Source organism: Apteryx mantelli, chromosome 1 (assembly GCF_036417845.1).
Source record: "Apteryx mantelli isolate bAptMan1 chromosome 1, bAptMan1.hap1, whole genome shotgun sequence".
Classification (NCBI taxonomy): Eukaryota; Metazoa; Chordata; class Aves; order Apterygiformes; family Apterygidae; genus Apteryx; species Apteryx mantelli.
The window spans coordinates 69,533,269-69,677,447 of record NC_089978.1 but is presented as its reverse complement, the minus strand read 5'-3'; the positions used below and the strand labels follow the sequence as shown (position 1 = coordinate 69,677,447).

Here is a 144,179-nt window from a genome sequence, read left to right as displayed (position 1 = left end):
AGCTGAGGATTTGGAGTTCAATGGAGTAAGTTACAAGGCTTTCATAAAAGGATGAACTATCACTTCTTCAATAATATCATTACAGATGATATCATTAATCACCTAGCAGATATATAAGAAGACCTCTAACAGCACTAACTGCCACTAAGCACTTACCTCTTTGTAACAGCAAAGGGTAATTATGTACCAAAACTTATACTTTGGTTATTGACAGTCTTCCCTATAGGGTCTGATAATCTTCTCATTTTGGTAATTCACTATAACGCATCACTTGTAAGTGTGTACTGCCTCAGTGACTGAAGAACTGTTTTTTATGCACAGATGACCTAATGCCAGGAAATGACCCTAAGGCATGGAAGGACAGCTCTGACATACTGTCTGCTTCCAACTCAGGCCTGATTCAACCGAGTTAAATCAGTGAAAGTCCTTGGAGAAAATGTTGTTTTACAATACTGAGTTAAGCTGACATTGAATTGAGGCTTGGTAGTGACAGATTTGTGCAATCAAACCACTTCCAGTGAAGCAAATCTGAAGTTAAAATTCCATTAAGATTTCACGGAGAATGAAGCTGTGCAGCAAGTGTATTTATATTCCCCCACAGGCAATATACAAATGATTCACATGTATGTATTGGGATGTATTTTATAGAAAAATAACAGGCATTTGATCAGGAATGATTATTTCTCCTTTCAGCAAGTCATGTAAGCATATGCTTCTGAATAAGTTGTTATGTGAAGTAGCCTTAGATAAATCCTTTCAGCTGGGTTGTTGCTATAGTTGCAAGCCTTTCTCCTTGAGTCAGGAGAGTTTGAAGAAATACTTTTTCAACTTATTCTTTTTGCCAAGCACTGGAAGTGTTGAGTAATTACATTTTCTTGGTATCATACATTTTACAGTGTATAAGTGGAAGTATATGATCTCTGGAATCCTGTGGAGCCATGTGATTAGTTTATATGAAATATCCTTCTGTGCACCCCAGAGCAGGAGCACTGTGTGCCAACCTGCAACTTATATGCCAAGCAATTTTGTCTGTTCCTCTTTTAAAAAGAAAGGAGTGTGCAATAATTCTATACGTATTTTCTACAAGCAAAACCAATTTCTTTACATTCTCACCACACAAAGCTGATTTCATTCACTTCTTACATTAAAATCATCTTTAGATAGAGTTCAAGATTTGGAAATTTCGGCTCACAGGATAAAACACATGCAAATCAATACATAAAGGACGGTGATACAAACAGTTTTGGAAACTAGCAGGTGTCACTGCTCACTAGCAGGTGTCAGGGTATTGTAGTCTGTTATTATCATTTTTATGAAGTTACAATGGCCAGCAGCTCCTGTATGGAACTGATAAAAATGTCTTCCTCTGAACAAGAATTACATATCATGCTAGGAAATACAGGTGTGAACATCTCATAGTACTGATGTGGTAAAAGTCCACATACACAGGAACTCCTTCCTGTCTCCCATCCATCCCTAGAAAAAGGCAGTATACTTCCAAATGGTCATCTGGGCAATTTTTCTGTTTAAAATTTTTTTTTTCCATTTTTTCCCCCACAAAAATATATATAAATGTGACTGTTAACTGAATGGCTACCAGGATATATACACACTGTCAATTAATCATGAGTTTGAGAGTTCTCTTGAGTATTCCTCTAGGTTTGCAGGCCAGCATGCAAGGGTGTCCCAAAGGGAAACCAGTGGGCATGGGGGTCACACTGCAGCAAACCTTGTTCATGCTCTCTTGGCAAAGAAGATGCGAGCAGGTCAGAGCCACTGTTGTTACCCAGTCCAGCAAAGGCAGGCATGAAGACTACAGAGACACTCTGAGCCCAAGCTAGCAGAGAGCACTGGGGATTTACAGAACTAAGATCACAAATCTCAACGGGCTTGATCCTCTTCTCAGATCTACTTTTTGCCTTGCAGAATAGATATTCCTCAGAATGCTATCCTGCTGCTGCATGCAGAAGGGTTTCATTCTGTAAAGGGTAGTTAAGGGTGTGAAAACTCCTGTTGCAATTAACTCCTATTGTTCTGGTGCATTTCAGGAAAGTTACTGCTGCATCATCTGCCTTTTTTCTTCTTTATTTCTCAGAGGCCATCGACAATTAACCTGACAACTCACAAGCCAGCAGGTCCTGGAGTTAAAGGGAGCTTCAGCTCCATAGACTAACTCTAGAGAAATGGAAAGCAGGTGGAGAAGAGAAGACTCAGGGGGATCTCATCAATACATATAAATATCTGATGGGAGGGTGCCAAGAGGATGGACCCAGACTCTTTTCAGTGGTGCCCAGTGACAGGACACTAGGCAATGGGCACAACCTGAAACACAGGAATTTCCACTTGAACACAAGAAAACATTTCACCACTGTGAGGGTGGTTGAACACTGGAACAGGTTGCCTAGAGAGGTTGTGGAGTCTCTGTCCTTGGAGATATTCAAAGCCAAACTAGACATGGTCCTGAGCAATGTGCTCTAGCTGACCCTGCTTGAGCAGGGGGGTTGGAGCAGATGATCTCCAGAGGTCCCTTCCAACCTCAACCATTCTGTGATTCTGTAATAACATACCATGTCAGCTCACCAGCCCTTTTCTACAGTCATATGATTTGAAAGCACAGATATTCACTCTGAACTGGTGACAGTGAGATTATTCTTTGTGTTTTATGTTCTGAAGGAAGAAAAGGATTTTGCAAACCCTGAATGGAAGAGCTCTAAGAAGCAATTCTTTTCAGGCGAAAGCCAGAGAATGTGCACCATGCATCATCCTTTGGGCTGCTGCAGCATGTTCCTAAATCATCTGCTTTGCTGCTTGGACTGCAGGAGGATAAAAGCATTTCCTCTTGACAAGGTCTTTTGACCAGAGGTTGCTAGCGAGGAAATGCCCTGTTCTCAGGACACATGGATAGTCCATGCCCATCCCGAGTCCATGCCCAGTCTGAAACCCATGCCCATTGGGAGGAAATGTTCCTCTTGTCTCCAACCCAACAGCCAACTGGTCTGGAGTGGGCTGAAAAGTAAATGGAATAAGCTTGAAATAAAAAGTTAGTGGACTGCACTGCCAATATATTCCTTAAGGACACAAGATCCCTGCTACTTTTGAGGAAGCTACTGTTTGCCCTTGCTCCTGAAACCCCTGTTGGAAGGGACTGAGTACTGCTTTTCTCAAACTGCTTGTTTTTGAGGTGGACTGCTGAAAAATCTTGCACGCAACAGAAAACTCTACGATCCCAGTCAGGTTTAATAGGAATCAGGTGATTGATAATGTCTTCCTGGTGACAGCTGGATGCCTGATTCTTTCTTGTTCTTCTTGATCTACTAAACCTGTGCTGATTAATTTGTGGATCCTTGTAGATGTTAATCTTACTACTGGTCATACGCATGAATGTACTGGAACTATTTTTCTTCATTTTATTAATATAGATGTTTACCTCTCAGATCTTTTCTGTGTTTTATTTCTTCTTGTGCAGCAAATTCATTTCTTTACCTATTTTCTTCACAGCAATCCAGTTGCTATAATTTTTCTGCCTCTTATCTCTTCTGCTACCATATATGCTACTATTGAATTGAACATCTATATTTTAATTATAAATGTGAAACAGGATTTCTTTTCCATACCATATAGTCGCTACACCAGTGCTCACTGGCAGAGTAATGCTTTACAATGTTGATGCTTGATCTGATTCTGTTCATTTCTTTTTCTGTCCAGCTAAATTTATAAATTTGTCCTCACTGTAATTTAACCAATGCCTCATATTGCCTAAAACAGTACAAATGCTAATCATCCAAGTTAAAAAGTGTCAACTGTTTTTGCCTGCTGGTCCTGAGTAGTAGGAGAAGGCAGAGGGCAGGCTGCATATATGAGATTGCAAATGAACACACAAAAAAGTGTGGCTGGAGGCAATAACTGTGAATGGAGTAGAGAGACTTGAAATGTTAATGACAGGGTAAGGAAGGCAAGGAGGGACAACTTAGTAATGGTAGAAATGAGTGGCAGTTTAGAGTCTCAGCATCTGTTTAAATATACTTCTCACTTTTTACAGATTGAAAACTAAGGCACATCAAGAGATCTAAAGGCTACATCCACAGAGATATTTGATTTTTCACAGGAGTTCAATGCCCACATATTCAGCTGTGGAGATAGGCCTGAGTGATTTGCCACAGGTGAATTTTCTCACAGAGAAGGAAACCAGATCCATTTCTCTAGGGAGTAAAGTGTTTACCTAAGCACTAGGCTATGTTGCTGCCTATATTCAGTTAGTTGAAGTATGATACCTAACAATTAATAGGCATTCATAAACTTACTCTGGTAATATTTCTGAGGTGGCAAATGAGTCGCACTTGAGAAATGGTAACTGAGGCACAGAAAGATCTGTGAAAAAGCTGAGAACCACAACCTAGATCTTCTGTGGTCTAACTGGTACACTACTCAAAAGTCTCAGCTTCCTCCAAGGTATCTAAGAAGCAAATCCTGAATGGCAACAGGCACCATCAGCAGAGGCCTAGTGTCTAATACAAGTTTCTAGACAGAAAAGCACTGCTTAAATATGGCTTAAATGTTGGGATTTTCCTGGACTTCAAAGCAACCTACAGCAGTCTTAAAGAGGGTATTGGCAGCTATGTTCTAAACATACACTTTTATTAAAGTGAGGATAAGACTAAATATAAGGTGAAGTCGAACAAACTAAAAATCTAGAAAATAAAATTCTTGGCACAATAACAAAACAACAGAACATGAAAGAGAAAAGTAGACGGGGGAGAAGTTCATGTCATGAAAGATGAAAGGAAACAGGAGGAAGAATTCAGAGAGCGGACTGACAGGTGAGGAATCTCACTTGCAGGTTCTAAATAAGCTGAAGAAGAACAAGCTGAGAATGAAAGGTAGGAGGGAGAAGACTGTTAAATAGCCACGGTAGCAGAGGACCAAGGTGTGAATAAAGATTGTAGCATAAGGGGTTGCTTTTTCTTTTTTTCTTTTGTTTCTTTTTTGAGATGCCGAAATTCCGGATGTTCCCTTTCTTATTAATATAACTTCCAGCTGCAAGCTGTCACTGACGCTTTGCCTAATTGCAGTCAGAATTGAACAGAATTGAGATCTAATTTGCATATAAAACTAGGAGATCCATTGCTGAAATCAGAGCTGCCATTTCATGGTTATGTTTTCAAGTGATGTCTATCACAGACCAACAATTTTAGGTCAGTGAGTTAAGTCCTCCATAGTGCCTTGCTGCACATAGCTATTTTGATGTATCATGTCTTGCAGCTGTCAGCATGTTGAACCTATTTGATGGCTCTCAGAAGACTGGTTTAATTACTGTACAAATGAATCACAGGCTAAACTTGGAAAGAAGACAACACAGAAATTAGGTGAATGTTGGAAAGAATGAAAATTTGTGTCCTGTGTAAGCACTTTTTCACTTGTATCTAACAATTCAGAAAATGGAAAAATGGAAAGGTATTTCTTTTTTTATCATCTTTAATACCTGAACAACTGGCAAAACCCTGTCACTGCTGAAACCTGCTAGTAAATAGGTTTGAATAAGAACATAATTAGCACATAGGAATAAAATTGAGAACGGGAAAATGTTGCCAGTTTTAACTATAGTATTCCGAATGGTTTTCTGCCTGTTAGTAACTACTACTTTGACAATGGCTGATGATAGAAAACAGCCATTAATCCTTCTTCTCAGTTTGCTGTGTCTACTTCATGCTATTAGCCAAGTATGTTTAAAGAATTAGAGGTTCTATACAAACACTTCCTTGTGTTTTGTCTGTGTAGCTCTGCATTTCAAATTTGTTTGTTCATTTTTTTTTGGAGATTATTTAGCAGAATTACATCTATGAGCTTTGTAACTAATTACATTTTGGGCATAATGTCAAATGTAATTACTAGCCATGTCACTGAGGCTACCTTTGAAGAGGTATAGCCCAAATATCAGTACATGGAACAGTCACTGTTTTTTAGAAAAGCAGTATATTTAGCAAGCTAGATTTTCATTTCAGTAAACTTACACTAACTAAAAGCCTGTCCCAGCATTTTTAGTGAACTAGCAGCACATTGTGGTGTTCAGGAGTGATACAAAGCCCTCAGCAACATTTCTGCCTCATAAACAAATTGCCCAAGAGGACCAGAAGGAAGGGCAGTTGGTTCAAAAGCTCCCCACATTGCACTGCCCACATATTGCTAGAGCACAGAGAGCGCTGGAGCCATTTTGGTCCCCTCTCATCTTGCGTATTATCCCCAGCACATATGTTGTATATGTGATGGAAAAGGGCTGTTTTGTTTGACTTGACCTGCAATGGGGGAATGTATAATAAGCCTTCAGAAACTCACAACAAGTTTAAAACTTCTGTTGCTCTTTTTTGGGGGGGTTCAATTCCTGAATGATGCCTGCATCCTTTATAAGAGTGGTTCTCTGTTGCTTGCTGTAGGGAGCTTTGCTACCACTTTGCCCTTCTCTTTATCACCTCCCAACTATGCCATTTTGATATTGTTTCTACCCTGTGCTTCCTGCTACTGCTTCTACACTTCTCCCTGATTTTCACTCCCTTCTCTTCCTTGCTTTTCCATGTTGTCTCCAGCAGCTTGGTCTGCCCTTTGCTCCATGTTCACTTCTGTTGTTGTTGTGCTGTTTTAGTGAGGCATGTCTTGCTATTTGGACATCAGGTTTTTATAGCATATTTTTCTGTGGTGGCTTAGGGATCATCCACCTAGAGCTTTTAAACAGAATCCTGTCCAGGGATCCCTTGAGTTCATGGCACGGAGCACTTTGCCCCAGCTATCCTGTGCTAGCACCAGTAATTGCTCTGAGCAGATGCTCATCCCAAGTTGTTACTTCAATGGGAAAATAGTTGGACTCTCTTAGCTCTATTTAGTTCTCCATGAAGATGTACCCTATTTCCCAGCAGAGCATTTAAACACTTCCCAGTAGTTCTGGTGCATGTGATAGCAGATGGTCACTGGCCGATAACAAGTTAGGAAGTTATTGGGAGCTTATTCAAATCTGTCTCTGCTGTGCTTACAATCAATAGAAGTTGTTGACAGGGAAATCTGGGGTTGGAGGAACTCCAGGTTTTTTGCAATGAGAGATGCACAGCCGGAAGCAGAGTTGACAAAGCCTAGTTACATTTCAGGGGGTGGGTGGGCTGATGTGGTTTTGGTTTGGTACTGATAATACATCTGTTGTTCAGGTAGTGCCCTGTTTGAAGGGGAAACATGCAGTGCCTCTCAGCAAATGCAACTTCTTGAAGGACTTCAAGGGAATTTGAAAAGCGGGTACTGGTTTCCCTGGTAAGATTACAAATTATGTTTTCCCAGGAATTAAAAAAAAAAAAAAGCTTACAAAAGTTTTTAGTGCTGAAAGAGGGGTGTGTTCTAATGCAGCAGGAAAGCTGAAAACTAGGTGTACACTTAATGGAGAAGGCTTAATATTACTGGTATCTTGGGTATATATTTTAACAACCTATATAAAATAAAGAATATTTGTGCTGGAATTTTGGGCTGTAGGTAACAATTTTACCTGTCTAGAGAACTGTAAGTGTAGGCTTGGTATTTCTAAAGAAAATGATGACTGTCTTTTAAATTATACAGAATTTTCCATGAAGAATGTAGGAGAGAAAAAGGAAAACAATCCGTGCAGGCAGCATATTTCATATACTAATTTAGTATATAAAATATACTATGTACTATGAATATAGCTCCCTTTTCATTTTGTGAAATCAACTATCTATTCTAAAACTTAAGTAATTCAGCTACACATTACCTCATAGATGTCACAAACAGAAGAGACTATTGTAACAACCATTGATAACCTCAGAAATAACACAGGTCATAAAATTTCACTTCCTGATTCTTGTAGTAAGTCCATCACTGGCTGAGAAGAACATCCCTTTTAGAAAGATAATCAGCACTGATTAAAAACTTTAGTTGAATCTGTTTAGGATCAGTTTCCCATTCCATAGATTTTGTTCTACTTTTCCCAGGGGAAGCATCCAGCAATCATGGACATAAGCCATTTGTGTTTTGACATTATGAATATCAGGCCTGCCAGGTTATCATCTAATCTGATATTCTGACTTCTTTTGTTTTTTTGTTATGCACATTACACTCTAGCCATAAAACATTTATCTTCCACTGCAGGCTTCCTCTAAGAATAGGTTCCTTCATAGGTTACAAGTGCAATATCTATTTTTAGAATGACAGTTATTCTGAGGCCACAGTTTCACACAAGTAATAGAAATGACAAATGGGATTTCTACACAGCAGCTGTGTGTTTTCTGAAGTTGCTGAGTCAGTATTTCTTTCCGACTCAAAAGGTGAAGAATAATGCATATGTTTGCATTGTATAAAGTGAAAAAGACAGGGGAGGAAAGAATGGGAAAAATACAGACTTCTTTTTGTTTGAGATGACTGTGAAATAGGCCATGATTAAGACTAAGCTAGGGTTGCTTAGCCTAGTTTTCTAGAATTGGCTGTTAAAATCCTGTTACTTCTCCCAAGCTCGACTCTCCACCCTTGCTGGCCCTCCTCAGCAGAGCCCGGCCTCCCACACTTGGCATCTCCCCCTCACTCCACTTGCTCAAGCTCAGACCCGCAGCACCTGTCCTGGTACACACCTGGTCTCATCCTTATGCTCACCTCCCCATTTCTCTTCCCATTCCCCTCTTGAAGTGGTTGTTATTCTGGCAGCAAACTCCAGACTGAAACATCCACAAATCAGGTTGCAAGGCACAAGGAGGGTTTGCTCACTAGCTGTTGGTTGCTACCTAGGCAGGTAATTTCTATTTTGGGCACACAACCTATCTGGGCAGAGCAGACCAAGCATCATTCTCTGTGTGTGGGGCCAGTGAAAGCTCAAGAGGAGATGGAGAAGTTTATGAATATACAGGGCTCAGCAGGGAGTAATGTGAGCTTCAGCAGGAAGGGCTGTCAGGATCATACGCAAGAGTCTGGGATGATATACTGGAATTTAAACTGCAGTTTGCCACTAGGAAATGAGTAGACTAGGATTTGTTGCAGACATGCAAATTGCAGACTGATGTCACCAAAACTTGAGGAGTTTGACTTAGACTGTGTCCCACATTTGAATTATGACCTGTGTCTTACCACTAGAGAACTGGAGAACCTTACAGAATTTTGGATACAATTCTACAAATTCTATCCAGAATGGTAGAAATTTCTGAAAAAGTCCTTGAAGAGTACACATGCATGCTCCCATAATTATATTTTGCATTGAACTTGTAGTACAAAGACCTAAAACCTGAGAAATAATCCTATGTTTTTTTTAAAAGTTGTAATATTGACAATATATTATTTTCTTAAATGGAAAATAATATTTTCAAGAAAACATGCATGTTATGATACATGCTCAGATCAATTTAATTAACATTTTTTCCTTTATGAAACATTTGTTCCCTGAGATTCTGTTCTATGATATAAAAGATGTGAAGAGATTTAACTTTGATTAAGGAAGCTAAATTGAGATAGTGTGAAGATGTACAACAACTAACTTTAGCATGGTATTTTCTCTAAATTTTCTTACACCAATACCACTGAATATTAAGACAGACTTTGGAAAATGATGCATTCTAGACGTGGATATTCATTCTTGTTGTTTCGGCCTTTCAAAAACCTAACAGGATATTTGAGAATGGAAAAAAATAAAGTTGTGCAAGGTAAAGAAAGTATGTCCTGTTCATAAAGTGACTAACTTCAAGTACAATAAATATATGCGTGTGCAATAATCCAGTTCTTCCAAAAGTAGAGAAAGCATCTAATAGCTTAACAACTACAACAAAAAAATCCAAACCCAAAGCAGCAGTTCTTATTTAAGTCTTTCATCTGTATTAAAAATGTAACTTCAGATGTGGATATATATTTTTGTTAAGATCTTTAAGGGCTTCTGACTTGAGGGTGGGATTCAGTTGCATAAACATAGGTTTCTTGTGCCATTTGAGATGCACTAACGTATGTAGGATAGCTGAGTGCGACTTGCAAATATGATACAGGGTCTACAGGAGACGTGCTCTATTGCAGAAGCAACTAGAGGCTAGGCAGGATACGCAGGGTAACTGGAATGGAACTGGACCCTTATGTTAAGGGAACTGAATCCTGCACTGGGTTTCTCTATTTCAGGGCCATTATTGTATGTTCATTTGCAGAGAGTATTTGCTTGGGTGTTAATATGACCGACTGCCCCAGATAAGAAAAAATGCAACTGATGATAGATGAAATATACAAATGGATATAGATTATTAAGAAACTAGACTATTTAACAAGAAGAAGAAAATTCAGATTATGGCCTGCTATGCTTTCATTTTTTCTTCTTTAACCTCATTTCAACTAAGAGCATTCCTTGCCAGTGCCTTTCACTGGCCAAGAGGAGAAGACAAGCAGAATAGAAATTTCCTGTTTTTGTTCTGCTTCCAAAGATACTTAAATATGAATCTTAGGACAATGGGCACTTCAATCAGCCATTATATCAGCAGGTAAAGTTTCATTTAACTGGAATGTCACTGAAACAAATCTGTTGATTGAGATTTTTTTGAATGCTTTCATTGAGAAACTCCTTGGCTCCCTCATTATCAAAAGAACTTTCCACAAATCTTTGATATAGCTGGTCAGTTTTTATTATAATAACTGCAAGAATATAGTCTCTTGTGTTGCAATACATTGGGATTTCATTGCTGCATATTAAAGACTAACCATTACTATTTCATTACTGCTGCCCATTATTATCTCTTACTATCATTTCCCTTGGCTGGCTTGCTGGGGAAGTAATAATATTACTTCGTGCCCTTCAAAAACATGGTGGTTGCATTAGTCTAGGAGGGACTCAAGTCACAGGGCAGAATTGTCTTTCTGTGAACACGTTTAATTTTTGCTTGAGTCCCTCCCTTAACAGGTTAATACCTACATGGGGTAATCTTAATTAAGGGTAAGGACCAAAAAGGACAGTTGTGTTGCAAATTCACTTACTTCTGGGTCAAATACCAAACTGAAGCTAATTATGCGAAAACCAGTGCAGCAGCTAAAAAGCAGCAAAACATGCCAGATTAAGAACTCGTCCTCTGTTAAATCACAGATACCATAGCCTTATTTCCTCTGCATTCTTCAACACTAGCCTTTGAATAACATCCTAGAGTTACGTGATGAAACAAGCCGCAATGCAGCCACAAGTCTTGGTCCCCTTATTGTCCAGATTTAGGACCTTTTGGAAATTTCCATAGCTTTTGTCAGATTCCCTGCCCAGGCTTTCTTTGCAGAGAAATCAGAACATGAGCACAAGATATATGACTGGACCTTGTCCTAAAAGGAAATCAGAAGCTCCAAAGGGTGTGTACCTAAATCTGGGACCTGGAAAGTGCTTGAGCCCTTGAGGGAAAATTATGATTGGACATGTCATGCTCCTGGTACAGTACCCAGTGCTTTAAACTCCTGCTAGGTACCCAGTGCTTCCAAGATACTACCCTGAGTTCTCCAGGGGGACAACAAAGCGGGAAAGGAAGAGAAAAAGCATGCTCTTCAAACACTTTCTGCCTTCCTGGAATATTATGATGATCCAAAATAACCTCTTCCTTCGAGGACCCTTGCGGTAAGAAGACTAGCTGCTTGAGAAAAAGAGACCTTGAATTTCTCATAGGCATGTCTTAAAGACATGCCCTTTTCTCTGATTACTGTTTGTTGTGTGGCATGCTTAATCTTTCATAGGTAAAATAACTCTTAGAGTGGGAAAAACAGTGGGTAATTCTATCCCTCTCCATAAACACAATTATTTAAGTGTGTTTCTAGTGTCAAGTTGTGTTCAATCTAGCTGAATTGAGATTGGGCAGCAAATTCTCTCCAGCATGCCGATGCAGCCGTGCATCTTAGTTTTGAATGACATGGCTTTTGTTGACTCTTTTTCCAGCTGAAGAATAATTTTACGGAGCTTTCGTATGTAATATTTGTTTCTAGCTTTTCTGGAGCCTGTGAACGAAGACTCAGAAGCAAAGAGATGAAGTTTGGGGAGCACAAAAGCCTTCAAGGAATTCAAGTATGACAAGACAAGATGTAGGGAAGTTGGTTTTCTCGGGTAGGTTGAGTCTGTGCGGAGGCGGGCTCCAGTGTTTAAGAAAAACCTTACTCAGCAGCTAATCTGAGAAGAAATCCCTTCCCATTAAGGAGAAGGCGTAGGGCCCACCAGCGTTGCGACTTGCCGGGGGGCAGCGCCTCTTCACGGTACCCGACATGAAGGATGGGTTGGTTGGGGCAGAGGCCAGGAGCCAAGAAATCCGCTCCCTCCCCACTGCCGAGGGAGTGTTTCCACTCGCCAGCCGCACGTCCTGCCCGCCCTTCCGACGAGTCCCGCGGCCCCTTCCGCCGCAACCCGCCCCCGCAGCCCCCCCCCCCCCAACCAACGGCCAGTCCCGCGCGCGCCACCCCCCGCGCCGCCAACGGCCAGTCCCTCGCGCCATCCCCTCCCAACGGCCGGCCCCGCGCGCGGAGGCGGGGAGGGCCGCGGGCGGGCGGCCGAGCCCGGCCCCTCCGCTCCCGCCACGGGCGGCAGATTAAGGCGCCGGGGGCGGCGTGTGCGAGAAGCCGGGATTTGCGGGGAAGCGAGGAGGAGGAGGGAGCGAGCAGAGCGGGGGACGCGGAGACAGAGGACAGCGGCTTCCTCTCGCGGAGCGGAGCTCTCCTCTGGCGACGCCGCGGAGCCCCGCCGCCCTCTCCCCTCAGCACGGGCCGCGGGGCAGCGGCGGAGGGACCGACGCGGGCGGTGAGCGCGGCGGGAAGCAGGATGGCGCCGGCGGCGGGACCCTGCGTGGCCGGGAGGCACTGAGGCTGCGGCGGGCTGCGCACCGGCTCCGGCCCGGCCGCCCGTCACAACGCCCAGCCGCCGCGGGAGGGCATGAGCGCCCGCCCGGGCGTAGCGCCGCCGCACAGGTAGCGAGTGCCTCCGTGGCGGGGGCGCCTGTCGCTGTCGGGGGGGTGTCGCCTCGCACAGATATGCCTCTTTGCGTGGGTCTCTTTGCGGGCGGGGGCGGCCGGTGCTCACGGCGGGCTCCCAACTTTCCTCGGCGTGGCTAGGAATGTGCCGGGACGCCGCCGAGCTGCTTTGACGTTTTGATCCTTTCCGAGAACTTAACAGGATCGCAGAGCCCTGCGAGAGGCTTTGCCCGGTGAGCCGGGCTTACAGTCGCGGGCCTTGACTGTAAGCTGCGTGCGCCGCGGGGCGGCCGCGGCGGGCCCCGCTCCCCGCAGCTCCGCGGGACGAGGCTGCCGGAGCCGAGCTTTCCCGGAGCCCCGGGAGAGGAGCAGGGGGCCAACCCAAACCCCCTCGGGGAAGGGAGGCGCTGGCTGTCCGTGTTGCTTAAGGGTGATGTCCCCAAAGCACATGCAGTCAGACATAAAGAAGGAATTTCTAAATTCGGATACTGCAAAACAAACAAAAAAGGTGTAGAACTGTGAGTCTGAAAAAGCAGTGACATGGCCTGCGTCGCTCTTGAATTCTAAAGCTTAAATCGAAAGTTTTAAATAGAATAGCTCCTTTTCATTTTTTTTAGAAAAAATTTTGATTGTCAGGCAAAGATCCGTATATCCACAGTTAAGATTTGATTCAGGACATAAATCTGTCAGTACAGAATTGGGGAATTACCTTAACTCCTGCTAACAGAGGCATTGCTTTAGCAGTTTGACCAGTGTGTCTCTAGCTTCTCTGCTGGCAAGTACCTGTGTCATAGGTGTGAGACTGACAAACCCTGCATAAAGAAAATGCTCACGAATACTACAAGTGCTATGAAGGCACATATCCTTACTGGGTTCCTGATGTTGCACATTGAATTTACTTTGTATTTAGCAATATGACGTTCTTTGCAAAACTTGTGGAGTGTAACCCAGACAATAATGTGCCTAAGACTGTGCGAGATACAGTAATTACTATAATCAGTGTCTCTCTAATGCATCGTCCACTCAGTTGCTAAAAGGAGAAAGACAAAAAAAAAAAAAAAGGAAAAATGACTTGAACATTACTTTTTATCGCTGAAGAAATGATGTTAAATGTAAACGTTGGTAACATTCGATGACAAACAGTTTTTGCTATTTTTTATTTTCTAAATTCAGTTTTTACAATCAAAGCAAGTAGTAAGAGGAATACTATATTTAAAATCTGTACTTTGCATTTTTGCAGTTGAGTAAATCGTAGTTTCAAATTTTTTTTAAAATAGCGTAACTTTGCCTTCAGTCTGCACACTTATCCTCTTTCTCTGGTATTTTTATATGTCAGTTTCTTTGAGTATGCATGCTAAAACCACCTTTTATATACTCTTCCCTTTCTTTGCAAACTGATTAGAAAAATACACAGTTTGTATGTTAATGGAACTGTCAGGATGTCTAATCAGCTAGGGTAATCACAGTAAACAAGAAGTGACTGATTTGAGAAAAAGAGCTCATCAGATCTGAAAAATTACACACCATCCTTCTGTGTCAGCTTCTTTCAGCTTTGCCTTCTGTGCACCTCTGCTCACCCCAGCCTTTGTCATCCAATTTGCACCCAAGCTCTGTCATTTCAGTTCAGCATGTTATCCTGCAGCCTTCTCCAATGTCACCATCTCTTTTTATTAGCATCTTCTTAAATCCTTTTCTGTTGATTGCCTGGCTAGCGCCCATAAAACGTGACACAAATTACCACTCATGTTTTCCTTTCCTAGCCAAGTAGGATGGGTGTGATAGTTTACGTAAGGTGGGTGGGAGTGAATCAAATGAATACATACACATATATGCCCATGCACACATACATAGCCGTACATATATTTTCTATAGATGCTCATTCAAAAATCTGAATTTGTAGTGTTTTAGCTGTGTTCATGCCCCTGTTATGTTCACTTTTAACAGTTACTTTGCCAAATAAATACACTGACAGGGGTTAGAGAATCCTTTAAGCGAGCTTATTTCCATATTTAAACATAGACATCTGCTTCATGTTAACCCAGACAGGGAACAGAAACAATGCCATGTGACTGGGGTGTTCAGTCAACTGCAATCTGTAATTTACTGTATTGTAATTTACAATAGTATGTTCAATATTCACAGCAAATTTCTCCTGAACAGTTTCCAGTTTAAAAAAAATAACAACTTCATAGAAAATCTGCAGCCAAAAAATGAGTAAATCTTAGAAAACTGAAATGTATTGCTAGTCATTCATAGATACAGAGGGTAAACCAATCCAAACAATTGAGTTTATTCAAAAGATAATTTTGTTACTTCAAGGCAGCAAGGAAAAGGTTCAACGACCAAGTGAATGGTTCAAGGGCAACCTTATACATTAATTCTAAAACTGTGAATATGTATACATATATGAATATGCAGTGCTGTCTACGTTATATGCAAGTCCTGGAGTACCTATGAGGAAAGTGTATTTATTTGAGAGCTCTTTAGTACTGAGGTTACTAGGATATGCACATAAATTAATTTCATTTTCATGCAATAAAAGAGCCCAGTGATTATAGAGAATACAATATGATTCAGCAGACAGTCATATAATTTCAAAAGCATATTTTTAAAAGAGCTCATAGGATTTTAAAACTGCTGTTTCAAGCTCTGTTATGCACAATGATTCATGAGGAAAGGAGAAAAGGGTAAGGTGGTGCAGCCTGCTTAATATTTTTTCAAGCCATTGGGGCTTGATCCAGTAGCCTTTATATAAAGCTGATTTCCATGAGAGTTTGCCAGAGTTAAATCTGTAGGTTAATTTACAAATCTCCAATTCATGGAGATTTGTAAGAAAAAAGTTGCTCTGTTGTCCTTGAATCTTACATTTGCTTAAAGGTCCAGTTTTAGAAATTCATGTGCCGCGTGTACAGGTTGGTAGGTTGAAACTGCTATCTTAACATATAGCTGATTTACAGCTATTATGAAATGATGTGCTTTAACAAGGATCATGTAGGTGAAGGTCAAATCCCCAAATAAATCCCAAAGACTTATTGGAGTTGTAGCTGAGAGACTGTGAGGATTTGGAATGTGTCTTAAGTACATGATGTAAGTGAGCCTGTGCAGCTTATCAGTGATTCCGTAGTAATACGTAAAATGTTTTTGAAAGGTTTGAGAACTATGACATATGTCTTACAATTTTATAAGGGATTGTATGCATTTGTGTAGTTGGTAATGTCACCTTTTACTCTGTCATAGTGACAGGGTATTTTGCCTTGAAAAGCTTGTTTTCAATTCTGCCATGTTTTCTGTCCACAGTCCTTTTCATTTAAACAAAACAGCTCTGAGAATATTAAATGGTGGTGGGAACAGCTTCATCTGCCATCATTGCTTGATAAAAATATGCATTTACTTCAGAAATACAAAGTTTAATGATGTCTCGTTGTCTTACAACTCTAGATTTTCAGGAGATAGTTTAAAACCTAATTTCCAAGGTTCAGCACTGTTAGAAAAGATGATGTCTTTAAATGTTAATCAAGTAAATACAAATCATATTAGTACTGCCTCTTTGTTCATAGTGATGGTAGCAATAGGTGTAGTATGCACAAATAGGTATTACATTTTCCTCCATAAGAGAAATGTCTCTGCTGCTTTAGGTGAAACAGAAATCTTTCTAAATTACCTATCTGAAGAGGTGAAATTATGGATGAAATTCTCATCTAATACAGTCTAAGATAAATGTGATCTGTACATTTTTTCCAGGTTTGCATTTCCTATATTGGGAAGCAGAATTTGTGAATTTTTATTTCTGGCTGATTAAGTTATTCCAAAGAAGTCTTGGTTGTGCAACTCTTTTGTTTCCATTCTGGTTTAAATGTTTTCAATTTTAACTATTATTATAATTACCTGTTAGGTAGAACTTTGTAATATCATGTGTAAACTAATGCATTTTTTCAGTCGCTCTAGTCCTTTTGGGCACTAAAGCTGTCATAACTAACACTTTGCCTGGTTAACAATTTTGACGCATTTTTGAACTGAGTTATGGTGAGTTAACACATTCTGCCCCACAGAGGAGCTGGCAGAGCAGTCCACATGTGAACTCGCAGCCCACTGCTCTTAAGAGGCAGAATACACTATGTTAAGCCTCTTTCACTGATGTTTGAACTGTCATGTCTTACTGCACAATTTTGGCAGGCTACACCATTTTTGTGGCTTGGTCAGTGACTTACTAAACTTGATATAATTTGATCATATTTAAATGTGTGCTTGTTTGTTGGTGTTTTTGCCTGTGAGCAGGTGAAAAATTGTCTAAATCCTAAGCCACCAAGCTGCTCAGAGGCCTTGATTCTGTCTGAATTCCAGCAGGATTCTGAAAAGAGGCATTCCCACGACTGCCCTGGTAGATATTCCCAGAGCACAGCTAACCCATTAGAAAGTACATGTGAATGTATCCCACAGCCTGTTGTTAGGGTGCTCCAGAGAAAGTGAACAAACAACCTGGTTTTGGCTTGCTGATTTGCAGCAGACTTGAACAGTTTCTCATTTTTGAGGTGTATGTCCTAAGTACAATGTAATTTGCTGCAAATGGGTGAACAGACTTGAGAAAAGAAGGGATTATGGCTGTGAACTATGTGCCCCCTCTTTTTGGCCTGGGGTTAGGTGCCTAGTTATTTTCAGTGTCTCACATATTTGCTTCAGTCATTTCCTATAGGCTAGTATACGTAACTTCCTTCTCAGCATCTTATTCTTGGGTACCTAATTTTCTTCGTGCTTTCTATAGGAAACCTGACAGCCAAATTTACAAAATCCACTGGATGGTAGAGTTCCTAAAAGTTAAATCCTGCAATCTTGATATATTTAGTCCTAAGTCTTTATTATAATTGTAGAGAGATGATTAGAACCTGATTTTCAAAGTTAAGAAATGCTCATGTGAATCTGAAGCTTTCATATGTTATTTGAACACACAGTTGTTGTCAAACTGAGTCAGTCTTGATAAAACTTGTCTTCTATACCAAACAGTGCATATAAAAGAATTTGACACGACACATTAATTGCTATTGAATTTTAAAGGAAGAAGATTAAAAAGTACGTGAATTATTTGCATTCATAATAGGTAGAGCTATCATTAATAGATAGTTAATTGTATTTTTAGTAGGGTAATGTATATTTCTCATTTAGCTTTATTTTCTGTCTTAATGATTTATTCAGCCAAAGCAATAAAAAGAGTGTGGAATTACTATTTGTTCTTTCAGATTAGTAATTGGAAGCAGGGAAGAAATATTAACTGATAAAGCATGTTATAATTCTGCTTAGGTCTTTTTTGGTAAAGACATCAGTCTTTCAAGAACTAAGATTGTTGCAGATAGATTTTATTTTGCTGTCTGACACTGGAAATTCTTCACTTCTGAAAAATATGGCAACCTGAAGCAGCCTCTGTTTTCTATAGTTTGACTCACTCTGCTTAAAGATAAATCACTAAGTTTTGGAAAACTAAGAATTACAAGAATACTTTGAGGAGCTGGTTCTCCAAATTAGTTGCCTAAAACTGGATAACTAGATTCAGGCTCTGAGGACTGTATGTGTATATGTATATGCATGTCTCTCTCTCTCTCTCTCTCTCTCTCTCTCTCTGTATATCTATGTGTGTGTGTATATGTAGAGAGAGTTAAATCACCTGTGGTCTAAATACCAGTTTTAAGTGGCTAATGTGGATTTAACAGACTTGCCAGCCTTTAGGTAATTAAATTTTACCCTCAGTGTAATTTCTAGCTTTAGATATTCAGAGCAGAGAATGTGCTTCAAAGACCACAGAGACTGTATAAAAGGCAGACATCTACTGCAACAGCTGTGTTTTAAAATACAAATATGAGCTATCCTCAGTTCTTAAAACTGGCTTGTAATCACCTACAGTTAGTAGAAGTTTCAGGGTTGTGGACTCCAACTAGCTGGAAGGGTCTCTGTGCCCCTGAGAAAGGTGCTTGAGGAGACTCACCCCTCTCCAGCATTTTCCTGCTGGCTGGCTCCTCATAGCTCCGTGCTTATTGTAAGATGCTCCCTACTCAGCGTGTTGCCTGGTTAGGGATCCAGTTTTGTTATGCTGATCTCCTCTATAGAAACACAGAAACCTCCATAAACACAGTTATCGTCAGGAACTGTGGAAGCTTAGAAGGAAAGAATATGTCTCCTTAATAGGATGGCCAGTATTTTGGCAGCATTTTATGTGTTCCATGTGTAATGTAAATAATTGAAATAACAGAGTGTTGGCCTAAAATCTTCCTGGTGTAGATCATGTTGTTTTACCAGTTGTAGATTTGATTGGTCATATACATTACTCAGAGGAGTACTAACCTTTCTAAGGGCTTTTATGGAACTCTGCTGTGAGATTCATCCCATGGGTTTGAATGTCCCTATTCAGTTCATTTGTCACGCAAACTGTAGGGATTTGCCTTTTCTTTCCCAGTATATAGGGGTAGCTGTATGCAGTAGGAGTTGGCCCAAGTGTGTTCCTTCCAGAGGTTTCACTGCCTCCACCATAACCAAATTACTGTGCTGTTTATTTCTACCCGCCCTGTGTTCTGTCTGTACCACAGCTGGGCACACATGGCACAATTTAATAATGGCATCTATCCACTCTCCTTACGTCCTTCCTAACATATATAAATGTATTTTATTTCTTAATAGTGGAATTGTATCTCTGTGATATTATTCCCTCCTCCTTCCCTCAGGTCTAGTGCAGTGGTGGAGTTCAGACCACACTGTGTATTAAACTTGGATTTTACAGCCAAGATCATGTTAAGGACTCTAAAATGAGCTTCAAGTTTGCCTGCATGTTTTGATTTTACAGCTTCTTGTTTATCACCTTTCTAGGGTGAGCAAGCCCCAATGTTCTTTCTCTTTCTATGTCCTTGATCATTCTTGCTACTCTTTTTTACATCTGCTCTTGTTCTGCGGTATCTTTTTTTTAAGAGGAGGGCTGATAGTACTCCACACAAGTCTGCACTGTTATTTCACTGAGCAATTTTAATATTCTTCGTATTTTTAACTCTTGCATGTATGCATCCTCTCATCTTGTTAGCTTTTGTGTTCACTAGCCTGCATGGAGCAGGCAGATTTCATTGAGCTGTATGTATATAATGATGTTCAGGTTCCCTTTCTGAGAGCATATAATTAATTTGGAAGCATATAAGGTAGTAGTTTACATATTTTTCACCAGTATGCATTGATTTGCTTTTGCCTATATTGGATTTCATTTGTCATCAAGTTGACAAATTCACCTGGTTGATGTGGGTCTCTCTGAAGTTCTCTGCACTCCTTTTTTTGTTTCTCCTGACCATAGTACTTTGTGCTATCCAGAGATAATCTTGTTTCACTACTCCTTCCTTTTTCAACATCATTAATGACATTGGTCTTTATATAGAATCCTGAGGAGTAATATTCTTAACCTTCTGCTATGATGAAAATTGACCCTTTAATTCTGCTCTTGCTTTTTGTCTTCTTGTCTAGTTTTTCATCCAGGATAGTGTTTGGATTCATGTCCTGCGACTGTTTTGTTTCTTTAGTAGCACAGCTTTTGAAAGTCTAAATAAAGTATACAACTGTTTCCTGTATTTACTACTCTACCAGTGTATTTAAAGCATTCCAGCAAATTAGAAATATCTAATTCCAGTATCTATTAGTAGTGTCTAATTCCAGATTAGCAATATCTAATTCCAGGAGATTAGTAACATCCGAAGAAGCCATGTCATTTTCAGGTTTAAAGAAATACTGTCCTTAATGATTTCTAACCAAACTTCCAAATACTGATACAGAAATTATTGATCTGGAAATACATACATCCCATCTAAAGCTTTTTAAAATACAGTGGCAGTGTTCACTACTCTTCCAGGGCAGAGCAATGTCTCTTTTCATTGAGATACTACATTTTGTTGGTAGCAAATTAGCTATATCATCCTGAAACTTCAGAAGGCTTTTATTATTTCATAATTTAACTAAGTCAAATTACTTACTTGATTGGAGATTATAAACCAGGTGATCCTTATTTAGGAAACACTGTGGATAGACATCAAGTTAATAGCAGCCCTAATGACAGGTGAGTAATGATTGTGTTAGGTGACAGAACTAGTCAAGATCTTAACTCAGTACTAGCTTCGTGTTGGAAATATATCCTTAGAAAAAAAGTCTGTGCTTCTCAATTCATTTCTTATCTTATGAGTTGTTCAGTTTTTTCCTCCATCAAGCTTTTAAAACCTTGAACTAGGATAAAACAGAAGTCCAGTGGGGGTACATGGGGAACACAAGATGATGTTCAGTGAAAGAGTGTCAACTTATCCCTCCCTCCTGCAATGTGATACAGAATTCTATTTTGATTTAAAATAAAATGATTTGACTGAGCTTTAGAGGAGAGCAAGAACTATACAGAGCAGCAAAATCCAAGCAGCTGGTGCTGCCATACTGTTAAAAGTTTTTTTTTTTTTTCCTGATCAGGAAAAAGAGGTACTGAAAAAGAGGTACTAGAGAGTCAGAAAGAGCAGATATTACTAGGCAGAGGCAATTTGCTACTGAGCCTTACTTCCTGTTTGTACATAACAGTTTGTCATCAGGCAAGTGTGCTGCCCTGTTTTTAAATGAAGTGGTTGTGACGCTCTGACTGTTATTTGTAGTCTCCCATTATAACCTCAATTCTTGGAACCTGGGCAGTGGAACAGAGTGTAAGGTGTAGACTACTTTTGCGGATTTTGCTAAACTGAACTTTGAAAGTATCAGTAATGACAGAGGAAAAATACCTTTTCTTCTTATCTTGAATTATATTCAAATTAATATATAAGAAACGGGAGTTGCCTTAACACTGTTAGGACAAAATAAATGTTTGAATCACCGAATTGCTATTGTGCGTCATATAACTAGCCTGTAATTTGGTGTTACAAAGTCTATAACAGAAGCAGTAGTTGTAACTCAAAATGATATATGAATACTTTTCCTAGAGATGAGGTATTTTTGGTATTACACCTTTTCTGAAACCTATTTATTTGGCTGATAAGCTTATTAAAATTTTTTTATCTCAGAGGCTGAATCATTTTAAAATAAAATGTCCTAGGGATATTTCTAGACTAATTCCATTATTTCTGAACAAAAAAATAAGTTAATCTATTTTATATTTTGAAATGTGTTGAATACTTTTAGACGTTATATGTGATTCCCTTTAGTCCTCAGAGAACTGAGTGGAGGATAAGCATCAAGTATCTGTTCTAAGAAGCTGAATGCATAACATAGACCTAATCATGGATGGTGAACTTTTCGGGGGAATAATTCAGGGGAGAATTTTGGTTTTTGTAAGATCTGTATCTCATTTGCAGTTGTGTTGAATATGTGTGATCACTGAGCCAGAGAATTACAGGGGAAAAAGGGACAGTAGATGGGCTGAGGCAGTTGAATGGTCCCAAAAGAGAATTTGGTGTCTCAAATACAAAGATTCCTGAATGGACTTTGGTAGGTCACTTCAGAACTTTTGCTGAAGGTCCTTCTGTCCCTCCTTTTTGAAGCACTTGTCTTGAGTCTTAAAACCTATTTTGCAGAGCTGCTGAGCACTCAAAGATGGATCTCAGAGTTGCCAGAGGGTCTTCATTGAGCAGTATAAGCTGCTGTAAATTGCTAATTGCATTGAATACTGAGTTGTAGGTTTTGCTTATTTGCACCAAAAGGTGGTTATATTTTGGGTAATTTTGGTGTTGATTCTGTGACTCAGTTTCTCATCAGGTTTTGAGCAGGGTAATAGCATCCTTAGCTTGGAGGTGTGATATGAATTGGATTTATTAATTCTGGTAAGGTATTGAGGGCCAAATTTGGAACAGAATTTAGGTGAGTAACTTTCCTAACTCTTTGGAGCTGGGCTGCTAAATACTTTAACAGAGCTTGTCTTGAAATGTTACAATGAAAACAATATAGGAAAAGGCAATGGAAAAAAATAATTACTAAGTAGTTAATGCATGCCATATATTAAGCTGAGGGATACGTTTTGATTAATTTTTTGTTTGGTAAATATGCAATTTTGCAATTTAAAACTTCATGATAGAATAGATACAGATTAAAACAGGAAGATCAAATTAAGGTTGAGTAGGTTGTTCTAGTACCTGTATCACCGAGCTTTTTTGCTTGGCTTTCTCAACTTAATCTTCTTTTAACAGGATTTTAAATGCAATTTCATTATGGATAATATGTATGACAATGTGGGTATTCATAAACCTCAGAGAGTAAAAAAAAAATATATATTGTGTCATGTAACCCTTTTCTTTGGTTGTGATGGATTTTCTTTGCTACACTTTTACTAGTGCTTTTCTTATCTAATGCAAATAAATCAAGGAATGGCTTTTGTATTTCACTGGCCATTCTTCAGATGGTCGAATTTGCTTTTTGCTGTTCCATTGCTTTTAAAAAATCCCTCTTTTTTTTAAGTGCTGAGCACATTTCTATTGCAGTCTGTATGAAATGCTTTTTTTTTTCTTGTTTCAGCTATCACTTAGATGTTGATATGTAAAGCAAAATGGCAAAAATCAACACCCAGCACTCCTACCCTGGTATGCACAGACTGTCTGTCAGAAATACTGATGAAGACATTGAAAGGATTGAAAATGGCTTTATCAGGTAATTTATTTCTTTCATCACAGTCAAGAGGACAAAGATTGCTGCATAATTTAATTTATGGTACCCTTGTAGTTCTGCATTATGGGAGTGTAGTAGCATGTCACTGTTGACCCAGTGCACTTAACTGACTTTTAATGGTGAGTACCCAAAGTATAGAAGAGACAACAACAGGAAAGTTGTTGTGTCTTGCAATTGTGGAGCTAGAACCTGTATTACTTCAGGAATAAACCCCATCCTTACATCAGTGGGAATTACGCAAAGTCAGTAAGGAGAACCTCCTTTCTCAAGTAACTACTCAGATTGCAGGGTCTGTGGTGAGAGAATCTATGGGATTTGGAGAAAAAGGGATCCTCCTAGTTCCATGCAGTGAAGAGCCTTAGGAAGGTTTTTAAAAGTAACACCTGCAAATTCCCTGGCTCCTGTGATAGGGAGCGTATATAACATATAAAGAATATTGACATTTTTGTACTGGCTTTTCAGAGCCTCTCACTGCACAGTAGAACTATAACAGTTTCTTTGCGTTTACCTTCCTCTGTTTAGGTAGTTTTAAAGTGGCTATTTAAAATGTGTCAGTGAGCTTGTAGTTACATGTTACACAGTACCAGTCATTCTTCCAGTCTGGACATACCCAGTGTGCCTGCAAGAAAGTATGTGATGCTCCACAGCACCTTTATAGATTGCAAAAATGGCTTGCTTTTGGCTTGCTTTGATCAACCACCTCAGCTGTGTTGGCCTGGTCAGACTGTCTCTTGCTGATCAACTGTGCTCCTAGACTACAGTACTCAAAAGCCTGTTGGACTGATAGAACTGCTGGTATTATGATAATTTTGGATTGCAAGCCCCTAGCTTGTAGTATAGGTGTGATCCCTGTTCCCATGCAGTATGTCCCTTTTTCTCTTCCTCCATTGCTTACATGGCATCTTCTGGCATGTAGGCATACCTACATTAGTGAAAATGGAGCTGTTTTTATTCTGTGCACTATGGCCTGCTTGACTTAGTTATACTACCTCATGGTCTCCTTGGCAGATTTGCAAGGGCCATGTCCCTTTGTCTCCATTTCCAGTGATACCTCAGAAGCAGAGAAAACAGATCAAAATGAGCCTCTTTCTTTCCTTCTTTCTTTTATGTCCTTTTTGTAGAGAATATCGGTGATTGGCAGCTTGCAGAATGGAATTACTGGCGGTGATATGAAAGTGTGGTTGTAAATGTAGAAATAAATCACTGCAATCAGCTGCAGCTTCAGAGGCAATGACTTAATTATGCCAGCTAAAGAGACTGAAATATGAATTGCATCTTATCAGGATGATGATGATCCTGAAAAGACATTTATTTAAAACATGCTGTTTGCTGTGATTAACATTATTACAGAGTTTATAGAGGAGTAAAAAGATACAGCCTCACTCTGTAAAAGAGATCTCACATTTAGTTTGCTGGATTGCTAAAGTGATTGCCAGTAAGTATATATAACACCCTTGTGATATCATTTTGAAAAAAATCTATACATGCAAAACTATATATGTATTCACTAGAAGACAATGTAGTTTAGACTGCTCAAGCTGTAAGAATGTGATTGGTATTTATCAGAAGACAAATTCATAATTTATTTTGTAAAACAAAAGCATTTCATTCCATTTCATTTTGCAAAAGCAAAGTCTTTTTGCTTGAAATGAAAATGGGAATGAAGTTATAGGGAATTTCAGCAAATCCAAAATGATCAGAGAGATTAGAAGGGGATCTGGAAAGCTGGGATATGAAGATAGTAAAATGCAATTGTTTCATGCATTATCTGTCACAAACATCAAAAGATGGTTTTCATTCCCAGATCTATACTAAGGCTTCAGTCATTATCAAGCAGAATAGAAACTTTCATCTTCAGATCTTCATGTTGAAGAGTGTTGTGGGACATCGGTGTTTAACCTGCATCTCAGACAAAATTCTGATATATATTCTTTAATTTCAGATTTGATTTAAAGTACATCTGTAGCAAAAGACAGATGCCTATCCAAAATTGTAGCTCTTCTCTGTCTTGTAGTAAAATTTAAAACTATAGACTTTGGAAAATACAGGTTTTCTAGACTGGTAACATTACTCCTTTCCCCTTATCTTCCTGTAGCTCTTCTTGGCTATAGTTCAACAAAGCTATTAAGCACATTACTTAGTTCCCGTTAAAGTCAGTGGGTGTTAAATTTATGCTTAATGCTTAGGATGTGCTTAAGTGCTTTTCTGTTGCAGAATGAGGTATTATCAAGGCAAAGCATACACTGAAACAGTTAACAGAAAGCTGCTGGTGGTTTTCAAGCTCTCATCCTCTATTACGCTAGAGCAGATGATTCATGTGCCCCTAGTGTTATAGTAAAGCGCGCTATAAATCGAGCCCATTTTGTAAAACAAAAATCAACAAAACAAAAAATAGAAGTGGGGTATTGATTTTTAAAATCCAGCTTCTCTATCGAAGCATCTCACATAGGAGAGGCAGCAAATTAGCTTATAGACACAGTTTGCCTCTCCAGATATTGGACATGGGATTCAGCATTGTAGACGTCTGAATTTCAGTGTCTGTATGTGAGTAGGTGTCTAAGTTCCCACTATTATCAGTGGAGGTTTAGGCAATACTAGTTGTCAGTGGAGCCTAGGGAGCTGTTCAGTTTACTCTGAGGTTGAATAACTCTTCAGGCTCCTTTGGCTGTATTGATTATGGGAGGTATTCAGTTGCTTAAACATAAGGATCTAAAGCTATTTGAGCTATCCTAGAGTATCTGACACATCTAGCTGGGGCTGGTGGATATGAGGTGAGACCTATGTCCTCTGGAGAGATCAGGTAAAGTACTTTGAGGTATTCCAAATGGTACTAGACTCCTATATTGAGACAACTGAATCAGTCTCTAAGACCTCAGTTGACTATAATGGAAACTTATATACCCAGCTCATACCTGGAGCCAAATCCTACTCTCAGAAATCTGGCTGGTACTCATCATTCAGAAGGACTTATGGGAATAAGTTAGCCTTCAGAGAGCTGAAGAGAGGTGACAGAGGGTGTGAGGGTGACAGAGCACTGGAACAGGTTGCCCAGAGAGGTTGTGGAGTCTCCTTCTCTGGAGATATTCAAAACCCGCCTGGATGCAATCCTGTACAACGTGCTCTAGGTGACCCTGCTTGAGCAGGGGGGTTGGACTAGATGATCTCCAGAGGTCCCTTCCAACCTCAACCATTCTGTGGTTCTGTGTGATTCTGTGATGAGAGCCCTTGAGGCAAGGATCAGAAACCTCAGCCTCTGTGAGTTGTCTCTAAGATGCAGTGACTTGACTACCCCTGTGAAAATACAACATTTTTCAATGTAGGCCTAGGAGGCCCCATCATCTGCTGGTGTTTCTGCTTTGTAACCTGCTCTCTGTTTCCTGGTATGTTGCGTATTCTCTTCTCATGTTGATTTCAGACCATGTAATACCCTTGGATAGTAATGGCAGTGTTACTGTTTTGCTGCAGATATGAGACTAGCTCAGGGAGACCAAATGACCAAAAAAACTAGGACACATGCATTGAAGATGTTACATCAAAAGCTGCATCTGATAACTATCCCTCTGCATTGATGTAAAGCCAATTGACAGATGAGGCATCTTGTGTCATCTGAACAGGGTTGAGAGAAGTCAGGAATGAGTATCTGAGTTTTATAATATGGAATTATAATAACAGAAAAGTTCATTTTAGATTTTCTTTTTGATTCACATTTGTGTGAATTAAAGTGGAAAATGTTTATGATTATGCTGTGTAATGTTGGACAGATGCTTCTGTAAGAGTTGTCGAGCAGAGTCCTTTGTGTATTGTTTTCTGATCTTGTTACAGATATACATAAGCTGTATTTATAAAAGTGAAATTCAATCTCTTTAGTACTGTTTCCACCAAATGATTTTGATTTTTCCTGTCTATACATGTTGTATCTAGAACCTTAGAATGTAATACTGAATTTGCTTATAAATTGTTATATTTACTTACAACATAAACCTAATTATGGAAAGTCTTAATGCATGTATAGACTAATAAAAAAAATTGTTTTTGAAAACAGAGTCAAGTGACAAAAACAAAAATAGAGACTTTCAAAATTTCATTAACTGAGTCCACAATCTCATCCAATTGTGATTCCAGCAGTTGAGTCTAAGAGTTTCACCTTTCTCTCCTACAGCTTAGCAGATTTTGTTGGAGTAGCAGAAGGTATGAATTTTCCACTGAATATGTCTGGTTACTTATTGGTAGGGATCTGACCCAATAGTCATTTAAATCATTGAAAATTTTTTCATCAGTTTTATGGGACTCTGGATCAGACCTGAAGGTGATCAGATCAGGTCACATTAAGCATGCCAGCTTGTTTCCAATAGACTAGAAAATGATTTCTTCAACATACTTCTGTCGCTAGACACTGAAGGCCATACCCTGAATGGTAGCCAAAATCAAACACAAAGCCTTGGACATGCCTTGTGGAGAATGCAGGGTTCTCTGTAGCTACTGCTGGCAAGAAGACAGGCAGTTGCTAAGACTTGAGAGGATGTTACAGAAGTACAAAATACGATGAGCTCGTGTAGGGACAATGGAGCGCAGCTTTTCCAGACTGCTGAGGAGTGTGGAGGTGACTAACGTGCACACAGAGCCCTTGACAGCTGATGTACTTACTTGCTGGTAAATGGAGCTAGTAGGATGGACAGTATTGCTTTTAGTATCTGACCTGGCTTGTTCAGAGCTCACTCAGCTATCTCTGTACTATTCTGCATAATTTTTCTAGGCATTTCCTCAAAACAAATCTGGGATTTGCACTCTTAGCTTTACATTATCAGCAGATGCCCAAGCACAGTAGTGTTAGCAGTAAAGGAGACTGGGACCAAAAAAATGCATAAAGAAAGAGACAAATGAGGAAGGCTAGTTAGTAGTGCCTTTTGGATACCAAGTCTCACCTCCTGCCTGGCTTCTGTTGCTACTCATAAACCAGCACAGTTATATCAAATTAGAAGATCTCATGGTGTTATTTTTATTTCAGTGTGCTCCTAGAAGCTAATAAAATTGAAATTAATCTCCCTCTGAGGCTTCAGCAAAAATCTCACTGGCTTGATCTGATGGGTCTGACCTGTGTGTAGGGTTTTTTTTTTTAAGAGACTGACAAAGAATGCAGGCTAAGGACATTCTTTTTTTTTTAATTCTACTTGGAAGGATACCTCAAGTATTTTAATTCGTCTTTACTTTATTTTCTGTATTACTGATTACTTTCTTTTGTGACCCTGATATTTAATTACCTTCATTTAGAGGAAATGTAACAACTTAGTGTATAGTCACTGAAAGTTTACTGCAAGTTAGTGAGATACTCCTCATTATCTGAGTCATATAACTGCTTGGACATATACTTTTAACCCTTAAGCCTCCTTGTAAGGCTATCTATTTCTTCCAAATACATTTTTTTTCACATCTGAATTCTGAAGCTTAAAACTATTTTCTGAGAACTCTCACTATTTTCTTTTAAGGAAATGTATTTTCAGGACTTAAAAAAAAATGGTGAGTAGGAATAGCAATATTAGAATTCGGTGCTAAGATCAGACAAGATGTATATTTTTCTATAAAAAGGAATATACAGACTTTAAAACAGCCAAAGTGGTACAATGTAAAAGACTACATATCTAGTTCAATATCCTTTCTCCAGCAGGACTGTAAGCAGATGCTATGGCAAAAATAAGAGGGCAAAATGCAAGTTTCTGCAACATATTTTCTTTCAATACTGTCCCAGTGTCCAGCTCAGGAGAGTTTTTGAGCTGAGCGTAGTGTCTACATGTCTGGTAATCCTTAATGAATTTCTCTTCCAAGAGTTTGTTCATTCTTCTGTAGAAGCAATATTGCCTTTGGCATCCACAGTATTCACAGCACAACATAAACCAAGTTATGAAGCTTTTTCAGTACCAGGCAGTGTCTACTGGTGTCCTCTTATTAGAAGAAAAGAAGAAAACAATTAAGAAATTGAGAATTCCAGAGGATCTCTGGACCTATATTTTGTGGCATGGTTCTTTGTGGAGAAATAATAATGTTTTAATTCTCTGTTTGTCAGTTCCTCTACTGTGAGTACATACAAAACTCAATTGCTAATTATCCTCTGGTAGGCATTTGAAATGTTGTTGCCCGTTCTTATAAAGTTATTGCAAATATCATTGTAATTGGTCTTTTTCCAACAGTGCCGATTACCAGAGCAGTGTGAGAATCCTTTTTGCATTACAAAGGGGAAAAAGTGATCCTTAATGAATGTGATGCAATCTTGCAAAAGTGAATCCCAAAGAAAGAAAAACACAAAGAAAACCCCAGGAGACAAATAAAGAGATCCAGAGCGAGCTTTGATAAAGTCCTTGTTCCAATGAAGTCAGTTTCAAAACTAGAAGAAGAAGAGTGAGGCCAAAGTTTAGTCTGCTTTTCTTAAATCCTAATTATTTTAGTGCTAATAGGCAGTCTTACAATTATGGGAATTCATGGGAGTTGGCAGACACCGCACATGTTATAATCACTCTGTGCTATTGTGTGCAACTGAGCTGTTGTCTTGTTTTCCTCCTTGTGGCAGTAGCTTGAAGTGCCTCATCTCATCACCACCAAAACAGCTTTGAAGATCTGTAGCCTGTTTTTCTTTGCAATAGGAAAGCTTCCCTTTATGAAGCAAGCAGCTTTAAGCCTGCAGTCATGCAGCTGGTTGCAAGAGGCTGGTATGAAGGGTGATGATGCTATTCAGGGCTAACTACTGTAAAATCATCATGTTCTCTTTCAAGTCAGCCGGGAGTAAAAGGGAAAAGAAATGTGTGTTTGCTTTGAATCATAAAAGGAAGAGCACTGGTAGGAATTCCAGACTGTTAAACCCAAACAATATCTGGAAGAACAGTACTGAAAAAAGCAGTGGGCAGTCGCTTTAAAGCCCCTCAGAGTTGTTGGACTCCATGTTGAATGAAAGTTGCTGATGCATTACAGGAAGTGTTAGAGTAGCAAATGTTCTTCCCTGTATCATGTATCTGCACACCAGAGATGTATTTGCCAGTAAAGAATCAGCTTCTGAGCTTGCTGGAATGGGTGCCAGAACCTTACCTGACTTCTGTAAGTGTTGGGAGGTTCCAGAAAAATGGGAGCATAGGATTAGCTTTATGTTTACCACGTGTATGCCATATTTACTAGAAAGAGGATAATTTGCCTCATTGTTTTCTGATGCGGTGGTGGAAAGAATTGGATGGGGGTAAATCTGCTGGAGGCTGCATGTAATTCTTAAAAATTCTGAAAAAAAAATTGCTTTTGTAGAACCCATTCACTGTGTGAGGATACATCTTCCGAATTGCAGAGGTTCATTTCTGTGGAGGGAAGAGGCCTACCTGAATCTCAGACAAGCTCATTCACAGGCAGAGGAGCAATGGCAAGGTAATGTGCTAATTGATGCCATTTCTATTACTAAGTGTAACGTGCTTGAAAGAGACTGGTCACAATTTGGAGGTAAATGAAGAAGCATTGTCACTTTCCAAGGGAAATGGGAGGAGTCCACCTGAAGACAGTCTATAAAATAAACAGAAGCTGATTTTGACTTTGATTGTGTAGTTTTACAATTGTTAGAATCCTAGAGATGCTGAGTGAGCTCACACAAATTAGTTTAAATAAGAGAAAGGATTTATTTACATGATCAGCTCTGAAAATATATTGAATACTGAGGAAATACTTGAAGTGAGGCCAGACTGTGAAATAAATGAGTAAGTGTTTGGTTCTGGCTGATAGTTGATGCAATGTTAGTTTCCTATCAGATACGACATAATGATTGTTCCTTTGTTGGTAGTTGGCTCTGACAAGGGAGGAGACAGGGACTCTTGTGTTGGGAGTGCCAGGGTTGCTATCTGTTTTTAGAATCCAGTTATGTTTGTGATGCATTGGGAGCCTTACTCAACAAAGTTCAAGTCAATCCAGGCTGTTTTTGCTTGAGTCATTTACTTTACATGGACTTAAACATGTGCCTGAAGTGGAGCAAGTGTTGAAGTCCTTTTCTGAATCGGAGTTTCTGTATCTGGTTTAAATAATTCCAGCTGAGACTACAGAGCTCTCTCTGTCTTCTGATACCATTGATACATATGCTACAGAACATACTCAGTTTAACCATATCATATTTCAAAGAGCAAAGAATAATTGATTACAAAACTAGTCACTTAGAGTGCAGTTTACCTTTCAGCCTTTGGGACAGTGGAGAATAAACTTGCCTTTCTCTGTTGGGTTGTCAGTAACACTGCTGTGTGTAGATTACTAAGTCTGCAAGCAATTGGTTTTAGGTAGAAGGTACGTGTATATGTGTGTGTGTATGTTGTGTGTAAGCATAAAACATATATACATATATACATATATACACACACATATATATACACACACACACATATATGTGTATATATATATATGTATAAACTGTGATTGACAACTTCCTTTTAAATCCTTGTTTATATTATTATTCTTTACTCCTTTTCAGAACAGTTTGAATTACATGTATGTGCAGCTAGAATTACTTATGCTCAGAACTTACAAGGAAGCCTGTGATGAAAACACGAATGCTTAGCAGTTTAGATGTTGTGGCAACGTAATATGCCTATTGAATGCAAATTCTCAAGGGCCTAAAACAACATCATTTATCAGACTTCACTCAGGGTTCTTAATTTGAGATATAAAGGACAGAAAAGGTGGAAATAATATGTCATGGCAGAAATCAGAAAGGAGTAGTTCTTTGTTCAAATAGAGAAGATCTCAATCTTAGTTTGTAAAATTTGTTTGACTCCATCTAGTGGGTCTGTGTCTCATCAAAATGTTTTACTTTCTAATGTAATTAAGAACATCCTTATTAATAGTTTTCCTTACTGTTCCTTAAGTGAAAGCTGAGGTCTAAAGGCAGAGAAAAATTCTGGAGGTTAATTTTATGTTTGCAGCTTTCTTTCAATAGGATAATGAATCTACTAATTAATCCCTGACTTTTGTGTGGAGTTTTATGGGGGTTTTTTGTGTCTTGGGTACACCTTGAATTCTCTTAATTGTTGAAAGTATTAGATGACTTATATGATACTATCTTGGTGTAGGGATGAGGATCTAAATATATCTTCTTCTGATTTCTGATATGCGATATTATTCCTGCCTTTTTTGCTCTTTTTATCTCAGAGTAAGAGATTCTGGGCTAGATCTTTGAGATGCTGTAGTGTTAGACCCTTGAGAACTGCACTCAGGAAACAGATGTACTTTATCGCACTCTAGGTGACTCTGCTCTGAGCAGGGGGGTTGGACTAGATGATCTCCTGAGGTCCCTTCCAACCTCAACCATTCTGTGATTCTGTGATCATAAGATTTAAGTTGGTCATATCATCACAGGCCTCTCTGTGGATTCTGAATATATATAATATAAACAAATTCTGAGGGAAGGTAAAGAGATTTCCTTGAGAAGCCCAAAAGCTCTTTGAGAAGTTATGCATTGCTCAGTATTTCATTATGGTATTTCTGAGGCCAGCTATGGGAAACTGAAATAATACTACTTTTGTCCAAACTGGACTGCTTATGGGAAATAATACAGAATATTGTGTTGGGGGTAAATAAAATCCGTGCTGTAGATTTCAGTTTCCATTATTTCCAATTTTTCATAAATGTCATTTACTTTTGAACTTTTCAAAAAAAAATGCAAAAATCCATAATGTGAATTAGTGGGAACAGAAAAAGAAGCATAATAATAGAGGGGTAAATTAAGTCCAGTGTCATAATTTTTTGCACATTTTATTTTAGTGCTCTGCTAGAAATTTAGGATTAAGAAACAGTTCTTTTTACGCAGGAGGCAAGTTTGTCAATTAATTAACAGTCAATTAATGCTTCTCACTGAGGATTTGTTCTCTTGTTGTTATTAATGGTTTGAAATACACACAGCATGTTAGATACTATGGTGAGCAGATTGTATTGTCTGCCTAGAAGGATACACAGTCCGTGATGCAGCATGTGAAAATCACCCAAGGCGGAAAGTTAAATATGAGGATTAGGAAAGATGAGGTTTATAAAACAATGTCATGAAATTAATTTTGCAATAGATCTACATTCAGATCCTTTAAAATCAAAGGGAAAGTGGCTGAATTCTTATTGTTTCTTATTTAAAAGTTCCTCACCAACTATTCAGCTTTTGTCTCCACTGTATATACCAGCCCTTAAGCATGCGATCCTTTGAGTATTTTATGTCTCTTACTTCTGTCAGTCCAGGATCCTCACATTATCGCATGATGTCAGAGATTTTCATCAACTTCCCCATCCCAACCACTTGACAACCTACCTTTAATCAATACTAGTCTGTTGCTCCTGCAGTACTGAGACACTGGACTAGGGACTGATGTGTGAGTTACTTGATCCACTGCGAAAGGTGATGTATGAAATTCTGGGAAGTGACTGAGTTCACAGAGCGAATCTATCAGGCTCCATTCCTGTGGCAGGTGTAGAAGTGGAGAAAAATCCTCCTGGGCTACTCTATGTGGAGATGGTTTAAGCCATCTGATTTTCTTGTCCGGTTCAGTCAATGTTGTGTGTCCGTTCCTTGCAGGCTCTCACAGTTTGTTGTATCTCTGAGGTCATGGGCCACAAGACATTTGCATCATGAAGACCAAAGACCTGATTCTTTCCTGGCGCGTATCCGAGGGCCAGAGCTCATAGAGGTGTCCAGCAGGCAAAATAAAATCCACTCCAGTGTGGGCGTTGATGAGCAGCCTGGGAAACTGAACAGGTAAGAAGATGTGTTTGTACTTTAAGGGAATAAGACTGAGGTATGCTGTCTTCTCTGTGATCAGGATGAGAGCTTTATTTTAGCATATGGTATGGAGTTTAGCCTGGGAGGTGAACAGAGTATCTAATGCAGTTCAGGAATCTTCACATAACTGAAGTATTGCAGCTTTCAGCAGAATTTTTTGTTCACCCTTAAAAGTAGCTTGGCAAAGATCTTGAAGTAGAGGGTTTTGATCATGCTGCTTCAGGCAGAATAGTTTTTCAGAAATAGAATTGTATTGTATGCTGCCTGTGTGGGAAGCCTTTTATAAAAGACTATATTGATCTGTGCGATCCGCCCAGTTGCTACTGCTGAACTCCTCTCCACTGAGGATGAATGCGGTTCCCGTTTCAAGGATTTAGGATGCTGCAAGTTGTGACTTCTCAGGACATTCATGTTATACACATTAGCAGCTAGTGCTAGGAAACTCCAAACAAGTAGTTGTGCAAAATGTGTCATTGTTTAGTTACACCTACTCAAGACTTCAGTTGTTAACATTACAGAAGGCTTCTGATGCAGAAATGAGAAAATCTTTTGGCTGCTGACTGAATTCATCAGCACATATTCAGTCTGTGGTATGGAAGACAAATTCAGTCTTAAGCAATTTTTTTCTAACAAAACAAGTGAGGCCTGCAATTCCAGACTTTATGAATTACTATTACTTTATAAATATATAACTTAGTGATTTAAATAAAACTCCAACTAAAAGTGGTAAACAAAGTCCCAAGATGCACAGGCTCCCATAGCTTTTTGGATAGCTGGACTGATAGGTAAGCAAGTCATCAGTCATCTGAGATTTGTTTCAAAATCTCCGTTAGTAATTTAGATTAAAGGAAGAACCTTTAAAGGGCAATGCATGGTAGTACAGGTCACCTTGACTTGTGGCAGGCCATCACAGCCCTGTTATCTTCACTTGATCTGCTCCTTAGAAATTCAGCTCAAAGAGCAGAGTAAATCCACATTTCTAACACATTTCATTGAATTAACCAGACTGCTATCCTCTAATCACTCAAGTCAGTAGGCAAGAGATTTTTCAGACTTTTGGATCAGTAGCAACTGCAGATTAAAAGTCATTAGAGAGGACAGCATTGATCCTGGGGCAACAAACCTCTATATAAGGCTATTAGAAGAAGTGAAGTTGGAAGTGTCCATCCTTGCCTTCTCGGATTTACACTGTTGCCATGTGACAGTAGCTCCCAGCTGTGCTGTCGTGGAGGCTTAATTCCACAGCAGTCGTAGGTATGCTTGTTATTTGTCCAGCAGCCTTGGCGCTGTGTCTATGAAGAAGACTTGAAAGGATTGAAGAAAGCTTAAAATAGCAGGCAAATGTGTACAAGGCTATAAATAGCAAGGTACATGTTGCCATGCTCTAATACGCCTGAGAACAAGCTTCAAACATCGGATGTGGTCACAAATGTGTATGCCCAGCACATGATAAAGAGAAACTGGTGCCTTAAAATATTTATGCGAAGGGGCTTATTGCAGTCAAAGCTGACCTTCCTAATCTTATCAGTACATATGTGATAGGCTAGTAAGTCAGTCTGTCATGTTGGTAAATGTGTGTATGAAATGCCAACAGTCTTTTACACTCTTTAATGTGTTTCATTTAACCTGCTGCAGTCACTGGCCCTTGGCCAGTTTTAATGTCAACTCTAGTAACAACACCAATGAAGAGTAAGCACTGATAACTTCCGAACATCTTTCTGCCAATAGCTCCTTCTCTTTTTCCCTTTTCAGCCTAGTAACATTTGTAGTATAGACTCCTGCTTATCTCTTCCTAAGCCCTTCCTAAGTATATAGTTTAATTACAGAGAAAGATCTTGTTTTGTCAGTTCTAGAAGCATCCTTCATGCTCCCCATGAACTACTTTTGTCCTAAGTTGCCCTTACCTCCCCAGGAGTGAATTTAATTAATTAAGCATTTAGTCCCTACCTCCTCCAGTTCAGCTGGCTGATTTTACTGCATTGCCAATAGATTTGTTAATGATTCAGTTTCTAAATGAGATCCATGCGTTCATCTTCTAACAATGTCTTTCCTCTGTTAACAGACCAGTCCTTTTTGCAAATCAAGTCCCTCAGAAATTTCAGGTTGTTACATGAGAAGCTGATACTGAGCAGGGTACCAAAAACACCTTTGTATGTGCAGTCTAAATGAAAACTGAGCATCCTTCTAAAATGTGTGTTTTAGTTTAGCCAGACATTCTTAGCATAGATGTAGAGAGATGACAACTAGGCAATATAATAAGGTTTGCACCACAACAGCTCTGACAGAAGCTGTCCTTTGGAATGTGTTTTATATGTTTGACAAGATATCTTACAGTATTCCTCCAAAGAGAAGTCTCTTGAAAAGGTGAAGAACTGCTGTAGTTTAAAATCACCCAACACTGATGTTTGTTGCATGTCTTAGATCACAGCTGTTTGAGGACTCACCTGTGCTCTAGCCTCCAGCAGCAGGTTTGTTCTCATACATGACAATAGTTAATTTCTTTCATTACTTTTCAGATAAAAAACAAAAGATAAAAATCACTAGGACAGTTTCCGATCATGTCAGAAATATTCAGAAAATTGTTGTTTTTTGTCCTCAAATACATCACAGGCTAGCAGCAGAGTGTACATTAAAATGACACTGCAAAACCTTCATGCGCATATCTGAACAAGAGGTCTTCCTTCTCCTGAAGCAACTTTTGATTTGGTTTCATGACTTTTACAAAACTGAAAATCATTGTGCAGAAAACAATGATAGAAATGGGCAGCATTTTATTTAGTTTGGAATTTAAAAAAAGGCACTAAAAGCCTGAAGCCTGGCCTACTAGTCATGGCCCAAAGGACCAATTAGAATGGAAATACTGCATTTTAATCTTGTTTCTGAAAGTGACTCATGTACCTTGGGCAAAACTTTCATCTAGGCAGTGTCTCATTATTCCTAAAGGAATACAACACCTTTGTGTCTACCTTCCTGACAGTCTGAAAATTATTTGATTTGCAGAGTACTTGGCAGGTGAAGAATGTAAATCTTAGACTCATTCAGAGACTACAACAGTGTTTTTATAGGCGCTGATGAAGATATGTTTTCTCAGACTGAAAATGCATGCTCCTTTTGTGTGTTGAAGACATAGAATAGATGCCACTGTAGTGCTGTCAATGAGGATAAGCACAAACAATTATTTTATTAATTACTGGATTCAAAAGCACTGATGAAGAAAAAAGTTGCAGGTCTTGTTGAAGCTTTGAGTTTTTCAGTGTGTAAAGGACCTAAATGTGCCCGTCCTTGAGGAACTGTAGGTGATGCTTTCAAGTCTTTGAGAACATTGTGAGGATTATGGCCAACCTTTTCCTTTGAGTAACTTCCATTGCCAGACTACGAGTAACTGGAGTATGATAACATTACCTCAAAAGGGAGATGAACAGAGAAAAAGGAAATGGAGGAGTCTCATATATGAAGAATACCTGTAATTGACAGATGAGTTTGAAGGAGATCTTAGGCCAGAGAAAAATAGATATCGGCATTAGATACCTGTTTCAAAACAAAATGTAGGAGAAAGTTGGAACTGTCAAAATATTCCTTCCAAAGTTCATCACCACTGAGACTTTCTGACTGATTCTTCATCTCAACTTACTTTTCCCTGCATAATGATGGTCAGGAATGTACAGTGGCAGTAACCTTTGAAAATTGTGTTTACCCATAGTTCTTCCTTTCCAGTAAGAGGCCATACATTTGAAGTATCTTTGATCTGTATGTTAATGCTTACAACAGCAACTGTGAATTAGGTTTCAGTTGTGGCCTGCCAGGGGCTTGTGTGAGAGATGTCATGGAAAGACTGCCAAGGCTTGTCCACACTTCAGACTATTACCCACTGCTGCTCTTCCATGTGGGTGCTAATGACACCAAGGGCAAACTAGAGACCATCAAGCAGGATTTCAGGGCTCTAGGGATGGTGGTCAAGGGTCTGGGAGCCCAGATCATCTTCTCCTCAATCCTGCCAATGAGGGGGATGGATGAGAGGAGGAGGAAACAGACTTTCCAAGTTATCGGCTGGCTGCGCCGCTGGTGTTGGCAACAGGGTTTTGGTTTCTACGACCATGGGACCCTGTTTGAAGATCGACAACTACTGGGGAGAGATGGGATCCACCTCATGAAGTGGGGCACGCGGATCTTTTTGCCAACAGGTTGGCCAACCTGGTAAGGAGGGCTTTAAACTAGGAAAGACGGGGGAAGGGGAGAGTTATAGTGCCAGGGTAGTTGGCAAAAGACAGCTCAAGTCGTGACACCTCCAGCAGGTGAATGCAGCCAGGGAAGTGTGCATGGGATGTGGCTATGGAGGATCCTCTTGTACCCCTCCTGGGAAACCTGCATGCTCCATCAGCTCTCTGAAATGCCTGTACACCAATGCACGCAGCATGGGGAACAAACAGGAAGAACTAGAGATCTGTGTGCGGTCGCAGGGCCATGATCTCATTGCCATTACAGAGACATGGTGGGATAGCTCGCATGACTGGAGTGCTGTCATGGATGGCTACGTGCTTTTTAGGAAAGACAGGCCAGGAAAGCGAGGTGGCGGAGTTGCTCTTTATGTGAGAGAGCAACTGGAATGTATTGAGCTGTGCCTAGGGGTGGATGAAGAGCGAGTCGAGAGCTTATGGGTAAGGATTAAAGGGCAGGCTAGCATGGGTGACACTGTTGTGGGTGTTTGCTACAGGCCACCTGATCAGGATGAGGAAGTCGATGAGGCCTTCTACAGACAGCTGGAAGTAGCCTCACGATCCCAGGCCCTGGTTCTCATGGGGGACTTCAACCACCCTGGTATCTGCTGGAAAGACAACACAGCTAGGCACAAACAGTCCTGGAGGTTCCTGCAGAGCATTGGTGACAACTTCTTGACACAGGTGGTGGAGGAGCCAACGAGGAGAGGTGTGCTGCTGGACCTTGTTTTAACAAACAAAGAAGGACTGGTGGAAGATGTGAAGGTCATGGGCAGCCTTGGCTGCAGTGACCATGAGATGGTGGAGTTCGGGATCCTGCGAGGAGGAGGCAGGGCACTAAGTAGGATCACAGCCCTGGACTTCAGGAGAGCAAACTTTGGCCTCTTCAGGGACCTACTTGGAGGAATCCCATGGGTTAGGGCCCTAGAAGGAAGGGGCGTTCAAGAGAGCTGGTTAATACTCAAACATCACTTCCTCCAGGCTCAAGAGCGGTGCATCCGTATGAGTAGGAAGTCAAGCAAAGGAGGCAGGAGACCTGCATGGATGAGCAAGGAGCTCCTGGCAAAACTCAACCAGAAGAAGGAAGTATACAGAAAGTGGAAAGGGGGACAGGCCACTTGGGAGGAATATAGGAATGTTGTCAGAGTATGCAGGGATGCGATGAGGAAAGCTAAGGCCCGTTTGGAATTAAATCTGGCGAGAGATGTCAAGGGCAACAAGAAGGGCTTCTTCAAATACATCAGTAGCAAGAGGAAGACTAGGGAAAATGTGGGCCCGCTGCTGAATGGGGTGGGTGCGCTGGTGACAAAGGATGCAGAGAAGGCAGAGTTACTGAATGCCTTCTTTGCTTCAGTCTTTACTGGTCAGGCCAGCCCTCAGGAACCCCAGACCGTGGAGGCAAGAGAGAAAGTCTGGAGAAAGGAAGACTTTCCCTTGGTCGAGGAGGATCGGGTTAGAGATCATTTAAACAAACTTGACACCCACAAATCCATGGGCCCCGATGGGATGCACCCACAAGCGCTGAGGGAGCTGGCGGACGTTATTGCTAAGCCACTCTCCATCATCTTTGAAAGGTCATGGAGAACAGCAGAGGTGCCTGAAGACTGGAAGAAAGCCAATGTCACTCCAATCTTCAAAAAGGGCAAGAAGGAGGACCCAGGGAACTACAGGCCAGTCAGCCTCACCTCCATCCCTGGAAAGGTGATGGAGCAGCTCATCCTGGAGGCCATCTCCAAGCGTGTGGAGGACAAGAAAGTTATCAGGAGTAGTCAGCATGGCTTCACCAAGGGGAAATCATGCTTAACCAATCTGATAGCCTTCTATGATGGAATTGCTGGCTGGGTAGATGAGGGGAGAGCAGTGGATGTTGTCTGTGTTGACTTCAGCAAGGCTTTTGACACTGTCTCCCATAACATCCTCATAGACAAGCTCAGGAAGTGTAAGCTAGATGAGTGGACAGTGAATTGGTGGACTGAGAACTGGCTGAATGGCAGAGCTCAGAGAGTTGTGATCAGCGGCGCAGAGTCTAGTTGGAGGCCTGTAGCTAGCGGTGTACCCCAGGGGTCAGTCCTGGGTCCAGTCTTGTTCAGCTTCTTCATCAATGACCTGGATGAAGGGACAGAGTGCACCCTCAGCAAGTTTGCTGACGATACCAAACTGGGAGGAGTGGCTGATACGCCAGAGGACTGTGCTGCCATTCAGAGAGACCTGGACAGGCTGGAGAGGTGGGCGGAGAGGAACCTCATGAAGTTCAACAAAGGCAAGTGCAGGGTCCTGCACCTAGGGAGGAATAACCCCATGCACCAGTAGAGAAGGACCTGGGAGTGCTGGTGGACACCAAGTTAACCGTGAGGCAGCAATGTGCCCTTGTGGCCAAGAAGGCCAATGGTATCCTGGGGTGCATCAGGAAGAGTGTTGCCAGCAGGTGGAGGGAGGTGATCCTCCCCCTCTCCTCAGCCCTGGTGAGGCCGCATCTGGAGTACTGTGTCCAGTTCTGGGCTCCCCAGTACAAGAGGGATGTGGCGCTACTGGAGCAAGTCCAGCGAAGGGCTACAAAGATGATTAGGGGACTGGAGCATCTCTCTTAGGAGGAAAGGCTGAGAGCCGGGCCTGTTTAGCCTGGAGAAGAGAAGGCTGAGAGGAGATCTTATCAATGTGTACAAGTATCTGAAGGGAGGGTGTCGAGAGGATGGGGCCAGACTCTTTTCAGTGGTGCCCAGCGACAGGACGCTAGGCAACGGGCACAACCTGAAACACAGACACTTCCATCTGAACATGAGGAAATACTTTTTCACTGTGAGGGTGACAGAGCACTGGAACAGGTTGCCCAGAGAGGTTGTGGATTCTCCTTCTCTGGAGATATTCAAAACCCGCCTGGACTCAATCCTGTGCAACGTGCTCTAGGTGACCCTGCTTGAGCAGGGGGGTTGGACTAGATGATCTCCAGAGGTCCCTTCCAACCTCAGCGATTCTGTGATTCTGTGATTTCATTTAATCAGTACTAAAGCTTCCAACAGACACTGTGAAGGTTCGTATATGGCAAGAATATTGATTGTTAAACCATTGCAAGACAAACTGGAACATTTAATTAAAATAAGCCTGGTACACTGATGTATGAAAAGGTCAACAAAACATGAGTGACTAATGCACAGAATCAGCCAGCTGGTTACCTGATTTAATAACGTGCTGTTGTTAGTTCTAGAGGTCTCAGCCTGTAAACCATTTACACCAGTTGGATGAATGGTTCTGCTGAGAAACCCTGTCCTACCCTGTGCAGCATCCAGGTCAATAGTTTCTTGTATCTTACCTCACCATTGATCCTCTTCCCTAACTAATAGAAAATTGGTAATGTTGCTAAGCCTTACATTATGTTGTACAGCAAAAAGGAAGAAAAGAAAGAGGTTAAAAAGGAAAAGAAGGAGGAAAAGAAGGAGGAAAAGAAAGAGGAAAAGAAAGATGATAAAAAAAAAGAAGAGTAAGTATAAAGAATGAATGTGCGCTTGTAACACACCTCCTACTCTACAGAGCATGGTATGGCATTTCACTGTAACACTGCCACTATAATTATTGTTCTGTAGGCTGCAGAATGTTATCCTGTCAAACCTTTAATACATTTTGCCCTTTGAAATGGTGCAACTGCTCAGCAAACCTGTTGCATCTTTAAGACCTGTATTAAGACCTGTCATGAACAGCTTCCCAGGTCAGTAAAAGGGAATTCAGCTACCTCTGATCACTTTGGCTGACTGTTCAAGAACATTTTTTTTTTCCTATCAGTCAGGGCATTTTAGGATAGCAGCATGCTTTGCAAATCTGCACAGGGTTTTCATGGTTCTGGTATGTTTGTAATGACTCAAAGCAGATGAACCGAAAGTCTAGTCTGGACTAAGAACAAAAATATTACATGTAGACAATTACAGATATACTAAGAAGTTTAGTTTATTGATAATTCTGACAAATATATGAGTAAGACATCTGCTTATTGTGAGTCCTTACCCTGAGTAACATATCTGATTACTTAATATGGTGTAATTCTTTACTAGTGATTAGTAAAGTTTGCTCCTGCTGATTAAGAGCTGCTGAATTTCTGTGCAAAAAATGAGATCATTTGAACACTCTTAACAGAATTGTATCATGGTCTTGTCTAGTCCCCCCCATTTGTCCTGAACGCAATTCAGTTTAGTATTACCAGTCACAAAAATATAACAGTGGCAACAGATAAAAAGAGAATGCATTTAATTGGACTTCACAGTTAAGGAGTATGTTAGATGAATATATTGCAGGTTTGTTTTTGTATATGGTTGTGTGTGCTGTGTATGCAGGGACGTTAGTTGGGAATCATTTCCAGATGGGGTCTGCTTGATCTCCAGATCTTAACTTTCTCTTTTAATCAAAGCTTTGATTTGAAAGCTTTTTCAGCTCTTTCAGCTTGAATTACTGTGTAATGAGAGCCTGAGTTTTACATTAACCTAAATCATTTAAAAACATTTCAGCAAAGAATATGAGTGTTTTAAAATGTCTAGAAGGCAGTGTAATCTATCATATGAAGACCATATTTCATGGTCACTAGATTTGAGGTGGTCACCAATTTTTTAGAAGAAATGTCTCAAAATCTATTGTGAGTGTAGCAAAGTAAATACTTCTGAGGTTAAGATTACCTTCTTTATTAACACTATCACCTGGCCTGATATTCAACTAAGAGCAGAGATAGTGCCAGCAATATACACAAATATGAAGTGTCTTATTTTTACACTTTTAAATATTTTCATTCCTGGAAATTAGGAAAAGTCACACAAATACATATCCAAGCGTTGCTCAGTCGCATATTCCACCCACTATTATACAGCTTACTGATCAGACTAACATGTTACTATTGGAATAACTTCTGTGGTTACAATCCACTAATGCATTATTTCCTCTGATTATATACAACGTGCCTAATTGCTTATCTTGTCTTGCTGTGGCAAGACACTTCTGAGTATACTATAATGTGTCCACTTAGCTGTGCTATTCTTTAAGTCTTCACTAAATTCCAGGTCTGCACATTTCTTTTAGCACCTTGTTGTTGAGAGGTGTTGGGAGCCTGGACTATGAATGTATGAAATTTGGTCTTGCATAATAATGCCTATTTTGGTTCTGGTCTCTGCACTCTGTATGTGTGTGCATGTGTGTCTGTGTGTGTGCGCGTGCACATGCACGTGTGTGTGTGCATACGTGCGCGCACAGTCTTGCTTGTGTAATCATGTGTTTGAGTATATATATTTATCTTGTTTAAATGCATGTTCATACAGTCATTTCAATAATACAAGGATTTGCCAAAAATGTCAAAATTAATCCCCAAAGGAAGACTCTTCCTCTAGCAGTGGACTATAGCCTTCTAGCTGGAATGATAGTGAGAAACGTTTAATGTTTTCCTGTTCAGTGGGGTTCATATGCAAAAATGGTGGTATTTTCAGCCAGTGTGATTTGAATATCTTTGTTTTTCTTTCCAATCTTGGTATTTTTTTCCAAAGTTGCATCAGGCAGGAATAGATTGTGTCAAATGGGATGAAACTTCAGCTGATATTTGGTATCTCGTCTGGGATGCTGGCATGGATACTCTCTCTTCTTAGGCAGTTGTGTGTTAGTCATGAGATGAGCAGCCTCCAGCAGAGGGAGATCCAGAAGGTCACTTTGTTATATTTCCAGTGTAAATCTGTATGTTTCACTTTCCAGGAAGAAAAAAGAGATCTTTGTGATAGATCCTTCAAGCAATATGTACTACCACTGGCTGACTATAATTGCAGCACCTGTGTTCTATAACTGGTGTATGCTAGTGTGCAGGTATGGATTTAAGTTAATAATAATTTTAGGTTTCAAATGTAAAGTGTCTTGTTATGTTTTCTGCATATATCATCATCTTATCTCCCTGTGGTATCTTCTGGGAGGCTCACGTAGAAGCTTTATAGTTCACATATCTTTAGGAATATACGATATACATATCAGAGGAAATAGATGGCCAATGCTTTTTTTTTTTTTTTTTTAATCTTTTTTTTGCCTGTATAAATTGATTGTAACTTGCAAAAAGCATCCCATGAGCGCTGGCAGTGGCCTTTGTATGCCACCTACTGGCTAGATGCAGAGATGCGCCTTAGCCACCATAAGCTTGGTAACCATCGTTGGAGAAATGTCTCTAACCATGCAGTAGAGAATATACGTGGCAATTCAAGGGGCAGGTCAGCAAAGAAGGCAGGGAAGAGTGGGGGCAGTGAGGGGATCATTTTACATTAATATGAGGGGTCTATAGATACCTCAAGGGCAGGACGATTTTACTGGAGTGTTTATTTTCCCTGTTGAAATGTAAAACACAGTTTGAGTCAAAATTGAAGTAATGGAGGAGTGCTGTGGAAATAGATCACTTTGTGGCAAATGGCAGGAAGAGATGGGGATGGCTTGCCACTCAGAAGCAAATATTTTATTTGGGAATTATCTTAATGGAGATGTGTATGAATTTTTATCTAGACCTATTTGCACTTGCAGATGAGAGGTTGGGAGTGCCTGGGGATATTTCCCATGAAATCTGATGCATGTTTAAATGTAGGGATATGTGCATCCCTCCATATGTGCACTTGTGCTGCATATATGTGTTTAAGTTTTGTTCCTGGCTTAAATATCTTCAAATTCTGAAAGATGCTAGTGTCTATTTAGACATAGCTCCAGTGTGCAGATGTGCAGGCGTAGAAACACACTGCATTTAGTTTGTTCAGTGCTAGTGACATGCACTAACAGGCTGTTAGTAAACGCATTCTGAGTGCTCTGCTTATACAATTGGTGTAAATTTTGTCATATCTTTGTTTCTTTAGAGCCTGCTTTGATGAGCTACAAAATGACCATATTAGGTTATGGCTGATATTGGACTATTGCTCTGATATCATCTATGTTTTTGACATGTTTGTCAGATTCAGGACAGGTGAGTCTTTTTGTGGTTTTTACATTGTTTTCAGATAACGACATGGATGTAAAAGCTGGAAAAAAGGGAATTCTCTTGTGGGGTCTGACCAGTGTAATATCCTGTCTGCAGCAGAACCTAGTAATGGAGGCTTTGGGATAATGAAGTGTGTGACCAGCTTGGTTTGTTGTGAGGCTGGACTTCCCCATATCTGCACCTCCCTCATCTCCAAACCCAGGCCTATCATTGCTAAATAGGCAGGTCAAAGACTGACTGAACAGCTTTCTCCAAAGCCACTGTAACAGGCTGTGTGGGGAAGGAAGGGTAAGGTACTTTCCATGCCATCTACCACTGTAGTGATAGGTTGCTTTTACATATTGGGAAGGGCAAAAGGTCAGCTCCACCCCACTAGTTCTTCTTTCTTAGCCAGATGATGCAGCAATGTGCTCAGGAGTGATTTTGGAGTCGGCCATGTGTGAGACCTGGCACTTGTCTCTGCCTCCCACTTGCAGTCCTCTGCCTGGAGCAGGTAGTGCTGCCCCTTTGCCACCAGCTGTATTTCTTGCAGGCTCTGTGAGCTCCTGACTGTGTCTCCCGCTACGCTACATGACGATAGTGTAAGAGTAACCCAGGAGCGTGGTGGTGTAGGATTAACCAGGCACTTCCACTCTGGTCCTGCCTTCCTGAAGGAAGCTTGAGCCAAAAGGATCCATGATGACAGTGCCATCCCATGAATGAAGTGTTTGTCTTCATCTTCCTCTTTCAGTTTCTGTAGTCCAGACAGGCTGAGAGGACTTCATACTTGAGTAGGCCCAACTGATACTGATTCTAGCCTTAAAGGCAACATCTGTTTTAAACTAAACAAGGTCGTAGTATAGGCCTAAACAATGACGCACAATGATCCATACTGTTAAACTGCTAGAATCATTCTTGTCATGATTTGGTCTATGCAGCTAGCACTCTCACAAACAGTGTTTGGGCACAGATGGGGGGATGATAACAGAGCATGGGACTTGTTCCTAGGAGGCAGTTTGGACATGGCTACTCTTTTGGGGGTCTGGGAGAGTTTACGTGTATGAATACAAGCTGTTTTGGTAGCTGGTCTCAGGGCAAGAAAACATTTCCTGTCTGTTCTATTTATTGGCACAGATACAGCCAGAAATGTTGCTTGAAAGGGTCCAGAACTGCACTGATCATTATAAAAATGAAAGTTCTCTTAAATCTTTGATTTTTACATTTTCTTTTTTTAATCATCCTGACAGTTTGACATTAATGATGGCTTATGACAAGTTGTAACCGTAAATGCTGTCAGTTTGGGAAACACACAACTCATAGCAGCAAGCTGGATTTTTAAAATTAGCAAGTCCTTGTTCAACAAAGAAGTATCTCTCAGATAGCAGCCTGAATCTCAAGACTGCCCTTTTCTTGGCTTCACCTTTTTCCTATAGTAAAAAAGCTAGCTGTGACCACTAAATTCTTCTTCTGCAGTTAAATCCGTTTCTGCAATGGGAATGAAAAGAGACAACTGAGCAGAAATTGAGCATGTACAGGCAATACAAGTGCAATTATAAAATTTCCACGGGCTATCTTGGTAATGGCTGCCAAAGCGTAGTTAAAAGACTGGCTTTGCAGGCTTGGATTGGAACTGCAGAATTGCCATAGGCTTTCCCGAATGCTTCAGTGCAGGTCTGTGCTGCAGTCTTAGGCACTCACCGGAGTGAGTGGTTCTTTTAGGTGCTGAAATCTTTGACAACTCGGCATAACAACCCCTCATGGTCCCTGGCTGTGTCAGCTGCCTTCTTGGATAAGTCTGCAAGATGCAGCTGCCCTCGGGACAAAGGTTCTGGGAGCCTTTGGGGAAGAAAATGACTCCCTGGCTGTCCAGCAGTAGGGACTGGCTTGGAAATGGGATCTAGGAAGCCCCACAACTATCATGATCCATGGCAGATTCTCTGTGGTGCACCTCTGACTAGCAGCAGGGCCAGTTTCACCGTATTTCAGCTATTTGATGACTGTATGCTGTGAAACAGAAATGATTCACGTCTTTCAGCAGCTGATTTTATCTGGCATACCCCATGTTTTGATGTTTTCAACAGGTTTTACTGTAGTACTCTAGTTCTGTGAGGAGACAAAAAGACCTGAGGGCTTTTTATCTCCCTTCAGTATAAAGGTGTTTCCAAAGTTGTTCTTAATATTTGTGAGTCAGATATTCAGTTGTCTGGCCAACTTTTCTGTTCAAGTGCATAGGACTGTTCATAACAGCATATTTGACCAGATCTTCCATAATTTTCGGATGGTAGCACATCTGTGGCACATGACTTTTTCTGTTTGTAGTCAGCATCAGCTTACAGATATCTGAAGATAGATACACACATATACATGAGACAGATGTACAGATATATAACAGAAACTATAAGAGAGTCCAGAAATACAGCAGTACAAGGCAGAGGGAAATGCAGCTCAGTCCTCATCAGCAATTGCTTGTATTCTGAAAAAGTAGCTGCTTGTAGATTGCTAAGGTAGTAGCAAAATCTGATAATTCCTGATATACAAGGAATGTTTTGCTTTTTTCTAAGGTGGACTTCTCCTCCTGACTGGTCTAGTGGGCAAACACTTGGACATGTCTCCACTTGCAACTGCAGCAAATATTTCATAGTGCATAGGCTGTTCCCTGCAGAACATTTTTTACTTGAGCTTTCGGAGGTAACAAATAGCACTGCAGCTGTACTGCTCAGGCAGCCTTTCTATGAGAATTCTTACCTATACACAGCTGCAGTTTGTTTTAAGGTCTCTTACTGCTGCTTATGCCTTCTCATAATTCTTAAAATCTAATACTTTCTGAATACTTTTGAATAAAGACATATCAGTGTACAAAAATGATTGCAAAATTGTCCTGATCAAGAAGTGACACAGGAATGAAAAGCAGAAATAGGATACACGGATGAATTATACAGATGAGTTTTGTCAGATGTTTCTCAGTATAAAAATATAAAATACTGTTTTTGCATCAAGTAATTAGCAAAATTGTTCTTAAGGCAGCTGACTTTGAGGACAGGATTTATGAAAACAATGCCTCTTTACCGGCTACAAGGATATAAGACTATGGGGTGGTATAATTAATAGCTGTGTTTAAATATGAAGGCATTTACAAAATCACTGTTCATCCTGTTATCAGGTTGATTCATTTGAGGCCCAGTCCAAAGGGTGTGAAAAACAACCAGAATCTTTCTATTGATGGATATTGTGTTCACTTGTATTCCAATTAGGCCCTGACACAAATGACTACATCTGTACTGTATGCACTTTTTACATAAATGCATTATGTGGGAAGGGAACCCAACAAAAATTGAAAGGCAATGATTTATAGGGAACTTTGAAGCTATTAAAAAAATAAATAAAGAAAGACAATATCTCATGGAAGCAAAGTATTACTGGTAATTTTAAAGACTACTACAAGGATTTTTTTTTTTTCTGAATAGAGAAATGTAGATGGAAAATCTACGTTGAACACTAGTTCTTTTTAGAATCAGGAATCTGAACTAACCTTTCTAATTTCACATCTGGCTCAGGATCATCCAGGTTTTTATTTTTTGAAAGAAAATGCTAGTGTCAAATAACTTACCTAGCATTTTTTGTGTGTGGATTTTAACTGCTAAGCACCGTAGGTTGGCATTCTTTTTTCTGTTTTACAGATGATATGCCAGTATGCAGAGACATACCATCAGCTACATGTGGTCCTTTGGGGAGACAATGGCAGAATCAGAAACAGAACTGCTGTATTGGATTTGGTGCTCTTTTGAGTCTCCAGAACATAAATAATCTTTCTGCCATGACTAAATATGACTATATATTAATTAAATACATGCAGATTTAACTTGCAAACAAATCTAAAGCCATTCTTAAGTGATGATACTCAGATTATCGTTTCTAAAATCATTTCACATAATCTGGAGTAGACCTGTGTCAACTAAGTAGTTTCTATTATTAATTTGTCTATTTAGGTTTCTTTCTGGTGAAAAAAAGGAACTGCATATATATATATATAGCCAACATTTCTAATGCTTGATTTTGTTCCACTGAGCACCCTTCAATATAATTTTAATAATATTATAACTTTTAAAATAATAAGACTGTGGCAAATCACCAGCAATCTCAGGAGTTCCATGTGTTTGGTGCTAATCACTTTATGCTTTCCTTCTGCTCAAGGTGGTGAGCACTAGGACAGCTACTGAGACAATGTATATTAAGTAGAAAGATTTCTGCTTAGTAGCTGTCTCATTAGAAACCACCAAAGAATACAAAGCATTTTCTGCACATGAAAATCCTGTCAGCTGTAGCACTGGTTACAAGAGAAAAAGCATGAATTAGGGGGAAAATGCTGTATTTTGTTATCTCAAGGTTATCTATTTTGCTTTGAAAACATTTCTGACATTCCATTATACTTAGTCTTGGAATTTATTTAAAAATATTCCACTCTGATTTTATATACAATCAAAACATGCTTAACTTTAGTTATGAGTCATGCCAATGGTTTATGAGAAATGAGACATACGAATCTCCACTTTCTATTTGCAAAGATGCCTGAAAGACATGGACACAGTTGTCCCAAAATAGAGTGGAAAAGTGCAGGAGGCACCATGTAATAATACAAGTCATTTCTCTACATCACTATTTACTAGCTTTGAAACTTGAGATATTTAAATTTACAAAGAAATATTTTTCATTAAATGAACTCCTAGTACATCATTTTCTGTATGCGTAACAGTTCCAGTTTTAATGCTCTCGGGTATCTGAAGTGTAAAAGTCACTCAGTGCTGTTGACTGTAATTCTGAACTGCACTTTTATTCTAACTAGTAAAGTATGTGCTTTTATTTTTTAAAGGCTTCCTCGAGCAAGGCTTGCTAGTTCAGGATGAAAAGAAATTACGAGACCATTACACAAAAACTATGCAGTTCAAACTGGATGTGCTCTCTCTTCTGCCAACGGACCTGGCATATCTGAAGCTGGGTTTGAACTACCCTGAACTGCGGTTTAACCGCTTACTGAGGATTTCTCGGCTGTTTGAGTTTTTTGACCGTACAGAAACCAGGACAAATTATCCAAACATGTTTCGCATTGGAAATCTTGTCTTATACATTCTTATCATCATCCACTGGAATGCATGTATATATTTTGCAATTTCAAAGGTCATTGGATTTGGAACCGACTCTTGGGTCTATCCCAATGTGTCCATTCCAGAGTACGGGCGCCTGTCTAGAAAGTACATTTACAGTCTGTACTGGTCAACGCTCACGCTGACGACCATTGGAGAAACCCCACCTCCGGTGAAAGATGAAGAGTATCTCTTTGTGGTCATCGACTTCCTGGTGGGTGTGCTCATCTTTGCTACCATTGTTGGTAACGTGGGCTCCATGATTTCCAACATGAATGCCTCCAGGGCAGAGTTCCAGGCCAAAATTGATTCTATTAAACAGTACATGCATTTCCGAAAAGTGAGTAAGGATTTGGAAGCCAGGGTTATTAAATGGTTTGATTACCTGTGGACTAACAAGAAAACAGTGGATGAGAAGGAAGTTCTTAAAAACCTGCCTGACAAGTTGAAGGCTGAAATTGCCATCAATGTCCATTTAGACACACTGAAGAAAGTGTGTATATTCCAGGACTGTGAAGCTGGACTTCTCATTGAACTGGTGCTGAAACTGAAACCTACTGTCTTCAGTCCTGGAGACTATATTTGCAAAAAGGGAGATATTGGGAGAGAAATGTACATTATCAAAGAGGGAAAACTGGCTGTGGTGGCAGATGATGGCATAACACAATTTGTTGTCCTAAGTGATGGCAGCTACTTTGGTGAAATCAGCATCCTAAACATCAAAGGTAGCAAATCTGGCAATAGGAGGACAGCCAACATAAGGAGTATTGGCTATTCTGATTTGTTCTGCTTGTCTAAAGATGATTTAATGGAAGCCCTCACTGAATACCCAGATGCCAAAAAGGCTCTGGAAGAGAAAGGGCGACAAATTCTGATGAAAGACAATTTAATAGATGAGGAAGCAGCAAAAGCAGGAGCTGACCCAAAAGATTTGGAAGAAAAAGTTGAAAGACTTGAAACAGCTCTGGATACACTACAGACTAGGTTTGCTAGGCTCTTTGCAGAATACACCTCATCTCAACAAAAAGTGAAGCAGAGACTTGCCAAAGTAGAAAACAGAGTGAAAAAATACGGTAGTGGCACCATATCAGAGGCAGAGGCTGCAAAACCTGAGGAGGAGAAAAAGAACTAAATGAGCATTTATATTTTCTCATTTATTAGAGAAGGTTGAAGCATGTAAAAGCCATAAATATGTATAAATATATGTGTGCATACATACATGATTATTTTTATATGGCCTCCAAGAAATGATTTTTAGCATTTTTAACTAAAGCAGTAATTTCTTGTAAATAGATTGTTGTTACCTTCTTAGGGGGAGATCTTGGTCTGTCATTTGGGTGCTTTTTTTTGTACTGGGAGTGGGTTTCTTACAAGTGATGCTCAGAACATGTGTCGTGATGATATGTGTAAGTCTCAATACACTGTCTCTTCCCGTGTTAAGAAGGCATTGTATTTAAAGTAGAAGGGATTGGTTTTGGATAAGGACTTTTAAAATATTTATAGGGTACATGCTCTACCTTGCTACCTTATTAGCCTATTAAATACATGGACTTACAGCCAAGCTTCTCAAAATCTTTATTCTTTCACAATGAAGCAGTCTGCACAAATGGTAGGACTGCAGATAAGAAATACGTACCTGACCTGTACAGCATAGCCCTGCATGCGTATGAAATAGCCATGTATCCAGATGCTTTAGTCTGATTCCTTTCTCCTGAGCTGGGCTGTGCACAAAAGACCATGCTGACAGCACAGCAGCAGTCGGTCACGTCCTTTCCGTCATGGTCTGTGGCAGCCTTTGCTGCTTTGCTCTGCTTTGCTTGGGGAGGGAGTGGGGGAATCTCCTGTCATAGCATTTTCCCCAGCACCAGCCATGCAGCCATACAGTCCCAGTAGCAACGCTGGTGGAAGACATCTGTGGTAACATGGCTTCACTCAACGTAGGAAGAGAAAAGAGGGGCCTGGAGCCTGCTGCTCCTACGTGTAGGGTCTTTATGGGCAGTTCCCAGAGCGATGCTACCAAGAAATTGCCAGGGCTGGCAGGACAGACAGCCCCGGTCTGCCACCCAGCATTCCCTCCTATCAGGATTTCTGCAGGGCAGAGAGAACCAGTCCTCTGTTGCAAAGTCTCTCCTGCTACTAGACCTACATTTTCTTCCTCTTTATTTCATTTAATGATGCCTACTTCCCCTCCCTCCCAATTTTGTGCCTGCTTCTCTCCTAAGTAGTTGTCACACTTCCATGTTTTCACTGGTTAAGAAAAACAGGGGCCAGATTTACTCTGAAGTTTTACTTGAGTTCATCTGATAGCTTAACTGTGCTGGTTGCTTTTCTGCTGGCTATAGGGTAGGTCTCTATATTGATGGTCCAGCTCTGAGGTGATTGCACTGGCCTGATCCACTCAGCCTGCTGTCATGTTCAGAGCAGAATGGTACCGAGCTTTCGTCCCTTCCAAGGGGGCATTCTCCCATCCAGAAGATACTAGCTTTCATTTTTTTCCTGTACAATTTTCTTCAGTTGTTTTTTTTTAGTGTCCCTCACATCTCTAGCTTTCTTTTAATATCTCTCTGTACTGGTATTAGCACCTTTAGCCTGAGAGTGAAATCCTAGCCCTATTGAAATGGCTGGTAAATTGCTTCAGAGGTGGTTAGGATTTAAGCAGCAGTATTTTTGGCATGCTTAACTTCCTATGGTCACCCCCCACCCCCACCCCCAAAACCCACCCCGTGGCAGCAGTGCTGCCAGTAACAGCTCCTACTAGCTCCATGCAAACTCAGGAGAAGGTGGTTGGACGTTTGGGAAATCCTGGTCTTCCATATGAACTTGCTGCTTATTCCTGTCACAGCTTTCTCATGTGGCTAAAGTCGTAAAAGCACCTGCAGCAGTAGTTTGTATGGGTAAGAGCATGGTGCCTGCACTCTCTTTCAGGGTGAAGCACTGTAACTATGTAGACAAGTAGGCGTATTTGTTTTTGACACAGTAGGTGAATTCCTTGTTTTCAGTGTAATCCTTTGAGCACTGCCTTTGCTAGCCACAGAGCCTTGTGTCTCAGTTTTAACTGGTTCAAGCTTCATATTCATGAGATCAGACATTACAGGTGGCTCTGTGTTAGTCACTGTGTTCAGGAGAATAACCACCACCAGCCAGCCAGGGTTGCAAGCAGCACCTCCCTTTTGGACTGCGAAACGCTTTAGGTATATAAACTTTGGCTCTTCTGCTTGCACAAAAGTGGCCACAGAGGCAGGGGAAGGGAGGCACCTTGCAAATGCCCAGAGGGGGCTCACGCCCAGTCCCACATCCTTGGACCATGTCTACCCAAATAGGCAGCAGAACAGGTCTCCTTCAGAAAAAAAAAATCATTATCAAAGCCAGTGATCATTGGGTTGTTCCCTTCCAACACAGGAAAAGCCAAGGGACTGAGGAAGGTCTGTGCTTTTCTTAGCCTAAATTGATTTGAACCCACAGCATTGCAGCACTAACCACATTTAGACTGCAATAGGAGACACACACACACACACACACACACACACACACACACACACACACACACACACACACACACACACACACACTCTCAGCTGTGTATTGAATTTGAGAGGCTTAAACAAGTATAGTAAATCACAGGCCAGATGCTGACCGGCAGCCACCTTGATGCCTGGAGAAGGGGAACTGACTGTAGCCCTACCTCCTCTCCAGACATTGGCCTTGGCAGAGGTGCAACATATGAATGTGGCTTCAAATTAGGGCTCCCTTGGAAAACCAGAGCACTGAGTTTTGTGGGCTTGGGAGTGTAGTTTTCCTTGTGTTACTTCCACCCTTGGGCAACCTCACTAACTTCAGAGAAGCTGGGAGTAACAGAGGCTGCTTATTGTCTGGACCCTCCAGTGGCTTTAGGCGATACAGCAGCCAGTGCTCTGCCCTCTAGGCGTCCTCAGCCCTGACAGCATGTGGGAATAGATGGCCTGTTGGAAAATTGCTAGGAACCCAGCGAGAAGAGAGTGCCTAAACTAGATGGTAGTGAAATAAAAAGAGGTGGTTGCTCTGCTTAACTGAATACAACTGCTGAAAATAAACATTTATCTGGGGGAAGCAACTATCTCCATCCTATTGGCACTTTTGAGCCTGGCGAGAGAAGAAAAATCTGACAATGACTAAGGAATAGGGCTTTGCTTGTAATATTGGCAAAGAAGGAGCCACCCAGGTAAAGAATCCTGTGCTGGTGCCATCTTCATTGTGGGATGAAAGCATCATATTGGATGGGGGCTGCTGTCAGCACTTAGCTATGCAGGTACCTATTGGCAAAAACATTCTGCTACATTCATTGGTGGCTGACTGGTAGTTTTGAAAATATCTATATCCTTAAATATGGGATTCAGAGCTTAACCTTTCAGTGTATTCCCTGAGGCTCCATAGATTGTAGCTTATGGCTAGCAGCCTGCTGGCAGAAGCACATACGCTAATATCAAATCATCCTGCAATTAAATTAACCATTTAATCACTTAAAACTTGACTATCTGCTTCTACAGCAGGCAAAGCTCAGCCTGTCAGCAAAGATGTTAACTCCTAGTGAGATGCTGAAAACTGGAAAAAAGCTTCATCTAATGCAGGTGAGAGCTGGCTGCTGCATTACAAGCTCAGTTTCCGTAGCAGCAGGAGGTTTGCTCATGCCAAACTTGAAGCAGAGAAACCCATCCATCCTCTTACAAGCAAAAAAGCAACTTTACAACCCCCCCAGTAAGTGCTACCCCAGCTCTGCACTGGTCCAAGCCCTCAGCTGATCCTGACCTGGAGCAATGATTGCACTAAGGAAGCGGAGTGGGTCCGGTTCCCTGGTAGCTTATATGTTGCTCAGCCTGCCTGCCTGCTTGCCTGATAGGAAAGTGAAAGGCTTTTGCATTAACTGGATTATTCTACAGATAAAAACACTAATTTTAGATGCCTGCTTGTGAGCCATGTCTAAAGTCCTGTTATCATCAGTGGGGATTTAGACACCACAGTCTAGAAGCTGACTAGACTTAGGTATTTACTTCAGGTTGGGCTTAATTTCTGTATTACCACTGACTATAATGACAGGTTTGTCCTGTATGTGGACATCTGAGTTCAGGAGGTTTAGTCCTTGAGCTAAAAGTCTTGTCCTCTGCATCTCCAAGTGCAAACAACTACATGGGATAGAAAGGAGCTTGAGTCCTTCCCCAGCTGTATTTCTTGAGACAAATAGAGGAGATGATAGATAGCACTGGCTGGGGGGGTCTAGTGCCATCAATCCCACACTGAGGAAGTTAAGGTTGAAGTGGGGGCTGGAGAGTTGCTGGTTGCAGGATATCACTTTTATAAGGGCAGTTGGTGTGGTCACAGACTGTCAAACTTGCAACTCCCACTTTGTAACAGAGGCAGATACTGCATTGCTGATAGCTGCTACTACTACTACATAGCTGTACTGCAGTTGTTAGTGTTTGACACTTCTTATTCTGTTACTCAAATGTCACATCTGATAGGAGTTTTACACTTAGTGTCATATTTATGTCAGTCATAACTCCTTGTAAATATCTAATTATCTACCCACCATACTACAGCTGTTCCAGCCTACCAAGTATAAATGAATAAAACCATTTTAAATATTATTATTCATAACAAGTTTAGACCTATTAAAAAACATCCATAAACATAAGAATGCTTGCTATTTACCTGATGGATTGCAACAGCTTAATCTATCAGGTAAATAAATACTGCTTTCTCCTTTTCCTTACTTCTAGGACTGGCTATCACATGCTAGAACAAGAGGTGTTTCAAAGCTATTGGCTTCAGTCCCTTCTAAATATTTATCTTTTGGCATGATGAAATCACATCCTTTGCCATCTTTCGTCTCTAAGATTTTTTCCTTTTTTTAAAACAGATACAGCATGTACATTAAAATATTCTGAGTAACGTTCAAGCAACTGTGTGTTTTCTCTTGTCAGTAGCCCCCTGGTTTTTAGTGTCTTATCACAGACTTTGATGATACCAAAGATATATGGCCCAGAAAAATCATTAGTTTCAATGGAGGTCTAAAGTAACAGAAAACCAAGCGGGGACCATAGTATTTTCTTCTTACTGTAGGGCATCTGGCACATTGCTTTGTTTCTGTGCCCAGTTTCGACAGTCCCACAGCATACACGGGCATGACATACTTGCAAGTGCCCGACCGCTGTGCTTCCTCAGTCGCTCCGGGCACTGCGGGGAACAGAACCGGCCAGGCTCCCCATGTTGCTGCCGTCCCCGCAGGCAGCCCTCTCCAGAGCTCCCTCTCTTCCCTGCCCTGACTCCATGCAGTGGAGGGGGCCTTGTCCAGCAGAAAGAAAAAGGCATATAACCCACTACTGCTTGCATCCACACTTCACCTGCCAAAAAAATCCTCCCAAAGCCCCCAAACATCAGGCAATACCTGGCATGGGCTGGGCTGATCCTCTAACCCCATCCGAGTGCACAAAGGGAAGCAAGAAATGTAACAGCTGCTAAGGAGCTCTTAAACATATGCCCTGAAACTGCAGACAGATTTAACAGATCGAGCGCTCACTTCAAATATTCCCAGGGAAGACGACGTGTGCTGAAGCTGATGGCCACGGGGTGGTACTGTTGCTCATTGCAGAACAGCACCAAGCTGCTTGTGCTGAGCAAGACATCTGAGAGATGCAGATCGAGGAGTTTTAGACGTCCGTCCGTTGCAGGTGCAAAAGGAGTGTAAAACTGATCGAGCAGTACTGACATCCTCCAGGTACTTCTTGGAGTGAGCTTTATGTGGGGAAAGGGCTCCAAAGTCACTGGCCCTGCTCTGTAACAACAAATGATTCAATTCTTGCTGTTTTCTGAAGAGCTTTCAAAGCTCCCCATCCTTCCCACCTCCTCCCTCCCACTGCTATTTCACTTATACTGTTTCTACAGCAGATAGCTCTGTCCTGGAAAATTTTACCAAGTGAATTATACAAAAAGTGGTGGCAATAGCAAACAACATGTGCATGTATACACACACTCTCACAGCCGATGCGGGGCCACTCTGGAGTTCGTGGTTAGCTTGACTGTACAGATCTTTCTGCAGAAACGGCCTGAGAAAGAAACAACCTCTGCATTCAATTCTTTTTCTTAAACATCTGCTTTAAAGTTTTGTTCCTGCCAAATATTTACTAACCTACAAGCAGAGAGGGTTCTGCTTTACATTAGGAAACAAACCACTCTTCTTCCTTTCCCACACAAAAGTGTCAGCGCTTTCTCTGAGCTGGTCCGTATGTTGCGAAGAGCGAATCATTTTCATATCTCTGACGATGGCTAGGATGAGAGCAGATTTCATCAGCCAAGCCTAATCCAGGTTGTCCAACAAGATAGTGGAGTAGGGCTGACTAAAGAAGCGTGACTCTTCATCCTTACACAGTGATCTGTGACATGACAACATTTGTATTTTGCTTCAAAGTCCCCTGGCTCTTCTATTAATGTTTCCACCCTGGAACAAACAAAAAGAATCAAACCCTTTTTTTACATAATTTAGCATTCATAAAAACCCTTTGTGTATTCCTGAGAGCAAAATGAATTATGTACTAAATGGATCTGGCAACCATACAGGCAGCTAAAGCACAAAATTTCAGCTGTGGCAGCTTTCCTGAGGGAAGCTATCAATCAAGGCTGCCCACAGCAGCGCTCTCAGGAGCTGGCAGCAAAGGAGGAAGCTGCCTGGGAAGCGACCTCCTTTTGGGGAGGCTGGGGCAGCCACCCTCCCTTCCACTCTGCCTTCGGTGGGAGAAGAGGAAAACATATGTGCACCCTGAGGAACAACCACAGCATCCAGAAAATGGTCTGGCCTTTTGTTTCTGAAATTCAGATTTTGCAACCTTTTCCAGCTCAAATTTACTCATGGGGCTCACAAATCAAACGCCGATGCTGCTGCTGCCGCCAACTGCCCTCTCAGCTTCCCTGTGGAAAATAAAACTCTGCTGTTCCGCGTTTGTAGTTGTCCCTGCTCTGCACCCTAGGAGAGAAGTGGGGAGGGAAGACTTGCATTATGTAAGCAAAACCAGCTTCTGCAACCTCAACAACAGGAAAGTAGGGTTTCCTCTTCTTAAGGCCTGAAGGATGAACACAAACATTTAGCTTTTCTCCAGAAGCAGCAGAAGCTCTCCCACAGTTTTCCTCACTAACTGTACCATGTTTGCTCAGCTTCTGCAGTGAGATCCTGGGAAGCAGTTCCAATGGATATAGTCCCCAGGTCAAAAGTTGTCCTCCCAAGAGGCAAAGGAGGACACCATTCAGCTCTAGCAAAGACCTGCCCTATTTAGACTGGTAAGTTAGGGGTAGGTTACTAAAACCAGAGCTGCATAAACATGATAGGAATTTACTAATAGTTACCTATTTTTTTTTCTTTTTTTTTTTTTTTGCTTAATGTTTGTAGTAGCTGGTATCAGCCTTTCTAAAATTGGGGAACTGAAGAGCAATACTTAAGCATGGAAAACTGGGAAAGCACAACTGTATTCTGGAGTGACTGGCAACTTGATGAATAGTTATTAATCTCAGCTTCTTGTCTGTTTTGACATGTCTTTTTTTTCCATTTCCTGACTAGCAAAAACTCTGTTCTTACTGTCAACAGTTACTGCTCCACCATCTACAGAACATTTTCCCCCCTTTTTTCAGAGAAGCCATCCCATGAGAGTCACTGAACCTGAGCAGCCTGTCCCCCTTCTAGGTGAAAAGCACAGCTAGACCTAGTGGCCATTAACTGTATTTTCAGATAAGGAGATAGAGAAGCACTAAAATGTTTTCCAGCACTGCTTGCCTCCAGGGCTGATGAATCAAACAGACCACAGTCGAAAAATTTACTCTTTTTAGGAGAACCAGTTGCCAGTTTCCCCACTGAAGTGCAAATATTTCACATGCGGAACAGTTCAGATGATTCATCCAACTATCCTCAGTGTGATTCCCACTATGGACGCATTATTTGCAGATTTTAGGCCTTTTAAAGCAAGTCCTTAGGGCTATATGTTCTTAGGCATTACTCTAATGCTTCATTCAATGAAACCCTTATTACAGAAGAGGCTTTGGGCACTCCACAGTAAAGGAAGTGACCCAGAGTTTTCACATGGATCCTGACTATTGAAAATCCTGAAAAATCTATTCCCTATCACTTTGCAGTAACACAGCTATCTCAAACTGTGTTTGCATGAAGGTAAGAGAAAAGCTAATGTCCAACAACAAAACTGCAGAGCCTTCCTAGGAGAGTGCCTCATACTTTTTCCAACAACTCAGTTGCCACCACAGTCCATTTATTCTGTTAGCCATCCATCAGGCTTCTCTATGCGTGGTCCAGAACAGCGAGTTCATAGAAATGGTGAGACTCCCTGCTACTGAGTAGATTGACAGAGCCAAAGACAGCCTTATTCAAGGAGCTGCCTGAAGCAAAACACTTTCAGTTCAAGTTGGAGCCCTCCCCTCACCTTTGTTTTTTATTTCCTTGACAAGAGGCAATACACTCTGTGTTAGCTGCAAACTTGCTCACTGCTACAGGGTTTCAAGACTGGTTTAAAAGGCTTTCACATGCCTAATTGCAACAGCCACAAGTACAGGCATACCTCGGAAATACTGTGGGTTCAGTTCCAGACCACTGCAATAAAGCAAATATTGCAATAAAGCAAGTCACATGAATTTTTTGGTTTCCCAGTGCATATAAAAGTTACATTTACATTATACTGTAGTCTATTAAGTGTGCAATAGCATTATGTCTAAAAAACCAAGGTACATACCTTAATTAAAAAAAGATTTTCTTGCTAAAAAATGATAACCATCATCTGAGCCTTCAGCGAGTTGTAAGCTTTTTGCTGATGGAGGGTCTTGCCCTGATGTTGATGGCTGCTGACTGATCAGGGTGGTGGCTGCTGAAGGCTGGGGTGGCTGTGGCAATTTCTTAAAACAAGGCAGCAATGAAGCTTGCTGCATCGATTGACTCTTCTTTTCATGAAGGATTTCTCTGTAGCATGCGATGCTGTTTAATAGCATTTTACCCACAATAGAACTTTTCAAAATTGGAGTCAGTCCTCTCAAACCCTGCTGCTGTTTATCAGCTAAGTTTACATGATATTCTAAATCCTTTGCTGTCATTTCAACAATGTCCACAGCATCTTCACCAGGAGTAGAGTCCCTCTCAAGAAACCACTTTCTTTGTGCATCCATAAGAAGCAACTCCTCATCCGTTCAAGTTTTATCATGAGATTGCAGAAATTCAGTCACATCTTCAGGCTCCACTTCTGATTCTAGTTCTCTTGCTATTTCCACCACCTCTGCAGTTACTTCCTCCACTGAAGTCTTGAACTCCTCAAAGTCCTCCATGAGGGTTGGAATCAGCTTCTTCCAAACTCCTGTTAATGTTGATATTTTGACCTCCTCCCATGAATCACAGATGTTCTTAATGGCATCTAGAATGCTGAATCCTTTCCAGAAGGTTTTCAATTTACTTTGTCCAGATCCATCAGAGGAATCACTATCTGTGGCAGCTATAGCCTTATGAAATGTATTTCTTAAATAATAAAACTTGAAAGTCAAAATTACTCCTTGATCCATGGGCTGCAGAATGGATGTTGTGTTAGCAGGCATGAAATGCGTATTGGCATGAAATGAGCATTGGCTTCAACTTAAAGTCACCAGCTGCATTAGCCCCTAACAAGAGAGTCAGCCTGTCCTTTGAAGCTTTGAAGCCAGGCATTGACTTCTCCTCTCTAGCTATGAAAGTCCCAGATGGCATCTTCTTCTAATAGAAGGCTGTTTTGTCTACACTGAAAATCTGTTGTTTAGTGTGGCCACCTTCATCAATTCTCTTAGCTAGATCTTCTGGATAGCTTGCTGCAGCTTCTACATCAGTGCTTGCTGCTGCACCTTGCACTTTGATGTTATGGAGATGACTTCTTTTCTTAAACCTCATGAACCAACCTCTGCTAGCTTCAAACTTTTCCTCTGCAGCTTCCTCACCTCTCTCAGCCTTCACAGAATTAAAGAGAGTTAGGGCCTTGCTCTGCATTAGGCTTTGGCTTAAGGGAATGTTGTGGCTGGTTTGATCTTCTATCCAGACCGCTAAAACTTTCTCCATATCAGCAAGAAGGCTGTTTCGCTTTCTTATCATTGGTGTGTTCACTGGGGTAGCACTTTGAATTTCCTTCAGGAACTTTTCCTTTGCCTTCACAACTTGGCTACCTGTCTGGCGCAAGAGGCCGAGCTTTCGGCCTGTCTTGGCTTTCGCCATGCCTTCCTCACTACACTTCATCATTTCTAGCTTTCGATTTCAAGTGAGAAATGTGTGACTCTTCATTTCAAACACTTAGAGGCCATGGTAGGGTTATTAATTGCCCTAATTTCAATGTTGTTGTGTCTCAGGGAATAGGGAGACTCGAGGAGAGGGAGCGAGATGGGGGACCGGCTGGTTGGTGCAGCAGTCAGAACACACACAACATTGATCGATTAAGTTTGCCATCTTGTATGGGCACCATTCATGGCACCCCAAAACAATTACAATAGTAACATCAAAGATCACTGATCACAGATTACCATAACAAATATAATGATAAAGTTTGAAATATTGTGAGAATTACCAAAACGTGACACAGACACGAAGTGAGCACATGCTGTTGGAAAAATGGCACCAATAGACTTGCTTGACGCAGGGTTGCCACAAACCTTCAATTTGTAAAAAACGCAGTATCTGTGAAGTGCAATAAAGCAAAGCGCAATAAAATGAGGTATGCCTGTACTGACAGTTGAAGGAGGAAGAGTGTGAGAACAAAGGACAGCAGTGAAGAAAAAGCCACCCAGCACCTAGGAGCAGCTGGTGGTAGTTTGAAACTACTGTTGAGAAAAAGGGGAGATAGACTTGTTTGGGGCAAGAGAGAAGCACCAAGTCACTCTGTCTGCTAATGCCAAGGAAGAAAGCCTATTTTAGAAGAAACTCGCATCCTGGAGCCCTTGAAAAGGCAGACAGTGAACTGCCTTTCTATTGATTGGATAGTTTTCTACAGCTGATTTACCTGTAAACTTAGCCAGAACCGGGCTACATCAGACTGATGGCCATCAGGGACATCCTCCAGCATCTGGCACAGAGCACACATCCCACTCCATAGGGATCAATGGTGCTGAGGTCAGTAGAAACATTTTGCAGGAGAGCAGAGGTACGTACTCCATGCAGACTTCAGTCCTACATGGCTTCAATCTCATCTGCTCATTTTAGGAAGAAAGGATTGATGTAGGTTTTGTACATGACAACAGTTCAATCACAGATCTCCAGATTGTTGCAGTTCTTATCTTCACTTGACATTGTTCAGTGCTAGTTATTAAACAAGCTTGTATGATCAGAAGTGCCACTGTATGCATAGAATATTTGTCTACTTAGTTTAGTTGTGCTCAATGCTCTTCCAAATCACTCACTATCTGAATTCATACAAGCCTTATAAAAAGTGAAATTCTCAATCTAGCAATCACTGGCTGACTTTCAGAGCAAGCTGTTTTCATTTTAAGTCTCAAAACTATCCCTGAACCTATCCTGTAAGATAACACAGCATTTCCTAATACTCTGAAACAGAATGATTCCTGCTTTCTACCTACATCTCTGATGATCTCATTCCCTAAAAATTTCGCTGCATAGAAATCCTGAAGCAGGATATATATTGAGCAACAAACACCCATACAAGCAAATCTATGAAGTAAACTTCTTCAATTTTTAGAATCACTTTCTGTAAGTACGTTACGAATATTGGAGAAGCAAACAAAAACATGCTGGAGTCCTTATGCATTTCAAAGCAGCATATCTGCCACTAGAATTAAAAACACCTTCCCTCCCATCGCCTTCTATTGCTCTTTCAACAAGGAAACACAATGCCTACGCTTCTTCCTTCATCCTCCCTAGACTTTTCCTCAGTTAAACCCATTTTTCAACTGCTTCTCTTCCAGCCTAGTTATTTTCTCTGACACTCCATTCCCTCCTTTCCTCCTCTCCCCTTTCATTCTTCCTTCCCAGCGGCAGAGGAGAGCAAGGTCTGCAGCCCAGCAGAGCTCCCACCCCTTTGCCAGGGCCATTCCAAAAGAGGGACTGTGGTTTCACATAAACAGGTTTCAGAGAAATGGGAATTTTTGTCCAGATGGAAGAAATACAAATTTTTTCTGAGGAAGAGAAAGGGGGTTGATTCTCACTTTCAAAGATCATGAACCTTTTCTATCAGCAATCTTATGGCTGTGAAATAGGGATTTCAAGCCAACACACCTGCCATACCTCATTTTCCGCTCCATTGAGAGCGAAGCTCGCAGGAGGCACAATCTGTGGACACAGCAAGGGAAAAGCTGCTTTTCCTGCTCTCCGTGGATTCTGTCACTGCCACTTTTAACAGGCTGAACAGTCCCTGGTCCGCCTGGACTGCAGCCTGCAGTGAATGAGCTGTGCCATCCCAGGCTTGACCATGACGCAGTTACCAGAAACTTCACCAAAGATGTACTGAAACTTCTTGGCCAAGCGGTGACCCCCCCATACACTAGCAATGTAGTATTAGAGCGCAAAGATAGAGGTAGGACTGCCCTGTGACGACATGTCAGCATTTCACTTAGTAATTTCATGACAGCAAAGCTATGTAAACTTACAGCTTTTAGCTGTATGCTTAAGTCATAGCTGAAGTCATCTGTCATAGTACCTTTAAGAATTACTGCTTGGAGAAATCCAGAAACAATGCATGCTTTTTCAATTTTGTTAATAAAAAATATTAGAAACCAACAGCTGAAGACTTCAGATGCAGCACTGGAGAAAAATGCATGCCATTATTTCATGGGGTTTCCCATGAACTTCTCAACTGGGTAAAAACTGACATGTCTAAAACCAACTGCCAGTATCAACTCTACTTCTAAAGTATTGTTACTTCTATGATACCATCAGTATAAAACTTGAATTTTCTTAATAAAATTCATTTCAATATAATAAAAATGCAAAATACTCATCCTTTTGATGGCCAGGAAAATTGTGCTGCTCTTTTAGAACAGTCTCAGCTAATACATATACAGACCAAGGATATAGCTGTCTAATCAAGTAATTTAAAAATAAAAATAAATGGCAGAGTTATTGAAGATGCCTGAAGCGTTAAAAGACAAAAATCTCACATCCAGTTTGAAATTTAGTTTCTGAAGCTCATTCAAACCTGAAAGGATATCAAACCAGAAAGAGGTTGCTTTCTCTCCAGATACAACTACACCTGGTAACTGAAATGCTTGTTTCTACTAGTACTTTAAAGTTTACTGGGGCTGCTTCATATCAAGACAGACCACAAACATTGCTGCCATGACACCTGCACATTTAGAGAGCTACCCAAGGCATCACTGTAGTGCACAAAACATGAAAAAGCATATTAGGCAGTTCTGTACGTGGCCTGGGTCCCATCAGCTTACCTTAGGATTTCAACAACTTCAGTAACTTTGATAATTCTGAAAGTTTCACCCATTATTAATTGAAGTTGCGCTGTGGTACAAATCGAAGCTCTGGGTAATTTTTCACCAACCCTTGTGATTCTGAGACTACCCAAAATATTAAATAAAACTCTTGTCAGGAAAGGCTTGATTTTATATAGCTAAGCTTGGAAGATGTTCCTGCCCTATCTTTCATAGGGAGAGAAACACTGGAGTCTTTCTGCGTGATAATAAGGCAAAGGGCTACAACAGTGCCAGAGAAGCACCTTAAAGCTGACACCACAGGGCTGCCCTCTTGCAGAACGGCAGCGCTGGGAACCACTGCGACGCTCCCGGCTCCATGGTGCAGAAACCCAGGCAGGCGCGCAGGACACTACAGGCTGCCTGGCAGCGCATCTGGTGTCGTCCCTGCGTGGCACGATGCAAGGTACCGTATTCCTGCTTCAGCAGTAAAGATTCCTGTTAGAAGAGAGGTTTGGATTGACCATAAGAAAATAATGCAGGGCTGCATGGAGACCCACGGCTCATTGGCAGTCAGTTCTAGCGTCAGCTTTCCTCAAAGCACAGAGCTGGGGAGGACCTCCTCGGCTGTCACAATCCAGTCTCATGCTACTGCCTGTTGAATGGAAGATAATCCCAGTCAGAAGTTCATAAAACTCTGTCCTTATTTAATTAAAATTGTGCTCACACTTCTCTTGCTGAATTCTGTTCCAGAAATCTTTCTAGCAACAGACAAAAGCCTTCACCTGACATTTCCAGACTCCATTCATGCACACTTGTTCATGTGCTAAAACACCTTTAGGGTTAAATAAAACTCTTCCTTCACTCCTAATGAAATCCCAAAACAGTTTGTTCAGCACTCAGGACGGTTCTTTACAGTGCATCTTGCATTAACAGAATCTTTGAGGCGTATGGTAACTACAAATATAGTTTAAAGCCCAATAATCCCCTCACACTGAGGTGGGAAGGGCAGAAGGAAACACTCAGCATTGTCTCATTTGACAAGTGACAAATGCATTTTTGGGATGCCCAAAATATTTTCTTGTTAACATACTAAGGAAACCCTGAGGGAAGAGCACCGGCATCCTGGTGTCAGAACGCCACCTTGGAAGCAGAGCTCACACGGGAGAGGTATTCAGGTGCTGCATAAGCACACCTCAATTCCCAAGATAAATTTTGTAGGCATAATATTTGCCAGACACTGCTGAAAGATTAAGTGAGGGCAAAGGATACTCAGGTTGTTCCTGGAATCAGGGGCAGGGCGGGGGGAAGCCCGAACAACTACAGAAGCCCCTTAAACTGCATTTTCTTGCTTTAACTAACCTACTGATTCTTCAAGCAATCCAAGACTGACTGCAGCTTCTGTAGGGCAGGAGAGCAGGCTACAGCTACAACATAGGTTTTTTACTTCACTGTCAGCTGCTGCAGAATTAGCACAGAGTCATAACACCACTAAGGAGGTAAGGTTTCAGCACAGTGGCATCTTGGAGGAGAGGGAATGTTTAACTGAGAAATCTGTCAAGTCTTAAGTGCTTACGTCTTACCTGAAAATGATCCCTCAAGAAACAATTTATGTTTTTAAAGGCCAGTACAATAATATATTATTTAAATCTTAATGCTAAGAGAAGATAAAAAAAAGCACATTTACAATGTCAGCACTTCAGTGAGAGAACTTCGTATTTCTGACAAGACTGCCTACTTGGCTTTTGGACTTTATATTTAAAAAAACCAACATTAATCTTGCATACTTGTCAGCTGGGCATAACTACCATTCATAGCCGCATCAGAATAAAATCAAATTGTAGGGATATAGTTTGAATAACATTACACTACTGATGCAGACAGACTATGTAATTATACTACTGTGTAGTTCATACTTGTAACAAAATACCTCCAGGCACTCAGGAGCCGAATCTGTTCTTCACCATCTACAGTACAACAAGATGCGCAAAACCTGAATGAATCAGCAAGTAGTACTGTTATCTACTCTACTGAGACCCAGAATATCTGGTATTTTCCTCTTACACCTGACTCGCTACTAGGTGAAAATCCTGAAAGCATACCTTAAGTGCCACCTAGAGATCAAAAATGAGAAGACAGATAGCACCCCAAGTTTAAATCCTCATTTTAAGGCAGGCTTAAATTGACTTGGATTTGACAGTGGAACACTGCTGGACCTGACATCACTACAGTTCATATCTGGAGCGTTTTACATATCTGTAACCCTCAAATTATGCTATACTACAGTGCTTTCTAAACAAATACTTTAATATCCAATTCATCACAGTAAGGAAATCACTTTTTTTCTTTTTCACTGAACCATGGTGAAAAAACATCACTGTTTTATTCAGCATCATAGTTACATAACAGTTGCTGTTTCTATTACTAGAAAGAATTTATTAAAATAATCCTGAAAGACATCTTTTCTTTCTCCAATGATTTCAAAACTATGCCTTTTAATGCCAATTTCACACAATCATTGATTTGATCTGTAGTAGTCAGTTATAGCAATTGTCAAGGCACAAGCTCAGCTCTGCACGTCAGCTGTAGCTTGTATTATAAAAGAGATATGCCAGTTAGGTCATCACTTAAAAACGCATAATCCCTTTATCGTATATTGCAACAAGAGAAATTAACATTAAACACAGACTACGAAAGGTAAAGGATTTATTTCTGATATGATTTGTAGTTAAATTAAAAACCTACTGAATACTTTAATGTAGTAGATGAACATAACCTTAGTTATTTACTTTCTAACAGTTTATTTAATGGTTGGAAGTGTACAACATGAAGTAGGCCTTATGTTTAATATTTTGCAATTTTGCTTATAGTTAGATGAGATTAAAACACAGTAGCCATCCCTTTCGATTATGTTGCAACACTGATCATGTGCCTTGATAAGTAGGAACAATGATTCATTAAATAAATGGTGATGACATAACATGTAGGGAAGACTTTGGATTGTCTATTTAAAATGTCAACATAATAGGCAATTAAGAATAAAACTTCATTTTAAGTGCACTTCCACATGCTTTGTTTATAATATAGCAAAAACTTCCTATCTTTTTTCAAACATTTCACTCTCTACTCTAAAGCTGTTCAGCTGAAAATGCACTTTCCCCAGTAAACTTCTTTAAAAAAAAACAGTAACTAAAATTTCTACCCTTTCATACACTAAGAAATGTTTTCTAATTAAAAACACAATTTATTACAAGACATGTGAAGACAACATATAGTGAAATGAATTTTAATTGTTGTGCTGTGACTAAAGTAAAGTTCTCAAGGCTGCAGTTTAACATTCCAAGTTCTCCCTTCCATCTTTATTGATTCTCAAGATTTTGCACAGAAACTCTTTGGGGGCTAGAACAGCAGTAATTGCATCACACTGTTTTCCAAGACTTCAAGTTTCAAAAGCAAACTCTTCAAAAAGTACAGTTCTTGATTTGATTAGATACAGGGACAAAAATATAGCACATACTTGAAGGTTACATGGTCTACAAATGATGGCAATATTTTCCTTGGGAGAGTACAGTTTGTTTTCTTGTAAATACTCAAAAAGGCTCAACTTCAAGCAGTAATAAACACAAGCAAAAGTGATTTAACCCTTAAAATAAATATTCAGGAAAACCTCTCTGTACATACAAGTGAAAGAATATGTAACACTTTCACGCTAAAAGAAAAAATAAAGAATTTGTTCATATAAGCAGCTGAAATCTGCTGTTCCAGCCCAATGTCCCCAGTAAAGAAGGGAGGCACAAACACAGGTGACTACTGTAGCTCACTATCTTATGGCCTTTTTGGACAGGGACATCATCACCATCATTTTTTTTTAATCCCTTTTGTTATATTTATTTATTACAGCATGCCAAATCCTTTGGCATATGTGATGGCCTTCAATAATCTTTCTTTAAGCTTTTCTTTGCTTGAGTACTCCGGAAGCAAAAGTACATTAAAGCATGTGTGAGATGTAGGTAACCTGTGGGGAAAACAAAAACAAAAAAGGAGAATTCAGTTCTGGGAACATTTAGTACATGCAGAGAAATACATTGCTATTTCACAAATTTAAAATAACTGTAAGATTTATCTCAACTAATAAATTAAATAGAAGCACAGAATTTTTTTCCCATTTACTAACAGCAAGGGAAAAAGATTTTTACCTCTCTGTATCTGGGCCATTTTTGGCTATGATCATCTTTAATTTTCCAAGTCCTCCCACAGGGGCTCTGTCTGTGCCTGTTGTAAACTGCAAGAATAGTCTTTTCTGTTCATCTGTAAATGAATGGACTATTTCCCAGAATTCCCTATTGAGGATGAAAATAAAAATAAGTAAACTCAAAATTCTCTTTGATATAAATGAAACTTTCAGAAATAATCAAACTCTGAAGTTTTAGTAATTCTACCTAATTTTAACATCAGTTTACAAGTGGTATTTGTAAAAAAACAAAGCCAGCATTCACATATTTACCAATCACTGAGATGTAGAGATAGAAGTAAGAAATATTACCAAAACACTGCAGTTAACTGTTTTTTACATATTAACTCACTTAAATGATCGGCAAATGTTCTTCCTTTATTTTGCATTATTCCTACTTCCTCTGGAATTATCCTGGTTTTATTACACTGTCCATTTCTATCATCATCATTTTTCTTAAACTCCACAGTACTAATCACCATTAGCTTGACTAAATTAACACTTACTTTTAAGAACCACATTGAGGGAAAAAAAAGCCACCCAAAGCCAACATTAAAATAAGCACTAGCAATGAATTCACTTAATGTTAACAGAAACCAATCGTGAGGGGAAAAAAAAATGAATATTTGAGTAACTACAGTTAAACCAAACAGAGCAAGAGGTGAAGATTTACAATCCAATAAGTAAATTTACATATCCACAAGTCAGAACAAAGCAGTATAGTTTAAGGGGCTTTACATTACAATTTGACATCAAAAAATACCTTCCCTATTAGCTCATCAGAACAACTTGACACAATCATTTCTCCCATCTATTCATGATGAGAACTCATACTGTGGAAAAAATCCTTTTCTGGTTTCACAGCCGTCTGCATTAATGCTACGAAGAGTTGTAAGGATACTTCACTCTAATCACAGATTTTTATTAAAATCCTGTAGACAAATTGCAGGAAATATAGAAGAGGCGGTAAAGGTAGCTATTCCAGATAAATGAAAAGAACTAAAGACCACGCTATCTTTCACAAAGATGACAAAAATCCTTGAGAGAACTGGATTGTGTAGAACCAGAAGTAAAATACTTGGGACGCAGTTTACAGTAATGGGTACATGTCCCAACATAAATCAATATAAGCAGTAACTTGTTAGGCTGCAATATCAGTAAAACACACAGGAAGTGACTGGGCACTCTCAGCCCAACGTAGCTGTGAGGTGAAAGCCCTTCACCTGAACAACAGGCCATATTCACTGGGGCTATGGTGGATCTGCTGATGGACAGTAACTTACTGAGCTACTCAACACAAATGTTCAGCCAGGCCCTTTGACTCCGTAAACAAATTAGACTGCTGTCAGAAGTTTTTTCCACCCTAACAAAGACTGAAGTTTTCAAGAAAAATCCAGAGGACCTAAGATATAAGGTTTCGCTGACCCTTTCCTTTAGAGGTCTCCAATCAAAGGGGACAAGAAAAAATATTAACAAATATTTCCCTCCTGAAAAATGCTGGAATTGCTTCATTTCAAACTAAAGGAAAAAAGTGCTATTCAAGGGAACTATATATATATATATATATATATATATTTTTTTTAAATCTATAACTGAGCAGTAATAGTTTACTGCAACAATCCTGGTTATACTGGAGGTTATTTAACCACCAAGCATAAGAGAAAGACAAAAACTTCAGGGAAAATATCATTTAAGCTTTATGAAAGCTTATCAGAAGCTAAAGACAATGCTTGTGCTATTCACTCTTTCCTAATGACAGTATTTGAGTAAAGAGAAATTATAGATAAGACCCTTGCATCTCTAGGACTTGGAAATATAATAAGTCTTTCAATTCATTATGAAGAAACAGACATGCAAAGTACTTGTAATCCCTCAGAAATTAATAAAATTACCTAATAATAAGAGAGTCTCTTGTATAGCCACCATCATATTCTGTAGTTTCTTCTAGTGCTTGAAAGTCTAGATTCTGTAGGAAGATGACATTTTTAAAACAATTACTAATTATATACTTAGGATCAAAAATGCTCCACTTTTTCTGGTGTACTTTCAGGATTCTTACCCTACTTCCACAAATAAGTAATTCAATTTCCTCTGGTCTAAATAAATATTTCAAAGGAGATTCATTGGTCACCATGTGGAATCCTCTCCGAAAGGCCTTGAACTGCTTTTCTACTGATTTATTGAGTATATAGTCAGCATAGAGATTGACAAATTCCTGTAAGGAAACAACCCCAAAAAACCTTAGTACTTTGGCACACACTCCAAGTATCTCCCAATAATGCAAGTTCCAAAAATACATTTAATTTTAGGATTCTATCCAGATTATCTGGGCTGTGCTTCTACTCAGCATATTAAAGAGGAAGTCTCAATTATTTCTCAAACAGGCCAAAACATAAAGCCCAGCAGCCACTATAACAAAAGTTATGCCCATTGTAGATACCAGAATATATGTGGCATAACAAGTTATCATCATCCCACACTGGTACTCTCAAAGACAGTCAGACTTTTTTTTTTAATACATCCATATTCACACATGTGTGTGCATACACAGGCACATATGTAGGTACCTATACTTTTTTTTTAAACAAGAGAAGTCTTTTCTGCTTAGAACTACGTTGCGCTATGACAATTTTGAAGGTTTTTAAAGTTTAACTGTAAGTGAAATTAAACCTTTACAGAATCCTAGGTAATCCTATATAGAGCATCTAAAATTACAGAATAGGTAAAGAAAGTTATTTGAGTGCAAAGTGAATTACCTTTCTATTTTCATTTGTAATGGGGATTTTATCACCGTTTTCCTTTAAATCATGCATCATTGGATTGCCAAAGAGATCCGTATGAGATATTTGAAAAGTTATCATCATATCATCTTCCACACTTCCTTCATACTCTAATAGGTCTCTCAAACTCTGATAGAGAACCTAATAGAATAGAAAATATGTCTGTCATAAATAAGTTTCAATATATTTCACTGAATAATACCAGAAGACATGAAATCACCTGCTCCAAAAAGAGTCATTATATTCTATGATGCAGTCATTTAAGAACTCCCATAACAGGCCAGAACAAAAGTCTACTAAGCTCAGTATTTCTAACAACCACCAATAGTGGATGTTAAGGAAAGACAAAAAGAGCCAAGGCAAAGAGTGCTAACTCCCTCAGAGTAGCCTACCAGTATCCAGGAATCTTCCTAAGCTACAGGTTGGACTATTGACTTTAACAGCCACTGATAAACCCTTGGGCATCCAGAACACATCACACCAGTAAATTCAACATGTATGTGTTAAAAACAAAGAAAATGCTGTATTTCATATCACATATAATTCAGGCAACAGACTTGTGCGTCTCCTATGTCTTGGTTTAAGAAAAAGTAGGAAATAATCTTGAAGGAACATGGATGGGACAGTCAAAGAAAATCTCTGTGTGCTGAAAGAGAAAAGAAGTTACTAAGTCCCAGTCTTGCTTTATAAAATAAGCCTAGGTTAGGGTCAGAAATTGCCAAATGGAATTTGAAATTGCTTTTAAGTTTGCTATACTCAAATGAACATTCAGCCTTCCTGCTTACTATACCTGAAAAGCCTAAGATGCTCTTGGAAACTGAAAGCTATGCAGAAGGAACAATTCTGTGGCCCAGACAGAGGTGTAGGACTCAAGAATACAAACTGAAGGTGAAAGAGAAACTGAGTACAATATTTTCAACAGTAAAGTGAAAGTAATATGCTTTCCCTGAATGTTTTAGCTATTGAAAGTTTACCTGTAATCTTCATCCTCTCACTACCTGTAACCTTTCAAAATTTCCACAGCACCTTTAAAAATATTTTACATTGAAAATCACTGGATTTGCAGGTATTGGTTAGTGAGGGCTGGTGAACACCCTATCCTCCATGTTCAATAGTGTTAGAGTAAGTATTATGTGACTTACTACTCCAAATTTCATTTTTGGCTTGAGAAACTATGAATTAAGTGTTTAAGTCATCTTAGAATACCAGGAGTCTAAAAAGGGTGGTTTTAAAAGAAGTCAACATAGGTGTTACAGAAGAAAAACATAAGAGTAGTAGTGGAAAAAAAGAAATTAAGAACTGCCTTGACTGCTTTGTTGCACAGAAATAAATCTACTTGTTCCTTCATGAAGATTCTGAGTTTATAATCAAAACTATAAGAAACTGGGAGCTTTATGTATTTCTCAACATCATTTTACAGAGAAACTGGCCAGACTTGATATGCTGTTACATGTAGCCACCCAAAGCAGACTGAAGAACTTATTTTTTGATTACACATGCTTAACTTTTTGATTAAACAAAAACATACTTTTTTTAAAAAAAAGACATTATCATTTTACTCTTTTTTTTTTTGCATAGCTAAAGATTTTGCATAACTGCTTATGAAAAGGGAAGTTTCCCACCATTTTGAAGTGCTATGAAGCATAATAACAAGTCATACTAGCTAGCATGGTAAAAAGCTACTGGTGATCTTTGACTGAGGCTGGAGCAGGGCCAGGACAACTTCTATACATAGAACTGACATACATATACCGCATATACATACAACCAAGGTACATATACATCTTCTATACATCTGCTTCTTGGATACATCTTCTATACTGTATTTACTAAAGCACAATTATGGCTTAGTGTTTTTATATAGCCATTGGGGGAGGAAAAAAGATGGACACTAATCACTGCTTCCAAACTGTAGGAATATTCATAATTGCCACATCTATCTTGTGCTTTAGAAAAAAGAAATACAAGCATCACACCTTCACATGTCTATTGCTATTTTCACATATTTCATAGAAATCTATTTCTATGAATACAGATAAATAGCAGTTTCATTTTAGGGATTTGTTTGGGAAGGTACTCAGATATTAAGCTGCTCAAGCAGTACATAAGAAATAGGACAAGGGTGTGTTGACACCCAGGCTTATTATTTGTTCACTAGACAATACTGCTTTCTCCAAATTAGATGTAGTAGCAGATTCTATTACTTACCAATTTATTTTAACAAATACAACAGACTCTTCACATAAGTCACAGGTTATTTCACTTCCACCTCTGACAGAGACCTTGTGTTTAATTTAAATATAGATTGAGTTATTGCCTAGAAAAATGCAGTAACAAACTCAAACAACATAATGAACTTACAGGATGAGAGTCTGCCAGATCACGGAAAGTTCCTTTTTTGCCCATTAGCTTCCTGTAGACAACCATGGGAAAATGCACATCCAGTATACAGTTATTGTAAATAGCCAGACCCAGTACTATGCCAATCAGTGTAAACTGACCCTCAGTTTCAAAAGAGGACGGATTAAACCAAAACAGTTTTGTAGATTCATCATATGTGAACATACCTGTAAAAAAAAGTTTAACATAATTATTGTTACATTTCAATAAAAATGACATGCAAAACAACATTATAAACCATTTTTATATTAGAATGACTCTAAAAAAATATTTAACTTAGTGTTATACTTAATGGAAAAGAGAAGCTACTTGGGGTAACTGGAGCTCCTCATAATGCTATTATTCACATTACCCACTGAAAGTGTGTGAAAGTGCACCCATGAGGCCTGCTATACAACATCCTGCAATGTGTGTGCTGAAGTAGTACACACGCCACCTCATCTCCTTCCATTACTGAAGGAGCAGCAGCACATTATCAACACAGATTTTAATTTTGAGGAAAGAATACAATCAGAAACCACGTGGAAGAAATCACCTTGAAGAACTCTAATTACAATAAAGTGATACGTTCCTTCACAGACTTCTCCATGCAGATTCCCTCAAAGTGACTGGTTATTTAGAAAGGGACTAGCTGCAGTCCTATTTCTTAACTGGAAACCATGATGATGGAGCAGGGATTAACCATCACATATGAACTTAAATCAGTTAGATACCTAACATTTTTAGCAACTCAGCGAGGCCCACTGAATTGCTGCAGCTATCGCATAGCCTAACTTGAGGAGAAAATGTAACATGTGGCAGTTGTTTCACAGGAGGAGTTGCAAACTTAACAGCTTGTCACTGTTGAAAGGGGGAGTTTTTGCCAGCTCCCTTAGCTGAATCAGTTGAAGCAAGGTAACTAACTCAGAGGAAAAAAAGTGACCAATTTCCTGCCAAGTTCACAAGCTGAGTAAGTTCATGGCAAGCTTCAATAAACAACCAAACGGGCATGTGCTAAGAGTTAGGAGGAGGGGATAGGACCACACAGACAAAAGAAGGGATAGAGTACCTTACCCTTTTGGTTGTAGCAAGCCAAGAGATTAGCTCTTGTTCATGAAATGAGAGTTTTTATACAGGCTGTGAACTATTTAAAGCAGTGCCAAGATGAAGTCAGTGGCTCAGACTTCATACCAAAGCAAGACTTAAGAGAAGGGAAAGAGAACCTCCTCGACAAGTAAAAGTATATTCCCAGTGATCCATAGCTTGTATAGTTAAGTCTCATGATTCCCTGACAGAAACTACAAAAAGCATCCAGGCTCCTCCATGCGCTGTATGTTATATGCATGTGGTCTAGAAGATGAAGTACATTCACCACAAGAATTTGTCTTGTCAGCTCTTAAAAGATATGCTTATTTACTACCTACAAGACACACATGAATTGGTTATAAAGCCACACAAACACAGCCACCAAACGTCTCCCAGCGCTGAAGATAAGATGCCATCCTCAGCCAAGAGTTCTAGTCTAAATTCTCATTCACCTGAACCTGAAGGAATGAACTGCAAATTCATTCAAAGAACCTGGCCTATTCCCCAAAACTAAGATTGCTTATCTCAGTAAGGTACTAGGACAAGGTGAACTATCAGGGTGGCACATAAATAACAAAGACTAATATCAGGCAAGGAAACTGGAAATCAGAGATTGATGTGCACATGCACATGTAGGAGAAAAAGTAGAAGCCTACGTTCCATTTGCTGAATTGGCTGAAGTTTACAGTGACTTCTGGATTACTGGCAAAGTAAAAGTAATGACTTGTACTTTCTGAAAGATGATGGAAGAGTTAAACAATCAAAACAAACAACTCTAGCAAATTTTTATTAATGGAGGACTGACTGTTTACCCAGACCCATATCTGGAAAAACCTTAGTGTAAAATGCAACATTTTATTCACTGACCAAAAATTAAGACTACAGTACATTAAAACCACAATAAAACACCATAAGAAAGGGAAGCTGCAATACAGAATGTTACTAACTGTCATATTAAGATATCCTACTTCTCTTTTACAGAATAAAGATGTCTCCAGGCATACCTATGACAGCAGAACCACCTTAACTTCTATTTAAAGGATTTCCTTTACTTTCACTGCTAAATAAAGGGTTTTCAGATAACAGAATGTATAAAAATGGATGCATAGGAGACTGGCACAGGAAGCAAGGGAAAAAACAGTAATAGGGAAATGCAATTGTTAAGCTGGTAAAACTTTGGCTCGGATGTTATAGCAGACTACTAGCAGACTTCTTAGTTCTTAGTTCTTCTTAACCACCTACATTCAAATTTGACATTAGTGCCACAATTTAGACCTGCATCAATTTCAGAGAGAATCCTTAGAAGAGCTGAGACTTTTTTCTTTATCAGATTTTTCAGGCTAGGGGAGAAGAGAGAGGAAATAGCTCAAAAACTCACCATAGTCCTACTCTGGTTGTACTGCAGAAGTTCCTCCTCTTTAGTTTGATTACTAACTCTAGAAGCTAATCATGAAGCAAGGCGAAGAGAAAGGTGAGAGAACAAACTGCAAAGGAACCCTGTACAACTGATACAGACATAAATGTACAATAGCAGCTTTCACTAACTAAACACATTTATTCCTTTCATTCCTCCTTAGGATGATGACTGATGAATGAAATGCTGAGCCTCAATGGGCCAAGTACCCTCACCAAGGAATCTGGGGAACTTCAGGAAAAAAAAAAGCAGCAGATGGAGAAAGATATTGCATAAAGCATCCTTTCAGAGAAATAAGTACTTTATTAGATAACATACCAATATCTGGATTGAAGATTTCTTCCACAACCAGTTGAAAAAATTCTTTGGAAACACCTCCTTCATCTACCCCTTGCTCTCCTTCAAATTCCACATACAATTGCTTCTTCAAGTCTGCAGGATTTTCCATGGCAATCATCTCTAGCTATTGAGCGAACAGATAAAAGCATTTCATTAGTAACGCTCAAAGAGTAAATGGAGTACCAAAAAACTAAATCAAAATCACCCTCAAAACCCAAGAAAAAAAAAATCAAGTTTAAATCACAACTATAGGACATGGGGAACCAATACTAAAGCACTTTAAGCACATATTAGAATTTGAAGATTAATGAAGCAAGAAACTTATCAAAGATCTGATCTGCCAGCCAATTAAGTCTGTTAGTGTCCTCCACTTTTGCTTTCTGTTTTTTTTTCTTTTAAGCACTTATTCTAAATAATTCGTATTGTATTGGACAAAATGCACAGAAAACATGAAAACGAGATGTATTACTGGGATAACTAAATTCACATGAAAACAAAAAGGGAATGCAATTTGATCTACATGGTTCACAACTAATGGTTTTGTGAAAGGATTATATAGATACTTTTTCGGAACCTTTATGTAATAATTTACAGTGGAAGACAAAAGACAGTATTTATATCTCACTAACAAAGAGCTGGAAAAACAGAAGTAAAAGACATGACACTCAAATGGGTTCCCTTTTCTCTTGACCCTGGTGAAGAAGAAATCTCTTGTATTTATTTTTTCAGTACCTTCAAACAGAGCTACTGCATCGTTTCCATGGAAGTGAGAAGTTAGACCCTTTCCTATCAAAGATGATAATTTCTATATAAAGGCCATTGCAGGTCTGTGTCACTTTTCTCCCACACAAATTTATCCATTCAGTTATCAGAAGTTCAAATCAAATTAGAAGTTATGCAAGAATATTTTGCAGCTGATAAGAAACATGCTGCTTAGAAGCATAAACATAATGGACAAACCTGTGCAGCATGATTATACTAAGCGTATCTGTATGAAGAAGAAAATCCAACAGCAAGAAAGCAAGGCACGCACCTGTAAATTCACCTACCAGGACCATACTGTCTATCATCCAGGATGGCATACTTACCAGTTAGTGTTCTTAACAAGCTGACCCATTTCTTTTCATGCCACCAGCCTACCCACATACACATGCCAACACATCCTTTATGTCCCAGAATTTAACTACAGAAGTGTAAAAGACTAAGTGAACAGAACAAAATAGAGCATAAAGAGGAAAATAATGACACCACTAGTAAAATGGTACCACCAGCGAGATGAGTTTTCTTCTGATAACTGCTAAGTCAACCAACCATTTTACACAAGCAGCACAGCAGGGTAGATGAGTGACAAAGCTAAAGGTGCTTAGCGTAAGGGTTTTGAAGACTCTGAAGCTCCTCATGCAAAGGGGGTAAGTGTGGGGAGAATGATATTAGCTGGTACTGAAAACCAGTACCAGGAAGAGAGACAGGAAAAAAACCAAGCTTTATATACTATGGAGTTAAAAAAAAAAAAAAAAAAAAAAAGAGCCATGAATGAAAGTGAAAACAAGAGAGTTCAAATTAGCAGATTAGCATGTATAAGAAATTTACAGGGCTCTTTAGAGAACTTACTTATGTGCTACCTACAGCAGTCTGTCCATTACACATCCTTTGCAGCAAACTATTTTAGCCCTTACGGAGACTAACCAAGATTTATTCTTTAAAATTCACTGTATTTTGTCAACAATACTTCTGCAATAAAAACAGCTTGCAGTCCCCCTGCCCTCATTTTGATAGCATGTAATGAGGATATCCTCATCACAAGCTTACCACAACAGTGTTGCTTTTAATCTTGCCTTTCATATAAATTTTAAATTACACATTTTACAGAGGTATTAAAAAAATTTACTCCTGAACAGCACAGCTGAGCTTGATCCTTGTTCTAAATACAACTGGTGGATGTTTTTAGAAACAGAGGAGTAGTATCTATTTGCAGACCGTAAGTACAGGTTATTGGTTCAAACTGGATGGACAGAATCCTCCTGTCAGAATCCTTTCCACTTAGAACTGATACTAATACTTTTCTTCCCATTCATGACTTTGTTGGCTTTGCAATATTTACCACCAGCAATTAACTATTTTGCAAGTTTTACAAATTCTGGTAAGTTCTGACAAATCAGGTATTGCCTGTGCATCTCCTGCAGGACAGCAACAGTTTGTCATAGCATAAAGGCTCTCTTGTGTTACAGTGATGTGTTTGCGTTAAGCAGAGTGCTCATATTTCTACATATAAAGAAATTTTTAAAGTTATTTCAAAATGATTTTTTGGATGAGACTGCTATGCTGCAATAAGTGACGGAAAAGAAAAGTAGTAGTAAAAAGGGGGAAGAGAACACTCTTAACTGAGCACTGCTGGTTGGGCAGACTGGAGGACTGCATGAATGTCTGCAAGGAAATCAGATAAAGGATTACCAAAAGGCCAGTATTTCGAGTCAAAGCCTGCTGTTTCTTGAAGTAGATCCTATAACTGGGATAGTGTTGCTAAGCTGCTCAATTGAAGGCTGTGGATTTAGCTGCTCCTTTGAATGTCTGTGTCTCTCATTGATGCTTAAGAAAAATTGGACTCAGTGGAAAACACAGTATTAGTCACTATACTAAATAGAAACTGAATTTCAGCAGAACTCCAGCACTGATTCTAAACCAAGGAAGTATGAGCATCAATTTAAATGCTTTGTTGTTTTTTTTTTTTTTTAATCTATCAGAGCAACCTCAATCTTGTCACATAGGTGCTGCCAGATAAACTCAATCTATGTTTACGTGAATTCCCAAAGTTTTAGAAGCTTGTGTGTTTTCTGTCATGATGGTTTGAATGGCCAAGCAGATACAGTCGTCATTACATTTTCCAAGGACTTTCCAGAAAGTATGCGTATTACGTGTCTGAAGCCATATCACCAAGAACTGACCATCTACAAGTTGAAGAGCTGAAAGTTGAGACATCCTTTTATACAGAATATCTGTATTTTCTTGGTTGAAACATGCTATTGTGCCACAGCATATGAGACTGGATAACTGACTTCATTTATAGAACACTGTGCTTTCCTGAAAGACCCGTGCATTAATATATTCCATCGGAGTTTAGCTACCTTCTTAAAATTGATAGTAATTGAAATAATCTTTATTCAGTTATAACTATTAAAAGAACAGAAAATAAATCAAGCTATTGCAATGTAACAAAAAAGTTCTCTTCAAGACAGTGGTGGGAATACTTTCCATGCTAGAAGGCAAAAGACATGAACATAACTGAGTTTGAAAGTACCAGTGACATCTCATGACATATATCAGTCACTACGTTTTGTGGAGAACTGCATGTGAAGTAGTACCCTAAAGAAAAGTGACCAAGAAACATTAAGTCTATTTTTACAGTTCATGCATATGCTTGCCTGTACAGCCTCCTACATCTGTTCAGTCGGACATATACAGCATGCAACAAAGGCATGCTAGCGCTGAGATTTTTTTCAGCTGAACATATAACACATACTTACTGTTAATGCAGCTCAAAGCTCTTGGAGTACTTTGTTTCTGATGCACTACGGAAGAACCTGTCTACCGATTTTAGCTGCTACATAGGAGTTTTCGCTCATTAATACATTTAGCAGAGTCATTTACAAATAAGAGAGGCTTGCTGTCTGCCAGCCCTCTAAATTCAACCTGTAATTCATCAGAGTGAGTTTCTAGTTTGCGAGCGAGCACCAGCAAGATTCTCCTAAAAGGATCCACCAAATTTTCTCTTGCAGAACTTGCATATCACAGTTGATACTCTTTCAATTACTGCTACTTGAGAAAAAATTCACAGATAATCTGCAAAAAAGAGTAAAGTCAGAAGAAGGGGATGAAAGAAATAGCCTGTAGGGGATGAAGAGGCAGAAGAGGGGATTTGAGGATGAACTTCCTTTCATGTTACCACCTCCATGTAACGTGACTCAGCAGTAGCACAGCTAACTTTTTAAACAGAAACCCCGTAGAGACAAGAATGCAGGTTAACTGCTTTCAAGGACTGCAGACTCGAGAACTGTGCTACCAACTTCCAAACGTAAGGGTTCTATAATAAAAGTGAGGACTAACATTTATCATCCCCCCAACTTTTCGGACTAACATACATACAAATAAGTATACAATAAGTATATAATACAGGAAAGCACACTTCTTTAGGTCCATATTAACAAACAACAGAAAAATAAAGTTTCTGATGGCATGCATGCAAAGAAACTGAACAATGAATCTGTAAATGAAAGTTTTGCTTAACTTTATTTGTTCCAGAGTGAACTGCGATTCTTTTACTAACAGCTTTAAACAAGTATTTAAAAGGTGTTACTTTGAATTCCCAATATTACATAAGAAAAACCTCTAGAGTAATAAAATCATTTGCCAGTGCTCGTATTTGTTATAATGAAGTCAAGTCCCAAAAGTGAGAGGACCTACATAATGAATTCTAAAAGTTTAAATACTTAAAGTATTGATAAGGGAAAAACAGCCTGCTGATAACTTAATGAGCCTGACCAAATAGCAGAGAAAGATCAGTACTTTGCCCATTTGCAAAGGTAAATCATTATCAAAGCTGACTGATGCATTTGCTTGAAAAATATGTAGCATCAATACAAAAAATATGATTAAGATCATCTCATCCTCATTTTAACCAATATTTTTGAGAATGCTTCTAGCATGCAATTATCAGAGAGTTAATCCATATATAGTCAAAAACATCTGCAGTGAGTGTTCTCTAGAAATATAGGTCTAGTGAGATGAATATGAAAATACTTACAATTCACACAACTCTTAGTATTCAGAACAAGAGTTTCATAAAATTCAAGCCTCTGAAGTTAAAATTGCAATGCCTAAGAGTAAAATATTAGAAATACTACTCACCTGTAATTTAAACATATTTAGGAACTATTTTGACAGTGAACAGATCTAAGAATATGCTTTTACAAATGACCACCATTACTTCGGCAAGATCTTTTTAATAGCTTTCAGTGAGGCCCTTCCAAAGTTCAGTACCACATCCAAGACTGCAACCATCACTGATGCAAGCCCACACAACGTAGCCTTCACATAGTTTTCATGTTGCCAGTGTTGCTATTGAAGCACACACTACCTGCCTTAAGTAATTTCCCGAGTTCTGGACTGCTCCTTGAACTAGCAAAGGGTGCAAAAACAGCCTCAGGTTACTTCAGGAAGGTCTTCTTGACCTGCAGTTCCAACTTTGATTACAATCAGAGATACAGTAAGTCACTTTTAGGACTGGGACATAAGACTGAAGATTTCTTTCAGACCTATTTCACACCCATTAGGAAGTGAAAGCAAATTGTGAAGGTTACTAAAATCACTTCCCAATTTGACACAGAAAGTCCCTCTAACAGCAGCATATAATTCTATAACAGATTTATCTAACAGATAGATCAGGCATCCACTGCTGGAAGAAAATAAGAAAACAGAAAATACAGAACAGTATTTTCTCAGTATATTTTTCCAGCAGACTGCAGCTTAGAGACTTCCTGAGGTATGTTTAGGGGTCACAGCCAAATGCCTGTATTTAACAGCTTTTGATGGAACTTACTTTCTTGAGTATCTACACTTTCTGGGGAATGAGATCCATAATTTAAATGTACACTGCATGGAAAAAATGTCCTTTTGCTTATGTTAAGCCTGCTTCCTGATAATATGACAGGGTGCTACCAGCTATGAAAAGCTATTTCCTATTCATCTTTTCTATGCCATCTTTTATGCCCTCTCAGTCATTTAATCTGAGTGGAAATAAGTTTAGAGAGTTTGTCTATTGCATCCTTTTTGATATCACAATGAGGAGAAACAAAAATAAACAAAGACATAGGCACACCACCATAAACAGAGACACTGTATTGTTTTATTCCCTTTATTTCCCTTATTTATTTAAAAACTCTTCTTAAGCATAGATACCTCTTATCATCTATTAAAACATATCAATAGTTAAAAGGTGACTTCTGTACCGACTAAGTATATTTATCAACACAGTTTCCTCTAAGTCTACATCATCTCACAAGAGCTATCTCACCGCATCTGTTTGAAACGGCATCTACAGCTCCCTTCCTCCAACTAGGAGGGTACGTCTTCATTCAATCTCCATTTTTCTTGAATATAATCTCTTTTCCACTTTTGTGGAAAGTGCCTGGCCTGCACTTGTTCTCATTGACAATAACAATTTAGCTCAGATTGCTTGAATTTAGTGCAAATTTATCTTTATTTTCTGTCTCAGAATAAACAGTTTAAAATCCCTGCTCTCCTTGGGGTTTCGACAGAGTCAGGTCACCATAATTTAACATGTTCTGACAGCTTATCTTAACAGCCATAGAAAGATCCATAGTAACTGCCCAGACATGTACTCGTAGACTGGCTGTGCCAGGCTGCTGCAAATGCATCACAATTTAAATTAATATGCTAGAGTTTAAACTGATTTGATTTAGATTACTTACCTTTCCAACAGACCAAGAACATGCACAGTGATGACTACTGTGGCCCAGCTGAAATATAGTAACTACACCAATTTGATGCTGCCCATAAGCTTTCTAAGTAACACAACATACTTTCTCCCCTCAAAGACTTCAATGCCTTTCCACAACAAGCAGTATGCAGAAAAATGCATTTTCCTCATATTTACATATTTTATTTCCTACCATGAGCATAAGGAGGAAGCTGTGCTTCCTCTCTGCTGGAACTGATATTTAAAAGAACAGCTCCCTAAAACTAGTTCTTACCCTGTTTTAGCCCATCCTCTTCTAAAGCAGTAGTACTTTGCCTCCCTCTTTTTCAGTATTTATTTGAAAGCCAAATTGAGTCAATGAAATAAATTCCATTATATTAACGTGACAAAAATATAATTGGATACAACTATATACCATATAGGTCGCAAAACTACAAAGAACATTCTTAAATTAGATAACTGGTACACAGTAGGGTTTAATTTTAGAACAGTATGTTTCTCATTTGCCTAATATAACTGAGCTTACAGACAAAAGCCATTTCTACACTGCAATTCTTTCCTGTTGGTGCTTGACACAAAGCTTTCCCCTAAGTTGTATCAGCAATCACCAAGCAGCAGCTAGACTGTCTGAAAATTAAGAGGTACTCACAAAATTGAGGTGAGAGCCCATTTAAGGGCCTCACAATTGACCTTCAGTAGCAGTTGAAGAGGTAAAAATTAACTGCAAGCAACAGCTGGATTGAGAGATGAAAAGAGGTACTGTTCATCTCCCCAAACACACAATCCGTCTGGCTATTCAACAACAAGCTTTAAAAGCAAGTTTAATTTAAAAGTTTGCAAACACTGTTTTACTTAATAACAGAACACACAAAAATGAACTCCTGAAGAAATAACAGCTGAGTAAACAAAAACTAAGAAAGGACGAAAGATCCTAAAATTAAAGGATGTATTTATGGAAAAGAATTTAATGTCAAATATTTTTCATAGTTTGTATCCTGTCTTCAAAAAAAAAAAGTATCAACAAACTGCTTTTATTTTAAGTTTTACTTTAAGAAGCCAGCATATTTAGAGACAGGCTGCTGTCAGTTCTCAGGTACTGATAGGTCTTACTTCCTCATTCTCAGTCATAACGTTATTTACACAGAATTGCAACAACACTTGGAAAAATAAGAAGTTCTACTTATGCAGTAGTTACTCTACAGACTTTTATATCTGGAAGTTCTGAAGTCCACAAGAAAGAACACAACTGAAAGGCTTTAATTCAAACTTCCATTTGAAACCTGCCCCCCCCCCCCCCCCCCCCCCACTATCAGAAGATGATCCAGGACAGTCAAAGAAAACAAGGTACTGATACAGAAGTTGTCCTCTCTAGAGGATATCTAATACATGAAACACTGCATTCCCAACCAGTCTTGTTCAGTTAGTCAAAGGCTGTGTCGTTTGCACTAGCCAAAACCAACACACTTAAGTTCTATGTTGCTGTATGACTTACCCGGACAAGTGCATCATCTATGATGTGATCACGTCTCACTTTAAGTCGCAAATATGGGTTGAGCTGCTGTCCTTGAACTAAGCTGTAAAGCACAGTTATGCGTCGTTCACTGTACATCCGGATTCTGTTGTCATAATACAATCCCAGGTTCTTGGTAACAGCATTCAATATGAAGGGACATGTCATAAAAGAGAACTTATTTTCTGTTTCTACTTTGAAGAAAGTGTAATCTTTGTCCATTTCTAGAACATCATTCAGTGGTTCATTAATAAATTCTTCAAAAGGGATAAGTGGTTTTCTGCAATCTATAGTTTTAACACCAAGTTCAGTTTCCAGTGGGTCTACTCGAGGCCCTTTTTTATTTCTTCTTTCCTCACCCAACAGTTCTTGAAGAGTTAGTTCACTGGATTCTGGGATGGGTTCTTCATCTTCCTCTTCATTGTGATCTGTATCCACATCCCCTCCTACTACATTTGCATAGTAAACCATTTTCAAGCACTTTGAAGCAGCAACAACAGCATCATCATCATTCACTAGGTTACGACTATTGAACTCATTGCTTATGACTTTGTAAGTAATAAGCTGCTGAAATGTCTCCATCATTCTCCGAATTTGGTCTGCTCTGTACTTAGACCACAATCTGACCAGTTTTGCTTGAGCTGCAAGGGGTAGCTTGCTCATTGCCTTGCAAAACAACGGCAGAGCCATTTCCAGATATTCTGGGCTATGAAGATTGCCGTTCTCCATAACAATAATAAACAAATTCAGATAGTTAGGATCCCGAGAGTACACATTATGATAAGTCAAGTCACATTCCACATTAGGTGACAAGTACACAAGTGCATTTAAAAAGGCAGTTTCTATTTTTTCATTAGAAAGTAATCTATCATAGACCCGCCTGACTGCTTCAATATCTACAGACACTTCATCAGGGCCTAGTTTTTGGAGGTTGTTATCTCCCTGTGTGTTATCACCTATTCTTGATGATGATGATGATGCGCCTGAATCTTCTTCCATAGCAGCAGCCGAACAGGCAGCTTTTTCCTTTTCATCTTCGTCTTTATCTTCATCCTTTCCTTGAAGAGACTTGAGCTCTTCCTTGGTGTGCTGCTTGGCTTTTCGGAAACTCTGTACCAATGCTTCAGCACTAGAAAATACTCTCCCAATCACTCTGATTAAAGGGGAATAATCCTCTTTCTCTCGACATAGTTCAAGAATTTCATAGATCTTGTCTTCTGTTAGAAAAGTCACATCTATAAAATTAAAAAGAAAAATCACATTTCTAACTTGCTCTAACCAGGAATCTGCATTTGACATCATTATTAACACACTTTGGAAAGAGACAATGTCAGTGCTTGATAAATTCAAGATAGATATACTTCATAATTTCATTAATATGAAGATTCATGATTTCATTCATTATAGTTTAGTCTAACATTTTATTCATGGATGTCAATGACTGGAGAACCAGCTGCACTAGTAAAACTGTTTTTCAGCTGATTAATAGTATTGCATTGCCTAAACAAGAGCAACTAAAACAATAAGATGTTTAAACTTTAAAAGACTTCATGAATAAAACTGTGCAACAGAGCACCAATGCTTCTGGTAAATCTGTACAGTTAATGCACAAGTCATTAAATTATACCCTAACTAAATTGTATCAACCTCTTCTGTCCACATGCTTATGAAATCAGTGCTCTTTCCCCCAACAGATCTTGAAGAAAAGATTCAGTAATTTTTGTTCTGTATTAATTGGAGGATAAGATTCTTTTTTATTCCTGTTTTTAATGCTTTCTGCAACAGTTTTCATACTAAATTGCTGCTCAGAAGTCATTCCAAAAAACACAACACATGCTCAGAAATTTATGCTACCTTCCAAATTCCACACACAGTTGGGCATGTGGATTATTTCTCTGTACACGAGGCCTCACTGAGGTGAACAATTTAAGTATGCTCATCAACATGCTATTTAAACCAATAAGCTGGTTTACAGACATCATTTGGATGGATTCCAAATATCTGTCTCATTTTACCAATGTGAAATAACTCATTTGTTGGCCCGTTTGTTAATTTTATCTTCCTTTCTCTTTAGAAAAGAGGAGGAGAAAGCATCATTTACAGCTTTCTATGCTAATCCTTAACTGGGACCCACAAACGCTTTCACATCAGGTTTATGTTTTACTACCAGTACTACCAGTAGAATCAGTAGGATTGTTACCAAGTATATTTTTCAGAATCTTGAAAGCATGTTCTAAGTGTAAATATTCAAATTCTTCTAGACCCACGCTTTACTTAGAACTAGAACTGAATCTGTTCAATAGTTTCTCTACAGCTTTGAAAACACACACCACAGAACTGTATCCCTAGACAACACTAGTACAACCACCTCTGGGAAAGTAGTAAGCATACTGTTTTAATGGTAAAGACAGTATATGTTAAAATACTTTAAAATGAGATTGCCTACACTAACATTCGCTCCAAGCAGTCATTAGGTTAAAAATACAAACTAAATGGTGCAAAGACAGACAGACAATCTACTGATTTTTGCAGAGCAACTAACATTCTTAGAGTACATATAACATAGAAAAGATTAAGTTTGTGTCATGCTGTTGGGATGAACTTCTCATCAGTATGAAAACAGTGAAAATGCTTCTAAACTAAGATCTGTCATGCTAAAAAAAAAAAGAAAAAGCAATAGCACTGAAAATATTATGAAGTAATTCAAGCTTAGTACATCTACCGTTTTTATTTGCTGCAGTGCATGTGCAAGTAGCAAACTGGTCTAAAAGAAATTTAACAGTTGATACAGATACTGTTCTATGCCACAACTCCTCAAAATGATGATCACAGCCACAAGTTCATTGGCCCCAGGGCACAAAGATTATTCATAGCATAATAATTACCATTAAATTGTAAATTTATTACTGACATAACACATTTCAAATTCCCATACTTTCAACAGGAATTCCCCTGTCATTCTTTTACAGTTCTAGTGTTTAAGGCACAAAGCATGTGCTGTTTCCTGTTAAAACAGTATTTAATTTGCAGTTTCATGCCAGTTTTAAGTCATATCTTGTGACCATGCTCTAATTGACCTGCCATAATGGTCCTCTCCATTTTTATGTTCTAACCATGATCAGTACTCACTACAGCTGTATCAGGTACTGATCAACTGGAGAACAAACCAAACAAATGAAGTTTCCTTCTAACTCAAGTCAATTATTGGCTGACGTCCGAATTCATGAGCTTTTACACTTTTTTCCCTTCTCACCCTTTCTATTACAACTAAGTGATCCACCAAAGTAAACACAGACGATCTCTCAAACCTTGTTGTGATATTCCATGACAAATCTGTGCATGAAATCAAGCTTTATCAGTGATCCAAGATCCAAAGAGAGACCTTTCAACTTTTTTTTTTTTTTTTTAAATCACACACTTGGGGGAGAAAGAAAAAAGGTTGTGTATGATCTATAAATTGTCAACAACACTCTAATTAACAAAGTTATTAATTATCTTCTCATTATCTTTTATGGAAGCTTTGTCATGTATGTCTGCTCATTGCATGTCCACTGACCTTTCTGTTCCCGCTTTAAGTGTTTAAGTGATAAGAGTTGAAAAGAGCTTTACCAACCAATTATGATACTGATTTTTGAATTGGCAATAGATATAAAATTAAATTTCTAACCCATGCTTTTTACATATTTGTAATTTTTTGTGTTCTTCTTCTTCTTTTTGGACTGTTATCTAAGAAATGTTACTGAGATACTGACAAGAGTCTCCAGATACATTATTCTTAACAGGTAATAGTTTTAGGGCTTAACACTATAGGAGTAATTTAAGTAATTTTCTCTGAAGGGCATTTCTTTCAAGTTATTTAAAACTTCCATTCTATGTCAAACACAAAAGCAAGCTGCATACCCTTTTCCTTGGCTTTCTTAAATTTGACTGCAGTTTTCCCAGCAACTGTGGTTGCAGAAGGATCATGAAAGAATTTTAGTGTGTCAGATTCCTTAGATATAATCTGATTCCAAAGGTAACTAAGAATCTCAGATGAGCTTTAAGAACACATTAATGCTCTCTGTCCATTCAGCTACAAAGACAGGTCAATACTTGTGATTCTGCAACAGATGAAGTCTGAGTCACTGCTTTAGATAACAGACAATCTCTGGAGATAGATCAAAAAGACTGTTAGATATCTATCTTGAGGAGAGACGATGGTAGGATGGGGGAGAAAATCCTATACATACACACACCTCCATTAAAAACACACAAAAATTTAAGAGACAAACATTTATCCCAAAACAGAGACCTAATGTGTCTCTTGCCAGACTAACATTACACTAGATCCCTTTTCCCCTCCCACTTACTTAGATCATAAACAATTGGGGGAAAGTCTGTCTTTTGCATCACGTAAAGAACAAACTGATGCCAGTATTGACTGCAGCCTCTTAGTTCTCGCACAACGCAAACAGAGCTATGTTTTATTGCTGATTCTGTAAGCCTTTTTATTCTTTTCTGAAAATGGTTTCATCTTTCTTGGATGAAACAATGAATTTGAACTTGTGCTTATTTATTGCAACAGTACCTCAAAAAATTTTTGTTCAAAAGGTTAATGGCTTTAAGTTCAACTGGCTTGGGATTTGTTTGCACCACAGATTTTGGTCACAACCAACATTATCCTTGCAGTATGTATTTACTGTCCTAGAAAGTAAGGTTTAATAAACTAAACAGAAGTCTGAAGAGACACGGACAGAACCTTATTTCTCTCCATCCATCCTGCCATTAGCTTACAAATTACTTAGTTTAAACATGTTTTAGCTTGGTTAGATGCATTTTTAAAGACCTCTCCAAAGGCACGTTTTTAGTCAACAATCAAGGTATCAGCTTATATAACAGTCTCTTTCTCTCTAGTGCTTCCTCAAACAACTTTATTTGTAAATAATTATTTTAGCGGTCATAATCAGAAGGCTCACCATTTGGTAAAATGCAACTTTTACACTAAGAGCTCAGTCTAGTACTGGCACAAGAAGGGCAGGTGCTAAAGGAGGGGATAGTCCAACACAAGCCTACTGGACTGAGTTTCCAATTTTGTTTTGTTTTTTAGCCCTATTTCTGCTCTCCCCCCCTCCCCCAAATCTACTATCCAAGCCTACCATCCACGGCATCGTATTTCCTTCAACTGTTATGTTTCTTAACACAGAAACTGGAATTAGTCAAGCAAAGTATAACTTTTATAACTCATTAACTACACAGGAGTTATGAAACAAGGCAGATTAACAAAACTGAAGCAGACATACAACAGGATTTTTAAAAACCTACATATTTGCAAAAACAGTACTCTCAGAAGGCAACAAATGCATACATATGTTAACACAGATGTGGTAAAGATCAAGACTAGGAAGTAGTGTTCAGCATTAACTGAGCCATCTTTCAGAATTTGCAATCAAATATTTACAGGCCAAATATTGTATTGTACTTAAGATGTCAGCAAAACATCACCACACTGAAATATAAAGGCTTATAGTTCTGCATATTAAATGTATTCTATTTTATGAAGATTCTAGAATAGTATCTTACCTTTAAAGTCATCTCTTGGGCCTTGCATTTCCTTCTTGTTCATTTTTCTGTCAGTGCAGGAATTGTTATGGGCACCTTTGGAATTGTTTTCTAGGTAAGCTGAGCTCGTTCCTTTCTTGGAGGGATGAGGATCACAGAGTTTTGCATTAATCTTATAAAGCTCGAGGGCCTTAATGGCTGCTGCATTGTTATCCATACGGAGAAAAGTTGGACAGGAAGCACAAAATTCATTCGTGCAGGCTTCATTTCCACAGCCCTCAGTTAACTGGTGGTAGTAGCGCTCTATTAGATGCTTTGCAGCTGCTCGCTTCCTGTAGCAAACATTCAAAGAGTAAGTATAAGGATTAGTAGGGCTTTTACATACAAAGCTCATTCAAAAGCATCAGCAAGGCAGAGATTAGTCAGGCACTGAAACACAAGATTTCTGAATCAGACGGGACACATCAGGAAATTTTTTAAATGCAGGATTCTCATCTTGACAAATGAAAGTATATTTAACACACAATTTAATTTGTGGGTCATAAGTAAATGAAAGGTAAAGCCTGTTTGTGTGCAGTATTCACTTTACATTACACCAGACACAATCTTGTTCAGTTCCGAACAACCTCAATTGTCGTTGAAAAAGAGTGATTTAGATGCAAAGCAAGGCTGAAAGTAAAACAGAACTGGATCCTGTACAGGTAATGGAGTCTTTGATGTATAGTACTGAGGTACAGTTGCCACGGACAGTGGGAAGACGCATGGAATAAAAACGATCCAGGCATGTTTCTAGCAAAACTATCACTAGTACACTAGGAGGAAAATTGCAAGATTTCAGATGGCCTAGGTTATGTGATACTTATTTAGTTATTTAATCAAGACAGAAAAAAAAGAAAGTTCCTTGCTTAATTGCACTACTGACAAAACCACGATTAGGATAACCTCAAGGCTGAATAATCTCGCCTCACCGTAATAAGGTATATGGTTCTCTTAAACAGATTTGCCAAATCCTCCCCTCTCTCCCACAATTATATATGACATACATATTTTCAAAAATTACAACTGTATCTCCAAGCAATTCAATGTGCTCAGTACTATATATAAACAAACAAAAAATCTAGCTGGGCAATTAATAAAGCCATAGACCTTTAAAGAACCATGCAAATGTTAAAGAATTTAGCTGAAAGCTGAAGGTAATTAGGACAGAACAAAGCCTCATGCAGCACCAAGAGCATTGCATTTCATCATGTTTTGAAAAGAAACCTGAAAGCCTTCGTTTCATTTATGAAAACTAGTTATTAATGGAAAATATCAACTATGAAACAACATTATTAACATTTTGATTAGGTGTAACACCTACCCTTTATACTCAATTTTAGATTAAAAACATAGGAAACAAGATTTTTCATCGGATGTTATGATAATTAACTTAAAGTTGCCTTTTTCAGAAGTTGATGCACATACAGGTTATGTGAAGAAATAATTGAAGTACCAGACCCACTGGAACTACTCAGCACTTGCTGCAACTAGCTGTTAATATGGGCTGGTTAAGTATCAGAGTTTCAATGCAGCTGCTTGAAAAGAGAAAGTGTCCTCAAGTTCTGAAAGTAACTCTGTTGAGGGGTGTATTATTCAGCAATAACACCTTTGCTCCTTCTCTTTCACCCCTCAAGATCTCATGATCCTAGAGAAGAAAGAAAATATTTCATACAAAGAAAACTATTTCCTCAATGTCTACACGATTTTCCAAATGCCCTAGTGAGCTCCAAGATAAAACAGAAGAGAAAAATATCCCTGAAACCTCTAGTCTGAGTTGGAAGACAATGAAAAACAAAGCAGCACCAACAATATCAAATAATCAAAACAAATACTGCACAAACAGGGAACAGCTGTATTCTGATACAAGGAAACAAAGTTCTAGCCTATCCAATTTTTAAATGCAGACTTAGGAAAACCTGCCTCGCTCTAAGAAATATGTATATATGTATTTTTTGATCTTGATCTCTGTCATACTTCAGCTTTTAGAACCAAGTTTAGAAAAACAGAATTACTTTCATACAGTATAAATACAAGTACATGATTTCACAGACACCTATTTCTGGAAAGCCAAGATTTCATGCTGTAATCATTCTTTCAATCATTCTAGACCTCAGATTTAAAGTGTGAAATATTATCATTTGTAAGCAGAGAAGTATATCAAGTTAAACTATTTTTTTTCATTAATAATGAATTTCTACACCTGAGCTATGGCCACAGGTCTCACCAACATGCTCCTTGTTTGCTCTTCTTGCAATCTATGCATTACTTTAATATCTCCATGAAAGGTCCTTCCAGCTCAGCTCCAGGCTTACTGTTCCTTTAATTTCTCTCATCCTGGTCAGTGACATTTTCCCCAGCGCATACAAAGTGTCAGTTATTTCATACTCGCATAATCATTTTAACCTTATCCTTCCTCATCACATTTTCCTTCCACTTTCTCTCTCTACTGCAGTCTAAATGCAAGTCTCAAGATCTTTACTATAATCTTGTTTTTAATGATCTGTGCAATATACCTATGAATGTTATATGGATTATTTCTCATAACTATCCTAAAAATAAATTTCTTAAAGCAGCTGAAGTTGTTATTTAGATTAAATATATGGTGTAAAGTGACCGATTCCCTAAACACAGAGAAGAGCTTACCAGTTTTCAAGCTGGAGAAACTGTTAAAGAGGCATGCACACCTTTCTAGTTTATGTCAAATCTGGTTTCAATATAGTAATTTCAGTGCACAAACACTATTTTGATAATGCATACCATATTAAATAACACTCCATGACAAGTCGGATCATATTCGAAATGCTAGTGGTCAAAGCTAAGCTTAGAGCTGTCACTATCTCTAACAGTTAACTTCTAAGGGACTTGTGTCTTTTGCTTCCATATACACCATGATGGAACAAGGAGAAGCACAGTTCAGGCATTAATGAAAATTAAGTTTTAAAACATGTTATAAAAGCTATGGCAGAACCACTATGAATCTCACATTGATTCTGGATCTTTATGTAGAAAGAATTATAAAAACAAGTTTTGCGTAAGTGAGATTTTTTTTTTTTTAAATAGACTCCCATATCACAAAAATCACTGTACTTGCAAATACAGGAAAGAAAAAAAAAAAAAAACAAAAACCGTCTGCTACCACCACCACAACTGAGCTAGTGCATTTCTAGCAGCCTGTTGTAGATCTACTTACAGATTCACTTTAACTGTCAATTACTGCTCTTAAACTCTTCTGTGCCTACAGTAATATTGCTTGTAACAAGTGTCTTTATTTTGACACATGGCCGAAGACTCACTAATTTAAGTTCTGTGAAATTTTATTAGAGAATGAAGGTCTAACTGAAAATTAGTTTTTTTTTCCCCCAAATCAACTATGGAAACAAACAATACAATTTGCTATATTAACCATAGTCTTAGAAGTTTGTTTTCTGGCTATTCTACAGACTTTTCACATGACCTCAGGCAAGTTATCTAGGTAAATAAGGTAGATACCTAAAAAGGTAGAATAGACTTTACTGAGTCCTCCATAATGGCTGCCCTTAGTGGAGTTAGTCCACCAAAGCATTTCAGGAGAATGCAGTGTGGAGTAAGCTAACATGCGAGTTTACAGAACGGTAAGATATTCCATACCACATCCCCATTTAGGTATTTGAGGGAGTACCTCTACTGTCCAGTGTTAAGGCACATTGCTCGCATGACTAAGCCAAGAGCCTAAGCTTCCTATATTTTTAAGAGAATGTAGAAGGTATCTCCAGAGGACAGAACTATTTCTTTTGTGGTGCATTCCTCTACAACACAGAAAATCTATGTTCTTAGCTTTAGGCACTCATCCATTGAGTGAGGTAATGCAAAAGCACCTCTGTTCTTAGCACATGCTGTACAGTGAAGTCTACAACTCACTCCAAGTGTCTACACAGGATCCAGTGAAGAATAACTAGTCACTTGAATTCAACGATGAGTTTCCTACATATTAGCACACAGACATCTTGCAATGTGGCTAGGACTGCAGTGACTTAATTACATACATGTTTGCAAAGGCGCACACTGTTGTTGCATATCTGAGTATGAAACTGTACTGGCATGGTCACAGTTGCAAAGGCTTCACGGATTGCCATAGGGACAACTCCCCACACAGAGGGCTTTCTATAACCTCCACAGGCAAGACTCCCTACTTTAGTGGGGGGGGGGGGGGGGGAAGAGGAGCCTAAAACATACATGTTGCTCCTTCCCCAAAGTTCAACAAATTCACATGCACCTTTTCTACAAAAAGTATTAGCTGAACTACTTTTGTAGTACTTAAGAATAAAATAAGGATGCCTTTAGGCATTTTAATTGTTCTTAAGCAAGAGAAAGCCAACTGTAATTACTTTGCATTTGTAATTGCAATGCTGCCAAAACTGTGGAGTATCACTAGAAGTGTGCAACACTGAGCCTCTACCTTTCCTTTTATCTGTGCAAAAGTGTATTGAGTTGTAAAGTAACTTTTGGATATCTAAAACATATACGCAAGCTAAGAAATTGAATGTGCTGAATTTGTTTTATCTAGCAATTCAAAAGTTGCTATGCAACAGCACATAACTTGCATTTCTCAAATATCTTAAATTAAATATACAGAAATACTACATAAAGCAAATGCTATTGTGCAACAGAGAAAATGAGAAATTTAAACATTTAAGGAATTTTAGAAAAATCTGAAGTACATAGTCCATTACATTTAAACTACAAAAGAAAGAATTTTCATACAAGTTTTCAATCTTATCTGAAGTTAAAAATATCTGTATAAAAGCATCATTCTAGCTTTAAATTTACCTAAATTTTAGAAATAGTATGAAGGATTCATAGCTGTCTAGAAATATCAACATTAAATGAAGCATTAAATAAGATGTTTCCAAACAGTTTCTACCTGGGACACATACTTGGGAAAACTTTTATATGATTTCTACACAGAAGCCTCATACTGCTCTGAGATGTCCAATATTAACAAACAAATAATTTACAATGGCCTGTTTTAACAAAACCATTTGAAATTCAGAAGTGCCAAAATGTTCATAAGCTGTTTCCTTTCTTAAGGCAAAAAAAAGACAACAAACATACTACTGGAATATCCCAAACAAATGAAAAACAGTAATGCTTATGGAAACTAGAGGAAAATCGATGTTCGTCTTTTGGATAGGAAAAAAGAACTTTTTTTTTTTTAAAGTACTAATAGCAAAACAACTTTCAGTATATGCCTTAACAGACAAGAACATAAAGCGACTTACACAGTTGCAACAATTATACCATACTTGAGGAAATAAAACGACCGGCAGATCAAAAACAGTCAAAAGCCCGAAATGTGGGTTATGAATGGACATCTTTGTGACTCTAAATACTGCTTTTTGAGAGTTTCAGTTTCAACCTTTGCATGTTGGTTTCCTTCTTCTGTTTAGTTAGCGTAATAATGGCAGCACTGGAGAAGTTTCCAGTAAAGGCCCTGCCCACACATACCCTTTTGAAGTGGCCTGCACACGGAATTGCCAAATGTTCCACCCGGCGCTGGAGCCAAGCCCTGCCCCTCGCTTCCAGGGATCTTAGAGCACCTTTTGCCTGCCTCAGCCCACAGGGATCCCAGCTAGCCTACGTGCACAAACGCACTGGGGCACGGAATTAGCGTTCTCCAGACCTCGTTCCTTCCTGTGCAGTGCATTCCCACGGCTGGGGGCTGAAGCGTGACCCTCTGGGACCGTAGGGGCTTTGCCCAAGGGACCTCCCCCCTCCTTGCGTATTCTAGATCCACTCTGCCCTTGAGAACACCGCACGCTGACAAAGGTAGATAGGGCACTTCCTCAAGAAGGGCCACCTGCAAACACGTAACAGAAGAGCTGCCCCAGCTTTACGTAGCAATAAAGAAAGAGAGCTAGAGGGGCAGGGGGTCAAGAACATGGTCAACATATAACTCAGTCTTGTCCCACAGACTAAATTACCTTGATACAGTCCTATTTGGGACATGCACCCTTCATTACTGCCCTTTTCTCTTCCTGTTGTTAGAGCTAGGACTCTACGGCGCAAACATGGTTCCATGGACCAACTAGTATCATATTTATTTGTCCTTTGTAAGAAGCATGCAGTGCCCTGTCACCTATGCAATGCCTCCAACAATCAGTTAACCAATAAATTGAGATGAGCAGCATACTGATTATCCTGATTTTTCAAACCAAGCAATTTCAGGAAGAATGCTTGATTTTTTTTTTTTTTTTTTTGCAAGATATTACAGACCTGAAGGCATTAAATAACTAGTTTTGGGGAAATTTAAGTTATTAGTTACTGTAAGAAGTCCACAAATATAGATGGCAAGGAATGTAGGCATATTACGATACTGTACCATGTTTTAAGAGGCTATACTCATGTTCATAGACTCAGTGCCTTCTAAAGAGGCAGGGAGAAAGGTAGCCTTAATAAATAAATTTATGCTCTTAAGAAAAAAAATACAAAGTAACTTGAATTACTGCTGGAATAAACTTAGTAATAAGCTTAGGATTAACTATAAACTTACAATTTCTTATTCAGTTTGAATACATTTATTAATGTTAATATTTTAAAGAAAAAACCCTCAATCAGCTGTTAAACTTCCAAAGAATAATTATGACTACTTGGTAAAAAAAAAAACGCACAAAATATTCAACAGTTCTCCAAATTTTGTTTTAAAATTACTAAGTAAGGAGTCCTAAACTCTAATACTCTGTACTAGCTGTGAGGCCACAATAATGCTATACCAACTGTGTCTAACTGGAAAGAAATGGAACGACACTTTCCCAGTAACTTCACATACTTGCTGGAACCATTCAGTCCGACTGTCATATATCCAGGACAAAACAAACTATGATATTTTAATTAAGTATTATGCAAAATACATATTGTATACTACCTTCCATGTTTTTTCCCTAGGTTAAAACAAGTCCTAACACTCAAGCAAGAACAATTACAGAAACTAAACTCCATGTACTGAACAAGCTTAAATTTGTCAAGCATGAATACTTATACACTGCATTCTGATCAGCAGCTCTACCAAGAAAGGAGACTGATGTGTCACTGCAGTGTTATCATTAAGGATATCACAATAGTAACCTGGAGACATCAACTCTGTCTACTTCTGGACAACCAGAGTGTCCCAGTAAAAAGCATGATAGAGGGGAGACACTATTCAAGAGAAAAAAAAGTTGATATATGAAGAGGACTGACCATTGCAACATGTAAGAAAGACCTGCAGAAAAGAAACCTAAATGCTGACTCCAGATTTTTTTTTTTTTAAGTCAGGTTTCCATGGTTACACTCTTCTGCTATGCCTTCATGCCTTATGACACTGTCCTAGAAGCATGACCACGGTCATGCAGAAACCCTGAGTGTAAATAACATGGGGTCAGAAGATGTTAAGCACCCTAGTTTCCAGTTTAAGAAGAGTCTAGTATCTGTGGATTGAACAGTTTCAGAGAGAATTATTCCTACCTTAAGCTGTTTGTTTGTTTTTAGCTGGTAAAATTACAGTATTCTCCAAACCCTGTGGGAACCAAGGTCTGTAAAACAGTTGGTTCAGTTACATTTTTCCATTTTTTTAAAATATAAAATGCATCTTTTTCCCCACAAAAACTTCACAGCAAAATCTTGAATTCCTGTTCTTTCAAATTGTTACAGAAATAGCTCACCTCATCTTATTGCACTTTTGCTCTTGGAAAGAAAGATAAAACAGACACTGTTAGTGTAATTGAAGTAGTTGCCAAATTTAAGACACTAATAATTCTGGAGTAGAGCAGATACACAGTCTTACTAACTGATGAAGAGTCCTCAAGGGCATCACTGCCTGGCTAAATGATGCATTGGAAGAGGCTCTGTGAAGGCATTGTTAAATTCATCCTACACAGAGCATGATATAACACCGTGCAAGGCTCCAGGTGTGCAGAGAGATACCTCTTACAACTTTTCTTTCCAAGAATGGCAATAAGCAGCACATGCCCCCCCACCCCAAAATCTCTACATGTGGCAAGGTTTAATAGAGAGGCCATGAACATGATGTCCCAGGGCTTCACCATGCAAATCTACCAGTGTTTTTACAGAATCACAGAATAGTTGTTGGAAGGGACCTCTGGAGATCATCTGCTCCAACCCCCCTGCTCAAGCAGGGTCAGCTAGAGCACATTGCTCAGGACCATGTCTAGTTTGGCTCTGAATAACTCCAAGGACTGAGACTCCGCAACCTCTCTAGGCAACCTGTTCCAGTGTTCAACCACCCTCACAGCGGTGAAATGTTTTCCTATGTTCAGGTGGAACTTCCTGTGTTTGTGCCCATCGCCTTTTGTCCTGTCACTGGGCACCACTGAGAAGTGTCTGGCCCCATTTTCTTGACACTCTCCTATCAGATACTTACATGCATTGATGAGATCCCCCTGAGCCTTCTCTTCTCCAGACTGAACAGTCTCAGCTCTCTCAGCCTCTCTTCCTGTGAGAGATGCTCCAGTCCCTTAATTATCTTTGTGGCTCTTCACTGGAGTCGCTCCAGTATGTTCATGTCTGTCTTATAATGGGGAGCCCAGACCTGGACACAGCACTTTCCAGGTGTGGCCTCACCAGGGCTGAGTAGAGGGGAAAGATCACCTCCCTTGACCTGCTGGCAACACTCTGCCTTATGCAGCCCAGGATACCATTGGCCTTCTTTGCTACAGTGGCGCATTGCTGGCTCATGTTCAAGGCTATGCTCATGTTTCTGGCTATGAGAAAAATAGTTTAAGGTGCCCTATGTCCAGGAAGCACCAAGGTGGCAACTGAAAGCAGGCATGATGAAACACTAATACCTATACAGTCACTGTATGTATTTGCAATGGCCATAATTTGTTTTTCTGGCACATTATTTGGAAGCTGCTGGAGAATTTTTCCTTTGCCATCTTTCAAGGGAAATAGAGCAAATATTGAACCTACTCCAGTGTGAGACAACTGTGTGTCAAATGCAACTGTAACAACACTTTAGAAGGAGGTTCAAAGACTTAAAAAGAGCAGAAATGTCAAAGTTGTAAAGCATCCCATCCTCAAAACCAGAAAGAAGAAAAGTTGAATTCACAGAAAACCCGCATCATATCAGAATATCAACACCCTGGCCTTGATATGTGGCAATATGTAACAGAGTGAAGATGCATGAATTGGTAAGAAGATTCAAGTTATTGTTAAAGTAAGCAATGAAAAACTGCAATTTAGCTCTAAACAGATTTTAAGAAAGTAACACTAATCGAAGCTGGAAGTTATTGCAGACTTGTGACAGAAGCAGACAGGTGAAGGCACTGATCTCGAGGAAAAAAAAAAAGACATGAATGAATTCTAAGAAAAAAAAAGGTCTTAACTCTGAGCTAACACCAAGATGCTAATCAGGCATAAAGCTAGAATTTGAAGAGTTTGGGATAAGTAAGACTCTTACCCATGGAAGAATTTGCTGCAGAGTCTGAAAGAGTCAGTATATTTTTTTGCTTTTAATTAATACATGTGAAACACATGTAACTATGCTTCTAATACAAAGCTTTGCTATGCAAAACAAAGAACCAAATGTTAGCCAACCAGAGCAAACCAACTTATACATTTTTTGTGCAGTTAACAAGAACTTGCATAAGTCCCTGCATTTACTAATGCATTATTGGCATCTAAACAACATAGCTATTCTAGGTGTACAGTAGGTTTGTAGGTCAAACTCTGTTACCAAGCATGTCATCCCATCTTATGTGGTAAGAGCAACTATGTAGCAAGATTGCAGAAATTCTCTGCAGTTGGTGATGCACACATTATTTTAAGATACAGTATTAAAAACTCTGTTTCTGCAATTATAACATACATTGATACTCAGTATTTGAGTATAACTGCTACTATATATGTGGATCCCTACAGCTTGACTGGCTGGCATCTATTTTAGACAAATAACAGGAGTCTGCATAATCAGAACAATTCTGATGACCATTCTGCACCCTCAAAAAATCTTGCACATACAAAACCTTGCTACTACAGATTTTCATTTCTTTCAGGTTTATATTTAAGGAGTAGAACATTCCCCCCCAGCAGCTGGACAGCACTACCGTAACAGATGGGAAAGGAGAGGTAGAGCAAACTCTCCTTCCCAGAGGAATTGCTCCTCTTAGTGCAAGAGGAGACTTCACTGCTGTGAATGGCCCAAAATACATGGGGAAAGTGCTCCTTGTTTCCTTTTTACTTTTAAGGATAGGTATGCAGTCCAATGCTGAGGGGCTCACCTCAACTTTGTCCCTTCAATTTGGGCAGTTACAGCAGAGAAGTCCTTGAGCACTTCACACCATGTCCCTAGCCTGCAAAACACCCTAAAACTGGCATCCAGCTCACAATGTGTAAAATGCTAGACCACTTAGGGGAGGGTGGGGAAGAGATGACTAATTTGTTTAAGGTTGCAGAAGTTGTTTGTGGTAGAAGAGAAATGAACCCAGATTTTTTGAAGCCTAGCACAGTACCCTAACCACTGGGCTACACTCCCTTTATTATTTTGCTTTCCTGGCTTAGAAGAGAAGTTCCGATGTTTGTGGTTTCCCTATTTGAATTCCAGGAGAGGATGGTTCAAACAGCTAGAAAAGAATCTGTGTTTGCTAACTAACAGAAGAAAACTCCAAATAACTTTTTATTTTACTTTAAAACAGTCCCCTCATTCCCCCCAAACCCTTTTCAATTTGAAATGGAAACAAACATTTTTGCCGAACACAATCTTGCTTCAAGTTAACCTTGACTTTTAGGCTGATGAAGATCCCAGCAAAGCTCAGAACTGCTAGCAAGAAGCTAGATGAATACTGCTTAGTGAAAGGAAGATAATTTTCTGCATCTAAAAGTACCTAATACACGGATTTGCCAAATCAAGTCAGACTTTTTTCTTAGTTCAGCAATCCATGATAGATACTAGCAGGTACTGCACCTTAGTACTGAACTGTCTTTAAGCCCACGCAATGTGTTAGTGAATAGCAGGTAGAAATTACATTCTTATTGTCAAGTCTGAATATAGGCCTGTAGATTTCAGACACTGTATTATGCTACCATCTACTGGTTCACATTAGACCTCTGAACTTTCCCTTCAACCTCTTTCCCATTAAAAAAAATTAAAAAATCCAAAAACCAAACCCCCCAAATTATTGCAGAGAAAGTTTCTACACAGAGACTTAAAATTACTTTTTTCTATAGCAAAATACTAATTTGAAGTTTTATAAGGAAATTTCACAAGCTATTTCAGAGTTCTACTTTAGTTTTCTGTTTCTCCCCTGCTCCCAGCCAGGTGTAAGAATAATTGTTACATGTGTTCAGAATATTTTTAAAGATATAACAAACTCATCCATTCATTTACTTACATTCGGCTAGTTTCAATGCTTTCAGAGTGAGGTTCTCCTGGTGATCTGCAAATACAGATAAAATAACAAACAGTGCTTAAGGTTTGATAAGTCATTAAAATATGAAGAGTTAGGAAAATGGGAAAGTGATAATACATTTATTTACATTGCCACTAAAAGCATTAGCTTTCATGCATTTACATATTTAACTTGTTTGACAAAACTCTAGAAAGTGCATTTTATAACAGAAAACCTGAGAATAGGATTAAGCCAAATTTTTCTAATAAGGACTGCGTTTTCCCACAGCTTACATGACAACAGCTATATCAAGAGATTTCTGCTAGCAGTACTTCCATATTCAGTTTGGACAGTGCACCAGTTCTGGGCTACTTCTTCATAACCATTTCTGTAATCATAAGGTATGTCAAAGTTTATCAGTGATCAACTGTTAAAAACAGAGATTCTTTGCACAGTTGGACTCTGTGAAGAAGCAGCTCAGAAGCAGATCTCAACAGAATCTCAAAACAGATTCCAGGTATTTCTTTCATTATTCTAATTTATGGACATAGGATAATCTCACAGAGCAGTTAATGGGAGAGAGCAGAACCACAGACAATTTTCTGTTTCCTCATTCCAGCCAACAGGTTGGCCCCTAGTATTCAGAAAGGTATTAATTGCCTGGTATTTCTGAGCAGCAGCTGTGCACAGCTTGCTTACCCCTTTTGATTTAATTTACAGAGTAAATTAGAGCATGAAGTTCCATATTAACTTAACCAGGCTAAATTACAGTTGTTCAGCTCCTCCTTATTCCTGTCATCTTCCTTCTGTGGCACTGGTTCTGGGAGTCAACATTTATTTTTCTGACTGATTAATTTTTTCCTTTACTCTGGACTTCCCCCCACCCAGGAGTTTTTAGTCAGATCAGAGTCCAGAACCAGGAGACAGGGCAGTAGCAGTGCAGCAGTTTTGACTTCAATCACTTTAAACTGCCTTGAAATCATATCCTAAAGATCCTTATGCAACTTTTACTTTGTATAGACTTTGCTACAGTTGGCCAGAACTACTATGCTGGATACTGATTGTTTGAGGAGTGAAAATATAGCACAGCCATAACAGTAAAAACTCTGTGGCTTACACAAACAAAAATGCCTTTCATGACAGAGTTTTCTCAAACAGAAGTGAGCTAATATCTACAAAGAGAACTCACTCTGCAGGTTTCATGTGAGTTTGTTAGAGGACTTTGGTTAGCATGGTAAAGCTATGGCAAAGCCTGCTTAACTAGGGAAGTCTTTGTTTACTGTAATTTCTATATAGTTTTTAGATTTACTACATATCTACCTACACTGTTTTGAATGTTATTGGAAAGTTTACACCTATATCCTGAAATACTGCCTCTATTCCTATGTTTCATTATGTTGATTCAAATTCTCTTACTATCTGGTCCCTGCTAGTAAAGGTTGGAATGTTTTCAAAATTTTCTACTTAAAATCTAAGTTCCTTTACTGGTATACCAGATCTTGGCTATTTTCTGTATTTTACCAAACTGTCTGCATTACGTCAACAGAACCGATGCCTAGAAGGCACTTCTGGCAGACAACTTAGAATTCCTAGGCTAACTGGGTACTATGCAGTGATGGATGGTGCAGGAAGTTATTTGTTTATATTTCACTAAGTTAGAGAATTCAACTTTTGCAAGAGACAGAATTCTGAACTTACTATTCTCCTAAATTTATACTGATGCTTAAAATGCAAGCACCCACTAACTGAAAAAAAAACCAGAAAACTGCCCAATTTTAAAATATCATCTCTATTTATCCCTTCCCAATGATGTTTCCCTTACTCATTAAAGTTCAGAAGTGATGAAACAGGCACTGCCAAAAAAAATGGTCAATACCAAAACAAATCAAGCTTAATTTCCCTTCAGCTCCAGTGACTGAAGCAAGTCACTAAATACTTAAGAGAGAGAAAAGAACCTCACTTATTTTTCTAATTATCTGCCCAGGCATATAAGTGCTAGAAACCACACAACCTGAGGAGTGGTGGAAAGATGAGTGTTTATATTCATACTGGCTAGCTTCTCTAGTCGAATCCATGAATTACAAAACAGCACAGAGCCAGCTTGGAAGGTCTAAGGCAGTCATTATCTGCTTTGTTTTGGTCAATGAAAATGCAACACAATGAAACTCTGGATAAAAGTAGCACTTTAAGTTGCTACAAAAATACCAGTGGAATAACAGCCTTTAAAAACACAGCAATATGAAAAACAGAATTAAAAGAGCAGATCAGCATCTAAACTTAGCATGCAAAAAATGTTTCTGATAATCTGCAGCACAGATATGTCTATATAACTATTAGCATATCCAAGATCTTTTTCTATCCCTATAGTTTACATATGTTTTATCTGGGCTTGAACGAACAACGAAGTTCAGTACATGCTATGCTGCAGAAAAGTTTCTTCTGCAAGACAACCAAGAAAGATATGAGAAGACCTTACATTTTCAGGGAAGTTCAGAATAAATAAAACCTAACTGTGTGAAAACAGGTTTGGACCTCCCAGATAAGTGGATATACAAAACAAGGGCTCAGATTCCTTTAGCGTATTGTTTTCTATAACATGAGCAAAACCACTATAAATACGAGCTACAGAAATATGAATCCACTCATTAACTGTGTTTTAAAAGGTTTCAAATGATGATGTAAGCACCAAAAAAAAAAAGGAGCTTTCAATACTCATTAAAACACCATAGAAGATCAGTCTATTTATAGGCATTGTACTTGTTTGTTGAGAAGCTATTTATTCTTTAATATTCAGTTGTTTACAAACAAGATACCTTGTTGTTCCTCTAAGCAGGCAACAGTACCAAGAAAACAATTACATAGTATGGCTAGACATTCTTTCATCATGCTTAAAGTTTGAAACGAGTTCTGTTCAGAGAAAAATCTCAGAGCAAATGCTCTTACAAATTTCAGCTTCGATTTAGATCGTAGAAACTGGTCACGAGACACCAACTAATCTGAATACTGCAGTATGAGCTAGCAAATTCAAATGGTGGCTCACTTCCAACAACACAGGGAGCAACTTCTCCATTCTGCAAGCCACTCCTTTTACCTCCACTGTAACTCCCTAGGAGAGAAAAGTAAAGGTATGCAAGTCTACAAATTTTAACATCATCAAGCCTTGTGGGCAAATTACTTTAAAACAAAATTGAACACACTGCTTAAATAAGTATCTTAAACATTTCATACAAAATTGTAGCACCACAGTAAGAGTCATCAGATACTCTTAAGTGATGGTTTGGCTCTGAGAGGGATACTATGCAGCAGCAGGGTGCTCAGATTTTTAAAAAGCAAGCAGAGCAAAGCTAAGTGAGCACTGAAATCACTCTAAGCAAATAGTAAGTCAACTTTGCCAGCTGACTTATCTTAACTAAACAATATAACTTAATTCTGTTTATAGAATTAACTTCAAGTCATACAAATTATGTATTTTTAAATATTATACTAAAAAATAACCTCAGAACTAACACGATATGCTTTATGCTTACCTTTTACAAGCTGTGGCCATTCGGTGACATCAGGGTGATCACAATTTTGAGTCACGGATTAAAAACAAGTTGTCACACCAGTCCTGTCTCACGCTGGGCTAAGCATAAGCTTAACAACTCTAAATAATTAAAAATAATTTAGTTAAAAGTCCTTACAAATTATTTTCAGCCAGTTCACTGAATAAAAACAGAGGAAAAAATATCAACACTAAGATTTAGCTTATTTGCAAAATTAAGGTTTATTACACAAAAGTTTGTTCATTTTTGAATGGCATTCTATGACTTCTAGCATAACTCACTACAGTGCACGACTGGTGAACTTGAGCTTAATTTTAGTCTCTCCCAGGGAGGGGGAAGAAAAAAAAAAGTCTCCTGGACCAGAGGAAAGCATCTGACATTAAGACAGTGAGCATCCAAAGATTTGGAAATGTGTATAAACATGAACTATGAGTTCTAACTACAATATGATTTGATAAACTTTGTTACAACTCAGTTAACAACGGTTCCTAATTAGATTTTGTGTTTGAAGGGGAGCAACATATAACTTAAGCTCGGCTGTATGCCTCCCCTAAAAATTAAATAAGCTAAATATATGTAAAAGTTCCACAGGAGCAAACTTTGCTATCTTTGGCCAATCTTTTGGAATATTTGCTCCATTTACATCACAGTCTTTCTCCTCTCCCTTACATTTTCAAAAGTATATGTTACCTGTCAATTGTTTCCCGTGATCTGGCTCCACCGGTATAAATTGAAGGGTTGGTCCTTTACTTTGTCACGCAGGTGGCAGCCAATGGATCACTCAGCAATACTCGTGCCCAGAGCGCCCTGGGACCACCCCAGCTGATTACTTCCATGGCTGAAAAGGAACCAGTTAGTCTCTTACCTATTGCTATTATCTACTCTAAACTAAAGTTAATTGATAAAATGCTTGCAAACATAACCCTTAACACTCAATACCACCCCATTCTCTCTCCCACCCAAGCTCCAGGTGGACTGGATAAAGACTTTAAAGAGCAAGTCCTGTGATGGAGTCAGATCAAAACCAGCATTATTCACCTTCTGCTGATACAAAGTTTAAATTAAATTGAAATATTAATAATGTATTTAGTAAAACAAAAAAACTTTCTCTAAACACCTAGTAGCTATGAATACAGAGCTCTGTACAATATCTAAGAATTTTATTTCTGTGGCTTGGATGAAACAGTGATGAAGACCTACAATTAGTAGCTTGTCAGGTAGCAGTACCCACATAGACCAAGGTATACAAAGGCTAATGAGCTACAGAGGGCCAACACACAGCTATCTGTAACACCTGCAGTCATACTGATCTGGAGCAAATACTAAGTAAACACATCCTACAGTTCCAAATATTCCAGCAACCAAACTTTTGTGTTTCAGTCCAACATGTCACAAGAGTCTTTTCAGAAAGGTCTTAGTTTTGATGAGCAATCAAGCATTCTCAATGCTAATTTGTATCCATTAACTCAGAGATCAGAAATCACTGAAAAGCGAGCAGGGTCTACAATTCTCCAAAGTTTTCTAAAAAACTTACTGACTTTTGCCAATCTGCTACATTTTGCCATTCTGCTACAAAAGCTCTGCATCGCTAAGGTGGAATGATACTTCTATTAGTTTTGGAATAATAATTATTAGTTTTATTAGGTACACTCCTTGAGGGAAGAAAATGTCATTCAATTATTTTAACCTTAGTAATATTTGAGTTCCCATCTAGACACAGGTACAGCTGATTTAAGGAAACAAAAAGAGGGAAGCAGGCTGCTGAAAACCTCTTTGAAAGAAAACAGAGGTTCTCTAGTAACTATGTTTTACAGGTTTAAAGTGTCAAAGTTTAACTGAGTCACTGCTAGGAACACAGTACAAGGGATATGAGCCAATGGGAAATATTCCTCATATGTCAAAATCAAATGACAGACACGGTTAAGATCTTCAAAATTATGTTTACTGACCATCAGCTGTATACAGAAGCAAATAGCAAAAACTAAGTAAGACGCTGATGCAAACCTAAGGTTAAAACAAAACAAAACTTATAACATTGTCATATCCTGAACAATCAGAATGCCATAAGCAATGTCCACTATCATGTAAACTGTTGGCTTTAAAGAAACAGATGCCTATTCTGAGGCAGTGCTTCTTCTCTTAAGTCAAACTTTATTTCTTGCTGCTTTCTGAAGAATTGATGCCTCTATAAAAACGCACTGAGAAATTAAAGCCTCTTTTAGCTCTTTGCCTAACTTTTAGTGCACTGGTCAAAGAGGACAGTGGTGTAATCTCTAATGCCTCATTGACTGTTGGGAAACCTACATTCTGACTGCTTTAAGTACCAGGTAGTGTGCACTGAACTGGTCATTCCCTAGCAAGATTGTGTCCTATACCACCGAGGCCATGAAGAAAAGTGTTAGCTAGAACAGTCTTCAATTCAACTGGAAGCATGTTAGAACAGGCTGACAGCAACCTTAGTAAAACATGTTTTTCCTTATGCTATTTCATGCATGAGGAAAGAAATCATGGAGATTGCCCACAATGAAGAAACACAAAGTGGTGGTACTGGATTCAAAAACCACCAGATTTTGGAATGTTAAAGAATACGCTTTGAGGTGACGGCTTCACAGTCACTGCCAAGACAAGTTTGTGCCAAGGCCTGACACGGACCCAACTGCATTAGTCAGACTTAGCAGACCACCCAACATGGAATTTACGCCAGCTGCCTGAAAACAGACAGTATCTGAACTAGCATGAATCTTACCAAGCTGAAGTTAACCCATCAAAATTTTGTAATGAAATTTGTATCTGTAGATTGAATTTATAGTGGATCAGAGCATTGAATCATGCAGCTTCACCATTTTTGATCTGTTGCAATAAATCTTAAAACTGGATTTACTGTATTGAGGTCTAAAATCTCCTGGTACATTCTAAGAACACAGGTGCCCTGAGAGCAAGAAACCTTAATGAATCATCTTCCCTTCTACATCCCTCTCATTCTACCTTTCCCACCTATCCTTGTTGCAAGTCCTGTGGGACAGAACATGATAGGCAGGGCTTCCCTTGCACAGATAAAAAGTCATTTTTCTAAAACCTTACTCATTTACCGATCAGAAGAATACTGTGTGCCAAAAGACATCAGCATGTTGAAACAAGGGGTAAGCGGGGAAGGAGACTGCCAAAGATCCCTTATTAGGAAACTCCTGTTTGAAAGAAAGACATTTTGACTGCTGGATCTGAACAAGGCAGAGAAAAAGTCAAAGGACACTGCTTGACCAGGAAAGGGAAACTAGGCTGACAGATAGAATAACATCCTGGAAAAGGGCACTGAAAAGAACAGGAAACTGACCTAAAACAACTAAAACCCAAACATGTACCAAGAAGACCCACCCCTGTCAGTGTCAAGGTACAGAATCCAAAGCCACACCATGGAGAACACAGTATATATTTTTCATCAGTCAAAAATAAAGAAAAAAAAATCCAGCTACAAATCAGTTTTGACTGAAAGTTGTCAGTTACATGGATTTCTAACACTTGTTACTGTCCTTATGTTGTTTGATGCACAGGTGTTCATTTTTGGTGACAGTGCAGCTATCTGGCAGCTGACACTCAGTATCCAAGGTCCAGAAAAATCCTTGAGTGGAGGGACAGTTTTTGAAAATAAGCTATGGCTTCTTATTGACGGATGGAAGAATGGATGCCCCAAGAAGTGGCATTTTTAAGAACTTAAGTTTTTCCACCAAGTAATCTCTGAAAACAATTTTTCTGACAGATGATCTAAAGCAAAAGGGGTTGATCCACCTGGTACAAAAAAGTACCATGTCCTTACCTTCCAGTGCTGCAATTTGATTTGATTAAAAATAGCTCTCTCTCTCAAGATGATACCTCTAAAGACAGTTTTTGTATGTTTGCTGAAGAATCCCTCTGGACCCCCCAAGAATGATGAAGTAATTGCCCTTCTCCAGTTCGATACATTTCCAGAATGGCTTTGAGTAGCATGATGGAAAGGACAGTCATCTTCTGTATGGTAAGAGGTACCCTCAGAACTACCCTAGCTAGCTCACTCCTTCAAAAGGGTTCCCTACTAGTAGGAAAGCTGGCCTTGTATATCTTGAGATTAATACCACCAAGTATCCTATAGGAAATTGTAGAATATTCACCAAATCCCTAAGTTTAATTTTAACTGGGGGTTACCAAAGAAATTAATAGGTATGCTCAAGACCTGTAATTTTTGACAAGATTTGAAGTATCAATTGCTTTTATTGCCTCCATGATGTTCCCAACACAGAAAGCCTGCAAAGACATGACAAGATTCCAGAGGTTTTCTTTGGAAAACTAATAGGTCAAATTATCAGTGATCTCAAAAAAAAAAAATAAAACAGCCACTAATAAAACCTGATGATATAAGTCCTAGTGAAACTGCAAAAAATAAATAAAAAAGGCATCTGTAAGGAAAAAAAAAAAATTCGCTGCTTGGTAAGCCAAACCATTCAACCATAATACACTACAAACACAATATGAAGCCATATAGGTAGAAGACCAAAAGAATGGGGACCTAACCTGGAAAGTGCTAACCAGAAGTGACTTAAGGCAGTCACAATGGATAAGCAAACACAAACATGTTCCCAGTATTACAGCTAGAATGACAAATACGATTCATGAAGGGTTTCTGGAAAGGTATCTGTTCATCTGCACAAGGCACTTGAGACATGTTCAAAACTTGAGCCCAGTTCTCCAATTACTCAATATCCTTCAGAAGTGTTTCAGAAGTAGCAGAAAAGAGCCATGAAGATAGCATGAGGACTAGAGCAAGTGCCTTGTGGTGAGATAATGGAAAGAGTTCAAAGTTTATCAAGCTGAAAAAATACAGGTAGAGGAAAAAACTAAGTCTTTTTACAGCACAGAAAGAACACACTAAAACATTCCTCCAATTAAAAGAAAGTATATAAAAGGTATATGACTGTAAACTAAAGGTTGACAAATTCAAATTTGAGTAAGAACAAAAACATGCAGCATAGCTAGGACAACACACACATGAATAAGTTATTTGGGGAGGGGATCTGAATTTGCTACTGCTATCTTGAAATTAAGGCTGGTGCCATTCTAGAATTTACACTTTAGTGAAAATATAACTTTTGAGTTTAATAAAGGTAGTGCATTTAGTAACTTTCAATATATGGGGATCGACTATAGATTTACATAAAGTCTTCCTCCCACAGCATCTTTATACTTGCTTTGCCTCAAGGTCAGTAACTCTATGAATTATACAGTAATAAAGTAAGGTCCACTGTTTGCTCCCGATTTCTATTCTAAAGCTAAAGGCTTACGTGTTATTCTCATCTTCTACAACTGCCCTCACAACTATAGACACTAGATTTTTCCTTCAACATTTGGTTTTGGTTTGATATTTCAGTAAGTTCATAGATATACTTTATTCACTGTTGGAAAAGAGGTAAAGACCTGGAATCATCTTTAATTCCTGTATCCTTCACTTAGACCATAGCTGAGTTTTCTTCAATTATACTTAATGCATGCGTGCAGATGCACACACACATCCTTTCCTTATCTTTTGCAGCAGAGCAATTTGTTTCTATCTCAGTGATGCTTGCTACTTCAGACTTCTCACAAACTGATATACAGTTATGAACGGACAGCCCCTCCTATATCAGATGGTGAGATCCAATAGTCCATTTAAATTTCTTGTAGTAGCTCTGCTTTGTACTGGATAGGTATCAAGTTAAGTTACTTTCCAAACAGAAAGGCTATCCTGCTTCACTTCAGCTTTTACATTTAAACTTTATTTCCATCTGTTCTTTTTCTCATCCCTGGTTACTTTGCTTTCTTTTCCCACCCACTGTCCATGTAGTCTTTCATGCAAAGTACCTTTCTGTTCACCTGCATGTTTCTTTATATATGGTTCATATTAAGACCAAGTAATCATGCAATCCTGTACCATAACATTCAACCTTTTTGCTATTCCACTAGTGTTCATTACTCACATACTGTGATGGTTAGAAGGGAATTCTTGTCCATCGGTTTAGGAAGCGCATACAATCAGAAAAACATATATATATACACACATATATATATACACACACACACATACATACAGTGGCAAGTAGTTGAACATCCAGAAAAAAGCAAACAGCAGAAATAATGGCAAAAAAAAAAAATAATGGCTTAGGTTTGAGGAAGAGCTATCATACACACAACTGGTATTGAAACGGGAGAGCAAGAAGCAGGTGGGTGGTCCCAGTGGTGCTGTGGGTGCAAAAATGAATATCCTACCTGCCAGATGCCTGCTAGAGTAAAGGACCAATCTATAAAATTCTTTCAGGGACATCTGGATTATGATGATGTAACTCTATGGCTTTTAAAAAGATTTACAGTTTTTAATTAGCATACACTATTGTTAAAGTTGCAGCTTAAGAATTTATTATTTTAGCTCCCCTCTACAGCTTTCTATGAAACAGAACTAAGAAAAAAAAGACACCCAACAACCCTTCTGCAAGGCTGAAGTTTCAGAACTTTAAACAGGTTCATATGTCAGGTATCTTTGAAAGAAAAATCTATACATAGACACAGGTATAGAAGTTGCATCAGCAGTTACTGAATTCTTCTCCACATTTAAAGTAGTCAAAAAAGAAAGTACACATATCATTTAGAAGTTATTGAATTAACTACATATTATTTTATATGCATTAACAGACCTATTTAGTAAGCTAGGAAAACCTGAACTTGAAGAACAATGGCTTTTTTTGAATGGAGAAATTCAAAAAACTTTCGATAGCTGACTGTCATCAAGTTTTAGAGCTTTACAGAACTTAACAGACATTATGGAGTGGTGCACATGTTCTATACTACCAGATAACTCCATTAGACCATCTTGGTATAAGGTCAGAACACAGGAACTAAAATAACTAAGAGTTAAGGTTCCAAACTTGCTATAATGCATATTTTAAGCTGGCTGGACATTTAACAACATAAACAAAGAGATACCATGTGCTCATGTTAACACTGCTAAAGAAAGTTACATTTCTGAATTTCCTAAGATTCTGATTTCCAGTTTTTGCTTACACTAATGTTTGCTTAAGTTTTCTAGCAGATATAACTTGCAAATTAAGTTCAGAACTAAAAACTGTACAAACATGACTATAAATATGTCCAGGAGCAAGGAAATCCCCTCCTCAGAAACAGCACTGATCCTTAAACAATCCATAAAGAAAAAGAAGAATGGTAGTAGCATGACACTGAGTTTGTAAAACAAATTAAAGTGCATCATTGTTGCATCATTGTTGCATATTTATTTTGTCCAAGAACATCAAATAACTCAGTTTTCAGAAGAACTATGCCTACCAGTAATAGACATTACGGTTGAAAAATATGGGAGAAATGAACATGCAACATTCCCCCTAAATTTGTTTTCTTTTTTCTTTTTCTTTTTTTTTAATGTGCACAGGTATAATTATTAGTTGTACATACACACAATATAAATGAAAATATAAACATACCATATCTTTCCACAGCTGCATAAGTTTGTCCTTCCAGATTCTAAAATGGGCTTCTACAGTTCTTGTACCTGTAATGCAAAACACTACATTTCAGTTTTTGCACTATACTCCATACCAACCTGAAACTCCATGCGACTTCAAAATTATACATTCAAAATGGCCATTCAATTAGTTGCACTCAATTAGAAGCAAATACTTGCAATCACAGCAGATAAAATACTTAGTGAGGGAAACTACAAAAGCAGAAAGTCCATAAGCACAATGCTCTTCTTTCTTCTCTAGTGATGTAATGCAGTTGTATAATTCCATTTGTCCAGTTTCTGCCCCTTCATTATAAATATCCATTTCTTTCTTCTAAAATATTTTGGCAAGGTTTCTCTCTCTCTCTCTTTTTTTTTTTTTAAGGCATCAATAGTTATAATAAGAAAAACATTCAAAGGAGGCAACAAATAGAACCACATTTTTGTCCTGGCTGCACAAAACTTTTGAAGTTTGAGAAGCTTGTCTATAGAAGTTCATTTTTAGAGGAGCCATAATTAACAAGGGACTCAAGCCTGAAACACACTCCAAAAAATTTTAACAAACAACTAAAAGCACAACTGATTTGAGAGTTTGCACATAGAGGAATAAGTGACAGAGAGCCTCCCAACTATTAGGCATATAACTAAAGACACCTAGCAATTATTTTTAAAAAGTTATTCTTTTGGCATAACATAGTTTCACTATATGAAATTTTAATAATTAGTTTCTTGGTTCATAAACTCTACTAAAAACAAATGAATTCAATGCAGCTGATTTAGTCTGATCTCCAGCACAGACCAGAGTTCCTGCCAAGGAAATCCTGATCTGGTTATTTAAGAATATATTCAACTTTGTCTTAAAGATGTTAAACAATGGAGAACCTGTGCAGTACCAAAGGCCCAGCTCTGTATCAGGGATATGAAAAGGAGCAATCCTGGATTGACGCAGTTGTGCCAGTAAAGCTCTATAGCACAAACAATTCACACGCAGACATAATTTTACATGTCTAGTGACAAGTGCAGACTACCTGTCCTACAAAACAAGATTCCTATTTCAATGATTATAATTATTATGTGGATTTATGTACAATTAGAATTAATAAGTTAGTGTTATACAATTGTGTCAATAAAACATTATCATCACTCAGAAGGGGGGGAAAAGAAAAGATTCATCTAAACAATATGAGACAATGTAACTGATGATTTTCTTGTAAGGAAGTGGTATTGCCACTCCATACCAACAAGAGAAATCCAGAATATCTATCTTATATTGTAGTTTAGCAACAGCATTAAAAGTATTACAAACCATAAGACAAACTGAGTAAAAAGTATTCCGATAAATATGAGCAATACGCTTGCATCTCATACCACAGGACTTCTAGCTTAAAATGCTTATACACACACAGACCAATGCCATCTACAAAAATTCACTCATTCTCCTCTGAGGTATAAAAGCACCAGCTTTGAGTGCACATGTAGTGTGAGGAAGGCACAAAGTACAGTCACAAAAAGTAACATAAATACACTTATTAGGGACCTTATGATTGTTGTCCAGCAATAGGAGAAAAGACAACAAAGGTCCCCAACATACCTGAAGCTACATAGCTTAAGACGATAACTCCTGCCATTACACTTACAGCAGAAACAAGACCATAGTGGAGGAGCTGGGTCAGACGATTTGCTTCAGAACGCATGGCTAGCATCAGAAGAGCAAACACCACTAATGGCACAAGACTGAAGCATCTGGACTTCCAGTTTTGATCCCTCCAACTCCCACCATCAATGCAAGTGTCAGGCCCTCAGGAATTCAGCAGTCTACAGAAAGATTTTTGGGCAAAGGCTACGTGACAATAACAAAATGAACTGCAGAATATGCAGTGCTTGTCTAACAGGAATAAAAATAGTTTCATGAAATAGAATCAATTTCAAAATTCATCTTTAGTATCTTTATTAATTAGCAATAAGCCACATCTGCTTTAAAAGAAAAGATGATGCAAATGGAAAGATTTGAGTAAGGGCAAGGCTAACACCATTGCTTCCACTCAACATAAAGAAACCTTCATCTGTCACATGACTAAAACCAAAAGTGCTTAAAAAAAACAAAAAACAACCCCAAACCAACCCACACAACTCTGATGTTATACATTTTCAATAAGAAATAGAAGACTTTCAAAGTTTATCATGCGGAATGATGTTAACAGAGGTAAACTACTGAACCAAGCAACTGTGGTGTACAGAACTGGAAAAGATTTAAATAAAAATTATAAATTATGAAAAATACTTTGCAACTCTTGCATCCTGCCTGATGAAAGACATTGAAAGCCACCACTATCAGGGATCTGGATGATCTTTTTCCAGAAGCAGAAGAAAAATCTGAGAGAGTTACCCTAAAGTAAATGGTAAGCATTTTGCCTAGGATTATGAATCCTCTCACACAATTTCAAAATACATAAGTTAAAATAGTAATCATTTTGGCTCTAATCATGTCTGTTTTCCATGACTGACATTCTTAATATGACAGCACATTAGTCAAAAAAAAAGAAAAGTGTTCACAAATATCCATCCTTCAGTATGATATTCAGGTTATAAGAACCATGCAAATGGAGCATTTATCACCATCTTACAAAGGAAACAGCTCAACTTTTGCAGCTAAGAAATTCCTGTGTCCATGGAACTTACATGAAATTTGCAGTTTGTGTGGACTACTGTATAAGCATGTATTTTTGTTATCCACAATATGCAAATTTTGCTACAATAGCTGAAGCATGCATCTAGATGCTGCTACTAATGGCAGCATAGACAAGTATACCTTGGACTTTCAAATCACAAGATAGGGTATATACAGACATTAAACCATACTATTTGTTACCAAGACTTTGCACCTCAGAATTTACTATGAAATAGAGTAGTTATTGTTCTGAAGGTTATACAAATAGCAATGACAAGAGCATCATATTAGAAATGGAAATTCTGAAATAGCAATAGACATCTTAAGTATTTATCTTGCTTTGTAGAAGTTTTCTCTACCTTTTAAGAGCACAAAACATACTATACTGTAAAATCAAAATATTATAGGTATAATCAGCTCAAATGCATAACTAACCAAAAGGCAAAAGAAGAACTCACACACAAGTATGGTAGTATTTGCTGATGAATTTTGACCTGCAGCCCATTTTAGAAGTGCAGCTCCTTTAAGAGCCACACCACCACCTCTGGCACCCGGAGCCTGCAGAACTGCAGCTGCTCCAACCTGGGTCCCACAGAGCATACCAGAGCAGGAGTACACAAGTAATGCCAGGGCCTGACTGTCTGGACAAGCCTGGCATCTCTCAGCACCGCGCAGCTTGGCAACATGCTACAGATAAGCTCTTCTGCCTCCCCTGTACACAGCTCCCAAAGGTAGGTGAAAGGGGGTGTTTGTCATTCTAATTGCTCTTTTTACTAATTTCATTGGTATAATGATTACTGAGGAAGTATCAAGAAGTCCCCAAAGTGGGTCCTCCAAAGGGAGTAAGAACCTGATCTCCCCTATGAAGATGATCTGAGGACATATCTTCACCCCTGGTACTCAAGCTCAGTCAGGACAGTACGAGACTCGCCACAGTCCTCAAAGGACACAGAGCAAAGAGCAGACCATGTGGACTGATCGTTGCCAGCAAACATGCAACAGCAACAAAACCTAAATACTAGACAACGGTTCCATGATTTTTCCGCTTGTGATCCCATTGGCTGATGCAAGGCCCACCAACACTGAATTTCTACCAGGTTTGAAACTCATACACTGCACTTTTTAGTTTTTGATACAGTTACTTAGGCCATGGCTTGTGAAACTGTCATACAAAGATCCTGAATACCTTCTTTGATATACTAATGAACAGAACATGAAAGAAAGCAGTACCTTCCACATTAAGCAGCTAAGTGGTACATCAGTTCAAGTTCGCGCTAAAAATGTCACCACTACAATTCACCTCTTGTGCCATTCCACTGTCGATGTACTATGCAAGATAAGCACGATTCTTAAAGATCAGTTACTTGAATATGGAACATGTTTTTAAAGTTATTTGGATGCAAATAGTAATGCTTTCTGATGAAAAGTCTTGAAAAGCTGTACAACAGTGAATATCCCTTTCAAACTATCAGATTACAAAGAAAGTCTAATCCTCTGCTGCATTAAGTAGAATTTCCTCTTAAAATACATATACATCTGTCCTAAGTAACTGCAGGTTGCTTCAAAAGAAGCAGGTCACCCCTCTTCCCTCATACAGTGAAGTGAGATTCCAAAGGGAAGCCACCCATTTCCTCTGAGCTGAACAACTGCAGTTTCTCCTAACTCTTCACCACCCTGTAAGACATGGGTAAAAAGCCATGCAAGATGGTAACAGAAAGAGCATCAGAAAAGACTGATTTCCACCCCCTTCCTCCATTCAGCAGTTTGCATAATACAGGGAAGCAGGCTCAACCTATTAAAAGTAGTAGTTAATGCTTTCTTTAGGAGATTCATTCATAAGAAGAGTATTTGTAAGACAGAACACTGTAATAATATTTAATTTACAATGTAGCTTTGCAATCAACAAGTTATTTTGTCAACAAGTTCTGTCAATCCAAGCCACAAGAGGGTGGAACTATTCAAAAATAGTGATTTAAAGTCTGATTTGGTCATGTGTTGCTTTACCAAGCAGGAATCCTGGATCTAAACATTATTTGATTTTATCTTTTTATATTTCTCCTATAAGGTTATTTTCCTGAAGAAATGCCTTCTCACCAGTTGGTATAGTTACTGAAGTGTTGCTTTTCTGCTACATATTATCTTTACACTATATTTGCATACTTTCTGCTAACCAGCTAGATACTTTAAACACGTTACTATTCATACAAACCAGCACTCTCCAAACTTTGGTCCATGGGCAATACATTGCTTTGTGAGGCTGTCAGACACTGCCTGTGAATACAGGAAGTTAATACAGCAAAAGTTAAGATCAAAGTATTTAAGGTGACAAGAAAAAAGTCACTTCAAACATTTGATTTGCTCATTACAGTTGTCTACGGCAACTAAGTATTTAATAAAAAGAGCTATAAGCTTTGCTTATTTGTTTTTTTTTTTTTAAAAAAAAAAACTCATCCTTTCCCCTTGGTACAGGGGGATTTGGTACAGACCCTCACAGTAAAGCTATTGCTCTGCTTCTTCCATGTATTAATCAGAATTTGATTAATGATAAGAAGTCTTTAAACGCTGTTTCTCTATATAATTTAGAATTACCTTAATACACTGGATACTTCAGAAAAACATTTACCAGAACAGCTAGAAGTGTAAAACATACCTCCTTTTTTACAAAAAAATCAGTATCAATTCATTAACTAAAGCTAAGTGAAGACCTGGCCCGCAGTGACCAGAAACAAAGATCAACACTTTGAAATGAGATAGATGCCTAAGTACTTTAAGAATTCTGTTTCCTTGTTCCTCAATTTCATTTTCTGTCTTTAAGAACTAGTGATTCGTACCTTACAGTGTATGAATAAACTGATCGGGGGTGGGGAGGGATTTCCTGCTTTTTTTTAAAAAAACTGAATACCCTCTGGACAGTCACTAAGTAAACTGAAACCAAAAGTAGCAAAGGGGGGGGGGGGATCTTTCCTGCACAACAGAAACTAAAGACATGTATATTTAGAAAAATATAAACACCAAATTTGTTCCATTGTAAGTGTCATGTCATGTATTACACTGATTATTTATACAAAATGTTGTATGATTAAACATGTTCTACACTTCAACATGTTTATATGTTTATGACTATTAAAGCTTGACTCAAAGATATTTCCCCCCAATTAGGTATTTAGTTAAGTAGAACCTGTGAATTCATAAAGAACTAATGAAGAACATGACAAAGCATGCATTTATAATGAAATAAACATAATTGTACTAGGAGCACATATTTAATTTCATATTTTTGAAGCAGGTTTTCTCCTAAAAAATGAAGTTAGATGAAAATAAAGTCAATCCGTTGTATTTTTGCCAGATGATTGGAACAGGTATATCCTTAAGGTGCTTAACAGAGACTCTTGCAATCAGAGCAGATCACTTGATGTATTTAACAAATACACATAATTTTTAAAAGATTATCTTTTCTGTGATTAGTTCTCTAAAACCCAGAAAAAAACTCTCATTCACAAAAGCATCACCATTCACAGGTTGTCTTTAAACAGTGGCAGCAATAAATAAAAAAAATAAAAATTTTGTTTGCTGTTAAAAAAGGACCCAAATCACAAAATGCTAGAGTGCTGAAGAGGACCTGGATTGAGATCTAGGCTTTGGAACTCACTGCTGTGAAAAAGATAAAGAACATATCTCTGCTTTTTCAAACCTGCCCTTACTTCAGTAACTTCTTATACACACATACCTGCACAATTATTATCCTAAAGAAAACAAATCAAACCATTTATTCTGCCATCTCGAAAGGGAACTCGATGCTTTTATTTCTAAATACTTGGGAGACATTCAGGATACTCCAGTGAGGAGGAATATCAAACAACTCTGGTAAACAGAACAAGAACTTGTTAATTTCTATATGAAAGACACTACATTAAATAGTAAACACTAAGAGTGGAATAGAATGTGTTTGCAAAAGAGAGATGAAGCATCTGTAACATTGCAATGAAGTGATTTTGATTAAAGGTATTTTTCAACCCTTTGAACCTAAATAGTGTTACAGTTTTTCTCCCAAGATTTGTCTATACTGAATTGACAGAGCATTACATATGAGGACAACAGTCACAAGCGCTGTTAGGAATGACCAAACCGCATGTGTTTTAAAAGGCAAACTATGTGAGGAAAACTACCTAATATCCATAGCAATTTGCTAATGCACATTTCCTATGTTCAATTCAACACAATCAGTAAAATAAGTTTCACTGTATTTTCAAAGTGCCTTTAATTGTTTCCAAGATGAAAGGGCACAGACTACTTAACGCTACAGTATTCAGCTACTCTAGTACCACCCAAAACATGTAATCAAGATCTTCTTAACCAACAAAAGTAGTATTCCCTGAAAACTGTAAAGCCCATTTTTCGGCAGTTTTCATTCTTACCAAGAGGTATCTCTTACCACCTCCACCCTTCTTCCACCCAGTCATAGGTGTCTTAATAATATAGTTAAGCTTACACTACAGCTTCTCCCTTGGCTGGGAGTCTAACTGGATGCTACTTGGATGAAACTTGTAGGAACTTAATCTTATCTTTTACACTTCTCCCTTTCAAACTGGTCAATCACTTAAAGAAATTAGATAAGCTGACAATACAAACACATAGGTCCTACTTTCTTACAACAACAAAGCTAAAATCAGGTACAATTTCCCACTGAAGAACTAACTTTTTGGTACACAGGAAAAACGCCTGTGTAGCAGGCTAGCCTGACAAGCTGATTCTCACAAAACCTCAGATTTGCACAGAATCCTACTGAGGTACATGAGTTTCCATACAGATTCAATGGGACCATCTCAGAAGTAATTTGTAAGACACAGGCTTTGTCCCAAAACCAGAACTCAGGACAGCTCTTACACAAGGAAGAAACATAGCAAATATTGCCATTAATTTTAACACTCTAGGAAAATAGAAAACATGACTACAAGTTTACAGATTACACATTCTTGCCACTTAAAGGATAGTCATGCAACATATTTTGTTTCCTAAGCAGTAATAACTTCTGAATAGCCATGTCACATCATCTTTAGACATCTTATTTACAAAGGGACTGAGAATCATAACAACCCATGCAGTTTAAAAGAAATACAGCAGATACACTAAAAACTGAAATCCAGAGAGTCCTGCTGTCAGGACTGACAGATCGCACTTATTAGAAAAGTGGCTTGATCACCAGTTAGGAGATGCAACTCTTCAGACAGGATAAAAGATAACACGAGCAAGAGAGCACATCCACTTTGTTGAGCAAGCCCTGCACATTAGTTATGAACCCCAACAGGACTTCACACACCTCCAGCTCCCCAACTGCCACGGCTGCCCATATCAGACACCAACGCGCTCCATCCCCGCCGCAGCCCCGGGGAGCCGGCAGCGCTCCGAGCCGCACCGCGCCGGGAAACGGAGGTAGCGGCAGGTTGGGTTCACCCAAGGTCGCCCAGGAAGCCGGGGGCGCAGCAAGCCCAGGTTCCCTCGGGGGTGGGCTGAAGCCCCGGGCCGCCCGGCCTTCCCGCTCCCGGGAAGGGACGGGACGGGACAGCCCAGCCCCCCCGTGCCCATGTGCCTCGCGGGCGGGGAAGGACGGCAGCACCGCGGCCGCACACACCCGCCGGCGGCGCCTCCCCGCCGCCCCCTCCCCCTGGCGGGGGCAGCCTCTCTCGCCGCCGGGCCGGGCCGGACCGGGCCGAGGCGAGGCAGGCGCCGTCCCCCCCTCCCGGCCCTCCCCCGGGCCGGGCGCTGCGCAGCGCCTACCGACCTGGGCGCCGCGGCCTGCTGCTCCCGGTCACTCCCGCCGCCGCTGCCGCCCGGGCTCATGCGGGGGCCGCGCCGCGCTCGGGGCCGGGCCGCAGGCGAGGAGGAAGCGCCGCCGCCGCTGCAGCCGGTGGAGCCGTTGGGGCCCCTGGGGCGGAGGAGACGGGGCCGCGGCCTCGGCAGCGAGGGGGAAGGAGAAGCGAGCGGCCTGGCGAGGCTGGCGGCGCGGCGCGCAGGGGGGCAGGAGGGCGGGCCGGGCCCGCGGGGTGCGCCGCCTCTCGCTGACTCGCTCGCTCTCAGTCCGAGACCCGCGCCACCATCTTGGGAGCAACGCGGATATCGGCGCGGCGCAAGCTCGGAGGACTCGCGGCGGGTGGGGGGGGGGACAAGGGAGGAGGACCCACTGTGTCCCGGCGTGCAACGCGAGCGGGGGGCGGGCGGATGAGAAGGCTGCGGCACGCTACCCACCGGGCGAAATCATAGAGTCCCCGGGCCGGCTTCCTCCTGCCTTTTTCACTCGGGGCGCCGGGCGGAAGGGAGCCGAGGCAGCGCGTGCGTGCCTAGTGCGCGAGGCGAGGGCCGCCATGTTGGAAGAGGGCAACCGAAGGGGCGGGGCGGGGAGGGGCGAGGGCTCCCGCCCTATGGAGCGGCGGTCAGCTCGGCGCGAGGGGTAGTGATGCGCGCCCAGCTAGAGGGCGGCGCGGGGGTGTGTGTGGCCGTTGGAGTCGCGCATGCGCAGGAGGCCAGCCCCTCCCCCCTCGCCCGGGGCTATTCCGGGCGGGGTGGGGGAGGGACGGAGGTTTCTGGTGCGAAGGCGAAGTGCGGCCGTTGGCGGAGGGGCGCGAGGTCAGCGCAATGGTTCGCGGTCCGCGCGCCCCTTACACCCCCCATCCCCCCCGCCCCCTTTGGACAACCCCTACACACACACACACACACACACACAGACATGTAAACATACACACATGTAGACACGCCCACAGTCACAGCACATACATATGCCCACATACACAGATAAACATACATGGGCACATACATGCACATGTGAGTACACTCATACAGACACATATGCTGACATACACACGTTTGCTTACACATTCACACACATGCACTCACAAATGCATACCTATACACATACACTTGCATTCATATACATACATCCATATATATGCATGCATGCAGTCATACAATGCACATACGCATATACACATGCACATACATACATACATATATGCACATGCACGTATACACCTATATCAACATGTGTACACACCTACACACGTGCACATAGGCTGAGAGGTGGTGATACAACAAGCCACATTGCTGCTGTAGTAAAAAGTGTAGCCACCGCCTCGTAATTTCTCTGTGAATTCCCCACCAAGGACTTCCACGGCTGACTCCCATCACAGTGATCTGATCTATCCTCAGGCCAGGAGCTCCAGGGCAATCAGTTTGCTGTGTTTTATCAAGTTGAATCCGGGCAGAGTGCCAGCGCCAGCAAGCAGAAGTGCAGGAAGAGGAACGGCCTGTGACCTTTGGAAGCAAGTCAGCAGAAGAGCCATATGTTGCTGCTGTCACTAGCCAAGGTGCATCAGGACAGGCAGAGCCCAGACTGGGCAAGGCAACCATGCAACTGTCCGTGCTGCAGCCAACATTATGGAAAGGAAGGGGAGAGCGAGGACCAGATTATTTCTTGAAGTGAAGAAGTGTAGTGAGGATCTTGCTGCCTTTGTCCACGGTGATGGATGGAAGGGCATAGAGCAGTGCCAGTATATGTTCAGGTTGCCAAAAGCCTGATGTTATTCAAACCATTGATGATTTCACACTTGAATCACTAAGGTTTACTTACAATGTAGCTTATACATATAAATACATAAATATGAAAAAAAACCTGGGAGGCACAGAGTGCAAAACTGCTTCGTGGGATTGGCAGAATCAGAGAGCAGTGAGATCTACGCACGTACCGCTAAGATTTAGCAAGAAATCCTGTGGTCCTGCACAGCTCTGCCTGATCCCTGGCTCATTAGTTTGCCCCCCAAAATAATTTTTCCTCTGCTTCTCAGGTCATTTCTTTCCCTCCTCCCCTCATCCAGGTTCCATGTTGAATGCACACATTTTGAAGGATTTTAAAACACAAGTAAAACTTGTGTCTTGGCAGGTCAGTGTTAAAGCAGCTTGACTGAATCATTTCAAAGTTGGGCTACACATGCAAAATTTGACTTTTTGAGGTGTTGACCTTTTTAGGGATTAAAAATATGGAGCTGCAAGCATATAACAGGGGAAGAAGGAGTAAGTAGAAAGAAAAAAGAAAACCAAATCTGAATCTTCTTTACATAGTCCCTTAATAAGGGTAGTTGAATAGAGATTGTTTTACCCTAGAAAGCAGTATATATATTTTTAAAGTCTAATCTAGAGGCAGGGGAAGCTCTTAAAATGTCAGAATAACCTGTTAAAATCATAAAAAATAAGTTCTCAAAAGTCTGATACTTAAACCAATTATTCGCTCTGGGCCAGGAAATGTATGTTGAAGATCTGTCAGAATCTTAAACATTCATCTGTTTGAGTTTGTAAGAATTCTTAAGAAGACATTGATACCTTACAATTTTAGCACAATTTTCAAAGACCTATCATGTATGTTACAAGGTAATAGCTTGCAAGGTCAGTGGACTTAAAACTATGTAATTACAAATCTGTGCATGCAGTACTAGTACTCTCAGAGAATATGGTGGGCAGACATTTGAAATACTAACACCGAATGAAATACTCTACTTCAGTGTGGTGTGCTCAGATGGACATTAACCCCGGATATGCATCTAAAAATAATCATTGAAATGAACACAAACTGTTGTATCTGGAGGCTCTCTCCCACACAATAGCAAAACCTGCCAACTTTGATGTATTAAAATTTCAGATTTAGGGCAAAGTTTATTCTGCCTTGAGCCTTCCTGTCAACCTAGAAATAATAATGTGGAGAAAACTCCATGTCTGGAAGATGCAGGTCTTTTCCTACTTTTCCCTTGCTCTGTTGCAGACCCCACATGTCCAGTCCTTATCTCCTGTTTGGCTGTAAGGATGCTATGGGGAATCATGTCACAGGTCTTGCTAAAGCCCAAGTAAGCAACATCTGTTCTCCCCTTGCCCACAGAGTGAGCCATCTCATCACAGAAGGCAATATGGTTGATCAGGCCTGATTTGCTTTTGGTAAATTCATGCTGGCTGTTCCTTGTCAGCTTCTTGTTCTTATTGAGTCTGGCAATAGCCTCCCAGGGTTTGAGGTGAAGCTGATCAGCCTGATGTTCCCTAGATCATTTCCTTTCTCCGGTCATCAGGAGCCTCCCATGAACACCACAACCTTTCAGAGGTGATAGAAAGTGGCCTTGCAATGATGTTGGCCAGCTCACTCTGCACACTTGGGAGAGCTGGCCCACCGAATCTGATGAACTTGTAGATCTCCAGCTTATCTAAGTAGTCCCTAATTTCATTCCCCTCTTCTGTGAGCAGCAGCTTTCTCCCCCAGACATTACTACCAGGCGTAGAGACCTGGGAAACCCTGGAAGACACCTCACCAGTAAAGATGGCACTGACACAGTCTTTTCCATGTCCTGCGTCACTATATGCTCTGTTCCATTGAGCAGCAGCCCAATTTCCTTGGTCCTCCTTTTGCTGCTATTGTACTACAGATGTCCTTCTTCTTGTCCTTCACATTCCTCACCAGTTTCAACTCCAGCCTAGCTCTGACCTTCGTAATTTTATCCCTGCATTTTTAGGTGATGCTCCTAAAGTCCTTGCTGGAAGCTACTCCAGTCAGTGATTGTATGGAAGCTCTTTGCATAACTTTAATAAAGACTTTTGATCATCTTTATAGTCCTGTGCATCCTTATAGCAGGAAGGACCAGAACTGCTCAAAATAGCCAAGACAGGGATGCCATGGATATATATAATCATGGTATTTTTCCTTCTCTTTCTTTCCTAATAGTTCCTGGCAGTTGATTTAGCCTTTTTTTGGCCCGTGCAGAGCATTAAGTGGATTTTTTTCCATGGAACTAATGATTCCGGGATCTTGTCCCTGATTGGTAATGGTCAGCTCATGGCCCGTCACTGTTCTGAGGTAATATTACTTGTAAATGTCACAGGTTTTCCTCTGTAAAAACAAGAGAAACATCTCTGAATCCACATATGTAAATGTGAGGAAGACACAGGTGATAGCAGATGGAGGAAAACTGCAGGACTGCATCCAGCTGATGTGGATGCTGAGGATGGAGGGTTGGATGTATTGTACTGACCGGATCCAGAGATAGGGGAAGGAGAGTTCTCCGAGTAAGGATATGGGTTTGAAAAGACTCAACCTCACTTCTGTTTTGAGGTCATGGGGATAACACTCCTGGCTGTGGATATGTGAAGAATGATACATTATGGAATATACCCAGAGCAAATTGCTGTATAGCATGGCTGACCAAGCTGTGTGATGAATTTCACTTTAATTCTGCCAGAGATAAATTGCTATTGTTGAGGAGGCACTAAATCACTTTTAGATTTCGTATTATATGTTTGCAGCTTTTTTGGAACTGGAGTAGCTTGGCTTGCCATAGATTAAGCATGGCCATTGGTGTGCCTAAGTTGTTTCTATAACAGAGGGGATAATTGTGCTTCCCTGCTTCGTGTAAGTACTTTACATATTCTAAAGTGCTCAGATATTATGGGATAGAAATGCTTTTGCTGCCTTGAGTGCTTTCAGCTACTTTGCATTGGTATAACCAGCTGCTGGAAAGGAATTGGATCTGCTCAGCTGAGCAATCTCTGAATTTGGAGAAATCTGATTGGAATTCCCTGTGGAAAAGCCACCACTCCCTGCTTCCTCGCTAATCCCTACTGCAGCTGTAGGGCATGGGTGTGAATCGCAATTGAGGAGAACAAGTGGTTAGACTGTACTTTGCAGTGATAATCTCCATAAAACAGGCTCCAGTGAGATGCTTCAATTATGGGATTGAAGTAATGCTGGGTTAAAAAAAATCAACAATTATAATTAATAGCCTGATCACTAAGTAGAAGCCCTGCAGAAAAGCTGGTCTTAGCATCTGAACAGTTGGAAACAAGTGTCTTTTTTTAACTACTGAAAGAGAACAGACACAAATTGCCTCTCATACACAAGTTACATGAAATAGACAGTGGTTTCAGAGGGAGGAAAAGGACATCGAAAATAGAATTCCCAGCCTAATTCACAATTTACTTGTAATGTTGGAGAAATGCCATAATGAACTAAGTCTGTTGCATATGAATTTCAGTAGCTGTTGATGTTTTACTTCAGAGCTTTGCAGAAGAAAATAGTTTCCTCTAGAGATGTCTTAGTAAACATATACAGAACACTGCATGTCTTGTCCTCATTTCGTGTGAAAAACCCAAATACAAAGGACTTGGTAATACTTTTTTCTATTGATTTCAAAGAATTATCAGAGTGAAAATTAGATCTTGAAGTTCTGCAAACGTAACCCCTTAGATGATAGATATCTTTTTATGAACAATCTACCTTAGCTTATCCTCTTTAAACAGAAAGAGTACACTGAAGTCGCATGAGCCTTTAGGAGCCAAATGCTTCAGGTTGCTGATAGGTAAACCCTTTATGCCTCCCTTTGCAGATAAAACGAAGAGGAAGGGGAAAAGATCATCAGCAATATAATGAAACCTTGAGGGTCTGAGTTAGAGCTTAAGCTTGGTGATGGGGAGAAAAAAAATCCTTGTAGTGACTGACTGGTGATTATGGGAATGTTGGTTGCTACTAAGGTAAGGAGTGGGGACCTATCCTCTTTCTTAGAAAATTGGAGGTGGGTATAACACTCCTGGCTCAGATCTACTTGTTTTCGACACAGACGGGGAGACTTGAGGTCTTAAGGAAGCCCCTGTGGTTTTCATGGCAGTCACCTATAGCGGACTGCAAGTCAATTGGCTTAATACAATGTAAACCTTGGCTTAAGCAGAAGATGAAGCTAGGACAATGATGTGGTGGAGGCTGCATGGCCAGGTTTTGACAGGCAAGCAAAATGCTTTGAGGTTGAGCACCTAGTGCAGTAGAAGGCAGGTTGCACTTGAAGTAGACATCACTTTGAACCTTTTCTCCCATTCTTGCCATGATGCATTATGATGAGGAGTTAAGTCGTTCAAAGTCATTAGTAATGTGCCCCAAAAAATCTTATAACCCATCCTATCCTTTCTGGCTGCTCAACCATTTGCCATTTACAGGAAACATGACCCTCCTTGTACTGATAGCTATGGTAAAACTCTTGGTAGGGTCAGATATGAGTGAAGCAAGTGGAGATAAAGAAACAGGCAGTTAACTTCTTAAAGTCTTCTGGAGATGGCCCAGATATGATTTCACATTATACCCCTCCCCTCCCCAACTAAGTATTTTTATATAGGTGTGGATTTTTTGCCTGTGGTAAGTTAATGCCAGTCACTTGCTTTTTTGGGGGAATAGTGTCTGTCATATTTCAGAGAGTTTCTGTTTCCTCTCACATTTGGTTGCCTTTTAAAATGTGTTATTTTTAATGTCTGAAACTAGTCTTAGCTTTTAATATTGGCTTGGCATGCAAGAATAGCAAGGAGAAAGTTTGGAATCTACCAACTTACTACTCTTTTTATTCACAAGACAGAAATATTAGTCCTAAAAATACACAATCTAAATACAAGCAACACCTAGAAAGTTTACTTGCTTCCATGACTAAACTCTACATTCACTTCTGTCAGATATGCTTCCCATCAATTTAAATTCTCAGCGGGGAAGGAAAAGGTGATGAATGATTACTGAACATCACTATCAAGAATGATTTTCAGTATTTCATTCTCAAATCTGGGCTACCACAGAGGACTGGATTTTTCTATAGGCTTCTGTGTCCTAAGAAGCATACATATACTCCCCATTCCTCACACAAAGAGACCAGCTGGTCTCTTGATTAAGTTGTGGCTTGGAGATTCATGGTGTCTTGAAGCACTTCCCGCTTCTGGCACGGAAACTCATCTTGATCAAGTGACTGTGTTTCAGTTCCTCATTGTGAGCTGAGGGAGATTTCCTGCTGTGTTTTGTTGAAATGTGCTCGTTAGGGGAGAGACTATTTCCCTGAACGTTTCACACAGCATAGTGGCCTCTACGTTGTGTTATAATAAAGGACAAGTGTGAAAGGGGAAGCAACTCATGCTCACCTCTTCAAGTCTCATGTACCATCTTTCTTTTAGCCTGGTCTTAAATATACCTCATTCAGTCTTCTTGAAAGAACAGAATATAGACGTCTCTGTTCTTCCCCTTGAGAGGTGGGCTTATGCTTCACTGTAGGTTTCCAACATGTTTTCTTTGCTCACCTCTGCAGATGAATTGGAAAAGTTCTTTTTTTTCCATTCTGCATTCTTTCCTGTTTTGTACTATAAGGATGCCAGCACTGCAGGTATTTTGAACCAATTTTTTTCTGTCTTTTTCTGCTCTGTGCTATATCACCCACTTTTCTGCATTCACAGCCTGGCCTTAGTTCCTAAAGTGGTGTCCAGTTTCAGAAAGAAGTCTTGAGCAGTTGCTGTAGTTTGAAAGATGCATAGAAGCAATACCTTTGTTTACTCAGAGATTTTATGGAGGCATCTTGGTACATTCTGCAGCACACAGCTGAAACTGTCTTACATCACATAGCTATGCAGGTTTGGGTTAACTGTTGTTTTGGTTGTAAAAGAGAAGCCTGACTGACACAGCTGTTTTTCTGACCACATGCCTACATTATTTTTCCTAGATATATATAGAAGTCTGACATGCTGAGCAGAGCAAAATGACTTTGTGCAATTAATGTGACATGCTTAATAATGCTTGGAAGGGTGCAGGCATCTGCATTTATCAACCTGCCATGGCTAAAAAAAACTCTGACAAGCAATCCCAGCACAAACACAGACCATGTTTTTCTAAAACAAGGGACCACACAATGCCCAATTGGTAATATTGCTTCTGAGATGAGACACTATTTTTCCAAGAGAAACTTATGTGATGCCAAAAACTCACTTTATCCTTGGGTTATACTAGAGGGTGACAAATTCAATTTACAGTTTTGCTTTTCTTTGGCATTTCGTAATAATTACCTTCTGATTTAAACAGCTCAATCTGTGAGTGCAAAATGTGGTTTGGTTAATAGCACTGCAGCAGCACCTTAGTGAAATCAGGTCCAACCAGCTATCCATACTTTTTTTCCAGTTAATAAATGATTTTTAAAAGGTCATCATAACATAACTGAAAAGTTGAAGGCTCATGTAATTAGCATACAATGTGCAGCTTTCCAGACCCATTGTTATTTGTACAATTTCATTAGTAATACTGTTGTTTGGTGAGGTTTTGATTTGAAAGGAAGGAGCTCTTGAAAGCTGACTGCTTGAAAACTAAACCTTATTTGGCATGAGAAAAAAATGGCATCAGCAACAGCTCAAACTTCCCGTAGTTCAGATGTTAGAGGATGTGAATGAGAAACCCATCTCCCCTCCTTTCCTCAGCAGAGATACTCATTTCTCATTTTCCTCTAGTTCTTCCTCAGTTGTTGCAGAGATAGTTATACCAGGTTCAGTCTCCTTTAGCCAGTGGGCCTTACCCTGTAATATGTTCTTACCCAAAAGGTAGACTATGCAAGTCACCACATTTTTTTGATCACTACGTAAACATGATGGATCAGATCATGTTTGGCCCTTACAGGAAAAAACAGAAGTAAGAGGGGATGGGGGAGAAGAAGGAGTGTTTAAGCTGCCTCTCATGCCTTGTCCCGCTGTGAATTGCCTGTTTTTGGTGTTCAGTGGAAATATGGTTCTTGTGTTTTGGGTCTTGCTTCTGCTTTACTTCCATGGAGTGTCAGAGGAAGGGGCAGAGGGAGGAGGGCTCTGGAAACATTGACCATTTAAAGAGTGTAGCTGAGGAGCTACACTCTTCATATAACCACGGTATGGATGGAACGTGTTTCAGTTGGGACCCAGAGGTGGAAAGCACTAGAGCCATTGTCTGTCTCCTCAGACAGCCATATCCCAAATGCTGGGCTTATCACAGCAGCACAGAATTGGAAGTCTCTAACTCCATACAGCTATTTCTTGGAGGATGTTGCATTATGCTTGGGGTCCTACTGGAGTGTGTTGCAGGCTGCATCTGACCTATGTGCTTGGATTGCCTTTCTATGGACACTGCTATATAACCCAGTCTCAGCCCCATGTGACATGGGGATATAGCCATGTCACACCTTTTCACCCAGGAGCTCAGATGTGCTCTGGACTCTCATTAACACACATGTATCAGAAGAGACCATCTAGGTCATTATGTACCAGACAAATGCATTCAGTAGGTGTTTTGTATGGAAAAACATTGATTATCTAGCCCATACATTTCAATACACCACTTCCCAAACATAGACCTATTAGTAAGGGGACTTCTTTGCATTTCTGATTTTGCTTTCATAGTTTTACTTTCTTAATTACATTTTGTAATATTAACAAATAATATTTTCTGTTTGGCATGCTGAATAAGTATAGGTATCTTCACAGAGAAAGTGATATCCTACATGACAGAGGAGAGCCCAGTTAAAGTAGATGGCAGATTAGCCTGAATAAGGACAGAAAGGTTTGGCCCTTGGAATGGAAATAGACCTTGGAATTTTACCAAGGTGTTTCAGAGCTCCTTGTTCCCACTGCTTTTCTTTTTCAAATGTGATGACTGGAGCTGTCTGGATGCAGAACTCATTTGAACTAAAAATAAATATCTTTTAAAACAGGTTCTTCATTCCCTTCTCTCTCAAAAAGTCTCAGGTATGAAACACCTTTCTGTGATGATTTTCTGTGCTGGTGTTTAATCTGTGTGAACTGTGAAATACTGATTTTACTTTGCTTATATGGCAAAGGCTGAACTTGTGACCAAATTCTTGTGTTGCTAAAGACCGGACAAGCTCCTTTGAACTAGTTTTGCTACTAACCTACAGTGATCACTTATTGTAGGCATGTAAAAATAGATATAGCTTATTTACCTTAACAAAACAGCCACTTCACAGTGTTTAGAGACATTGAAGAAGATATAAAGTGGTCTTACTGCACTTGAGAAGCAGATTCAAACAGATATGATAAATGTTATTTGTGACTTCTTGTCAGTTTTCCTTTGTAAGCTTACAATTTCCCTGACAGGCTTACAATTATGGAAGGAAATATAAAGAAATCACAGAACAGATGTGATTCTGTGCCCAGGGATTATCCTGTAACCCCAAAAGGTTGAACTGATATTGCTTTTGCAAAGGAAAGCACCAAGTGAGAGCCTATAGGCTTTCTCACAAGTGACGGGATTTAAGAAGTACCTCATCTGGAATCCTCACCATTCTGGAGAGGATATTGAAAATTAATGTCATTACACACTTCCAAATTGATGAAAATTGATGTCATTACAGACATAGAGGCACTGTACACTTGGGTGAGCATTCACAAGGAGTGACTTTACTGGTAAAACCCTTATACAATGTAGATTCCATAATAGCGACCATCACTGAGTGGTCTGTTGTCTTCCATTTTCTTTTTCTTACTATATGAGCAAGACTTGATGCTTGTCTGTTATTACAGACTTCTGTCCGTAATGACTATAAAGGAGGTGAAAAGGTCCAGTAAGTTTATATTGGTCTGCTGTTGAAGCTGAATTGCATTTTTGTGACTCAATCAACAGTGTGAATGTTCATATTGGAATGATAACTTTTTCTTCAAAGTACAAATTACCCCCTCCAACCTAAAGTTATCAGTGAAACAAGTGGAAATTGCTTAAGATTCTGTCCCTCAGAAGGAGGGGCAGTGTGATAAAATACATTGTTTAAGATCAGGGTTTATCTTTCATTAAAATATCTGCACTGATGTTTCCAAGACTGGCATGTTATTCTCCAGAAGGAACATCCTTCCATTTTCAGCTTATTATTTTGGTTAATTCCATGTTTACAGACAATGTTACTCTCTCCACTGTTCAGTTAAACAAATAAGCTCCTAAAAGTAGCAAGCAGCTCCCTGCTTTTTTTCCCATAAAAACATGCCTACAGGACCTGAAAGCAAGATGTACACTAGAAAATCTTTGCCCTCAGAATGAATACTGTGGTTTGATTTCTCTGCCAAGACCCTAGGCTTCACAAAAGCTTAGTTATAAGCATGCAGAATCCTCAGTTAAGAGTTGTATAACATGCTAAGTGCTTGTAACTTCTAATGCTATATACCTTTTAATCCTGCAAATATGGTGTATCATAAGTGAGCCATACACTTAATTACTCATTAAGACATAACTATCAAAAACACTGTTGCTATCCTGCCTAGTTTTTTTTTGCAGAAAAAAGTTATGCCAAATCTGTGAGATCATGAACCGAAGGTAGTTGAGAATAATATCAAAATTAGTTTCAAAACACTCAGGACTAGATGTGAGCTCTGAAGATTAACACCAAATGAAGTTCTGATCCTCAGTCTTGCTGTGGCGGTACACAAATATTTGGGCAGATAATAAGTAAGGAACAACAGCACTATACGGCATATAGAACTTTCCTCAGAGAATGCTGTCCCATTACAGACACAGAGGGCGTGCAGCCTTTGCTTTCCGCTGACACCCCTTGTTTGTGGCAAGTGAGAACTGAACAGGCCACCTCACAAACTGATACTCAGTGACAATCCATTCATGTTCACATTTCAATTTCCTTTCTCTTAAATTAAAAAGTGTAGTTAGCTCAAGATGAGGCCACTTGCCTCATCATGATTTATCCCGTCTTCAAATGTCTGTTGCTGGCGTGGTTGATCTAGAAATCATTTTATTTTCCTTAACTTTTCTGTTTGTATATCTGTGCGCATGTCTGTGTACATTAATGCATGAAGAAATAAGCCAACCTTATGATAAAGGCTAACAATTGAAAAGGTTGTTTTTGAATATTAAAACCTACCTGTGCTGGGATATTGCATACCTATGACTAAGGCCATTTTTTTACCCTGATAAGGAACTGGTAATAAACAAACAGTGGCTTATTTTTAATTGAAAAAAGGTTGCATACTTTAAATGAGTCCACATATTGTTAACAGAAAATGGGGATAAATAGAATAGATTGCTAATCATTTACATGGAGGCACTGTAAATCTGGATGAGCATTCACAAAGAATGACTTTACTGATAAGACCCCTCCATGATGTAACTTCTGTAACAGCAGACATCACTGTGTAGTCTGCAATTTTCCAGGTTCTTTTTTTTTATCATATGAGAAGACTTGATGCTTGAAAGGATGTGTGATATTGTTAGCTTCATGGCTGTGCAAACGTTTTTAGTGAAGGCAGCATAAAGTACAGGGTAGCAAGGAAAGCATCAGGGAGGGATGTCATTGCTCCATAGAATCTGGCACAAGTTGATTACTGAGACGGTTGCTCCCTTGAAGTTTGTGGCAGATTCTGGGATCTGGAAAAAGAGATTGCTGTAGGGCTTTCTGTGAAAGATTAAAGTTATCTGTAAATAAAGCAAATATACAGATAGCATATGCACTGATACCACAATACTAATTTCTTATCTGTTTGGGAAAATAATCTGAAAGGCTTCGGACAGCTCCTGTTTTTCACAGAGAAGGCTGTACAAGGCAAGTAATGCAGGTTCAGACCATTGTTCAGTTCTTCATAAGAAGAGGGATTGTACTGTGAGGAAACCTTGCTGTAGAGCCAAACTCTCTTTCTAGTTTCTCATAATCTGAGTTCTGAAATCTGATTTTTCATATATGAATGAAAATTCATGACTACAATAAAAGAGAGTTTGTATCTATGGCAAAGTTTCTTTATATGGTCTAATAATACTCAGTGTGAGACATCTCAAATGTAGCTGGGATGATATTGGATGAATATGGTTAAAACCAATATTCTAATAAACTTGATTACTTTGTTGTTTTGTTTAATGCATCTATATACCACCTCCAGATTCATTTACACTTAACACACATATAAACTGAACAGCAAAGTTACCTATCACCACATCAGTTAGCCAAGTGCCAACTGAAGAACAAAAATATCTCTCAAACTCTCTGGTCCTCCATATAGCACTCTGGAAATGGTCTGATTAAACAGCTAATTAACCTCAAAGCATCTCCTGAAGTTGATTAAATGTGGTCTTTGCCAAGTAAAGGGACTTTGAATGATGTATCCTTCTCTGAGACATCAGGCATCTAACTGGGGAACCATGAGGACACCTCTGAGCTGTGGTGCCTGCATCCTGATGGCATGTTAGAATGAGACCTGGTATGCATCGTTCCTCCCTCATGACCTACCCTTGTTTCCAGCAGTCACTGGACAGTGAGGGACTGGGGCTTTGGGACACAGTGCAGAAGGCATTGCATTTGTCCATTAGTTTGGGTGTAGCCTCAAAGACCTCTGACTGATGGATTTGTAGGCTGAAAATGAGGGGAGATGCTTTTTCAGCTATAAAGGATCAAAGTCGTAAGTGTTTTTACAAATCATGTTGTAGTTGATTTAGACCTGAGAAATGAACTTAGAAGCCAGTGAAGTTTATGCAACATGGGAATAACAGGGCCCCAAGGGACCAGCCTGGATGTGCAGCTACATTCCACACTGCTTTTATTTCTCAGCTGTCTGAGATCTCAGTTAAGCACCTAGTAACAGCACTTGGGGAATTGTAGCAAAGTCCACACCTCCAAGAGAAGCTTCTAACTCTATAACCAATTGGACAGACAGAAACAGCCCTGGCTACTGCTGCTAGCAATGAGATCCAGAAACAATGTGGGTTTCAAGCAGGAGATTTTACATTTGGGGGTCAAATTCTTCAGGGAATGTGAAACAGGGCCCTCATCCCTTTTGCACTGGGGAATGGATGAGTCATCCTCACTGCAGAGAGTTACACACAAAATGGGGACGGGATTATCCAGTGCATTCAGCACTGACCTAATAACTTTCCTATTGGTGTCAAATAGCACAGACGTGGGCTGGAGCTAATTGCCCGTGACAATTATTTAAGGAAATGGTGCAAGTAACACTTTGTATGTAAAACTTGCAGGAAGTCAGAGGGCATCAGAGTAGATGTCTGAGCCACGGGATGATCACAGAGAAAGAGATTCTTTCTCACCTCTCCTGACTCTCCTTCTTAAAGATTTAAAACAGGTTTTGACTGCGTAAACAAAGTGGCTTTTCCCAGCTCTGTCATTTTAGAGTCTATGGTGCCCGAATTGAATGGTCTTTAACGTTAGTCTTTAAATCTTTTAATGCAGTGATTAAACATGACAGGAATTAAGTCACTATCCAATGGCAACTCGCCTAGGTGCGTTGTTGGTTAGACGCAAAGCACAAAACCAAATGCTCTTAAGCACCCAAGTGTACTGCTATTTCAAAATGTAACAAGTCCTGTCATGTCTTGTGATTATGAAGCATTTCATTTTTATTGAAGAAAGACAGAGTGAAACTAAAAGCTGATAAAAACCATCTTCCAAAGAGAAAAATGGAATGTGGACACAGGTTAGAGCAGAAATTTAAGGCTTTCATCCTAAATGCATTTTTAAATATATGTATGGTATATTTTAGCTATATTAATGAGGTACCTATTCTAATGGGAAAAGGACTTACAAATACATAACTTCTTAAGTAGCCAGGTGAGAGACTAAATTATGAATTCAAGGCAAATCAAATTGAGTTTGACACACGAAACAAACTAACAAAAACATTTCTCTGACTGCCAAGTCACCTAAAATACTCTCCAGGAAATGTCAGAAAGAAGGATGCCTGAGCATCTCCCTATGTGAGCTATGAAGCCTTTAATTATATCAGTACATACCATTTTTTTTACCTGCAGGATATTTGCCTGAATGCACTGCCCAAAATGGGTAGGGCTTCAGTATGTTTTTTAACTCTTCATGATTTTATGTGGGCCTTAAGGTTAACATACTGCTCATGACTTGAACCCTGTTCTGAAGACAACATCCTTTGTTTCCTCATGGGCCTTTTCCTATAATACTAATTACTGTAGCAACTGAGTGCTTCGCATTTTTTTATTTTCATAGCATCTCAAAGAGATAAGTAGTATTACTCCATTTTATAGATTAACAATAGAAAGTTTGAGGTAAAAATAACATAAGTTTATTCATTGAGGTAAAATGCCATTTCAACAAAATTAAAATGTCTATTGACAGGTTTTGATTTTGCTGGAGGATCTGTCCAGGAAGTGTGACTGTGTTATGCTGGAAGTGTGATTCTTCTTTTCCTCTGGGAAAATCAAATGAAAATGTTTTTCTTCCACCTGCTTGACTTTAAGAAGAATATATTTCTTTTGCTCTGGCTCCAAATATTTCATCTGAAATCTCTTAAAAAGAAGTAAGCTGTATTTACTTATGGCACACTATAGTATGAGAGGGAATTTCCAGCCTTCTCTGCCAGTGGAGCAGAGCCCTTGGTGGGTGTTTTCTCATAATACGGATTCTCTGTACAGGAGTTATACGATGCAGCATGACATAGGAAATGTAATCCAGATTGGGAGTCTGGTTTCAAAAAAGCAGAGAAAACACAGGGGTTTAATCATGTGGTTGATACCTGCAGGCATGTCAACAGCAGGAATGAAAATTTAAGTCCTCTGCAGAGACCAATGCCAATTAGGCAATCGAGAACATGAGAGAGGACAGTTGCTGGCTGCCCTGTGCTGGGTGGATGAGGCTCCCAAGAGAGCTGGGACACTTTGCCAGAAACTTTTCTAGGTATTTGTTGACAGAGAAAGTAAGGTGAGACTAAACCCCTCTAAGCTCCTGAGCTCAGAAACTTTTGCTTTAATCATTCCACGTTTTCTTCACGTTCTGCTTGTTCTACCCTGATCCCATATGCTCTCTTTTCTCTGCATTCCCAGTTCTCTCCAAGCTTCTGTGGTTCCTGTACAGTGTTTTATTTATACAGCAGTCTTCCTACTACTTCCTACTGTTGAATACCAGTCCCTGGTTTGCTCTTTTATATTCTCACTGCTCAGCCAGACACAGTTTTCTTTTTCTACTCCCCCTACATGTTTTTTTCTGTTGGTCTTGTCAGCCTCCAAACCTGTTGTGTTCCCCATTTTGCCCTCCTAATTTTCTTTGCCTTTTCCCACTCCAGCTTCTGGTCCTAATCCCCTCCCTGCCTTCTCCAAATGCTCCAAGTTATGTTGATTCCCGTCCACTCTGCATTTGAATCAGGTGTCTTCCTGCTGTGGTGCTTGGATGGCATTGATGTTTTTTATTTCAGCCATTGCATAACCTGAAGCATCCCAGCGCTACTAAAGTGCTTCCCTGTATAAAATAGAATGGATACCAAGTGTGACAGCATAGCCAGCCCCTTTGGGGAGTGCTTGCTTAGGCCAAAAGGTCCACTGACATCAGCAGGGCTGTTCCTAGATGAGCTAAAAAACAGGATCCTTCAGTTTAGATCTGACAGTATGTGGCTAGAACATACTAGTATGTTATTAATGGATGACAATATCTAGGTAATGGATGTCTTCTTTAGCCAGAGGAATTATGTCCAGAGATCTGGCTGAAGATCAAAAGTACAGAGAGCACCGGGGAAGCGAGAGTCAGGAGAGGTAAATAGAATTTGTAGGAGCGTTAGGACAGGTTTGGAAAGGCACTGAAAGCCTTACTTTCAGATATTGGGCCTTGGTTCACTCAGTTTAGCTGCCTGAAATCCGCTCACATGATGAAATTCTCCCCTTTTGTGGGGAAACTCTGGCTGTAAGCGTATGAATGGTAATTGCTGTGGTAGTGAGAGACTGAGGACAGGGAGGAGGTTCCTGGGAAAACTGCTTGGGGGAGCGGCGTTGCACTCTCCAGTGGTTGTGCTCCTGGAGAGGAGTTTGCAGGCTGGGGAGGAGGCAGGTGGCAGAGGGTTAGCGAGGAAACAGCATGTATCGTAGGTAGAGGGTGGGCAGAGGGGGCCTGGCCCTTCTTCACAGGCGGCCTATGCCTTCCTTGCATGTGGCAGCTAAGCCTTTTAGACAGCTCTATTATTTTTGTTTCCTCTCCAGAGTTTGCTTTTTTCATGCCCTCTGAGACAGTAAGAGTTAATACACAAAGTGGCAGCATTACGCCCCAGCTGGAAATGGCTGCGAAAGCCCTTTGGCATGCCTGTGTGAGCCCGCGGCACGGGGTGCCAGCACCTGGCTCCTTCACTCTCGCAGCTGGCCGCGGCCCCGCACCTCAAAGCCCCGGGGCACTGACTGTGTGCCCTTTGCAGGGACAGGTCTGCTTCCTGTCTTGGCAGAAAGGCAGTGCAAAACTAGTACTATTTTGACCCTGTTCTCCTCCCCTTTTTTTGTGTATCAGCTTGATCCAGCTAGCATTTTGTGGAAGGGAAGAAAGGATGCTTGGGCCATTCATAAAATTAGTTTGCAGAACATTGTAAACTTCTGCTGGAGGAAAGCCATCTTATGACTTGAAGAGATGCTTTGAAGCAAGAGATTATTTTAAGCAATTCGTGTGAGCAGGGCTGGTTAGAGCATTCTTCCAGCTTAGCTGGTGACTAACCCTAATTTCAAGGTTGTCTGAAGATGGTTGAAGAAATGGGGAACCAGTGCATAAACTGAAGACAAAGCAAATCAAAGCCCCAAACCCTGCACCATAATGAGGGAAGACACCATCTATGTGGCAGAGAAACTGCAGTCTGTACTTACTGCTGTACTTATTTATGCCTTCTATTTGAAAACTCTTTCTCTGTATGGATAGTATGGCTGAGTTAAGTAAAAGGAAATAAAGACCTTACACAACAAACAAACTGGAAATATCAAACATATGGGGCAAGCTGATTTTTAACAATGACAAAAAAAAAGAAAAAAAAAGAAAAGCTTTTACCGTGTGTTTTAAAGCATTTCAAAGACAGTAGAAATCTCTGGCCTGATTTAGCTGTATTCGGAGAGCTGATGCAATCCATGTCAGTAGGGAATTGCTTAACACATCTGGGCAGAGTTCCTGCTGGTGCGGTGTGTTGGACCTCTTTGTGGTGTAATAGGCAATGTGTGGGTGTTTTGTGGCCCCCCTCTCTGGATTCCTCTCCACAAGCTTTTCATTTCTGTTTCCCGTGTTTGACTGTGGTTACCGGCTGGGTCCCGACAGTGGGGCCAAGCTTTCTCTCCGAATAAGCAGGTACATTTAAGCCTGCCATGCCTCAGACCCCCAGAAAGTACGGTTATAAAGGGTGGAGTCCTTTTTAGCATTTTTAGTTGGTGTCTTCTGCTATTATTCGTATTTCTTTTGGGCTGAGGGAATCCCAAATGGGGATCAAAGTCCCCTTGCGCTGGGTTTTCTAGGCAAAATAATCACTGGAAATAAGAGTCCCTGTGTCAAACCCTCCGTGAAGAGAAGCAGGAGGTGAAGACAACAGGAGCATTGAATACTGCAGCAGTGGTGCTTACTGTGGTAAGCAACGGTCTCAGAAAACCTCTAAGCTTATAAAAACCTTCTTCGGCCAGAGTAAATCACTATAGCTTCTCCCTCATAGCTGGCCAGAGAGTTAGTGAGGTTACTCTCAGTTTAGGATCCTCCCATAGCAGTTAGACCCTCTTCTAAACACTTCCATATGAATAATCCCTGACTTCTTGAAAGCACCCATCCAGTATAAAAATAACATATAGCTGTATAGTTTTAAATATCATTGTTGCTGAGGGGAAACCCCTACTTTTTCCTCTTCGGCTTCCTCTTCACCGTTCCCCCCCACCCCCTCCCTGGCAAGGATTAGGCCAGACCACAGCCGACCTTGCTGCCTCAGTCCTGCACCGAGGTGCCCAGTGGCCTTGTGCCGCAGCAGCTTTCCCCCTTCCCTCCATTTCGCTTTGCTGCTGCAGCTGCCTACGAGCCCATGGCTGCAGTTTCTCCCTGCCCGGTGCAGGGAGATAACGCTTTGAACTTGCACTTCAGCCTTGCATTTTGTGGTGGATCTGAAGGGCACAGCGAAGTGCAAAGAGCAGGCAGGGGGCCAAGAAGGCAGCAGAAAGCTCCTGAGCTAAAGATATCAGATTTACCTCCTTTCATTTTGACTTTTGAGCCTGTGGTAGGTGCTGCCAGGGTTGGCCCGGCAGCTGGGCTGGCTGCAGTCACACCGTTTAAAACAGTTTTATAGGAATGGAGCTATGAGCTTTTCTTAAATTTTCAAGGGTGTGGGGTCTGGTCTTCTTCTGAGTTGAATTCTTTATTATCAAAACATGTAACCTTGTGATACCAACAGCCTGTTTCAGGGTCTGTGAACCGGCTCTGGAACTGCTTTTTCATACATGATTCTTTTATAAAATATCACTGTAAAGCGCCTCTCTTTCTTCCCCTGGATCTTAATGAAACTTAGCAGGATTGAGTGATGAACCAGTTCAGAGTGTGGTTTACCAAGACTCTGAACTGATAAAACAATACAAAACCTTCTCTGGTGGTGGTGGTGAGGGAAATTATTCGGAAAAATATCTAAGGATATATACCTGTGCGTGCATGTGTGTGTGCACGCAAATTTTGATTCGGAAGTGGAAGTGATGGCAGCTAATGCTGACAAAATGCAAATATATTTTTGATTCCCATAAGGTTATTTCATGACTCTAAAATATTGTCACAGGACTGTATTGTTTGCTGATTTTCAAAAAGACAGTGAAATTATGATCCCATTGAAATTGCTATGAATTTTAATGGATACAAGCTATTACAACAGTGAATAAGAACTAAAAGACCTATTTTTTCTGTTGCTTATTTGAAATGTGGTATTTTATTATTACTGTTGTCATTCTTGCTGCTAGTGTGAGATGCTGAAGCTAAATTAATATTTTTGAAGACTCTGCTAGAAAAAACAAAATAAAAAGAATTCTGCATTAGCATGGATAGCACACATTCCCCTTTAATTTGTACATTATAATTTTCCCTCTTCATATTTTCCTTCTGGTTTTCAAAAGTACTTTTCAGTTTATCCAAATTACTTCATAATTTTACATTCTGGCCTAGTTGGTTTATTTTTCTATTTCAGAAGAGCGAAGTTGATTTGTCTTGGCAAGCCAAATTCATTTTCTTTAGATGAGAGAGTTTCACTGAAGTCTTAATTCCATAAGTTACACAGTCCCCTAAACGGTGAGTTCCAGTTATATACACAGATGCACAGCTGTCCGACAGGCTGAGCTTTTTCTTGCAAAGGCACAGGTAGGAAAGATTTTTTTTTTCCGCCTGTGTTACTTGTTTACACATCCCAATTACAAGTCTTTGGGCAGGATGCCTACAGGGCAAGCCTAAGGATGAGAAAAGATGGAACAGATCTCATCGCTGCTTTTTTATTTTTCAGGTTTCACACACATGCACACACAAAAATCACTTTGATCTGATAACAAATCACTTTGGTCTTATCTAGATTAAGTTTTTAACTCAAGCTGCCCATCACAGCTGAACTTCAGAGAAACCAGGAAAGTACCTCACCTAGTTACAGGGAGTGGGGATGCAGAACCCGGTGATATGAGACCACCTGTATTATTCCGGCTCAGGACATTGCAGAGGCTGAAGCTGTCAGATTCAACTTGTTTCATTTTTAGTTTTAAATTTACATTATGTCCCACTGGGGTCAGCAGAGAAATTTGACCTATAGATGATCACATAGACAAGCTTGCTCCTTTCTGTTTCCCTAACTTTTATCAACTGTTCAAAAAGTTATATGCTATGAACCGCAAAAAGACTTTTGACTTTATGATATTTTTCACTCAGATCACTGTACCTATCTATGATTAGCTTGATAAGTCTTATGCATACACAGAACTGAATTGTCAAAGGTCTATGAATAAGTATTTCAGCTGGTTAATATTCCCTGTCTGATACTGGACAGCAAAATATTTCTGTATGTATTTAAATGTCAGCTATTCCAATCACTGGTTCAAAGCTTATATTGTTTATTGCAAAACTTCATAAACTATAATAATAATTTGTGTCCCAGAATAGGCCCTTTATACAAAAAATAAAAATCAAACAGTGGATCAAGTTGGTGATATTCTCAGCTGTACGTCCTTCTATCAATAAGAGTTGAGGGACTGAAGGTGGGAGATGTGTTAGACTCTTCCCAGTCCTTGCTTGGTTATTTTTTCCCGCTGCTCTGCCCTTCTCACCACTTTCTCTGGCTGCTCAATGGATGAACTTCTGTGTAGAAATGGGAACAACCTCAAAGAGAGTGCACGGCCCTCAAGACAGTAGCTAGTCTTTTGTAAAAAAGACTGAAAGAACTTGCAACAGAAAGATTTATTTATCTCTAAGGGAGAGGAAAACTACTTGAAAATGAATGTTTTTGTATGCAATGGAATTTCAAGTTATTCAGCAAAAAGAGAAACAAATAATACATAGATAGAAGGATCAATTTTATCTTTTCACCTGGGACTTTAGAAAATGCTACCTAGGAAAAACTAGTTGCGTAAAAACCTATGTCATGTTTAACTCTTGGAGCAGAGTGACTGTATAATTGACTATACCATCTGAGGATGATGCCACATTAGAAAATCAGGTGACATCAGCAGAGTTAAGATAGCACATAAATAAGAACCATGGGGCAGAACCAATGCTGCGAGGGGAGAAACGCCTGGATAGAAACTGCATTCCATATACATAAAAGAATATTTGTAGTACTTTAAATTCAAATCGTAGAAGGATTCAGAACTTGTGCTACTTTGGAAGAGATAGAACATCTCTAAAAAAGTATTGGAATATGGAAGAAAATGGAACATTTCTGAAATATTGAAATTGTGTGTGTGTGTGTTTTATATAATCTCTTTTACCTTACTGCCTAAGTTAGGTGCTTAGCCTACCTTGAGTCCCTCAATAGTCAGCGGAGCAAGAGAGACTCCTACCTGGCATGATTCCTTACATCTCAAAAAGTAGTAAAGCATCATTGCTTGTTCATATAGTCCCTGAGGACAATACTGAAAGCCTTACTGAGAATTTTAACAAAGAGAATGCTGAAAGAAATGAGATATGCCACATAGAAATAATGCCCAAACTGGACGTACTTTTGACATTTTATATCTTCAAAAAAAGCCCCCAAAAGATTCAGTTTTATCCAATCCACTAAGAAGAAATAAATGTATCTGTTCTTTCTTCCTTTATAGGAGTCAAGACATCATCTCCAGTTTTCACTCAGACAACTGCCATCACCTGCTGTCCTCAGTGCTTTCTGGATTACTCGTGACTCTTCTACTTTGCACAGACTTGTGCCAGCTTGCGTCAGTTTAATAATCTTTCCTCAAAAACACTATTCTCAAAGCTTCCTTCTGTCTTCCTCTGCTAGTTTCTTAATAGAAGCATCATTTTTTTAAAGTTTGGCTGCTTAGGAACCAAGCCTGCTCTGGGGCTGGTTTTCATTTCTGCACTTTTGCAAACTCTGTCTCTTTTTGTTTCCTCATGGCCACGTTTAGCTTCTTCCAGCTTTGTTCCCATTTGTCAGTGCAGAAGAAAAGGACCTACTAGTCTATAACCAGCCCCTCATGCATCTGCTGCAACACCCTCTCCAGTACAGCAGAAAGTGCCAGG

The 144,179-nt window shown here is 39.5% G+C and overlaps 2 protein-coding genes across 7 annotated transcripts; one reads left to right on the top strand and one right to left on the bottom strand.

Annotated features, from left to right (window-relative positions):
* The first annotated feature begins 12,864 nt into the window (after positions 1-12,864).
* Positions 12,865-52,161, top strand: CNGA3 (cyclic nucleotide gated channel subunit alpha 3). 2 transcript variants are annotated; one of them, XM_067289703.1, is made up of 7 exons: positions 12,865-12,921; positions 23,410-23,541; positions 30,838-30,954; positions 34,121-34,300; positions 44,251-44,358; positions 45,378-45,484; positions 50,346-52,161. In XM_067289703.1, exons 2-7 carry the CDS (start codon positions 23,441-23,443, stop codon positions 51,746-51,748), a joined length of 2,016 nt encoding a protein of 671 aa, XP_067145804.1. In that variant the 5' UTR covers positions 12,865-12,921; positions 23,410-23,440; the 3' UTR covers positions 51,749-52,161. The 2 variants fall into 2 exon arrangements, with proteins under 2 accessions (XP_067145804.1, XP_013809688.1); XM_013954234.2 differs by lacking the exons at positions 12,865-12,921; positions 23,410-23,541 and adding an exon at positions 29,908-29,949.
* Positions 52,162-67,372: 15,211 nt separating this feature from the next.
* On the bottom strand, positions 67,373-122,271 carry UBE3A (ubiquitin protein ligase E3A). 5 transcript variants are annotated; one of them, XM_067294314.1, is made up of 15 exons: positions 122,152-122,271; positions 113,221-113,288; positions 106,418-106,565; positions 105,710-105,828; positions 105,223-105,288; positions 102,186-102,230; positions 90,805-91,115; positions 85,228-86,480; positions 77,222-77,366; positions 74,386-74,591; positions 72,001-72,165; positions 71,304-71,459; positions 71,137-71,210; positions 69,210-69,353; positions 67,373-69,028 (listed from the first exon to the last, which is right to left on the bottom strand). In XM_067294314.1, coding segments are annotated over exons 6-15 (2,577 nt in total). In that variant the 5' UTR covers positions 102,188-102,230; positions 105,223-105,288; positions 105,710-105,828; positions 106,418-106,565; positions 113,221-113,288; positions 122,152-122,271; the 3' UTR covers positions 67,373-68,907. The 5 variants fall into 5 exon arrangements, with proteins under 5 accessions (XP_067150415.1, XP_067150398.1, XP_067150405.1 ...); XM_067294297.1 differs by lacking the exon at positions 105,223-105,288; XM_067294304.1 differs by lacking the exons at positions 105,223-105,288; positions 122,152-122,271 and adding an exon at positions 121,688-121,923.
* Positions 122,272-144,179: the final 21,908 nt, after the last annotated feature.

Bases quoted from the DNA above. Each gene is read 5' to 3' on its own strand.
- UBE3A (XM_067294297.1), bottom strand. From the start codon at position 105,729: ATGGCCACAGCTTGTAAAAG. The intron at 91,116-102,185 runs GTAAGTAAATGA...TGTTTGCTACAG, and splicing joins AGCATTGAAACTAGCCGAAT to GAAGCGAGCAGCTGCAAAGC. The intron at 69,029-69,209 runs GTAAAAATCTTT...TTTTCCCCACAG, and splicing joins AATGGCCCAGATACAGAGAG to GTTACCTACATCTCACACAT.
- CNGA3 (XM_067289703.1), top strand. From the start codon at position 23,441: ATGGCAAAAATCAACACCCAGCACTCCTACCCTGGTATGCACAGACTG. The intron at 30,955-34,120 runs GTAATGTGCTAA...CGTTCCTTGCAG, and splicing joins GGCAGAGGAGCAATGGCAAG to GCTCTCACAGTTTGTTGTAT. The intron at 45,485-50,345 runs GTGAGTCTTTTT...TATTTTTTAAAG, and splicing joins GTTTGTCAGATTCAGGACAG to GCTTCCTCGAGCAAGGCTTG.